Source organism: Lathamus discolor, chromosome Z (genome assembly GCF_037157495.1).
Source record: "Lathamus discolor isolate bLatDis1 chromosome Z, bLatDis1.hap1, whole genome shotgun sequence".
Lineage (NCBI taxonomy): Eukaryota > Metazoa > Chordata > Aves > Psittaciformes > Psittacidae > Lathamus > Lathamus discolor.
The window spans coordinates 46,428,212-46,572,390 of NC_088909.1; the positions used below are offsets into that span (position 1 = coordinate 46,428,212).

The 144,179-nt window shown below is 38.3% G+C and overlaps 1 protein-coding gene and 1 long non-coding RNA gene across 3 annotated transcripts; both read right to left on the bottom strand.

The window, feature by feature from the left end:
* Window positions 1-39,090: 39,090 nt before the first annotated feature.
* On the bottom strand, window positions 39,091-43,164 carry LOC136004867 (uncharacterized). The gene is made up of 2 exons (XR_010608605.1): window positions 42,786-43,164; window positions 39,091-40,223 (listed from the first exon to the last, which is right to left on the bottom strand). It is a non-coding gene; the product is annotated as an uncharacterized LOC136004867 (long non-coding RNA).
* Window positions 43,165-43,414: 250 nt separating this feature from the next.
* On the bottom strand, window positions 43,415-108,424 carry CSNK1G3 (casein kinase 1 gamma 3). Of its 2 annotated transcripts, XM_065662580.1 has the most exons (12): window positions 108,052-108,424; window positions 103,778-103,818; window positions 96,955-97,024; window positions 85,167-85,315; window positions 83,625-83,859; window positions 69,130-69,215; window positions 68,914-68,998; window positions 64,026-64,174; window positions 63,098-63,193; window positions 62,375-62,470; window positions 53,881-53,987; window positions 43,415-45,511 (listed from the first exon to the last, which is right to left on the bottom strand). In XM_065662580.1, exons 1-12 carry the CDS (start codon window positions 108,227-108,229, stop codon window positions 45,457-45,459), a joined length of 1,347 nt encoding a protein of 448 aa, XP_065518652.1. In that variant the 5' UTR covers window positions 108,230-108,424; the 3' UTR covers window positions 43,415-45,456. The 2 variants fall into 2 exon arrangements, with proteins under 2 accessions (XP_065518652.1, XP_065518653.1); XM_065662581.1 differs by lacking the exon at window positions 62,375-62,470.
* Window positions 108,425-144,179: the final 35,755 nt, after the last annotated feature.

The following is a 144,179-nucleotide window of genomic DNA, read 5'->3' on the forward strand; positions in this document are numbered from 1 at the left end:
GGGATCTAAAGGAAGTTCTATTAACAAATGCCAGGTTTGATACACCTTGCTGTAAGGAATAATTTCAGATTAAATTACTGTTACACTATAAACAAATCCATGTTTTTTAATTTGCCTAGACTCATGTGGCTGGAAAGGTTGCAAGCCTCTTCAGACCTTTCATCACAAGTAATCTGATCTGTCTCTGTAACATAATCGCAAGGAAGCAACCTCTAAGCAGGTTTAGCTTTATCCCTGATTTATTTACAGATTTATTTTCTTCCCAACTTCTCACTACTTTTTCCCTTCTTAGCTTTGCTGTCATTCCCAGCAGTCCTGAAAAAAATCATCACCTTTAGACAACACTGAAAGATAAGGAGAGCAGGAGAAAGGTCAGAAGTCCTCTTCCACTGACCTACAGAAAGGGTCACAGTAATGTTAAAATTACAGACCCTTTACAAGGTGATCAAACAAACCATCCAGAGCACAGGGGTTTGATACCATCATGATATATTGTACTGCTTCTCTGCTCTTCTCTTGCATCCTATTCTTCATGTCAGCGGGAAACAGAATTCACAAGATTGTAGCCCTCTGAACACATCAGGAAGTTATAGCCTTGTCCTTTTCAGTCTCCTGCTGGTTCAAATAACAGGAACCAATAGAAGGGATAGTTCAAAGACCTTATGAGTGACTGAAACAAATCCAGAATCCTTGAGGTGATTGTTGGGTACCCTGCACCAGCAAGCTTAACACAGTTGAAGTCTCCTTCAGTTTTTTCACATTCTTAACAGAATTAAAGAAGAAATCTTTATCTTCCGTCTGAGCGAACAAGTCAAGGCTGAGAGAGAAGGTGACTAAAATGTGGTTACCCACTCTTAAAGAGTATGAACTTATCTTTGTTATCTGCTTCTCCTAACCCCTCCTGCCGACTTGGCATTTTAGGGTTTAGACAAATCATAAACAGAAATTAGTCTACAAACTCAAAGAAAAATATTTTTACCTACTTTTTCTTTTCTGTGTGGATTTAGTAATAAGCTCTATCCCTTCAACAAAGCATAGGTCCTTATAGCAACCATCAGTAACTTTTCTAATCCTTAATTATTCCTTCAGTTATCTCTGACATATAAAAACATTCAAAATGAATCTGCATAGTTATTGGTTTCTTCCATGCAGACAAGCAAAGTCTTTAGCTTCATTTTAGTCCCACTTCCTTCATTTTACCAGTAACTCAGATGAAGTATTTTGCTTATTCAATTATATTTAGCAAATATCATGAAGGCTGTATAGTGTCTCAAAAAGATTGTCTTAAAAATTCATTGGAAACATTTTTATCCCAGTTTTACTCCACAAGTGTTGGAGTGCCCTGCCAACTTTCACAGCAGATCAGCACAAAGCTCTTTACTACAGGTGTTTCCGTAACTTGGATTTGCTAGGAAAAGTTTTTGCTTAACAGTTTATAGCCCTTTTAAATCCAAAAATGTCTTTGACGTTTTTCAAGATCTTGTTGAAAATACCTGTGCATTTCTTGTAGAGGCACCTGCCACAGATCTGATCATTTGAAAATTGATGCACATAATATTAAGTAATGTTTCTACCTCTGAAGAGTACTTTATCTTGCAGATTCTCATTTATTGCATTTATACACATTTGACAGTCAGTTAGCATAACCTTTAATCACACCTTTCATAATCAAATGATGTATAGGGGTAGAGCTGAGCTACTGTGATGAGGAGTTATTCCTTTAAAAGCATAAGACCAGTCTTACGTTAGTTCATTTTAACATGCCATTTCTACTGACTTATCACCAGTTCTAAGAGTTACCACAGCACTGCTTAATAATGATGTGTAGTTTCTGTCATTTATTTATAGTATACTAAAACCAAAATCAGGCTGGATGGTAAGAGTTTCAGACCACCTGAGATGTCTTTAAATCTTCAGCACATGTTTAATTGCAGCAAAACCAGCCATGAGCCCGAATATGCAATCATCACACAACTGGCTGATTCAGCCAGTTTATAACTTTAAAAGTTATAGATTCATTTCAGGCAACTGTTTTTCCCAAGTGTCTTTTTAAAAAATAAAAATGGTTTGCTATGAATCTTTTTATCAATGAAATGATGTAGAAATACTTATAAAGACAGTGATTTTTTAAATTTTATTTTAAAGCAAAGACGTGTGCACAGCAAATTGATCGATCCTCTGGAACCAACTAAATTTTTTTTTTTCACACTCTTAGCCTTGCATGAAACAAGAACTCTATGTTAAGTGTGAGACCACATCAGTTATTTGTTTAGTTTTATGAGTGTGTAGTTATGAACTGAAGACACATTTCATGCGGTTACTACTCTAGAAAAACTTTCAAAATTTACTTTTAAAAATTATTTCCCAAGTAACTGAATGGTATTTCATATTGGTAATAAAATGACAGTGTAAACAACAACATTTTTAGTAACCATGAGGCAAATCAGCTCCCTCTTCCTCCATTTGTATTGTCATTTGAAGTGAAGGACACCCTTTGTCCCCTGTCCAGCAAAGCACTTAAGCATTTGTAGTCTCCTTGACTTCAGCAGCATTATTCATGGTCCCATAATGAAACATGTGCTTAAGCGCTTTTGTAGATCAGAGTGCTACTGAGCAAGGGCAGCCAAGCAGAGCCTCTACTGCTGGAAATGCTGCAATAGTAATAGTACAGTTTTTCAGGAACAATGGCTTTTGAATTTTTAATCATAAATTTAAATGCAAAGGGAATTGTGAAATACATCACTTTGCTATTTTAAAAAAGATAATTAAAATAAGAGAAACTTTATAATAACTAATGTTAAAAAGCAGAGAAACCAATGCTGATTCAACAAACAAATCTACCTGAGACAGACTCACCCTTGGTGTGAGCTGAGATGATAGGTTCATAATACAGAAAATTTCCTGACAGGTGCTGGGACTCCAATTTCTACTAGTTTCATACTAGTGTTAAATGTTTTTAATTTGACTTATGTTGACCCTCAATTTCTTATATGGACCCTCAAACTGTTTTTCTGCTCCACCAGTAAACAAATTTACTATAGCAAATAAGCAAAATCTCCATCACACAAACATATCTGCAAATAAGTATCTGTTGGTTATTGCAAATAAGCTTTCTCACCTCTATAGCCTTTGAACTGATGGACTGAATAGTTCAAGCATTTTAAATTACTTTGTGATAGTCTGTCAAACAGGCTCTCATCCCACAGATGCAGACTAGCTGAGATTTTCAAGTTACAAGAATTTCTTTTTGTTCACAGTGTGCCAGCTCTGAAACAAAAAACAAAAACCAACCAACCAAACAAACAAACAAAAAAGTTAAAAGAATGCTTCCTTGTCTTTGTTAGGGGAGAAATAAAAAAGGAAAAGCATATTAATTGCAGAAGACAGCAGTTCAGTAAATCTGTAGGATTTACTTTTTCCTTTTTTAATTTGGCTCAATTTTAGAAATGTAATCACATTTGAATATACAATAATGAAGGCCAAACCAGAATAAACTGAGATGTAAATGACTGTTTAAACTCAGGGTTTTCACATAGGGTATTTATAGCCATTGCTATTATCAGGGAAATACAGATGATAAATGCATTCTGTAAGAGCTCCTCTGGAAAATGAAAAAGAAAAAAAACACTTTTCCTACAAGAATCTTATTTTTAATCAAATACACTTTACTTTTCAAGGAGGAAGCCAATTTGCTATTGCAAATGTTTTTGCTAAGTGATGGAATGTGCAGTCATGCACTAACAATTGAATCCTGAAATTTAGTTTCTCCATGCTAGGCAAGAAAAAGCTTTTGGGTTCAAGCATGCACTTTATCACAAGGGGAGGCACTTAAATGCATGAAGAGGAGGCCATGCATTTTATATCAGAAGACTGGAATACATCTTGCAATGTGGGTCTTTGATGTTATTCATATGCTAACAATATACCATTTCCTTCAAGTGCTCAATACATTGGAATAAAAAGACATAATTTGCTGACATTGTGCTGAACACTTCCTGTCCAGAATACTGATCAATTGTCATTCAGCTTCCAAAGCTAATTCACCCAAAATAGCCCTCAACATAACCTTTAAATTATTCTTTTAACACTGTAAAATTCCAGTTAAAATAATTTACCATTTTACAGAACAAAATGATGAAACAAAGACCATAACTGTATTTTCAGTCTGCTTCTAAAATGCAGTTCAAGTGCCCCAGGGACTCCTTTCATCTAGTGTAAGTGCTGGCATATGATGTGATTGTTAACATAGCTGGCCACCAGATGAAGTGAATTATCTAAACTGCCAAGATTCCTACTTTCATTCCAATTTAAACATCAATTTAACACAGAAACTGAAAGGTATTATGAAGCTTTAATATGAACCATTTCAGACATGAAAATGAAATAGAAGGATTTCTCAAACCACCAAAACAAACAAATATGTAATTCCTTGAACCTGAGGAATGAGCTGGAAAATTATTGATGCATTGTCTGTGAAACTCCCCATGCTGGTAAATAAATGCAATGTACCCTGGGCACCTTGTGAAAAATGAGTCACCTGTATGAATCCACAAAGACATTATCCAGAAGCAATGGTTACACTAAATGTTTGAAAGGGCAACCTGCAGAAAACAATTACTTGGTTACTTTTTCTAAAGGAAAACAGTTTGAAGCAAATTCTGGCATTTAAGATTATCATATTCAGAAAGGACTTTTTCCAGTTAGAACAATTTTATTACTTATTTTCTGGGAGTCACTTAATCACCTTTTTTTCTTCCTACCTCCTCCATATAATGATAATTCTTCCACTCTGTTCAATGTCGTGATCATAAGACTGTGAGCTCTTTAACACAGCAGCTCTCTTTGCAGAGCACAGTTCAGTGGCCTTTTATCTAAGGTACTGAGACATCACTAAACACAAAAACCACAAGCAATATTAATCAGTTTTCCATGCACTAAGATGTTCTAGTCTCAAAGCACATGAGAAAACTCTGAACAAATGTTCTGGGGCAAATGAAATTTTTATAGAGAGAAAGGCCCACCTCTTCAAGGATTTATGTGACTAGCTAGTGATTTTAAAAAGAGTTACTAGTGTTAAGATGTGGTTGTTTGCAAACAGTTTGCATAGGAGAAGAAAAATGAATAAAAAAGGTAGGCCTTAAGTCTAGTATTTCTTCCTCCAGTACTGTGGAGCACTGCAAGCCCTGTTAAATAAGAAGCTGTTTCTAATGAGGTTAATCACAATGCGCCAAATAGGCCTGTGTGCAGATTTTTATAAAATCCAAGTTTATTACGTACTAGCATAAATCATCATCGTCCTTAGTGGAAAGAAATGTTCTTTCTCCATTGAACTTGAACAGACAAAAGTTTATCAGTGAACAAGACGAAGAAATTACCAAAGGGAAAGACAGCATTTGAAGAAAATCCAAATGTGGTTGCTGTGTTCTAGCATTAATGAGACTTCACTTTATATATTTTATTAATTTTGGTCAACTCCTTACAAAAAGAATAACAATGAGATTGCAAACATCTCTCAAAATTATTCAAGAAGGATACAAGTTGACATCTAAAATTAAGAGACTAATGACAAACTTCTTGAGGCAAACCTGTAAGACTGGTCAGATCACTAAGTAAGCAGAAGTAGTCCTTTAGCACTTAAATGGGAGAAGGGAAAAAGTCCCATCTGACTTCATTTGCATGAACAGCGGTTGTATATGGAACAGAGTGCCAAAGCAAGGAAGTGGTGACAATCACTTTGAAGGGGATTTGACAGTTCTGACAAAATTAAATTAGTCAACATACCAATAAAAAATCGTCTGATTTACATTGGCAATTCCGTATTGCTCTCAGCCATCTAGATACCATAACCTCAATTCTGTAACATAAGCAAGAAAAATAAGAACTCATATCAGGAGAGCAAACTACTTATTATTCAGACAATATAACTGTATCATCTGTAGACACCACTTTCCAAATACTTCAGTGTGGGTTCAAACATATACATCCAAAACACTGGATTTAATTCTTTAGCTGCCAGATCATTTTAATGCAAAACCCAAGTTTTTCAAAGTGTCTCAGATGAAACAAGAGAACATAAAACCTAGTAGCATTTACACATAATAACCAAAACTTTATGACTGGATCTTCAGGCCATCCTCAAATTCACTGTATATTTTAGTACTTAAAAATAAACAAAAGTGTAGGCAGTGAACTTTAAGTTAGTATTTATAAAGGCAAAAAGTGACCTTACACTTTTCTCATTCATGCACAGGTTTAGACAGACTGGAAATCAAGTCGACAATTTCTCCATTCAGTTTAACTGACCTCTCCCACATGAAAGGTAGTGAGGGAGCTGGTGGAAGTGCTCACCAAGCCACTTTCAATCATTTATCAGCAGTACTGTTGAATGAGGGAGGTCCCAGTTGACTGAAAATTAGCAAATGTGACTCCCTTCTACAAGAAGGGTCACAAGGAGGATCTGGGGAACTACAGGCCTGTCAGTCTGAACTCGGTGCTGGGGAAGGTCATGGTGCAGATCATCTTGAGTGCCATCACACAGCATACACAGGACAGTTTATTGGGTCCAGTCAGCTTGGGTTTATGAAAGATGGGTCCTTCTTGAGCAACCTGATCTTCTATGACAAGGTGACCCTCTCAGTGGATAAGGAAAAGGCTCTGGGTGTTGTCATACCTTTTAGTAAAGCCTTTGACACCATTTCCCACAGCATTCTCCTGGAGAAACTGATGGGACGTGGTATGGATAGAGTTACTCTTTGCTGGATAGAAAACTGTCTAGATGGCCAGGATCAAAGAGTGGTGGTGAATGGAGTTAAACCCATCTGGCGGGTGGTCACAAATGGTGTTCCCCAGCTTTCAGTATTGGGGCCAGTTCTGTTTAATCTCTCTATTGGTGATCTAGATAAGGGGATTTGAGTGTACTCTTAGTAAGTATGCATCATGCTTGGAGGGAGCATTGATCTGCTTGAAGCAAGAAAGACTCTACAGAGGGATCTGGACAGGCTGGATCGATGAGTCAAGGCCAATTTTATAAGGTTCAATAAGGCTTATTGCCAGGTCATGCACTTGGGTTACAGGCTACTTGGAGTCACCATCCCTAGAAGTATTTGAAAGATGTGTAGATATAGCACACGTAGATATGGGACATGGTTAAGTGATGGATATGGCAGTGCTACACTAGCAGCTGGACTCAATTATCTTAAAGGTCTTTTCCCACCTAAACAATTTTGTGGTTCTATGACTCTATAAAAGTGTCCAGCTGAAAAAAACAGACACCCTGCAAAACTGCAAAATTCTGTAAAGCCCCTTAAAACAATCTGAGAACTGTGCTGTGAGGGTGTGCTTACATCTCAGTGATAAAAGAGAAGGCATAAGAGCCATATTTACCAGATGGAGGTAAGAAAAATCCTGTAAAGAGCAGTAAGTTGTCGAATGCCTATACTTGTTGGCATAACTACTTGTCTCTGGCAAATTTAAAGGGCAAGATGCTAGTAGTACATCCTGAAGGAATGTCAACGGGAGGGAGGTGCAGAGGACATGACATGGAATCTACATCCTTGGAGAGTTTATTGCTGAACAGTTATCTACTAGTAAAAGTATGTAAAAGATAAAACAAGGCTTAGCTTCTGTGCAACATATCCAATCATCATTTTCAACTTCCACAGTTACAACTTGGTGGTTAAATAGTATGTTTTTGTTGAAGAATAGATATTAAAAACTTGTAGATATACATTTAAGCAAAACTATAGTGTATGGGTATGTTTTGATCTTATCCAGAAACAATAAACACCAAGAAAAAGACCCAGCAACCGTCTGAGATAGGAAAGGTATGGGGGAGTGTAGGGAATAGAAGGTCAGAAAGCCTTGTTCTTCCCCAAAGAGTAGGGATGAAAATAGGGCAAGATCCAGAATTTAACATCTTGTACTAGACTAGGTATTCCATTAGAATATGTCTTTGCTTTTTGGCACTCATATCTCCTTTGGGAAATCTTCAAATACTTCCCTTTTTTTTTAATTCTTAATTGATACATCCACAAGACATGCAGCCCCAGAAACAGGGCATAAAATGTACTGTGATATCCTGTACTATGTATCCATTTCTATTTATTGTAAAGGGCATAAACACATTAGACACATTAATTTGATACTGATGCCATCCTACATGCAAATATTGCAAAGTTTGGGCCTTCTTATCAATGTGTTTTTATTTCCTGTCACACTTCTAATGAACTAGTGTTTTACCATTACACCCATGAAATTCCACAGAGACAGAATAAAACCATAGTGTTCTACATAAAGTCCTCATTCTTTGTACTCTTCCATCTTGCATTCGCTGAATCTCAATCGTTTGTGTGTGTGTATATTCGTTTTTATATATTTTTGGCTGGAGTACTTTTAAAATTCCTGTTAAGGGAAATAACTTTTTGAAAGTGAAGACACAAAAAAAATCACATTTTCTGGGTATGCAAATACAACACATGCAATGCTTGTAGTGTGAAGAGGTAGGTACAACCAAAATATACATGAATACACAAAAGATGCTTCCTCTCTCACACTTCTCTTCAACTTTCCAATCTTGGACATTCTGCTCAACACTTAAGGCCATTTACAGTAGTTCCAAAATGCTGACTGTGTTAATACATACACCTCAGCAGGAGAAGGATCATTGAAGATGATTGATTGAAATTCAGAATATCTTACAAAATTATTTCTTTGACATAGCCAGTAGGGAACTCTTGTTTGTTGAACTTATTATTCATTCATGTATTCATGAAAAAAAAAAAAAACAAACAATAAAAGCATAATCCCTCCATAACGCCTGACTGATCACATTGAAATTCACCCAGAGCTTTGCAGTGCTAAGCAAGGTCTTTACTTTGCAACAGAACTGTTTTATATTGCAATATCATTAGCTAAGCCTAGAGTTTACATTATACTTATAAATCAGCAAGGGAAATTTAACCCACATTGTAATCTAAGGTTATGCTGAAAATCAGATATTGAAAATACACATGCATAATAACAACTGCTTATGTGACTTTTTTATTTTCTTCTTCCTAAATGATTTAGCAATTTGTGTGTTGAACTGTAAATAAGACCATGAATACACTTGCATTTTGACAAGTGAAATTCAAAAGAAATACAGAAATAACAAAGACTGGTGTTTTGAAAGAAGTTCTTAGAGTAAACCAGCATCATAGAAAAAAACTGCTATTTGAAAAAATTACTGACAATATTTAAATTAAACTTTTCTGTGTTCAAAATACTGAGAAAATAAAGGACAGCCTTGACACACTTGAGAGGTGGGCCAGTGTCAGCCCCGTGAAGTTCAACCATGAGAAGTGCAAGGTCCTACAGCTGGGCTGGGGCAATCCCAGGCACAACTACAGGTTGGGCAGAGAAGAGATTCAGAGCAGCCCTGCAGAGAAGGACTTCGGGGTGTTGGTCAATGAGAAGCTCAACATAAGCCAGCTTCAGTGTGCGCTCATAGACCAGAAAACAGTGTGCTGGGCTGCATCAGAAGAAGCGTGACCAGCAGGTCGAAGAAGGTGATCCTGCTCCTCTACTCTGCTCTAGTGAAACCTCATTTAGAGCACTGTGTTCAGTTCCGGTGTCCTTAACATAAGAAAGACATGGAGCTCTTGGAACAAGTCCAGAGGAGGGCCACGAGGATGATCAGGGGACTGGAGCACCTCCCATATGAAGACAGGCTGAGAAATTTGGGGCCGTTCAGCCTGGAGAAGAGAAGGCTGCTTGGAGAACTCAAGAGCAGCCTTCCGGTAACTGAAGGGGGCCTAAAAGGTGCTGAAGAGGGACTTTTCATCAGGGACTGTAGTGATAAGACAAGGGGGAATGGGTTCAAACTTGAACAAGGGAAGTTCAGGATAGATGTAAGGAAGAAGTTCTTTACTGTGAGGGTGATGAGGCATTGGCATAAGTTGCCCAAAGAAGTGGCAAATGCTCCATCCCTGGCAGTGTTCAAGGCCAGGTTGGATGGAGTTTTGGGAGACATGGTCTAGTGCGTCATGTCCCTGCCCATGGCAAGGAGCCGGAACTAGATGATCTTAAAGCCCTTTCCAACCCCAACTATTCTACGATTCTATGACAACAACATAGCAGAAAAGACCTTATCATAAGCTTCAGAACTGAACAGCATTTACAGTCACAAATGTGAATAAGATACACATTATTTTGCTGTACTGTATGATACCAAACAATGCTTGATTTTTCATTCCTTACTAAACTTTCCTTCTAATCCACCAAACTAAACTTCTGGATGTTTCTATTCAGTTTGACCTAGTTTTACATTGTATATTCACATCCTGTCTTGTCTTGAAAAGAACTATATTTACACACCAAGAACATCAGGTTTTGCATTACTAAATTCCATAATTTGCCATTTATTTTCAACCACAGTAGATGCAGAGCCACTTGGCAAGGCATTGTTAGTGTACCTGACCTTGCTGTTGTCAAACTGCTGTACTAAACCAAAAAAACTTCTGGAAATCATCTTGACAAGTTGTTTCCAGTTGCTTCAAAAAGAATCTTCCCTTCTCTCTGCTAAATGCTTACAACATGCAATAGGATAAGGAGCCTTATTTGACTTTGACAGGTCCGGGTCAGCTTTCTGTTGAACACTTTCTGTAAGTTTTCATCAACCACACAAAAAAGGTGGAAAATCCCAAGTTAACAAAGTATATCTGCCTGTATTAAAAACCAACCAGACTTTAGAAGTGACAGAGAAAATAAATAGGCCCAAATCCAGCCTTCTGAAGCTAAGACTAGAGAGAAGAGTGGGCATTCATCTCAGTTCTCAATGTGAAAGTTGCAGGACTCCTTAAACAGGGGACACCTATGCGCATGGCTTTACAAATAACACTGACTTCCCTTGTGTTAATCTATTTTCCTACTTCTTCAGTTGGACAAAAGGCTTTAGTCAGTAAAGGTAGTTTGGTTACTCTTTTCACTGTTGCAAAGAATGTTGATGGGTGCCAAATCACGTAAGAAGCTTTAGTTACAGAAGGCTTCCTCTCCCCATTACTGTCACCTGAGCACTGTCACCTCAGCAAAGGAAAACACATGAAGTTTCATCTCAAAGTTGATGAACAGAGTAGAACAGCTAAGCCTGAAATCAAGACAGATTTCAGCCTTTCTGAATAAACATCACTTTAGTACTTGAACAGAGAAAGTCACTTAATGTCGGCTTCAAACTAAAGAGATTCTAACACCATGCACAATTTCACTGTGTGTTGCAAAAGACTGTTAGGGGGTTTTATTTGAAAAGTTTTAAATATTTCCTTTCATTTACAGTTACTCCCTCGACCCGTCATTCCTCCCAGTAATCACTTTGCTGTGCTCATACACAGAAAGATTAATATTGATGCCTAGAAGACAAAAGTGCTATTTTCTAGATAACGGTGAAAGAACTGCCTTTTAAAGAAACTTTTTTTCAATTGAAAAACAGTGACAACTTGCTATCAGTTTGTCATCACTTCTTCAACTACTTCAGAAATAACTTACAGCTTTTTTGGATTATTTTCTTCTGCATATTATTAATGGTATAAGCTATAAATCATCTGGAAGTCTAAAAGCATTATGAGCAACTATAAACCAGCTAACAAGACATTCTGCTAACAAGTCATTTAACAATAAAACTTCCAATTCATTGGAGACATCTAAAAATGTCTTTTCATATGCACTATCAACATTACTTCAAACAGTGATGCTGATTTGAATCAAATTGGAAATTTTCAGATAAATAAATCTGGTTAACAAGCTCATGAATTGCAAAGCTTAAATTAAAAGGAGATTATTTCAGTCACATGAAAAAAATTGAAAGTGCTTGCATTAGACTTAAATAGTTAGAAAACAGGAAACAACTCAATTTTCAGAAACATATATATAACCTTTTAGGAGCATCTGCTAACAGAAAACAAGTTCTTTGCATGATGGGATAGAAGAACATCTCTTCATTTCAGCAGTACAAAAAAACCCTGGTGTGGCCTCTCCTTTCTCATCTCTTCAGAGCTAGGGGTTCTACAGAAAGAGGATCTACAAGTGTCTCCACATTCTCCCTGTTCTGAGCACCTTGAGGACTTCGCCCAATGCTTTCCTAGTCTTACAGTAGCTTCAGTAAGAAAAACACAATTTAAGTTCTTAACCTTCAGACTCTTGATTTGATCTTTTTCTCCTTATCAGGCCAGTGTATACCATGCAAAAGATATAGAAACTACAGCCTACTGTATCTACAAGGCAGAGAATAAAGCTAGGCAGAGATGGTAGCTCAGTTTGCAGGAGTATAGTGGTCTTCACCCTGAGAAATAGGATTAACTGGGTCAATAGTACTGACTAAATAGTACTGATACTGCTTTCAGGGCTTTGATTAGCTCAATTATCTTTGCATAATACCATACTGAATTGTATATCATTACCTCAGAGTCACAAATATGCAACATATACACACATTTACCATAGCTTTTCTACTAGTTCTTCTCCTTCAGCCAATGCTCTTACAAGCAGGAACTACCTTGATTCTTTATTTGGAGGAATCATCTTACTTCATTCTCATGCTGCTCAAGCAGGCTTTTTGAAGTACAATTGTTTGAAAAATTGAGCCACTCCCTACTGTCTTAAAAGATGTCCATTATCTACTTAAGGTAATCAGATTTCTGGTTGTCATCTTTTAAGCCAAATAAGACCCTAAAAATTGAATCTTATTGTCAACTTCACACAGAAGCTGTTTTTTGTAATCTTTGTCTGCAGAAAGCTGCAGCTTTTCTCTCTTACCTCACACTGTGGTAATTTTGCTTTCACTTAATCTAAGCAAAGCTAAATTGACCTAATCAGCATGTAATGGTTATTCATATATGTTAAATTATTGTTTAAATTCTTACTGTTCTGTTTTCAATGGTTTCTGTATAGAGTTTTCAATATCAAATGCTAACGCAGAACATACGAGATCTCCTGTGACAGTTCAGAACAACTGATAGGTTCCCAGACAATAACTGTCTTCTCTAGGAACCCTCCTAAGAGACACTTCAAAGGCCTTTCTTCCCTCAAACTCCTGACAGATTCTAATTCTCTTATTTTCTCTATTTATCATATTTATCTGATGTCTCACCATCCTTGTCAGGTAACACTGAGATGAACTTGCTCTAGCAGAGAGTGCTAAATATTCAGTGAGAAGGACCATGCATTCTGTGACAGCAACTCAGGAAAAGAATAGAAGTACATCTGCTACAGTGAAGGCCTGATCAATGGTCCTCTGAAGTCAGTAAGAGTCAATAGATTTCAAAAGTCTTGCTCATTCACATTAGGATAAAGCCTTTGTCTTGTTTATCATGCAGTCACTCCTTATTACATAAACAAACACCAAGTCACTACCAACTCCCTATTCAAGCATTACTGAATTTCTAAAACTGTTAGAAAATTATTCCTAAAAAGTCTCCTGCTGACCTTGGTGCAGAGAGATTAACACTAAAGTGTTTGCGAGCAGCAGTCCTTCCTGCTCATACCCAACTGTTTCGCCAGCTGATTTAAACAGGGTGTGAAAATGCCAGTGACAAGACAAGTGTAAGCCTCTGTTCTCACTTGAAGTTCATTTTAAGATCAAGACATCAGTCAGTGTAGCTATAGCAATGGCAATTTCATTGAAGCACACTAATATCTAAACTGTTACCATGGAACCAAGTTACAAAGGCTTGGACAATCAATTCTGACTATAATAGTTAAATGGTCATGACTTAAATCCTACAAATGATAATTTTCATACATGTATCTGAATTAGATATTTGTATTTACTGAGGACAGAACAAGTTGTACTTAGCATTTTAATAGCAGTGCAGGTCATTCAGGATATAATTTGCTCTGATATTCACACAAGATTTTTTTTTTTTTAACCTACAGTTAAGTGGCATTTAAAAAGGTAAACTCCTGCTGTCTTTGGAGATCAAAGAAAATCAAGGAAATTACTTCCAACCTGATCCTTAGCAATCGAACATTCAGCTGTTCAATATTTCAAAAGTCAAACACATCAGCACCAATTGGAATTGCCTACCTCAAAATAATTTTTTATCCTGTAGTCAAATAATAGTCCAGTTAAATTCCCCTATGAATTGATTTTGGAATAAAGCAGAAGAAAGAGAAAAAGAATGGATCAGGATGATACAAAGACATTTTTAAACACAGATGTGGTTATTATTTTAGAATTATTTAGAACAACATAAAAGGAATTTTTTCCCCTGATTGCTGTGGAAAGCATGAAGGAGGGAAAAAAAAAGGAAAATAGCAGACTAAGCAAAAAGAGTTTCCTTGTAACAGATGACACTGAATGCTTTATCAGCACATACCAAAATATACTGTGTATTGGTCAGAAAGCCAACTATCCCAGCCATGCCAGGGGTATAGTTGTTTTGTGGTTTGTGATAGGAAAACAAGCGTCCAGAATACACACTTCAGCAGAACAAGTACAGCCACTCACCCAAGATATTTTGGGCCCTAAACATAAGCTACATCTATTGCTCATTTGGACAAACAATCAAAGCATGGAGGAACCGAAACAGTGGGTTCTTTATTTTGCACTATCTGCCACCAACATGACACAAACTTGGACAGCATAATCCATTACTGTTTGTGCAACAGTGGCTTGGAGGTATTTACTGCTAGCAATCTTTTTGTTGAGAAAGTGTTTTTATTTTGTAATGTTGAAAATCTATTCTAACTTGTTTACATATTATCTTGGAGGACTGCTGTGTCAGGCAAGTACTTGAAGTCCTATTCACCTGGAAAATCTAATGTATGATAAGAAAAAAGAAACAACCCATACAACAGCATGACCATTATTCCTCTGCAGAACAAAAAAATGCCTGCAGTAAAAAAACCCACACTGATTTAAGCACTGCTGTCAACATTTGCTTCTTTTTAGGGCCTAAGGACCAATAGACTCTTACAGGGAAGCAAAGCTAGGTCTTACAGACAGGCAAAGCTCCTACTACTGATTATTCGCAGTCAGGTCCCCAGGAGCTCTTACCACATTTCATATTTTTCAATTTGAAAGAATGCATGACTTATCTCAAAACCTCCTTTTTCCCAGAAATGTAATTCATCAATAAAAATATAACATCACAAAAAAAAAAACAACCCTCCAGAACTGATGTTTGCCTCTGATTTTCCCTTAAGTGTTCAATAAATTAATATATTACTATCCACCTCAAAAATCATTATGCAACAGCATTGTCCATAACCATAAAATAATATTATTCACTGATGCGAAACTAAGTCAGAGGTCTCTCTAACTAGCCATAGCTGGGATACTCATCTCTGCTGCAGCCTCCTTTTCCTAATTGCATGTGTATTTTTACTTATAGACTAAGCAAATGACACAAAGGAAACAAGTTGGACAGTTACATCATTGTTACAATAGCTAACCATGAATTTATTGTAGCTATTTTTTCCATCTCCTTGAACTGTAAAATGAAAAGTAGTGCATCAAAATTTAATGCTATACTGAGGTGAAAAAAAAAAAAAAAAAGAAGGGGGCATAAAAGAAATAGCAGTGGCCTAGAAAAGATCTGAAAATTCAGAGACCTGGTTCAGAGACCTGCAGATGTTGACACACTCGTATCTGTGATGTTATGGAGAATATTTTTAAATGGTCATTGGTTAGCCATAAGCTAACAAGCCATCTTGTAGCTACAAGTAACCCTTTAAAGACCAAAACTCTTGAGATTATTTCCTACTGTTTTCTCTGATCTTTCTTTACTTACAGCCCTGATCTTCCTTATAGTCACTACATTTCCAGTAGTGAGGAGTGCTTGCTGAAACTCATCATGAATAGCTAACGTTCTAGCTCTGCATACCGTTCCTGCCACCACTCTTCCCATTGATTTTCATAGATCTTGAAATACTGTAATTGTTTTTGAGACACCTTTCTTTCAAATTTGTTTGAAACTGGCCAATTTTTGGAAGGCATGAAGGAAACTGACAAAAATATGGCTTCATTTTATCTTCTAGGTCTTTTAACAGTCACTCATGTATGTAATGAAATTATGAAGAATTACGGACGTCAGCTCTTTCGCTCATATGTTATTGGTTTCCCAGTTTGTTAGAGTGCTCAAAGTACATAGGCTGGCAACTACTCCTTACTAGCGTTACTTGAAGGGCTGAAGTTATTAATCTAATTTGTCCTGACTTCTAATTCAAACTCAGACATTCTGTTTCAAAAATTTATGAGCAGTTGCACCACTGTAACTGCATACAGACACCCAAGGAATATGGCCCAACTGCATTATTGCATTAAAACCAACAAAAAATCCACTACTTTGCACAATAATGTTTCATGTTTCTTTCTAGGTTTCAAAATATGTGTATAGCACTACATGTGCAGGTATTCTTGATATATTTTATATATTCAAAGAACATGCTTTGGAGAAGAAAGTGTCAAGAATAGCACTATCTGAAAAATTGTTAGCAGACATAGATCATGTATTTAAGTTTGAAAGAAAGCAGAACAACAAAAAAAATATCAAAAGAAAGATACAACAAATGTATCTCAATTTAATCTCTGAACTGGAAAAGCTGAGAGGAAAAGCATCACAATTTCAAACATATGTACTGGGTTTTCGTGGTAAGATTTTGGTAGCAGGGGGCTACCAGGGTGGTTTTCATAGGAAGCTGCTAGAATCTTTCTCCATGTTCAGTGGAACCAGTGCCAGATGGCTCCAAGACAGACCCACCACTAGCCAAGGACAAGCCCATCAGTGACAGTGGTGGCACCTCTGGGATAAGATATTTAAGAAGGGCAAAAACCTGCTGTGCAACAGCATCTGGGAGAGGGAAATGGGAGTATGTGAGAGAAACAGCCCTGCAGACACCCAAGTCATAGAATCATAGAATCATAGAATAGTTAGGGTTGGAAAGGACCTCAAGATCATCTAGTTCCAATCCCCCTGCAGGGACAACTCACACTAAACCATCTCACCCAAGGCTTCGTCCAACATGGCCTTGAACACTGCCAGGGATGGAGCATTCACAACCTCCCTGGGCAACCCATTCCAGTGCCTCACCACTTCCTCCTTATCTCCAATCTAAACTTCCCCTGTTTAAGTTTTAACCCGTTACCCCTTGTCCTGTCACTACAGTCCCCAGTGAAGAGTCCTTCCCCAGCATCCCTGTAGGCCCCCTTCAGATACTGGATAGGCTGGAGGTCTCCACGCAGCCTTCTCTTCTCCAGGCTGAACAGCCCCAGCTTCCTCAGCCTGTCTTCATACGGGAGGTGCTCCAGTCCCCTGATCATCCTCGTGGCCCTCCTCTGGACTTGTTCCAACAGTTCCATGTCCTTTTTATGTTGAGGACACCAGAACTGCACACAATACTCCAGGTGAGGTTTCAGGAGAGCAGAGTAGAGGGGCAGGATCACCTCCTTCGACCTGCTGGTCACACTCCTTTTGATGGAGTTTGCTTTGGTAGATGAGGATTGGGTTAGGGATCAGCTATGCAAACTGGACATCTGTAAATCGATGGGTCCGGATGGAATGCACCCACGGGTGCTGAGGGAGCTGGCGGAGGTCATTGCTAGGCCACTTTCCATCATCTTTGGTAAGTCGTGGGAAACGGGCGATGTGCCTGAGGATTGGCGGATGGCAAAGGTCACACCAATCTATAAGAAGGGCAAGAAAGAGGACCCGGGTAATTATAGACCGGTCAGCCTTACCTCCATCCCTGGAAAGGTGATGGAACAACTTATTCTTGACTCCATCACTAGGCATATCAAGGATGAGGGGGTCATTAAGAACAGCCAACATGGTTTTATGAGGGGGAAGTCATGTATGACCAACCTTATAGCCTTCTATGAGGAAGTGACTAGGTGGAGGGATGATGGTAGAGTGGTAGATGTAGTTTTTCTTGATTTCAGTAAGGCATTTGATACTGTCTCCCACAGCATCCTCATAGATAAGCTAAGGAAGTGTGGGCTTGATGATCAAGTAGTGAGGTGGATCGAGAACTGGTTGAAAGGAAGAAGGCAGAGAGTTGTGGTCAATGGCGCAGAATCTAGCTGGAGGTCTGTGACTAGTGGAGTTCCTCAGGGGTCGGTGCTGGGACCGGTGCTGTTTAATATTTTCATCAATGACCTGGATGAGGGAACTGAGTGCACTCTCAGCAAGTTTGCTGATGACACAAAACTGGGAGGAGTGGCTGACACACCAGAGGACTGTGCTGCCATTCAGCGAGACCTGGACAGGCTGGAGAGTTGGGCGGGGAGAAACTTGATGAAATTTAACAAGGGCAAGTGTAGAGTCTTGCATCTGGGGAAGAACAACCCCATGTACCAGTACAGGTTGGGGGTTGACCTGCTGGAAAGTAGTGAAGGGGAAAGGGACCTGGGGGTCCTGGTGGATAGGAGGATGACCATGAGCCAGCAATGTGCTCTTGTGGCCAAGAAGGCAAATGGCATCTTAGGGTGCATTAGAAAGGGAGTGGTTAGTAGGTCAAGAGAGGTTCTCCTCCCCCTCTACTCAGCCTTGGTGAGGCCGCATCTGGAATATTGCGTCCAGTTCTGGGCCCCTCTGTTCAAGAAGGACAGGGAATTGCTTGAAGGAGTCCAGCGCAGAGCCACAAAGATGATTAAGGGAGTGGAACATCTCCCTTATGAGGAGAGGCTGAGGGAGCTGGGTCTCTTTAGCTTGCAAAAGAGGAGAGTGAGGGGTGACCTCATCAATGTTTACAAATATGTAAAGGGTAGGTGTCAGGATGATGGAGCTAGGCTTTTTTCAGTGATATCCAGTGATAGGACAAGGGGCAATGGGTGTAAACTGGAACATAGGAAGTTCCACGTTAACATCAGGAAGAACTTCTTTACTGTAAGAGTGACAGAGCACTGGAACAGGTTGCCCAGGGGGGTTGTGGAGCCTCCTACACTGGAGATACTCAAGGCCCGCCTGGACAAGTTCCTGTGTGATGCACTGTAGGTTACCCTGCTCTTGCAGGGGTTGGACTAGATGATCTTTTTAGGTCCCTTCCAACCCTTGGGATTCTGTGATTCTGTGATGCAGCCCAGGATACAGTTGGCTTTCTGGGCTGCGAGCGCACACTGCCGGCTCATGTTCATTTTCTCATCGACCAGCACCCCAAGTCCTTCTCTGCAGGGCTGCTTTGAATCGATTCTTTGCCCAACCTGTAGCTGTGCCTGGGATTGCTCTGACCCAGGTGTAGGACCTTGCACTTGTCGTGGTCGAACTTCATAAGGTTGGCATCAGCCCACCTCACAAGTGTGTCAAGGTCCCTCTGGATGGCATCCCTTCCCTCCAGCATATCAACCGAACCACACAGCTTGGTGTCATCGGCAAATTTGCTGAGGGCGCACTCAATCCCACTGTCCATGTCAGCGACGAAGATGTTAAACAAGACCGGTCCCAACACTGTGGACAATACAAGAAATTTAATTAGGCTTTCAAGTTGAATATTTACCTATAAAAAGTTCAGATTTCCCAAAAGAATTTGTTTCTGCTGAAATAGCAGCATGCAAATAGCATTTCAGTCCACACTTGCAACTATTGCATAATAAGCTCACTTCATTAAAAAAAATATTCCTAGTCTAAGTCAATTTTTTTGTGCCTCAGAATAACAAAGATGCTAGCAAACTATTTCAGTCAGACCTTCCAAATCTCACTACTGTAAATTGCTCCAACTTAACCACATTTTAAACACAATAAAACTCAGCAACTATAATCTAAATCATATACTTACCAGTCTTCTTCCCACAAGCCTTGAAGCCTAAAAAGTTACCATGGAAACAAATTCTACATTTCCACAATTGGAAGAGCCAGTTAAAAACAAAACAAAGCTAAAAAAAATGTGAACACATTGCTAACTATGCCTTCTTCAAAGTAGAATCATGACAACGGCTTTTAAGCTTTCAAGCAGTCAGGAACAATGAGAGTGACATTCAATTAATAAATTATTCAGGGACCCGAAGTAGCATGTCTCTCATAAGACTTTCTTAATAAAATAATAAATAAATAAACAAACAAATAAATAAATAAAAAAATCACAGTTTCTTCCAAAGAAGCATTTTTACAGCGTATTTACAACATGCCATTGTAACTGTTAACGTGTGATAAGAGTGCTACTAAACTACAAATTATCCTGTAACCTAAGTGGAGGCAGAACCGCTGGCTGAAGCGTTACATTCAAGCTGCATACAATGCAAGTGTTGCCTACATCAGAGAATTATAGAAAGATTTAATCTCTCACAGCTCTTTTCCTATCTTAAAATGGGGATGGCAATGCTTGTAATAGCAGATTATACTTGGGAAAGGTGCTGCTTAATGTTTGTCTGCATGGCTATCTAATCATGCAACATCATACAATTGCCGTATTGTGCTCTGTTTATATTCCATGACGTTTATCTGTGACCTTGAGCAACCCAAAGAAGCTGTAACTCCCACGGCCATCTCTTATGTCTACAGAGGTGAACAGATGCATCTCCTGATACCTATTTTATAACAAAGTCTGATACATTTCAGATTATACATGACCTAAGAGCATATGAAAAATCAAACCACAAGGGCTAGAAGCCAAGAACATGCACAACTGGGGATTAGTTATCCTTGAGAAACTTAAGTCCATGGAATTTGTACTATTGGATGAATTAGTACTGGAATTCTTTTTACTCCAGGAGTCCTTTACTTGTCCATATGACATAAAAATAATCAGAAATAGCTCTGATATGGAAAAATGATTGCCAAATGTCCTGCTTATGGATGATATTATTCTCAAAATAACTAAGGGGGGGGGGGGGAGGTGGAGGGGAAGGTGGGCATTGTACTCCCCTTCAGCTTGACATCCAATTTATCCTCTTAATGCTCATCATTCATTTTAACCTTGTTTAATCACTATATTGATTTTAAATATTTTGTCTTCTGAGAATGCCAATGGATGTGACAGTCCTGATAATGGTCTATGCTATGTGAATCCCTGTCAATTATAAACTAGTTTCAAAGCACTAATGACACTGAAGTACATCAGACAGTAACTGTTCTTAACCTCCACCAAATTTGTAAACACAATGTCAAACAGTTGTATTCAGGTTTTTCACATTTATTTTTTTTTCAGTGGGCATTTCTGAAAGACCTTTGAAATATGGCAAGCTATTCATCAGGACTTTTGAACTTGTACAGGAAAGCGTAATATAAATTGAAAAAGTTTAAAATCACGAGTTGACTAGGAGTCAACAGATCTTTGGAATGTATTGCAGTTCTATCTTGCATCAGAAAAAATACACTGGGGGAGAAGGGAAATCTCATTTCTGCCTTTATTTTTTTTACTATTCTTTCTTTTTCATAGTTTAGAAAGTTTCTTATAAGTGTTTTCTTCTGTCTCAATTGTAAAACAATAAAGCTACAAAGAAAACAGCAAATACCTAAAAAATCTTACATTTCTTTCTTGAAAATAAAATGTAATAAATGTTACAGGGATTGATTTTTTTTTTACTTTAAATTGTGCATTAGAGGAAGATATTTTCAATTTCTCCTCAAAAATAAAGATGGATACAATGGCAAGTCTCAAGCCCTCAGTATTATTCTTCCATGCTATTTCAGTGTAAATAGTAAAACTATTTCTAGAAATTAAAATCACTCTTATAAATGGCAGTTAGTAAAACCAAACGTTGTTGAATATTGTTTTATTCTTCTTTTATTCTAAAATGGGTTCAAACTTAAAGAGGGGAAGTTCAGGTTAGATATAAGGAAGAAGTTCTTTACTGTGAGGGTGGTGAGGCACTGGAACGGGCTGCCCAAAGAGGTGGTAGATGCTCCATCCCTGGTATCGTTCAAGGCCAGGTTGGACAGAGCCTTGGGTGATACGGTCTAGTGTGAGGCATCCCTGCCCATGGCAGGGGGCTTGGAACTAGATGATCTTGAGGTCCTTTCCAACCCTAACTATTCTATGATTCTAAAAAACTTTACCCTAACAAAACTCAAGAAGGTATATGCCGGTTTTGGTATAAAAATGCAAATCTGCCAAAACGCTATATGCTATTTTTGGCTTCATAGAGACCATCTGTAATCACAAATTCAACCAAATTTCCTAGCACTGTCTGCACAAGATAAACAGTTACTTCTCTTACTTAGAGGTATGTTTCAACATTTTCAGATGAGAAATATTCATGTGTTCATGCAGCTTTAAGACATTCTCCAAATTTCAGATTAGTTACTGTCTCTTATCATTGAAGAAAAGTCAGTGACAGAGCTTATAAGTAAAAAATTTTTAGCATAATGAAAGAAAAACATAATAGATAATAAAGGAAGGAGTGGAAAGGCAGCTATAGAGAATCGCATGTTTCTCAAGAGATACAGCACAAAGGACACTGATTAACTAATACCATATAAACCAGAATATTCTAAGGGTTTATATGTCAGCCAAAGCTTCAGGGAGAAAGATAATTTTGCTTCTTTCTCTACTAAAAAAGTATATAGTAATCATGACTGAGTAAAAAAAAAACCAAAAAGAAGTCTCAGTTTCAATCTTCCTTGTTTTATAAATCTTTAAGGCACCTCTGCATTGTACTTCTTGAGTTCATTCTCCTCATACACTATGATCGCCTGTAACTGTTATTCTGAGGCTGAAGACTCAACACCCAATCTTCTTTTAAGCTGAAAAAAAAAAAAAGAAAATCTTCACTGATCTTTGCTTTTGTAAAAAAAGCTACTGTACAATTTTGAAAGAATTACAGATTTTGACACTGTTTTTTCACAGAGCAATACGGTGCACACACACACCTGACCCAACATTAATAGTCATATAATTTAGCAATTTATTTCAAGTAATTAATAATTTGCCACATTATCTTCCATAGCAATTGATGTCTAGCAATCAGTACACATACAAGTTTACAATGTTATTTTTGTCATTCTAGAATAATCATCTAGGACCAACATAGCCTTTGATTTTCTAGCAAACAATTTTTTTCTGTTTTTGAACTACAGTCCTGAAATTACCTCAAACTAACCTTCAAGTATAATATCATCATCACTCTGCATCTCTATTGTGTTTCTTGAGAGTCTGCTTCACCTCTGCTTCAAGCTCATTTACTTTCTCAGTAGAAAACATGTCTCCACTGAGATTAAAACATGCTAATTTTACCACAAATTAAATCCAGGAACTTTTTGCAGTGATTTCAAATAGCAATTTACAAGACATATTCTGATGTATAATGAGTTAAACAAGAAATTCATTAATACTTTCCGTATGCATAATCCTACAAATCTGTGGTACACTAAAGCAGATAATGTTGCCTTGTTTCCTTAGTTCAAGGCTTGATTACATTCTGTAACACAGAAAATTCCTATGCATTTTTAAGTTTAAGCCAACATGTTTAATTTTAAGCCAATATCTAAACAAATATTTAACCAATACCTAAACCAATATTTAAACTAATAAGTTTAAGTTTAAACCAATATCTTGCATATGTAAAATATTGCACGTGTGATAATATTCTCATCTGCTAATAATGGGAAAGCTTTTTGAGTTATTTATGGGTTTCATGTTTTGTGTTTCTCCTTCTCTCAAAGGTCTGGACATGGGAGTTACTTTTTATGGTCTTGTGTACAGTCTGAAAACACATTCACTCAAGTGAGCTGCTGTAGATTTCAATTTTCCGGAAAGTGCCTTTTTAGCCAGCTAACTTCCAGTCATACCCCTGTTTTCGCTAGACATAAATAACTTTCACTAACACATGGGGAAACACCATAGAGTAAAATCTTCCAATCTATCAGAAAACAGACATCCAAAAAGGACATTAGCATCAAGCAACAGTTCCACAGATGATGAGAGACTGAGCCATCACATCTCTGAGAACAGTTAACCACTTGCCCTCATTTAAAGAAGCATTAGCAATGCCTTCCAACAAAAGGTTCACTTCTTTTCCACAGCCATATAAAGGGCATAGATTCAGGATTCAGCTGGCTGTGCAGATCCTCTTAGCATGTCTGAGATTGTCAATCAGGACACAATTAAAAATTAAGTTAAGGTAGGTTCTGCGTGACATGCTCCTGCCTTCATATCCTTATGTTGCTGTGGAAGCCATTCTATAACCATTCAAATTACATCTACAGAGAAAATTGAAATAGTGTCTCTTCTTTGAATCTACCCACTACTATCCAATCACCTGGTTTAAAATCATGTCCTTGCAGAAAGGCCCTCCACAGTTCTTTGGAAAAGCATCTGCTAGACTTAGAACACATATCTTAATCACTACAGATATAATGTAGTTTGAGAAGAAACTGAAGAAAAAAAATCTGTATGGAAAAATCAGATAAACAAAATTGAACAAATATAAATACCACCTTACTGTTACAGATTGAACTGGCTTTTTTTTGTTGCTATCCTGTGAAATGTTTAACCAGAGCTGGATTACTACCTTTGCCTTTTTGTTAATTTTATTTGCACTGTTGTGTTCCCCAGCTGCTACAAACATTGCATAAAGCCTTGTCTATATGGTAAATAAGCACTACCTGGTTACCTAAGAACAACATAAACCCTTTCGTATAAACCAAATACAAAACTAAACATCTAAAAATGCAGACCTTAGGGAAAAAAGGCAACCAAGGTTTTCTGCCAGAATGTATTATGTATATTTAACATTCATAATCTCCTGTCAAATTTTCAAGCAATAAAAGTGAAAAATATTTAGTGTAATTGAATTTAAATTTTATGCTAATTGTCAGTGACCTTTGAACCTTGGAAGTTGTGCTACTATCCACATGGCAATGTAATTATGGAATTTTATTTCCTATATGCTGTAAGCAATGAAACCACTTTAATTGACATGGATATATATTTGTAATAACTTTTGTTTAAATTAAAAATCAATGACAATTTTAGCTCTCTGGACACTATTTTTAATCGAACTGATTGTTTCTTTATAATCAGAAATATACAGAAGAAACACTTTGCAGAATGTACAATATATGTTTTAAATCCTAGTGTAGTTTGTATGCATGCCACTTATGTTTAACGCTTGCATATCTCACAAATATGTACACACACACATAAAGACAAATACAATCAGATCTAGGCTGCCTTCAGGAGATTTTACTTTCGGTTGATTTTTGATTGCTTGTTGAGCATGCTTCACAATGACTAAGTGGGATACCATTTTATGATCCAGTATCAATGCTGCAGTACACCGCAGATGTCCAAAAGAGGGTTACAAAAAAAAAAAAAAAAAAGTATTCACTTTACTCTTTTCCTCCAATTTTTAAAGGGCAATCTATATTTAGCAAGCAGTCCTGTTGTGCTTTCAAAGAAAAACAAACATTGCTGATTTGTTTATTTCTTATTTTATAATTTTTCTTTGTCCCCATACTCATAGAATAAGTGCTAGAAAGCAAACTACAAATACAGTTATAACATCATACCAAGGAGGATGTTTTAATTTTGGCACCAATAAAAAATATTTTGCCATCTGGAAACAGGTATTTTTCATGAATTCAGGTAAATTTCAGACTAGCCTTTGAAATAGTCACAGGAGCTGCTTTTGTGGGGAGTTGAAGTGAATCTTTGTAATCCCATCCCCCAAACAGAGCATGCTGAATTGCATGAAATATTTTTCTATTGTCATAAAAATCACAATAACTTCTAATTTTTCCATAAATGTAAAAAGGATAGAAGTGTGCTTTGAAATCACCTTTTATGTTCAAATGGTGCTAACAACAGAAGCTACATACTAAATAAAGATGGATTGAGGAACAATGAAAAGAATGAGAACACTCACAGCTCAAAGGTCTTGCTCTCACCCACAGCACAGGGCCTCATCTGATCTCACAGTGGTTTATCCCGCTGTGACTGCATAGACTTCATTAAGCTTCATCCTTTATATAAACACAAATGAATACATAAATAGAAAGCAAAGAGTTGCACAGATTTTACACTTGAAAAGGGGGGAAGGGAATCTTAATCGGGAAGCAGCCAGCTACAGCTCCAGTTTTGTTTTCAAAAGCTATTCATGTACTCCTTAGCAAGAAAGCTTATTTACATCATAGCTGCAAAGCAGCAAAACCAGTACAGTACTGTAAAACAGAAGAGAAATTTTGCCTGTCAAATAGTATTTCTCACCTACAATGAAAACTCAACATGACCTGAATTAGGTCTTTTAATTAGAAGCATTAAACCATACCAGCCTTTTTTAATAATTTCTTTTTGCTCCATGTTAAGTAAAAAACTCCTTTCTTGGATTCTTTCCTAGCAGCACCAGTTAGTCATCAGGACGTACTTAGGACTGACACTCCACAGTGAGCCACTCTCACTCCAGGATCTTTTCAGCAAACTATTTGGGAAAAGAAGATATATAAAAAAGAGAAAAGAATAGACAACTTCAAAACATAATTGATTTTTGTTATCCTGAAAAAATAAACACATTTTTGTCATCAATTATTTTATTGTAAGCAACTTCTCATGAACTAATCCTTTTTAAAAATAGAACAACAAAAATAAAAGGTTTATAAGATTAATTTTGTAAATGCCACAGAAGCCCAGGATAACCCAACATACCTGTAGCTATATTTACTCAGAAAACAAACCTTCGACTTGTAATTTTCTTCTGATGTAGCCTAAAAGCACTTTATTTTATTAAAGCTTATCAATGCCTGTAAGGCCTTTTTACCTACAGCTATTTCAAACGTAGTGAAATAATGCAACACTAATCTCTAAGACTTTTATTCCATAATAGATGTTTTTCTCACTAAATCAATTCAAAGGCTAATTGGGGTGGAAGGTGGCTATCTCTAGTGGTTATAAATACATTTGCATTGCTATCAATCTTTTACACGACTGATGTTTAACGAGGCTGAACAAGAGCTCAGCCTAGCTTCCGAAGTTGAAACTCGGTGCAAACTCGTAGTCAATGCTGCCATCAAGTGGAAAAAGCGGAAAAAAAGAGTTTTCAGCTCGGGCTTCTCGCCCATTCTTGCTTCCCAGCTAGCACACATGCAAGATGCCAGGGATGCAAAATGTTTTCATCAAACTGATTATTTCTTTAGAATTGGAGATACACAGAAACAAGCATTCGGCAGAATGTACAATATATTTTTTAAATCCCAGCGTATTTTCCATGCAAGCATTTATATTTCCATGCACGCCATGTATGTTTCCATGCATGTCCTGTGTATTCCAAGGTCCAAGCAGCTCTTCAAGAGTGCAGATATTGTTGTTGCCTAAACATCCTCAGCTTTGCTGGGCACCTGAAACTCAGCCTATTACCATCTACCATGGTCAGGGGGGTAACAAAAGGCAGCATGTACCCTGTGCTGATTTAAACCAGACAGGCCTCCTCTCAAGGTCTGGACAGGCCAGAAAAGGTTACTGGTTCCTTTAATGTATCTTGGACCATCATCTATATACACCCATTCTAAGTCACTCAAAACATCTGTAAGTACATTTCATTCTCCTGTCCAATGAACAGGCTCTTGTCGCTTTCTGAAATAAACTTGATTGCACACACAATCCAGGGGAAAAAGGGAAATACTTTGCAGTTGTATGGAGAGCATAATTTAAAGTGCTATATAATAGTCCACAAGTTTCAGATGTCAGAGAGAGACAAGGACCCTTAATCCTCATCGTGTGACCATCTCCAAAATATTTACAGACAAGGCTGTTCATGGCATTCCTGTGAGCTAGGTAGAACAGGATACACAAAACACAAAAGTCCAGTTTACCTTCCCAAAATAAACAGAGTTTGACTGGAACAGGTGATAAGACTTTCCTTAGACAATAGACTTAAATAAACGTTTTGAGACTGAAGCGTGTTTAAAACCATTTTTATAGCTTTTGCCCAATGAGAAATATGTAGATATGGGAAATAAAATAGCCATTTTTCTACTAAAAAAGTTACTTGGGGAAAGACTTGTTTTCTTTATTTGGTTTGCCTGTGAAAAAATCACTCATTTAAGTGGGCTCGATGACTTTTTCCTCCATGCATAATTTCTGCATGGACAGCTTGAAATAAAGTGTATATCTTCCTCACCAAGAAAGCGTGATCTAAGCCAGGTATTTAACGTATGCCTGCAAATTTAACCCATCACCAGCTAAACTGTTAAAGGCATTATCCATGAAAGGGTCATACATAGTGAATGGCAAATGTATAATAGGCTAGCAGCCAATACAACCTTTATGAAGTTACAGCATTATTAGGTGCTTTCTAGTGTTTTACAGCCAGAAGCTTTAAGTGGCCAATTGCTGATATAGTAGAAGACTGGGTTTACTGAAACCAATTATGATTCCAGAATTTTGCTTTCATATGCCTAACTGTAAACAGTACATAATCTGTAAGTTATAGCATTAAGACAGCAGGCAAGAAGCTTGCATTCTGTCTGTTATTACTGAGCATTGTTACATAGAGTGTCAGAAGACAATTTCCTCTATAAATATTAATGCTGTAGCATGATACTTCACCTTGCAAGTAAAGGCAAGCCTCTGTCAATGAATACACAGGCTAAAATGAGTACTGAAATAGAAGGGAAAAACAGCATCATGAAGACAGACAAAATGAACAAAATAGAATTAGTTACAGACACGTATGCATAATGGTAGTCAATAGCACTTTCTATAACTACAGTGTAAATTTCCACTGTTGTTTAAAAGGAATTAGGGGATATAATTGTCCGACGGTCAAAAAAAAACCAAAAACCACCAAAACCAAACCAACACTTAGAAATCTTTATCAAGACTTCAGCCAAGAATTCACATTGACAGACTCCTGAAGAAAAGTTCAGTTTAGGAGCCCTGTATCTAAACGGGCCATGAACATCACAAACAAAACCAAACTCCCCTGAAATGGAGTGCATATGCTGCAGCATTAGTATTGCTCCTTTAATGCGTTCCAAGATCACAACTCAAATCATTAACATCTTGAATGTCTGAAAGTACTTGAATACAAGTACTTTTAAATGAAGTATTTAATTAGAAGACAACTGAATATTAATTTATTTGCCCAGAAACAAATAACTTCACTTTTTACTAAATGTTCCAGAAAATGACCAGTTGCAGACAAATCTAACTGGTTTGCACAGTGTAAGCAGATGTGAAAAATGAGAAACCAAGTACAGATAAAATATGCAAGTTGTCAAAATAGACATTCCAAATATAAAAAGGGTTGAGATTGTCCATTCCAGATTATCTTCCCTGACATTGTAAAATACTGAAACGCATTATCAAGAGCAATAAAAAAAAAAAAAACAAAAAAAAACCAAAAAACACACAAAAAAAACCCCAAATGAAACAAAAAAATAAAACAACAACCCTAGAGCAAAAATAAATACAAAAAAGAATGCAGCACTGAATGCTAGGGGTGGTTAACCTGCCAGTGCAACCAAGACTACGATCATAACCTGCCAATTCAACTAGTATTGCAGCTGTTTCTGAATTTCCCTACCACTGCTATGTCACAACAATAGAGGAGAGAATATAGAATCATAGAATACCAGGTGGGAAGCTACCTCAACGATAAATCTGCTCAAACCTGTCTAGGTAAGCATGACCTAGGATAGATGTCCCATCACCCTGGCCAGCCAAATCTTTAAAGTGTCCAACATTGCGAAATTCACCTCTTCCCTGGTGAGATTATTCCAATGGCTGATTGCTCTCAGTGTGAAAAAATTTCCTTCTGTATCCAACTGAAATGTTCCCAGGAGTAACTCGTGCCCATCACCCCTCATCTTTTCCATGTGACTCCTTGCAAAATGGGAGTCTCCATCTTCTCTGTATCCAGCCTTTAAATACTGGAACATGGTGATAAGGTCTCCCCTGATCCTTCTTTTCTCCAGGCTGAACAAATCCAGCTCTCTCAGCCTTTTCTCATGTGGCTTCCCAGCCCTTGGATCATCTTTGTGGCTCTTCTCTGGACCTTCTCCAGCATGACTATATCTTTTTTGTATAGCAGGTACCAAAACTGAACACAGTATTGAGGTGTGGCCTGACAAGCTCTGTGTGCCTTAGAGCTTTTACTGCTATTATGCAAGAGCTGAACCTCTGAGAAGTAGTTGGATGTTTTACAGGTAACAGAACTACCCCAGTCAAGTGGTAGCATTTTATGATCTTGTATTTTGAGTACCAGCCTCTGAAGTTCTACTGTTATTGCCCAGAATTACAAGTTTTTTCATACAGTAGGGTTAATGCATATTTTCAGAAGTAAAAAAAAAAAAAAAAAAAAAAAAAAAGAAACAGAAAGAAATAGAGAGAGGAAGGTTTGGATAAACTCTGCTGAACTAATCTAGGAAGGTTAACAGCAAGATTTTCCAAGCACGTACCTCTAAAAGAGGCACATGACAGTTACCCCAGTATAGAACAGGAAAGCTGAAGTCAAAGATGCTCTGGATACATGTAGAAGTTGGAGTTCAGAAAGCAAACAGGCAATGTGACAGAAAAAAATAAAATGCACTGAGGTTCTTAAACTGATAAATACTGCTTGTGACTGAGAATGTGTCTGACCTGCGGAATGCTGAAAGAGGCAGCTACTGGGGGAAGCATCACTATAAGCTTTCCACCCAACCCATTCTATGATTCTATGATTTTCTGACATTCTTTCTTAGGTACCTTGTAATGATCACCAAGGGTGACAGACTACCCTGCTTAATACGCAGGCAGTCTGCTGAAACAGGGCTGTTCTTGCAGTGTGCCTTTCAAAACACTATCTGTTTTTAGTCTTCATTCTTAATTTGAATTATGCATATTCGGAAAAACATTTGGAGAAAGTCACAAAAATTCATTAGAAATGTCCCTGTGAGACCTGCTTACGGTTTCTGATGGCCATCTTAGTTTGAATACACTTCACTAAAAGCTTCACAGCGGTTGAGTCAGACAACCAGTATCATCACATGAAACACTGACTAGAACTGACCTGCTGAGTTTCCACACAAACTGATTCTGTGCCTTTAGCTCTGCACCTTTTTCCGTAGGTTATAACAGCTCAATCCTACACTGGTCTTAGTTATCATGCTTTCTAAAGGAAAGTACTAATGAGCACACAGCATCAGTGAAAAACCTGATGTTTTACTTATGCTAATAAGCAATGTTTAAATTTAAATCTCTAAGACACTTCAGCAACGATAAAGTTCAGTGTCTGAGTATTTTAAAGTTAAAAATTATAGCAGCTGGCTATTTATCTATGCTTTTGTTTTATTTTGTTTTGATCATTTTAAACACTCATGTTTAAAAAGAAAGTCAGTTTCTATTGCGTGGTAAGATCATCCACATGGAAGTAGATGCACATTTTTTGCTGAATCAGGCCCTAATTTGTACCACATTTTATCCAGCAGAAATGCCCTAGTTTTGTTGTACTACATTACCATCTATTAAAACAAAATTGGAATCTTTTCAGTCTAACAGCTTTCCTTAAAAGACTCTCATAGGCAGGTTTGATCTTTACATTATGAATTCCATTTCATTGTATGCTCTTACATTTATATTACTGCTTAACATGAACTCTCACTGAAATGTGACCTGACCATTTCTATCTATATTTATTCATGCCAAGCTTTCTGCTTAACAGCTGTGGGGTTGAAAGTGTAGTATAGTTACTGTAGAAATAATATTTCCTGCTATTTCTGACAATGAAGGTCATGCCAGCTTCACATAAAAGGAAATGTACTTTTTCATGTTTTTCAGTTGTGGCATACATTTTAAATTACTTATTATAATCACTTACAGTAGAGTGTTGGCCAAAACCACTTTCTTCCCCAGCTCTCTATTTTGTCTTTTAAATCAGACATACAGATTACTGTCAGTACTGCCCTGCCAACAGAACGAAAATATCAAATATTCAGATTCAAAACTTACTGAGCAATACAGCTGAAATAAAAAAAGCCCAAACACATTGCCTGAGTTCTATTCATGCATTCTTATCCCACTGGCAAAATAATTTTACCTTTCTAGACTAAGCATTCAAAGAAAGGAACACAGAGAGATCTATAAGCTGTTAAGCTTCATGTTCTTATTCAACCAAATCAATGAGAATAACTGCACAAATCTAGCTCCAGGATGAAAGAGGTGGTTGATTTCTAATTCAGTTTATCTGCACACTCGTACCTCAGTTCCTAGCTGGGCATCTCTATACAGTAGCCATAGCTACTGTGCTAATTCCTGGGTTACATATTTGTACAGTAGAATTCCAAAGTTATTAGAAGGCTCAGAGCAATAGATATTGCTACCATAAAAAGACAGCTACTGAAATTTTGATCCCATTTTTCTAGTTAAAAAGTCATGTTTTTTCTTTAAGCAGATAAACACATTTAGACATACATAGATGTCATTATTTGAGCTCTGTAAGCATGCTTGCATGCTCACCAAAAATGCTCTGCTGTACAGTTTAAAGTAATACCATTTCAATGAGTTGTGAGTCTTACAAATATTTGTAAGAACATTTTTAAAAAACAAATTTAGCCTTTTTTGTGTAGACTAGTGACATAAGACACCTACTGAATGGCTATTCATAGTGTATCAACATTTACAGCAGTTTAATATACTGAACACAAGATCAGTAATTGGATTGATGCTTTGTGTGTGTGTGTTGTTTGGGGTTTTGTAAGCAATACAATTTTTCTACAAAATGGAGTATTTTCTGAAGCTTTTATTCCGTTCCTGGTTGCATTTCCTAATAAAGCATCTTTTATTTGGAAATAACTTACTATTTCAGTTACAAAGCACATGCACTGAGACTTTCAAATGTCAGCTCTACAAGGCAGCATTGCAGCACAGCTGAAATAAAGGAATTTCCTTTATTTTTTACAGAATAGAAGGAATTCTGTACAAAACAAACAAACAAAAAAAGTTAGTTTTGTGTCTGCACAAGTAGTTTTGATCCACAAAACACAAAATGTTTTGGTCCAGGTTCTCTCCCTCAATAGCTCCATGCCACCTGTCCTAGACAGCCCAACTCTTGTGACACAACAATAGTACCTCCTTACTCCTCCCTTCACACAGGGAATTAATCCTGCTAGGAAGTTGGAAATCTACCTGCCATGCAATTAGCTTGAGAAAGAGAGCGAAACATGAGCATTTGGTGAGGGTGGTTGTACAAATGCTTGTTGTCAAGGTGTTACACTCATAAAAAGATAGAGATCAGCTGAGGCAAGTACTGTATTTGTGAAAATATGGAACTTGATGGAAACAACCTCAAAACTGTTGACAATCCAATCAAAGCATGTCAGCTGTAACCAATGAAATCCAGCAATGCTGATGAAAAAGAACATTATATGGAGATGGTGGTTCTTCATTACTATTATTTTGACAGGAAATACCCAAATTACAATTAGTTGCAGTACATCATTGCCCACTATCGCACTCATATGCAATTTATGATAGGTCAAAATACTATATATTCAAATACGTATATATCAGTGTGTACACGTAATATTAATATGCATTGATAAGCATCTATATAAATATGTATTAATATGCATATAAGCAAAATTATCAATATGTATTAATATGTAGATATATAATTCAAACAAATGAGTGCATAGTACTTCAGTCCATAATCCAAGTTTTAAGCTCAACCATCAAAATGCATCTAGGAGCCTGCTAGCATATTAACTGTGGAGCTAAATGATAATACTGAATGCCGTACTTCCAAGACATGGATGTTCACAGTTATGTATGGTATTTGTAGACTTAATATTGAGAAGCAGTTACAGAATGGTTACAGAGTGTTCCTGGGCAGGACTATACAAACAGCCGAAACAGTTTGGCTGCTACTGACATGCTTCCTGGCACAGTTAAATTCTGTCTCATGGACCAAATTCAACACCTACATAGCGTGATAACTCTTAAAAGTTAAGTCCCTTAAAAATTATTTGACTTTGGAAGAATGCAGACCAGTGACTTCTATATGCTATCATTTGCATGGATGACCTGTTAGAAGGCAATTCCATCATGAAATCAAATATCACTGTGAAGTACCTTTAATTTGCTTCCTATATTAAAAACACAGCAGTTGCATATGACTATTAAACAAGTTCCACATCAGCTGTTGTAGGTGCATGGATTGTATTTATTTAGTGTGCCAGTAGCTCACCCAAGTTCATTTATGATAGGCATACCCTAAAGAAGATCTTTGCGGCCAAAAGCCTGAATAAAATAATTTCTATCAGAAAACAAAATTACCAATCAATAGAAATCACTCTAAAATGGTTAAGCTTTAATATTAGTATTGAATTGGCTTCATTTTCTGGATCATCCAGATGAACACTAGGCAATATCGTGTTGCTTTTAAAGAGGACATACATAAGGATTGGATATTTTCTTCTTTTAAATAGATCAAAGTCTAGTAGTCTTTTAACCTACTGCCTCCCGTCCTATTCCTCTAGAGACAGCATGCTTAATTCAATTGGTTTTATACAACAATCACACTCAATCTCAGTGCAGAGGTTTTGCCTTTGAAACAGCAATAACTGTATGTGTTATGTGTACAAATATATATGAATTTTAAAATCTGACTTCGGTCACAAAAAATGTTTGATGCTTTAATCTCTAAAGTATAACAGCAACGTAGGACTGGAATGAACTGCCACCACAATTATAGCCCATATTACGAAGTCATGACTTTATAAAGTACTGGAATGATGAAGCATAATTCAGATCTCAGAAATTACACACACATTTACCAATTCATCTGCTATGCAGACAAGATGTACTTCTTAATCAGGTAAAACTGTCAGATATAAATTTTGTGTGTTTATGATGAACAAAAATTTTAAACTATCAGATTTACCAAAATTATCATAACAAATCATTAAACATTCTCATCAGGTTAAAGTTAAGGCTGTACTTTTAACTGTAGTTTTGTGCAGTGCAGTAAGATGTGTCACGCAGTACAACAGACATGTGGTAAGTACTAATTTAATAGCATAGCTTCCTCACAGAGTCTCTTATCCAGAATGCTATCCTTACTGGGAAACATTTCTTCAGACCAGTGCATATAGTCTAAATTTTTGTACTGAATTTTGTAACTATTACTCTTCATAAAAAGTGAAGAGCACACATGTCTGTTAGGAGAAAGAGTCTAGCACTCCAGCAGTCTTTGGAATAAAACCATTAATCCAAGTTTCTCTAATAAAAGGAGAAACAAGTATTAAAAGGTCCATCACACTTGTTTAATTATTCACATAATATTATGTAAACATTACTATTGGACTTCCCAATCTGATCAATGAGGCCAATCAGAGTAATACCAAAATTAAGCAGAAATTACTACATAGGTTTTCTCTAAAAAAAAAAAACATTTTTCTTTAATACGGCCATAAACAGTTCAAAGTGATACTGAAGGAAGATAACCACACATTTCAATAGCAGAGTTCTTAACTTATGCCAAGAAATAGTAAGCGAAAAAAAAAAAAAAGAGTAAAAAAAAAGCTGACTTTGCATTTTTGTCATAATTTTCCTTGGAACTGTTTTAAATCCAGTCAGATAACTGTGTTTTTGGTCTCCATTCAATTTGATTTAATTATCCATCACTATCGAATAAAATGTATTAATACTACTCAGAAAGATTTGTTTTAAAACTGTTGTATATACAAGGTCCTCTGAGCAAACTAGACATTTATCACAAGACTTGGTACCAGTCATTGCATTTATCTTTTTGGAAGGTCTATCTTGCTAGTTCTTACACCTATCAACACAACAAACCAACTGAGACCAGTTACTGTGTACTGTCCTCATAACACATCAGATTTGTAAGCACTGACAAGAAACCTCTAGAGATTGAGTGCCATGTAGTCAAAATGAGACTCAATATGAATCCAGCCTCCATGACATTAAAGAAAAAGCTTTGCATTGCTCATCTGCACAGCAAATTGCGCCCTGTGCTAATACATCTGCTAAGAGGAACTACCTGGCATATTGACAGTTTCTTCAAAATTGGCCGCTGTTTTTTGAAAAAGCAGCGTGCAATTGCATTGTAAAACAATATGGCATTTGCAAAACCTGAAATCTCACCTGTCATTCTGATGTCAAAGTCCTCTTTCACAATAATTACTGTAATTGTTTCAAAAGTTATAGCATATATTCCTAAAAGGTGAACTAAACCAGAAAAAAACAAAAGATAACAGCATCAAGCAAATAAAGAAAAAGATATACATAGCTCGCAAAAGAGTAACTACAAAATAGCTGAAAACACGATATATAAAATTAGTTTATCGCAAACAAAAATGCCCCAGAATTCAGACAGGAATACTTTTTGTTTGGGTTTTTTTTTTTTGTGGGTTTTTTTTTTTGTTTGTTTGTTTGTTTTGTTTTGTTTTTCTAGAATACTCACCCATCTGCTATTTGCAAACTGGACAGGAGGAATCCCAGCAGCACAGTCTCCGAACTGCCATCAGATGTGAACTAGAATTATGAGCCATATCTGCCATAGAACCATAGAATGGTTTAGGTTGAAAAAGACCTTTAAATATCATCTAGTCAAATTCCCCCTGCCAAGGGCAGGCACACTTCTCAGAAGATCAGATTGCTTGAAGCCTCATCACACCTGACTTTGAACATTTTTAGGAATGGGGCATCCACAGCATCCTTGGGCAACCTGTTTCAGTGTCTCACCACCCTTATAAAAAATGCCTTCCTTATGCAGTCTGCAGACACTGAGGCTTTAAGCTGTGAACCCCACTGAGGCCTTGGTCCTTGAGAAGAAAAACCATCCTGAGAAAGCACCGTTTGCTGACCATCACCTTGCACCAATTGACAAAGATGGTGTCAGGCTTGTGTTCATGTGGGCTCCCCTCTTGTCCCCACTGCACGAATACCATCTTGAGTGCTCTAAAGTGGAAAAGTCATGAGGATGAGAAAGCACTCTCCCCTTGTTTCCTTCTCTACTTTCCCACCACCTGTGAGTAGCAAGGACAGGAGCATCTCAGGGCAAAGCTGGCAGTGGAGAGCAGAACAGGGGTCGAGTGTGTGATGTGCAGAAGGGCTTTGCCCACCTCTGTGGTGCACCGAGTGCCAAAGCAGACCTGGATGGGAAGAACCACAGGTGTGCAGAGCACCAGGTGCTTGGTGCATCCCTGAGGCTGAGCTCAAGTGGCCAGGAAGCAGCAGCTGAACATGGCTTGCACTCTGGCTGCAGAGACACCAAGGCTGGGCTTGGGCTTGGCTTGGGCAATCAACCACCCCTCCTGCTATGCCAGGGTGCTGCTAGGCCCATGGGCAGGAGTGGACGTGCCAGGGCAGACAGCACAGCTGCAGGTGAAGGCTCCCACTGGTACCAACACACACTGGTACCAACACGCTGATACCAACACATGACATGAATGCAAATCGAAGATGGAACTGCACTGCTGCTGAATAGAGGGACAGCTGAAAAGTGGCAGCCCCTTAGAGGTGCAGGGCACGCGGTGTGTCTGGGGCTGCAAGAGCGGGCAGGCACCTTACCAACATGGCTCTGACTTCAGTGCAGCCAAGCAAGGCAAAACATGACTGGGGACCACAGCCGGTATCCCTGGGGGAAAAACTCCTCCTGAACTGCAAACCCAGGGCTCCAGTGGTGTCTTCAGGTCACAGAAGCAGCATCTACTTACTGCAAGAGCAGCAGGAACTTGCCCAGAACAGACCAGAGGAGCCCTGGCAAGAGACTGCTCAGCGCTATGCAGGAAGGCAAAAAAAAAAAAAACCCTGGGGACCTGTGCCAATCTTCCCTGGGGGAAAATTCCTTCCTGACCCCAAATTGGCGATCAGCTGTTCCATAAGCACCTGAGCAGGACATGCCCCCACAGGGTGGTCACACCTACCAGGGACACCACCACTGCCTGACCTCTTCACTCCTGCAACCTGCATTCACCTCAGGGGCATCCCAGAATGGCAAAAAGCCCCTGCACAGATCAGCCTTAGGGATGAGAATCCTTCCTGTGCCCTGCAGGACAGCAGTGGGTGCTCCAAAGCACTGGGAAGGCGCTGGCTCCGATACAGCAATATCCAGTGAAAAGGCAGCCTTGGGCACCTCCAGGTGTCTGTGTGCTTCTCGCCTCCCCAGGAGCTCCTCTCCCTTCCCTGAAGGAAGGTTGCAGCATCACTGCCATTTGAAGGTGGCCCTGCCACGAGCTGAGAGAGCAGCAGAGAACCTCCAGCAGCCCTGTCCAGCCCCGGGTCTCCCTCCTCAGGCCCTCCAGTTAATCCCAAGAAAAATAAAAATTGAGCATATGAGAACTGATTATGTCCTTAAAAATCTCAGTTACTATCATTCATCCTGAAAACTTAATGTGAAAGATATGCTCAGAAAATACATTATTTAATTTGATAAAACAATCAATGAAGCTGCAGTGTGGCTTAATTCTTGATTAATGATTCTGCAATGATGATTCTGCATCCTCACCTTTGAAATATCCTCCAAAAAACCTACTGAAAGCTCATTAAAAATTCCTGAAAAATACACGGTGGTGTACTTTTAAGCATTCAGGTGTTAAAATTCGAAGTCTCAAAAAAGAAAACTTCAGTTTGAATAAAAAAAAAAAAATTTTTACTTGCAATAATTCTGTAGATCTGTAAAAGTACAAGCAAATGAAAATAACTGCTTATGAAGCAAAATGCTGAGTCTTAACTAGAAGCCTAGCAAATGATTTTACATATTAACATTATTCTCAAGTAAATATGCCCTTTTTATATCATATCAAATCATATAAATGAGCAATCATTGCTACTGAAAAAAAGGTTGTGATTGAAGAACTAATAACCAGTCTTCCTTTCCTAGATAAAAAGATACCTGGCAAAATTAAAGGCACATTTATCGCGCATGTCACAGTATCTGTAATGGTTTTTATTCTATCTGGCACAGACAGTATAGGCTTTAATCCACGTAGACCCTGAGCAGATTTCCTAGTTACAAACATGTGCATTGATGTCTCTTCACTCTATTGTTATCATTAGGTATATTAAATCATATAACAATAACACCTGTTAACTAAGCAGACACAACTATAACAGTAATTTTGAGGTAGCATTTTGAGTAACATGGTTCTGAATTCCTTGCTGTCCAAAAAGTTTAAAACTGTTTATAACAAATAATGGCTAATGGCTTCCATTATTTCATCCAAGACGGTAGGAATGGGGGAAAAAGGCGAATTTTAAAAAACTATCTTTATTTTTTTGTCTTACATTTAAACAGATGTGTATTTCATTTTTAGATATCCAGCCAATATTTAATTCATTAGAGAGGAAAAAATAAAGGATATAAATGCAGATCATACTGGCATAACCTTAACATACCTGCATTAGTACTCACTGCTTTACTAGAAGAAAACCTTCAGCATTAAAATCAAGCACTTAAAAAAATATTGCTGAAAAGCAAGTGCCTAGATACTAGTCATTTCAGCAAAAAAAACAGCTTTCATGTATTCAAATATTTTATGTTCATAATACACACACTTTCTATAATGTGTATGGAGTTCAGATCATTTAAACACTGTACAGATCAAAACCCTCAAAATTAACAGTGTGAGAAAATTTCAAATCAAATCTTACAAAGCAACAAATTTTGTCAAGTACTACAAAGAAGGATATGTTTTTGTATAATAATGGTCAAGTAACCTACCTTTTCAGCACAAATAAAAACACAGAAGTAATTTCAGGATTTTGAGAGAGTAACACAAATTGGTGGAGTGGAAACTCACAACCTGTTACACAGAATATTTTTGTAGGCCACGTTCGGGTATTTTAAAGACAAAGGTCAGATCAAAACCAGTAATAATGACAAAGATCAAAGCATAAATATGAGCACTTAATCTAAATAATAAAATACACTTTTGGCTGTTAAGGAAATATAAATTACAAAATACAATTAAAATCCTTGTAAATGCAATAATGAACTCAAAGATGTGCCCTTATTTTAATACACACTTTAAATGCTACAACTAAACAGATTAAAAATAAATAAGTATGTCAAAAGGTGTGAGTGGATTAAAACCAAAAACCAGCTACTTAGTTCAAAGAATTATAAAAAATTGAGATAATCTGAGTTTTGGTCAACAAATATGCCTAGTCTCTTCTATCTTTCACACAACTTCTTCAATAACCGTGCTCTGGGTTCAGCAGTAGCAGTCATTTTTCTCCTTCTTAGTAGCTGGTGCAGAGCTGTGGTTTTGACTTTCAGCCTGGGAACAGCGCTGATAACACCGATGTTTTCAGTTGTTGCTAAGTAATGTTTACTCTGACCAAGGACTTTCTGAGTCTCATGCTCTGCCAGGGAGGAGGGGAAGCTGGGGGGAAGGAGAGACAGGACACCTGAACCAAACTAGCCAGAGGTATTTCATACCACAGCATGTCATGCCAGTATATAAGCTGGGGGCAGTTACCCAGAAAGGCTAGATCACTGCTTGGATCGGGCGGGGAACAGGTCAGCAGGTGGTGAGCAGTTGTATTCTCTTCCCTTGTTATTTCCCTTATCATTATTATTATTGGTGGTAGCAGCAGTGGTTTTGTGTTGTACCTTAGTTACTGGACTGTTCTTATCTCAACCTGTGGGAGTTATATTCTTTTGACTCGCCTCCCCATCCCTCTGGGAGCAGGTGGAGGAAGAAAGAGGGAAGAGTGAAGAAAGAGGGGCTGTGTGGTTCTAAGTTACCAGCTGGGCTTAAACCACCATGACAGTTCTTTGTGGTGCCCAACACAGTGCCAGAAGTGTCGAGATAATGACAAATCTGACCAGAGTGAGTCTAATCGTATCTGTGATAAGCATTCATTGTTCGGATTAACAGCCACTTGCCACAATGCTGATTTACTGACTCTGATAGTTGTTGCTCTTGATCTCAGAGTTTCAGCATGTCGTACTTTACTTAAAGCTGGTATATGCTGCTTTATCAGCTGGGGGGCCTGGACTAAGGTTGTTGTTTTGCTGTACTTTATGGTAAAGACTTGTAATACAATAGACTCATTGATAATGAAACTGATCTGGCCTGCGTTCCCAGTGTGGTCATCACCTCTATACTTTGGGAGATATATAATGGAAGTGTTTACCCATTACACACCTTTTTCATCCTCCTTGGGTGGTCAGCCTATGAAGGAGACATTCTCTAACACCTCCAGCTCTCCCACCAAACTATTTACAGCATCATGTGGGAGTTCTGAAGGTTTTGAATGGCTTTTGAGTACCCTTGAGACCTGCCTGCTGATTGCGATGGGGATCACCATGTTGGCACACGAACAGTCATGTTTTTGCCATGACTATTTCGTCTGATCTCATAAGCTAAGCAGAGTCGGGGTTGGGTCTTGACTAGGATTAGACAACAATATAGGAGGACCAAGAGATTTTCCCTGAGGCTGGATAGTCATGAGTGGCAAGAGTGTGTGAGATAGTACAGGCAAGTATCTAGGCCAGTGGGCCCCTCCACTGCTTTGGAACTTCACCACTGAAGAAATGCAAAATCCAGAAAAATTAGTAAAGCAGTTAAATGAGGTGCATTGTCATCCTGGTCATACCAGAGAGGGACAAATCATGGCAACATGCTCGGGCTTGGCCTATGCTTACAGAGCCCTGTTCAACACTATCCAGCACCTTCAAAGAGAAAAAGTTGTCCCTGGATCTGATGACAAAGCAACAGACAACGCAGCTACTCCAAGTACAGCAGCTACACCAGCCCCAGTGACAAGTACAGCAGCTACTCAAACTCCGACTACAACAGAAAACGCGGCTATTCCAAGTACAGCAGCTACACCGGCTCCAGTGACAAGTACAGCAGCTATTCAAACCCTGAGAGCAACAGACAGCACAGGTGCTGGTGCTATTCAACCCCCAAGCACAGCAGCTGCACCAACCTCGACAACAGCTACTGAAGACCACTCCAACCACAGTGATAATCACTGCAGCTAAACCAACGGACCAGTTTGTACCAATAACGGTTGCCCCTGTAGGCAAGGATGAAAAGCAAACAAGAAACACAAAAAGCAGACCATGCAGTGAAGAAAGATGAAGAACCAATGCACTTACTAAATGGGACAGCATCTGAACAAGAGTTATTATTACGTGGATCAGAGTAAGAGGAAGAAGAAGAGGTGACTTCTCAATCCCGGACCTCAAACAAGCCATGGAATATGCAAAAAGATTTCACTCGTCATCCAGGTGAACACATCATCACCTGGTTGCTCCGATGCTGGGGCAATGGGGCCGACAGTCACGAAATAGAAGGTAGGGAAGCCAAGCAGACGGGATCACTTGCTAGAGAATCGGGAATTAACAAAGAAATTGCAAAAGAGAAACAGTCCCTCAGCCTTTGGAGGTAGCTCTTGGCAGTTGTGAAAGAAAGGCTTCCGTGCAAGGACGATGTTATGAATTGTTCAGCCAACTGGGCCACACTAGAGAAAGGCATCCAGTCTCTGAGTGGATTAGCCATTGTAGAGATGATCTATCGTAGGCCAGATGCTGGGAATGTGTCCGTAGATCCAGATGAAGTCGAATGTCTATGACCCATGTGGCCGAAATTAACATGCAGTGCACCATCATCATATCACTGGCATCGATAACCTGGCATCATGTAGTACCACCAACAGTGGATGAAGTGATCCATCAGCTCCAAGAGTTTGAAGACAATCTCACCCCTCCCATCATTTCAGCTGTGGAAAAACTGTCCCAGGAGTTCAAAAAATTGAGAGATGATCTATCCCATCTATTCAGCTCCCCACGTGTACCAACACGTCTCAGCTATTAACAAAAGGCGTCCTACTGCTTGACATAGAAGATATAGAAGGTATACGCCACGGGCCACCCTATGGTTTTACCTGCAGGATCACGGAGAAGACATGAGGAAGTGGGATGGAAAACCTACCTCAGCTCTGGATGGACGGGTGTGTGAATTGAAGAGGAGAACAAAGGTCAAGGATGGTCATCCCATGGAAGATGCAGCTTCAGTCTCTGGTGAGCAGGTTCCCAGATGATTCAGGAAGAGCTGATTTTATTCCAGCTCTTGTGGTAAAGAAGACTAATCCCTTTCTATAAAATGTAAGAGACCAATTTTGTGATCACTATTAGAGGAGCCCTGCCTCCAGCCAGGTGGAGGTAAGGGACAATCGGATTTACTGGACTGTGTGGATCAGACAGCCTGGCACATCAGCCCCACCTTGGGTGCCACAAAGAACTGTCATGGTTTAAGCCCAGCCGGTAATTCAGAACCACACAGCCACTTGCTCACTCAGCCCCTTTCTTCCTCCCCCAGCTCCTGAAGAGATGGGGAGGAAAATCGAAAGAATGTAACTCCCACAGGTTGAGATAAGAACAGTCCAGTAACTAAGGTATAACACAAATCACTGCTGCTACCACCAATAATAATAAGGGAAATAACAAGGGAAGAGAATACAACAGCTCATCAACTGCCAACGATACCCAGCCCAACTCCAGCAGCAATCTAGCCCTTCCCAGGTTAACTCCCTTGAGTTTATATACTGGGCATGACGTGCTGTGGTAGTTTGGGTCAGGTGTCCTGTCTCTGCTTCCTCCTGGCCGACATCATGGACCAGATGAATTCAGCAGCTTTCTAGGGATTGGTCCATGCACTAAGGAATGATATCTCTCTTATTTGTCTGTGTGGCAGGGTGTGTGTGTATGAATGTATATATATATATGAGACAAGAGTGATGGTATATTGAAAAAAAATTGAGATCTGAGCATGACATGAATTGTATGGAATTAGGGGTGGATACTGTCCTGGGTTCAGCAGTAGTAGTCATTTTTCTCCTTCTTAGTAGCTGGTGCAGTGCTGTGTTTTGACTTTCAGCCTAGGAACAATGCTGATAACACTGATGTTTTTAGTTGCTGCTCAGTAATGTTTACTCTGACCAAGGACTTCCTGAATCTCATGCTCTGCCAGGGTGGAGGGGAAGCTGGGATGAAGCAGAGACAGGACACCTGACCCAGACTAGCCAAAGAGGTATTCCATACCACAGCACGTCATGCCTAGTATATAAGCTGGGGGCAGTTACCCCGAAGGGCTAGACCACTGCTGGGGTTGGGCTGGGTATCGGTTGGCAGGTGGTGAGTGGTTGTATTCTCTTCCCTTGTTATTTCCCTTATCATTATTATTATTGGTGGTAGCAGCAGTGGTTTTGTGTTATACCTTAGTTACTGGACTGTTCTTATCTCAGCCTGTGGGAGTTACATTCTTTGCATTCTCCTCCCCATCCCTTTGAGTGTGGGGGGGCAAAGAAAGGGGGGGAAGTGAGCGAGCAGCTGTGTGGTTCTGAGTTACCGGCTGGGCTTAAACTACCACAAATTGGCAGCTTAACAAAAGCACATTTCTGTCATTATGGCTTTAGAAGAAGCGTGTATTTTCTGAGGAAGAAAATACAAAATGGGCTGCCTTGTCTACAGAACTGCTGCTTTGTTCATATTGCAGGTTCTTCATTGGACAGTGGGGAAGTACCTGACACATGTTTTCCATCCTACTATAGTAGTTACATTACATTGAAAGACAGGGAGTTTCCAGGAAAAAAAATCTTGTGAAATTGTTGGTGCTACAGGCCAGTACTCAAAGGAAAAAAAAAAAAAAAAATCAAATTCACTTCCATTGCCTTTGTTTTCTAAATTAAAGAGTAGAAGAATTTTCAAGCAGATATCTAACATTACATGGCACATCCATATTTTATAGATGTTGTCAATCATCAATTACCTTAGTGAATGAATAGGCTTTAATACTGATTCTACTCAAACCAGATTAATATTTCTTTCTTCTGTTAGAATTCCTCCATAGATTTCTTATCAAGGTATTTCAATTTTGCTATTATTACTGGAAGAACAACTTAAATTATACAAACTTTGTATTCTTTATATAAAAACTCTTGTTATTTGAACTTTTCTGCAATTCCATCATAGGCATAATAGCAGCAAGTTTTCAAACCCAGAGACGTACTTTCTTTTCATTAGTTTCAATAGTATTTAGACAACTATCAACAGTTAAATCAGCCTCCTCAGTATCTTTACACAGCGACTTTACCATGATATCACAGAGAGGGTTTAATGCAGATACAAACTGATTACTGTGTCACCAGTACTGTATAACTGGGACAAAAAGAACTCAATGCAGATGTCAAAAAAGAAATCTTAAGACTGAGTTTGTAGCAGCATATCAAAAGCAAGTAACAGATTTATGACATCTGTCTTCAGCTAAGACATTGCTAGTACTTCCTAAGACAGGAGAAATATTTTTCAAGTTTAGTTTTGCTGAAGATACTGTTCATTTGTACCATGTCATTGGCCCATTTATTGATGGTCAAAGAAGCATTCATACTTCACAAAACCTTAAAGCTTTCAGAAAACATGAATTAAAGAAACAAAAAACGGATGCAGGAGAACCAAATCAAAGCACACAAGCATGACACTGTTTCTAAGGGAGCCCTTGGAAAACGTGTGGTCATTACAAAGGTTTGGTGGGATCTTTTTGTTTTTAACATCAAAAGACAGCAGTTGAACAAATAAGCCATTTCCCATGTTCTGCCTGGTTATAGTCATTTGTGGCGCTGAATGGCTTTCCTTTTCCTCCGCTTGAAAAAACAGCAGCACCTGCAGATGTGACATGAATTACATATGATATAAAAAGAAATCACAAAACTAAACTGTTTACTTGTTTCATTTGAAGTATGTGGTTCAGGTATAGCCAGCATAAAGAACACATTAAGCTCTATTGTAGGTGATTGATTTATTAGTGAAAGACACTGAAGTAGAGATATTTTTGACACATTTCACCTTTACTTGAAAAAAGTATTGCATAAAGAAAGCTATAATAGAAATGGATATTAAGTTTAGACAATTGTGTGAGGGTATCAAAAGCATAAGCATTACAGTCTGACTTAAAATTGTAAGAATAAGGAATGTTCTATTACCTCAGTACTCTTTCACATTAACTGGTAATACACCAAATTGAAGCATGAGCTTCAGATTGTATCACCTGAACTGTGCACTTCTAACACTACTGTTGTTAATACAAGAAAACAATTTGACCTTCCTTCATCAGCCAAAACTTGGGAAAGCTTTCCTGAAGGTTATTCCCTCAAAATAAGTTAAAAGAAAATGTTCATAACAATATAATAAATATTCTGATTCAGTGCTGTGATGATACTACTACAGTGAAAACACCTTTAAGTATATTGAGATATACTGACATTATTTCTACTGCCTTATTGCATACTACATGAATGAAACTAAAATTGGCAAACTGCAAATTTCACTTAGTAAATAGAGGCAATCTGAAACTAACTGAAAAAACAAAACAAAGGAAAACAAACCCACCCCACGAAAAAGAATTAGTGGGAGTTAGATAATAGAGAGGAGGATTGCAGAAGTCCAGGAAGTGTTTTTGAAAATAAAGAGGAAAACAATAAATGCACAAAGAAAACTACTTCATTTACATGTAATTTTAGCCTTATAGAATCACAGAATGGATTGAGCTGGAAGGGATCTTAAAGATCATGTAGTTCCAACCCCCCTGCCATGGACAGGGAAACTGACGTACACTAATCAGTCAGCGCAGTTCCTACAGGAAAATACCTAAGCCCCTGGAGCAATATAACAGGGAACGAGACCTTAAATATTTCCCTTATTGCAGTGATTTGAACAAATCCACAGCTTTAGACCAGACAGATTTTTGCTATTTTAAATCTGCTATGAAATAATTTAGAACTTACAGTGCAGCAACTACCTCACAATTAGCTGGCCAGCTACAGATCACTCGGTCATAGAATCACAGAATGGTTAAGGTTGGAAAGGACCTTAAGATCACCTAGTTTCAGCCCCCCTGCCACATGCAGGGTTGCCTCACACTAGACCATACTGCCCAAGACTCCATCCAATATGGCCTTGATCACTGCAAGGGATGGAGATTTATCACTTATTTGGGCAACCTGTTCAAATGCCTCACCAACTTCACAGTAAAGAACTTCTTCCTTATATCTAACCTGAACCTCCCCTATTTAAGTTTGAACCCATACACCTGCGTTCTGTTGCTACAGTCCCTAACAAAGAGAATCCTTATAGGCCCCCTTCAGATACTGGAAGGCTATTACGAGTTCTCCACGCAGCCTTCTCTTCTCCAAGCTGAAAAGCCCCAAACTTCTCAGCCTGTTTTCATGTGGGAGCTGCTCCAGACACCTGACCATCCTCATGGCCCTCCTCTGGACTTGTTCCAACAGCTCCATGCCTTTCTTATGTTGAGGACACCAGAACTGCATGCAGTGCTCCAAGTGAGGTCTCACGAGAGTACAGCAGAAGGGCAGGATCACCTCCTTCGACCTGCTGGTCACGCTACTTTTGATGCATCCCAGGATATGGTTTGCCTTCTGGGTTGTGAGTACACATTGAAGCTGGCTCATGTTCAGTTTCTCATCAGCCAACATCCCCAAGTCCTTCTCTGCAGGGCTGTTCTGAATCTTTTCTCTGATCAACCTGTGGCTGTGCCTGGGATTGCCCTGACCCAGGTGAAGAGCTGCTCGCTTGGCTTGGTTGAACTTCCTGAGCTTGGCACTGGCCCACCTCTCAAGCGTGTCAAAGTCCCTCTGGATCCCATCCCTTCTCTCCAGCATATCAACCATACCACACAGCTGGGTGTCATCAGCAAACTTGCTGAGGCTGCATCAATCCCACTGTCCATGTCACCAACAAAGGTGTTGAACACGATCAGTCCCAACACTGACCCCTAAAGAGCACCACTCCTCTTCAGTTGGACATTGAGTCTTTGACCACAACTCTTTGCGTGCTGCTATCCAGACAATATTTATCTACCGAGTGGTTCATCTATCAAATTGATGTCTCTCCAGTTTAGAGAGAAGGATGTCATGTGGGACAGTGTCAAATGCTTTGCACAAGTCCAGGTAGATGATGTCAACTGCTCTGCCCCTGTCCATCATTTCTGTAGCCCCATCATAGTAAGGCCACCAAATTGCTCAGACAGGATTTGCCCTTTGTGAAGCCATGTCGGCTATTATCAACCACCTCATTGTTTTTCATGTGCCTTACTTAGCACGCTTTCCAGGAGAACTGGATCCAAGATTTTGCCAAGTACAGAGTTAAGAGTGACTGGTTTGTAGTTTCCCAGGGTCTTCCATTTTCTCCTTCTTGAAAATGGGGCTATATTTCCTTTTTTCTAGTCATCGGGAACTTCACTGACTGCCATGATTTTGCAAATATGACAGACAGTGACTTAGCAACTAGGTTCACCAGCTCCTCCAGGACCTGTGGATGGATTTCACCAGGTCCCATGGACTTGTGCACATTCAGGATGCAAAGATGATCTTGAACCTGATTCTCTCCTACAACATGTTCTTAAGTCTTCGTTGCCCCAGTCCCTACATCTGCCTTCCAAGCCTTGAGCGTCGTGGTCAGAGCATTTGCCAGTGAAGACTGAGGCAAAGAAATCATTGAGAAGCTCAGCCTTCTCCAAATCCAGTGTAGCCAGTTCTCCTGATAGCTTCCAAAGAGAGCCCACATTATCCCTAGTCTGTCTTTTGTTTGCTACATACTTATAGAAGCCTTTCTTGTTACCTTTGACATCCCTTGATAGACTCAAATCTAACTGGGCCTTAGCTTTCCTGACCTGGTCCTTAGGTTCCCGAGCAGTGTCCCTGTATTCTTCCCAGGCTGCTTGTCCTCCTCTCCACCTTCTATAATCTTCTTTTTAACTTCTAAGTTTTCTCAGCAGCTCCTTATCCATCCACAGAAGCTTCCTGGCCTTCTTGCCCCATTTATTCCTTATTATGCATCACCCAGCTCCTGACCACCACCTTTAAAATCAGAAATTCCAGTTTGGAAAGTATTCACAATTTTCAATCAAAAGTGGACATGCAAGCTGTCTACCTTAGGTTGCCCTATGGAGTTCTGTAGTTTGGTTATTGAATCCTCACTTGCAGGCGCTATACACTCAAGTGTGTTAAACCGTGAATAAACTATCTATAAGTCCTTAAGTTCACCAGGCATTTTATGTTGCTAAAATTCAAAAGTAATCCTGTTGATTTAGTTTGGAATATGGGAAATGGGGAAAGCATTTGAAAATGAGGGACAATAAGGGTCTGAAAATAAAGTTCTACGAGGGATGACAACAACATCCAAAGTAAGGGGACACAGAAGTTACCTTCTCAAAACCTCCAAGGCACCCTGTTGCTCAGTCACTGAAAAAGTAGCAGTGGGCAGAAGCAGACCAGAGCTGCTCTGAGAGTTATATAACTTTCAGCAGGAAAAAAAAAATAAATTGGTTATTGGTGGAAAGGAAGCCCAAAATTAAAATTCAGTAAGGGGAAACTACATAGATAAGTATTTTTTTACAGCTAGCAGAAACACACCATATTAACTTTAAAGTACTTCTAAGACAGTTATAACTGTTATTCAAGACCACCAATTGCAACTGAAATATCACCCTAACTGCTAAGCCTTTTTCCTAGCTTTTGTCTACAGCCACTAACACTACCACTTAAGCTTTGAATTTATATGCGCATGCATGGAGTCCAAATTAGTTTAATCCATCTTTCACCCCAACCTTTTCCAAAGTATTTTGTGTATGTATACATAACATTAATATATATATATATTAAAAAAAAAAACAAAAAAAAACCAGTACCCCCTCCCTTTCAGTGTGAATTATCCTGTCATGCCATGAATGAGGAAATCCTATCTTGGACTGTGATGCTAAATCCCTTTTGTACCTATTTCAGATTAGGAAGCCTTAAAGAAAGCTTACAGAAAAATTTTGTCTTGATTTTTTTCATAATTTTACTACATACAGAACACAGGTCACAAATAACTGCAGGGAGATGTAACTGTGCAGACAATTTATATTTTAGAAAAACAATCTGGAATTTTAACTCTTCACTGTTTAACTGTACTTTGCTTATATGAGCATGTCTCAAAGAATAGCCGATCAAAATGTTCAGGACTGAGCGGATCTGCTGTGTAATTCAAGGACATTTTAGGTTTTCTTGCTTTCCTACCCAGAAAATTTTGATCCATCCCTGCTGCAAATCTGATACTCTCCCTTATTCTTCTCCATAGCCAGTTTAGCTTGCTGCTTCGCTGTCAACCACAGTAAAAGGTCATCATGCAATGGGGAATTCAAGAGTTCTATCTTTAACCAATATAAAGCACTGGTTTTTTTTATCTCCTGGTCTTCTGGTGTTTGCATAATACTATAATTTCTGTTAAGAGTTGTGTCATCTTATTGGTTAGGGTTGTTTTTTTGTTGTTGGTTGGGTTTTTTTGTTTTGTTTTGGTTTTGTGGTTTCTGGCTTGTTTTGGGTTTTTTCATTTGTGTGGTTTGTTTGTTTTTGTGTAACAACTACTCAACTGTATTCTAGTTCAGGGAATTTCACTAAATGCTGAAGACTGTATTTGGTGTGAGAAAATAAATCCCTTCTTAATATATATTATAGCAAAAAATTGTTAAAAGAATGCAAATTCCATAGAGCACTGCAAACCACAGGGCTGGCTTGGAAACTTACTGAAATGTGTATTTACCAACCTAGAAATGCCAGACTTGTCAAACCTTCCAAGGCCAAATAAATGTCACTTTAAATATATACACATTAACACAGGAGTAAGAGAGATCAGACTGCAGTGCCTGACAATAAATTTTATGGAAGAAATGGTAACACTGATATTAGAGATCCATATGCATAATCTCTTGAAGAATATAATTTATAATAGAAACGCAGACATGTTCCCAAGAATAGTGTCACTAGAGGGGGTGTCATTATCACTTCCAACACTCACTACACTGCTTGAAACCATACTTAAAACTACAGACAGAGGCATTATTAATGAGTATTAAAGCACAAATTTATCATATTATTCAATATGCATTCCAAATGCATAATAGATTTGATCTGAAAATTTCTATTTATAGGAAATGGTCTTTTATTTCTTTTAAAAGAAAGTATTTAATGACCATAAACCTCTTCCTCCATATGATATAAAACATGTCTATAGCAGGCAATATAATACCAATTTATAAAACCCAAGAAACAACTTTTCTGGTAGAATCTAAAGTGACTTTTGAGATATTAGCTAAGGTAGCAATCTCAGTATGATGAATATTTCTTGTCCTACTACATTATCATACCTTTTTTCTGTTAAATACCCTTCCCTCTACCACTTGAGCAGTCCTTTGGCACAACAGACTAAATCAACTTCAGTTCTCATTTGTGTTGAGATAGCTGTGTTCTCACATTTGTCTTCTAAATGGGGCAGCACTTTAAACACCTATCAATAATCTTGCAGTAAAGTGGCAAAAAGAATGCAAAATGCAAAAAGGACAGATCAAACCATCTTTTCCTGTTTGACCTTCTCCATCATCCCATGGCAGGGCCTTTTGTTTATCCAAATCACACATGCTTCATATAAGCAACTGTTCTGATGGCTCGCAAAGAGTTAAGACTAGCAAAGAGTTAAGGAAGAAAGGCTAACTGATCAGTGATAACTGGAAGACCGTCTGTAGAAGATTAAGATCTACAAGTACCAGTTCAGAACAGTGATCAGGTTAGTCTTCTCCCTACTTTACAACTCTAGTTGTTACACTCAGTAGTAACTGAAATAGGGATGAAAGCTACTTTTGAAAAAAAAACACACCAAAAAAAATAAAAAAAAATAAAAAATACCCCCCCCAAAAAACCCCACACAAAAACTCCCACAGCCCACTGAAAAACCCAATGCCCAACTGTCATTGTTAAGTCATGCGTGCTACTTATACACAGCAACAGCAAAGATGCATGAAGTCAGAGCCTTTTGATACCACAATGTCTTCTTAAAAAGGAAATGTCTATGTAACAGACATAAAAAATACTGATACTTGAATTTCCTCATAATCTTCAGCAGCGTAAGATCTACAAATGGATGTTAAGATGTCCCACAATACTTTTTGATATCAAGCTTGTAACTATAATATTAAAATGTAAAATCACTTAAACCTTCTAAAGTACTACTCTTGATAAAAAGATGTATACCTATACACTGATGTTTGATAGCAATGCTGGATGTGTGTTTTTCTTTAATTACTGCCAAAATATAAAAACTAATCTAACCTCAAAAAACCCAAAATAGTGAATGAGGAAATTGCAGTTTAAATAGACATTGCTGGAAAATTCATCTGTGTGTTTCATATTGAAAAAGATTAATCTAAAGAGTAGGATACTGAGACTAGGTATTTGTCTGTAACAAAACCTGTAAAGACTATGCCATAAAGGATAGCATATTTGTCTATCTGTTACTCCTATCAGAGGAAAAGAGCTGCTATGCTTTTAAAGCAGCTGCAGCACCTTGGCTTCTGAGAATTCTCTTACTTTCTATGGATAACTAAGTATAAATTTAAATCGTGGCAAGCAGTATTCAAAACTTTAGAAATTCTATCTTTTCTTGGGTGTACATAAACTGGACAAAAGGAAGGTTATCATGGCATTTATCCAAAGGGAAGGGATAGGGGATTGCTCTATGTGCAGTCCATCAACACCCTTGCTTTGGGGGGTCTTTTTTTTTTTTTTTCTTTTTTTCTTTAAATATATACATACATAAGAAAACTGAATTCTTGCTAGAATAATAATAATACAGTACTCTGCAAGATGGCAGGTACAGAAGTGGTCTTAGCAGTGCTCATAGAAAGCTAGTGCACAAGTGTGGTACAAGAGACACCTCCATTCTCGATTTTTAACTACACATGCACATAAATCTTATATACAAAAACCAGAACCTGCAGAAAAATAACTTCAAGAAAAAAAAATTACTTTGAGGTATTTCCCTTTATCTAAAACTTAGGAAAACAGCTCCTACAAAATTTATTAACTAATGGTTACTGGACTGATATGCTAGTGATTCATCTCTCATACTTGAGTGCCTCTATTTTATGATAAACTAGATCCATATCTTTGTAAAATCCTATTCCAAGCAATATTATAGAAAAAACATCTTGAAAGTTATACCGCCTTTAACTATGAAGAATATTTTGCAAGTCTGACTTTAGCACTCAAACATATATACGTAAGTTGTCCATCCCATGTTAACAGACCTTAATATTTTCCCATTTTCATTACACTGTAACTTTAAGGAACCCTGAAGTTATGTTTTAGTAATTTGCTAGCATGTTGTCAAAGACTAATACTCTGGTAAATACTATGCTTCAGAGATAACAGGCAAATTTCAAGTATTTGCTAGCATTTGTTACTTGCTTATATGAGTTATTGTCTAGATGTTAAAATACTAGTTGAATGCTACATCTGGAAAGAATGTTTTTTCCTCAAAAACAGGACAGCAAGTAGGAAAATATTTTACTACTCACTTAAGAGTATTAAATAAAGTACACTACAGACTACACAACTTAAAAGCAAAGATTTGAAGCAGGCAAAATAGCACCTGAAGGTGTAATTGCAAAAACAGTTTTTTGATAATATTAAAACATTATGTGATTTTCAAGTGGATTTGTTATTTTTAAAGATTTCTGACATTAGTTTTACACCAACTAACAAAAACAAAGCCCCTAGGGCTATTTTTGCCTGCATGTGCTGTAGAACTCACCACATGTTCAACACTTTCTGGCAGCTATACAGAAAGAGAGTAAGGGGAAAAAAAAGAGAATCAGAAGGAACACAGAGCAAGAATTTTACATCTTTCATATGTAATTTGATAGTCAGAAAACTATCTTAAAATAATTATTTTAAAATTAGTTGAAACATCATAAACACGTGCACTTCTCTAGTGTAGAGATGTGTTACTGAGGGCTTAGCCTAAAAAGCACAAGTTAGAGAAAACCTATTATTTAAATATTTAAAGCCAAAATTGAGTATAGCACTATAGTTTTGCGCTCCACCAGTGGCATTTTTTAAATATTTTTTAATTATTATACAATAAAAATTTTGAAGTAGCTGAGCACACAGGATCCTAAGAAAATAAAAAGATGGACATACTTAGTTTCATCCAGTACTTCTACTTCTGCAGGAGCTGTGATGGGTGCATTTGAATGGCCTGCAGTTGGGTCATCTGTGTTCAGTTCTCCATTTGTTGAGCTTACTACCTGAAATCACCAGAAATACCTGAAATTATGCTAGTGCCATAGATACATCTCCAAAAAAATGGTCAATTTTGTTTATTCCATAATTCTTTTTATTCCAGTAACAGTATCTTTTCCATGTTTTATTCCTGCATCCCTGCACTCCTGCCATTTTTCTTTCATATCTACCATTGGAACTGACAACTACATGGCAGACTCAAAGAGCATGAACTAAGCAAAGCAATCCTGTTATCAGGTTTGCTCATCTCCCTCATGTCTCTTCAGAGCCTCAAGGAAAGGTACAAGCCTCTTTCCTGGTATCAGTTCATTCAGTCTTGCCTTACCCTATCTCTGTTTCTTTAGTGCATTTAAGATTCTTAGTTTTCTTTTCTGTGTGGCTCGTTTCAGCTGCACCTCAAAGAGTACTCACCAAAGGAAGGGAAATTTAAGACATTTTCTAGACCTAAGAGTGTTGGTGGTGTTTGTTTTTCATTATCAGAGCATGAGCACACTTACTGTCATAAAAAAAAAAAAAAAAAAAAAAATAGATTAATCTTAATTCCCACTAATTTATTCTCAAATTCCTTTGTAAATTCTTGAGCCATCAGGACAGCTCTGGTTCTCTGGGAATGTTTGTTTTGACTTTAAACTAAATGTAACCCAGCATTCTCTCTCAGTTTTTCTACATGAAGCTATTCCAGTGGTATCTTGCTTATTCACCTCACGGAATCTGCCAGGAAGATGGTTAACTAGATGCAGACAAGGGCAAATCTGGTCAGGGCAGCTGACAGTGCTGACTGACTCATTAGAGTACCAAGAAGTCTACTAGGTACAGTATCAGCAAAATTACAGGCCAAGGATCATTACACAAAATATTGTTCTGGTGAAGTAACATAAAAGATTTCAGAAAACACTTGGAAAACATTATCAGAGATTAAGGTAGAAGAAAGCAAAGAGAAGGAAAGTCATCATCATCATAATGTTACTATTCCCGTCACCCTTCCAAGCTCTCCTCCTAATGCATGAGTTATGCCTCATCTACTTATAACCTAAGCTAACAGAGCCTTGCGAATTTAGGTTTGCTTTGTGGTTCCTATTGCAACCAAATACAGAGCTTCAAAAGATTGCTGAACTTAAGCCATTTTTCATGCCACAAGCCTACAACAGGCTGAGTTTTCTTCTTTTTCTAGTTTCACTAGAATAGGAACCACTACCAAAACCCCCATACAGCCCAGTGATAAAGCAAAAGGAATGTGCTACAACAGGCTGAGTTTTCTTCTTTTTCTAGTTTCACTAGAACAGGAACCACTACCAAAACCCCCATACAGCCCAGTGATAAAGCAAAAGGAATGTGCTACAACAGGCTGAGTTTTCTTCTTTTTCTAGTTTCACTAGAATAGGAACCACTATCAAAACCCCCATACAGCCCAGTGATAAAGCAAAAGGAAATGTGAGATTCCAAGACTAGTTATTTGAATCCTGGACAATGTAACTGGAGAATTCTGGGAGATTGGACTTTATTTCTGTGACGCCTGGTAAGTCAGTAGAGTTTCAATATGGTGGTTTAAGCTTAGTTTCATATCACTGGGGATGGCAGAAGTACTAAACATTCAGTGTCAGAAACAGGTAGGAATTCTACTTTAGCAAAACATTTGTGGGAGAAGTCTTTCTTTTCAAGGCAATATTTGCCCTAAGGTATTTTCTTAATAATTTGACTGTTTTCTCTAAGAATCTTTGATACAAACTTTGTATAAATCTTTGAATCAGTGAGTGGAAGACTGTCCTGCCTTGCCCTGGTTGGTCTCTGTCAAGGAGACAGACATCAAGGAGTCTTCAGTCCTTCTATATACGAACACCTGACACATCCACCAAATACACAACCAAATACAATCAAGTATAACTGCCAGTTGTATGGCTTAGTTTAGATAAAAGGAAATGACATTCATCCTTCTGGAAAGAGTTGAAACCTCTGAAAGTGTAAATGAACCAAAGGGTATTATTTACTGGTAGTCTGAAAACCAGCATCAGTCATGCTTCCCCAGAATCACAAATGGCCCGAGTTTCAATCTAGTCTACTACTGCTGAAAAGAACTGTAAGAGTGGTCTCAGTAAGATGCAGAACCAAAAATTAAAACACCTGCAACAGAGCAAAATATTTACATTTTTTAAAAAACAACAAAGATTCATTCAAAAGCACAAAAAGAGGCAGGCAGCATTGCTTTAGTTCCTGTAGCAGTAAGGTTATTCGACCGTATGATCTTACAACTGAAAGTTCTGTAATCTGCTAAAATAACCTACAATGCCAGAAGTTAATTCCCTGTGACATCAGTAAATTTTTTTCCAATTTGACCGAAAAGTGCATTTTGTAATAGACTGATAATGCATGGTAAACAAAGCAGTGAGAACACTTGTACACTCCTGAGCTTGGTGCACACAGGCCCAAGTTAGACCAACCATTACACTTCTCTAACTACATGCCAATCACTCTCAAAACTTATCATGACACAGGTGGAAAGATACGGGAATGTAACAAAACTGAACCAGAGTAAGTCACCTGGAAGAGTATTTGCACTGAAGGTATGGTACACCAAATTCTGTAGTCAGGATGTACCATAAATGAGGTACAAACAAAATGCATCATAGTGGATCTACATAAAAAGCTGTAACTTTAGAAAAGGAGAGAGAAGAACCAATACATAAAACTAATACTGCTTAAACACAAACTTTCAATTTAATTTCTCTACTTATGACTTGAGTTGGACTGGATTTCCTCAGCAGCCTAATAAAAGATGGGAGGCATAATTAATCTCTTAATAGATTCGTACACAGTTGTCAAGAAAAACGTGGATATTGAAGCTACATTTCTGCATCTAAAACTTTTGTTGACTAAAACTACATGAACGTTTTTCAACGAAATGTCACCAAATTTCACATAATTCAGTTTCTGAATACTAGTATTTCAAGCTAAGTTTCAAATTAGAAGTGTCGCAATGCTGAAGATTAACTTAAGGTACTCAATTATATATAAATGGAAGATTAATCACTAAACTGAAAAATATGAAACAACTTTAAGCACTTTGAGAACAGAACTTATCATGGTTTAAATTTAGTTTCTTCAAATTTAATCAGTTAAAACTTTAATTTGAAAAGCACATACATGAAGAAGCATATGCATCATGTTTCCTGCTATCCTCTAGGCATATGGCAAATAAAATACTAGCCCTGCTATCTAATGAGACATATCAATTGTGGGAAAGATTAGTTTCTTAAATATATGGTCCTTCAGAAGCCTGATAAGGGCCACTTAAAAGACAACAAAGGGAAGCCCGAATACCAGTTCCCCAGATAGTAACAGTAAATATGGCTAGTCCCATGCTTTGTTTTGGATTAGCGTGTAAACTAATCTTTTACTTGCTATGTTGAAAAATAATTCAAAAAGTCTCTCATAAAACAAAATTTTGCTGGTTTTCATGCTTATAATTACAATAAAAAAATCGCACTACTTTGAAAAAGACATAGAAATAACCCTTTGTTTCACTACCCATCTCAGTCACTGAATTATCTACTCTTCAAATAATAAAGCCGGCCTTCAAGCCCCAGCAATTCCTTAGTGATACTAGAGGATGCTGTCTTTTACCTTCAAAAAGTTTCCAGTTAAGATAAAAAGAATAATAAAAATATAAAAAAATAGTCACACTAGAATTAACTTTTTTTAATTCACAAAAGCTTAGGGAAATTGACTTGTTTCATCTAATTCACTGCTATCTTGACTTCTTTAAGCAGAGATGTCTTGCAGTTTATATCAAATATCTAACCTTTCAAGCAGTTCCTAAGAATCTTTCAAGCCCTGTGGCATTGCACAGGGAACTCTTTAACCTGATCTTTTAATTTAACCTCTTTTTTAAAAGAATTTCCAAATGGGAAAACATGAGAAAGAGTAAGAGAAAAGAGAAAAAAAAAAAAAAAAGAAGAAGTAATGAACAGATTAGTACAGTCTTTATGAGTGCATAAGCAGTTTGCAGTTCATGCAGAGAACGAATCGATTTGGTGTTGTGCAACTGACATTTTTGGGAACTGAGGCAAGTTTACAATAAGACAGACACAAGAAGTAGCAGAATGAACTGCTGGTAGGTACAAGTTGCTTTCATTAATAAGGCTACACCAACCAGAAAAAAGGGCTGCTATACTACATGCATATCTACATTCAGTTCTATTTAAAATGTCGCAGTGAAGAATCGTAGAATGGTTTGAGTTAGAAGGGACCTTAAAGATCATCCAGTTTACACCCCGCTGCTACAAGCAGGGACACCTTCCACTAGACTAGGTTGCTCCAAGCCCTGTCCAACCTGGCCTTGAACACTACCAGGGATGGGACAGCACAGCTTCCTTGGGCAACCTGTTGCAGTGACTCTTATAGCTCTGAAGAATTTCTTCCTTATATCTTATCTAAATCTCCCCTCTTTCAGTTTAAAATCATTCCCCCTTGTCCTGTCCCCACATGCCCTTCCTTGTAAAAAGTCCCTCTCCAGGTTTCTTGTGGACCCTGTTTTGGTACTGGAAGATCTCCCTTGAACTTTCTCTTCTCCAGGCTGAAAAAGCCCAGCTCTGGATTCGCTCCAACAGGTTCTTATCACTAAAGTATTTTAACAATCTTCTAAAAAAGTATCTTAGAGACAACACCAACAGTAATATTGCAAACGACTAGTAGCAGAGACCTGAAAAACATTTCGTCACTTCCAAATTACCTGCCAGGGTTTTTTTTTCTTCTTGCAGAGAAATGGATAATTCAATGGATCTCAAAGACGAGCACTGACTCACCAATGTTACAGAAAAAAAAACCAAAAACAATACACTTTAGTTTCATATTTTAGACTCAACTTTCCTTTGAAGAATTATCTGTGGCACTTTTAGAACTTGTCTTCCTGGGGGCACTTAGGAATTCAGCTAAACTAGCCAGCTAATTGTCCGACTTAACAGCATGATTCAGTTAGTATCACTACAACAAACGGGTATTTGACAACAGTCAAGGGCTCAAACTTCAAAACAAAACTGAAGATATTATGTGGTTTTGTAAGCGCCTTTAATGAGGAAGTATGACAGCTCCACAATTAAGATGTCTTGAAAATACACTTAATCTTCAAAGACACAGACCAAGTGACTGCACTTCTGAAAACTGCTCTTCTTACATGGCAACCGCTTAGTCCTAGGTGGTCTAAGGGATCTGATCTCAGAACGACCACATTCTTTGAGAATGAAAGGAGGAACATTATATTAACATAAAGGAATACTACTGGTATTTCCTAGAAAATAATCTTCCACTCCCAAAGAGTGTTTAACATCTATTACAATGGAACAAATACTCCTGCAATTGTTACATTATACCTGAGACAAAATAAAAGGTTTCTTAAGTGCTCCAACTGCCAAAAGAACAGTATGTTATAAAATTCAGAAGTTCCAGTAACTGGAATTTAACAAGTTAAATACGTATTTTTCTAACCTAAAAATTAAAAAAATAAGAAATGTAATAATTTTGGAAGATAAAATTTTGAATCTGGTTTTGATTCCACATTAATACACTTCTCAAAAGATAAATTACTAACTTTAAAACTAATGTTATTGAGGGAACTAATGCACTTCAAGTTAAATATCCAGGTAAAGTTTTAAAAATACCTCTTAAGGCAAGCACAGAACAATTTTTAAATTTTTCCTGATACACAGTGATTAACTATTATCTGGTAACTTTCTTGTATGACAGCAGTTTCTAAAGCAACAAAGTTTAGAAACTTTAAAGTTTGAATTGTGTTTCAAAGAATTTAAAAGATACGGAATTATCACACTGATGAGACTACAGCACTGTTTTCTTTACCCCCGGATTTCTCATTCTTTCTTCAAGCATTGTCAATTTTTATCCAAAGTAAAACTTCATGAGAAACATATGTAACTTAGGATTGTCAGAATCAACAATGCAGCAGACAAATAAAGTATTTTTTTTCCTGTCTGGTTTTCTCTGCAATAGAGCTCATTCTGTTCCTAGTAACCGGCACAGTTCTGTGTTTTAGCTTCAGTCTAAAAGCAATGTCAATAACACACTGAAGTTTTAGTTGTTGCTCAGTACCACCTACTCTGATCAAGGACTTTTCAGTCTCTCATGCTCTGCCAGTGAGGAGGGGCACAAGAAGCCAGGAGGAAGCAGAGACAGGGCACCTGACCCAAACTAGCCAAAGGGGTATTCCCTACCACACCATGTCATCAGGGGAGTTACCCAGAAGGCCCAGATTACTGCCCAGGTCAGGCTGGGTATTGATCGGTGGATAGTGAGCAATTGCATTGTGCATCATTGCTGTTTATTGCGGTTTTTTTTCCCTTTTCTGTTTCAGTTTTATATTCCTCTCCTTGTTATTTCCCCTATCATTATTAGTATTACATTGCACTTTATTTCAATTATTAATCATAGAATCATAGAATAGTTAGGGTTGGAAAGGACCTCAAGATAATCTAGTTCCAACCCCCCTGCCGTGGGCAGGGACACCTCACACTAAACCATCCCACACAAGGCTTCATCCAACCTGGCCTTGAACACTGTCAGGGATGGAGCATTCACAACCTCCCTGGGCAACCCATTCCAGTGCCTCAACACCCTAACAGGAAAGAATTTTCTCCTTATATCCAATCTAAACTTCCCTGTTTAAGTTTTAACCTGTTACCCCTTGTCCTGTCACTACAGTCCCTGACGAAGAGTCCCTCCCCAGCATCCCTGTAGGCCCCCTTCAGATACTGGAAAGCTGCTATGAGGTCCCCATGCAGCCTTCTCTTCTCCAGGCTGAACAGCCCCAACTTCCTCAGCTGTTCTTACTTCAACCATGGGTTTTACATTCTTTGGATTCTCCTCCCCATCCTGCCCAAGAAGGGAGGAAGGCAGTGTGAGAGAGTGGATGCATGGTACTTGGCTGCCAGCTGTGGTTAAACCATGACATTTCCCCAGATAACACTTTACAAAGCTAAATTATTTTAATTTTGGAGTGAAAGCCCAAAACTTCATATAGACTTCACAGCTGGCATTTTAAATACTTCTATAAAAAGCTGCTATTTCTTGAAATATTATTCCAATCATCTTGCCCCTAAATATATTCAAAGAACAAGACACCAAATAATAAAACTAAGAGCAAACCAGGTGTTCTGGGTTCAGCAGTAGCAGTTATTTTTCTCCTTCTTAGTAGCTAGCGCAGTGCTGTGTTTTGATTTTTTGGCCTGGGAACAGTGCTGATAACACCGATGTTTTCAGTTGCTGCTCAAATGTTTGGTCTGGCCAAGGACTTTCTGAGCCTCATGCTCTGCTAGGGAGGAGGGGAGGCCAGGAGGAAGCAGAGACAGGACACCTGACCTAAGCTAGCCAAAGAGGTATTCCATACCACAGTACAGCATGCCCAGGAGGTAACCGGGAGTTACCCGGAAGGACTACTTCACTGCAGGGTTGGACGAGGTATTGGTCGGTGCTCAGCTGGGGGAAGTGGGGCGAGTTATTGGTCGGCTGGTGTTGAGGTGTTGTATTCTTTCCTCTTGTTATTTCCTTTATCATTATTATTATTATTGGTGGTAGCAGCAGTGGTTTTTGTTATACCTTAGTTACTAAACTGTTCTTATCTCAACCCGTGGGAGTTCCATTATTTTCAATTCTCCTCTCCATCCCTCCAGGAACAGGGGGAGGGCAAGAAGGTGGGGAGTGAGTGGACACACTGTGTGGTTTATGGCTGACTTGTTTAAACCACGACACCAGGAAAAAAAGCTCTTTAATTAAAGATTAAAAACACTAATAACAAAGGAAAAATTGTTGGTTTCTATTCATTTTCCACTGATAAGTGTTTAGTATTGCCCTGAGAAACATTCTTCTAGTCAACTATTGTTTGAACAAAAGTAGCAGAGCTTAAGCAAAAATCACTACTTAACACTTTAATTTGAGGTTTGCTTAAAGAGCAAAAATCATAACCATAAATGGTTTATGTTGGAAGATCATGGAGTTCCAACACCCTGCAATGGCAGGGGTGGGGGAGGTTGGACAACACTGGATTCAGTCAACAGTGGTTTAGTTGTTAATACAACCAAAACCACATCAAAAGTCTAAACTTCAGTTGCTTGCACTGATCTAACTCTATATTCCTTCAGAAAGAGATAGCTCCATTGGTTTAGCTGTCACTAAGAAACATGTAGCAGAAATTCCACATATATAAAGATACACAGTTTTTGGCATCCGATTTAATTTCAGCTAGGCAACTGTGGAGTAGGGAATAATACGAACATTCTGAACATTACTGGAAAGAGCTTAATATGAAAATAGTAATCATGTCATGCACTACAGGACACTAGTATTACATAGTGTAAGATGACTGATTAAGTCATGCAAAGAAGAAAAATACCTGTACTGAGCCACCATGTCTGTCAGCTCCTAGATGAGCCCTCAAATGATGTGGATTGGCTTGCTGTGAGTCCCAAGCCGCCCTATGGTCTGTTGACTATCATTTTTCAATGCACGAGGAATATACGCAAAAAAAAGAGAATTAAAAATAAAAAAAATTAACAATTATACATGTATTATTTTTAAAAAGCACAGAAGCACTGTAATTCCTCTGTATGCTGTATATCAAGATTTTATGCATACTCACATATGCCTAAACATGCATTTTCACACAGCAGTAAAGTAGCAGAAGCTAAGAAACACAACACAACCCTGTCCAACACAACGCTGTTACTTAGCTTAGGTAAATGGACACAGATCTAAATTCCTAATGCTTTTACCACCTTGGTCATTATCCTGGCTAAAAAAAAAAAAAAAACAAACTACGAAAGTGAAAACATTTTATATGCATGTTAGAACCCCAAGAGATGATACAGCATATAGGGAAGAGACAGGGATTAAAACTGAAAGAAGTATCAGTATGTTGCACCATAGCACCAAACAAGCAACCTTTCAGGACATTTTAAGGTCTAGAGATGTAGAAATACACTAATAAGGATCTATTTAAACCAAAGAAAAGACAAAGAGTTAATTTTATCTTGGAGTTTTAACAAAAGCAATAATATACTACAAATTGTTAGGCAAAAGACAAAGCAATGCTGATAATCTTATAAGAGTACTTTACCTGATTTTTAGATTGTTGCATTTTATCTCTGTGGTGATATGCTTCTCTGTTTGAAGACAGCGCAGGGTCTGAATGTATCGAACCCACTGGAGTAGGCTACAAATATAAGTAATATGTAGCGAAAGGTAATTCTAAGTCTTACCAAAATGTACTGGTTTGTAATAGAAATTAATGAAAATTATCAAATTCAAGCAAAATCTTTAATAGGTATCTGCCAACAGCAGTCAGAAAAAGAGGGCAAACCAAGACTTACATAATTTTAGAATTAGCAATTCTGACTACATCAGACATTAATTTTCTGAAAGACTCCAGGCTGATTATTTTCTGCAGGTAGCCCTTATGACATTCTGGTAAAAGCCTGAAAGACAGGCTTGAAGTGATTTTTAATGCTAAACACTGAACATCTGTAATTTTAGATGCACGGTGATGGAGACTGATATTCTACATCATATTTGAATAAAACAATGCATATAGACAGTTTCTTCATAACAAACTGATAAATATCTGGAGTATATATACCTCAGGTGCAGAGAACTGGTTGCTCTACATGTTGAGAATATTAGGAGCAAGGAAGTCCCCAAAGCAGGAAAATGCATGTAATAATAACAATCACCTGCAAAGTTTTGAACTTGTTTGCTTTAAACTCCTTCAATGCAAAAACCAGTGTGAATTCCTATAACCTCATTTCGGATTGAACAGATTTACTTTGAATGTTAAAGAGTATATGTTTGAAAAGAGACTCAATACGAAACATCTCAAGCTGAATAACTATGTTTGAAAATGCATCTGAAAATGGGTTTGTCATAGTAGCTGTTCATAACAGCAGCCATGAGACGCACAAGTATTCTGAAACTCAAGACTAACAATGGCTCAAAACTGACCACACAAAAAAACTTCATATATTATTAGTACCTTATACTGTACTCACCAACTGTTTGCCAATCCAGTCATATTCATAATCAAACACATAGCCTTTCCGATCAAGTAAGTCTGTGAAGAGCTTCCTTAAGTAGTCATAGTCTGGCTTTTCAAAAAAATCTAGCCTTCTTACATAACGTAGGTATGTAGCCACTTCCTCTACATAAATAAGAAATGCACATAATTGCCATAACTGTTTAAAAGGCACTCAAAAATCAGCACTTACTACTACATTTTAAAGTAACTTGTATCTCTCACCATAACATCTGTACAGTTGTTCACCACGAATCTGTGACTTACCAGAAAGAAATGCTACTTAATAGTAATAATATTCTTAAAAATAAATTGCTATATTCTAAACATATCTTACCAAGCAACCCCCACACTAATTTACCTGTCAAGATCTTCCATTCAGCCTTCCAGTCCTGATGCACAGTGTGCCAAAAAAGTGGGGAAACACCTCTACTTTCCAATTTTATTTTTCTTTTCCAATTAATTTTACAAAGACAAGCCTAAGAAAAGGAAAGAAGGGGGTATACGAATCTACAAGGTAGTCTTGTGTCTCAAAGAAATCTGCTACTGGAATCTAACCATTCTTTCTTTAGAGGATCCACATATAGCACAAGTGAGCAACGCCTATTTTCCTCACAAATAATTCAGTATAGGCTCTGTTGAGCCATAACTGTAGCGTGACAATGGAAGGCTGAAACAGTGCTGAATGCTTCAGGCATCATGTTGTGTGAAGGTGTTGAGCAGAAATAGCAATTATCCTATACAGAAACACTGCAGAGAAATATTAAGGTTACCTGAGCTTTTGCAGAATATCTGACCAGTTTATATCTGGTGAGATATAAATATCTGTCAGTTTAATATCACTGTTTAAATACCATGTCAGCATACAAATGGAGATGCATTTGGGTAGATGTTACATAGATATTATAAGATTCTCTCATTAGTGGAGATAACCAGGAAGATTCTGAAAGGGCCAGGACCTGTAAAGGTAACAGGAAATAACTTTCCTAGTCATTAAAATGTATGAAGTACAGACTGCACACTAGCTGCCAGAACCTAACAAAGCTAGCTAAGACAGAAGTTCCAGCGCAAACTTCTTGGCAGGTTAGTAAAGCATACACAAGTTCCATTCTTGAGAATGGGTTTAAGCCATGAAAGGCTTTTGAGAGAACAGCTGTAAGGAACAAGCATCCTAATGGGCAGAATAATACAAGAATCCAAGGGCTGAAAGGGAGGACTCATGAATATCTGAAGCACAAGCATCAAATCCCATACAGAAACTGCTCAGATATGTGACTATGTACAATACTACATGACAAGTGTACATTTTCAGTAACTCCTTCAGGAGTCAGTGAAATGAGGGTCACACGGAAATACAAATCTGAGAAAACAGCAGATGGTAATAAGAGATAAATGTTAATAAACTTTCACAAAAGACCAAGTTCTACAGGTTCTTCCACTGCAGAAGGTATTCACACTGCAGTGGTTTGGAATAGAGTACTGCAAAGGCTTCTCGCAATCTGATACGGATCAGATGAAGCACCTGACCTGAGCCCTGGGATATTATTTCCAGGTGGACAAACCTCTTAAAATCTAACTTGTTTAGGAAGCTTTGTAGCTCATAAAAGAGTGCGAAACCACCCACTGGCAAGCCATTCTGAGAAATGACAACTCATTCTCAAGTCAAAAAGGCTTTCACATGGTCCCAAAGTACATGAGAAGCCACCTGTATGTGACAAGAAAGTCACAAGATGAATGAGGTCAAAAGTAGATGCCACATGCACTCACTGATCCTATGAAAGAGGTATGTATGTCAGAAGCAGCACTGTAGTATCACTGTATACTCACCCACATCACATTCCAGTAGATTTGGAGAACCTTACATTTTATGGTACAAACAAGGTGCTGTAAGAAACAAGGTGCTGAGGAAGTGCAGAGGCTGTGCTAAGATGGAGCTATTCTAAGTTGAACTTCTTCAGAGAGAGTGGGGTTGAAAGAGGGACAAGTGAAGGTTTGAGGCCAGCTTGATAACAAAAAGTTGTGAGGCAACATCGTGTTGGTGCTGTTTTGAATGCACCTCAGGACCAGGGTGCCAAGAAAACCCAAATTACTTATTCCTGACAAAAACAGTATTAAGTGCTATTTTTTAGCAGATGGAGCACTGGATAGGAGGAATTCCATGGCATCTGAGGGCTACCTCAGCATACAAGCAGAACTCTTCAGAAATTCTAGCCAAGGAGGTCAGCATTTCAAGAAGGCAAGGAGAAATATTGAGATATTGCTAGGGATGTCTTTAACCATACCTTCTCAATGTAAAGTGGAAACCAAAACATGCAATGCGTGTCTTCAGAGGAATGAAGGTTGGATCAGAGACATTTAGTTCAGCTGAATGTGTCACAGCTGGCTGACTCCAAAAATCAAATACCACCCTTATCATACAATGGATGCAGAAACTGCAGAGCTTAAATCCTTGCTCACATTTTATATGAAGCTTTAAACAGCAGCAGTGTTGCACACTCCACAGTACAATTCCACAGAACAGAGGATGAAAATGGTAGGTGTTTTACATGTGACAGAGACCAAAATATCCTTCACTGATGCTAGGGTTCTCTTACTTTATGGACATCAATCAGCTATCTCAACCTGCAGCCTGACTGAAAATAATTGAAATTATTTTATGTTTTGAGTGACAAGAAGGATAGGAAAATATGGAAAATCCTCAGATATCTAACATGCAAAAACTTCCACATACAAGAATATATTTATTATAAAAATGTACATATGTGCTATCAAAGAAGTTTATCTTTTGTGTTCTCCAAGGTCAAATACTGTTTCCCTGTTGCATTTTCAACCCTGTCAACAAGCACGTACTTGATTAAATTTGGTGGAAACAGTCACTAGATATATGAAGCTACTCATGCATTATTATTTCCGGGAATTGCACCATATACACCTTAAATTACATATTTAAAAGATTCTAGCAACATAAAAATCAACATGCAAGACATGCATGTGTTCCTGGATGCAGATGACTTACACTATAGAACAGGCTTTTTCCCCTGCATTGAACCTTTCACCAATTCACCAAACATATGTTCAGACACTTGCTCTAATTTCTGTAACCAAAGTCAATTTCACTTCTTTTCTTTTTTTTTTTTTTTTTAATACAGAGAAGAAGGTGAAATGAAAAACATAAGAAAAATTGATAGTGGACTCATTTTTACCACAGGGTTGAAAAGAATCTCAAAAGGTCATCAACTATACCACCCTATCCCACAGCCTTGTCTGTCTGGTTTGTTTTCACACAGCCTAGTGAAATAAGCTCCACAGTCTTCCTTGCAATGGCCATCCCTTCGTGTTCACACTATACCTGAAACACAGGAGGAGTTCAAATCTAAACTGTTTTGAGTTACATCCACTACATTGTTAAGCTGCTGTGGACGTAGCAAAGTGATCCCTTTCATGTCTGTAGCAGTTAAAAGTTACAGAAGAACTTCTTTCCCTCACAATCTTGACTAAAACAATCTTTATTTCTTCAAGTCTTTGTTGATAAGTCTAGCAAATATTGCACATAAGAACTCCCACTTCTCTATGAGATACCTGTAAAATAAGACGTATTTTCTTCGAGTAGAGTCACCAGAATTGAACACACTTCTTTAGCTGATGCTTTGCAGAATCAGTAGAGTGGAAATGGCAATTCATGTGTCTATCAGGCTATATCCTGTTCATATAGTCTGATATAGTATAGTTTTTGGGGTTGGGTTTTTTTTTTCCTTTTTTAAATACAGAAACATGATACTGTTTACTTGCACTTACTCTGGAACTGATTTTAAGTCATTACCTAAGTAATCATTCCATACCCAATAGTTCTTGATTTGGATTCAATCTTACCTTCGTATAGTACCTTGAATATGATTTACTGAATTGTACTTATATTGTTAAGGCTGTATTTGTAATCTGTCAGGATCCTTCAATTCTATCCCCACTGTCAAGCCTACAAATTTCGACTTACCATATGCAAGTTTAACAAACATTCTCAATTACACAAGGCTCTCAAATAATGAACAGATATAACACAGATGTCTGTGCAATACCATTTCATGTTTGAAATTCAGCAACAACGTACTTCATTTCAAATTGGTTTACGCTCTTCTTCCTATAGTAGATTCATCTTGATTACTTCTGAGGATATTTAAAAAGAGCATCAAAACCAAATGTTTAATGTCATGACATTAAACATCTGCCTTCTGTCCACAGGGCCCACTGTGAACAGGAATTCCTTCAACACTCAGAGGTATTCTCAGCAAATCCAATCATATTCTCAGCCTATCAATGATATTGCGATTGCTTTTCAGAGTGTTTATTTTGGAAAAATTATGTTGGTGTTATGTGCATGTCCCCCTGTGCCAAGCTGGTTAGCCCAACTTTTAAAAACGTCAAATTTATTTCTCTCCAATTTTCCAATACCACATCAATTCTCCGTGCACTTAAAAAGAACTAGAAGTGACACCTAAAACTACTTGCAAGTTACTTTAGATACTATTTCAAGCTGTTCCTAATGCAGCTTGTTTTAAAATTGGTATGCTATCAAGTTGAGATGCAAAATTTTACATGTGAAGATACAAGCGTAGTCAAGTTGATCATCATAAGTGTATGCATATTTTTTTAATGTTTCTTTTAGAACAAACTATCTTTGAAGAACAGCAGCATTAGCTTACTGCCACTTCAAAGAATTATCCCTGTATCTATTACCATAGTACATAATACACGTATTTGGAAGCATTATTATATTTATTTTTAAAATCATATATTAAACAACTATCTATGCCAATTTTGTTTTCTAAATCAATGTCATGACATTAACTTTCATTAACAGTATACATTACCTGGGAAGCTTTCACACAATACTTCTATAGGGGTTGCTCGTTTTGTGTCCCCAATTTTCTGGTAGCGTTCTTTTAATGTATCGGCCTATGACACAAGAACAAAAGAAGCTTCTGAAATTATACAGTTTGCAGTCAAACTTTCAAAAAGAAAAAGATCATAGTAAGAAAAGCTGATGATCTGAAAACAGGACAGAGGAAGATATCAAAAACCACTACCTTTAAACCTTGCCATGGAAGGCTTCCTCTGAGGAAATACATAAACATATGACCTAAAGCTTCCAAATCATCTCTTCTACTTTGCTCTGAAACAAAATTCAAATCTTATTAGAACATTCAATCTGCATAGTTTTACATTATATTTAAAAAAAATCAGCTTCCACATTATGTAAAAATAATTGGGAGTGCAAAGTACTTGAAGTCAAACTGAGCGTATGGGGGGCTTCTCGTGTACTATGGGCCCCCTTAAGAACACAGCTAAAACAAAAAAACCAGATGCAGACTGCAGATACATTAATCTCAACAGTACTTGAAATGGATTATCTTGCTGAAATAAATTGCTTTATTTTAAAATGTATTTTGAACCTTTACATACACAATTGGTTTTTAATTCACGTATTTTTTTACCCATTAGCTGTGAAATTGAAACAATGTAAGACAGCTTTAAATGAACTCATTTTTCCTCTATAAAATCATGAAAAAGATGGTCCGTTCCTCAGGGACACTTACGGGATTTCTGAGTAAGCTAAAGGTGGACTGAAGAAGCCTCAGAAGTCTCATTATTTGATCAGAAAGCAGTACAGAGAGAAGCATGTACATACAGCCTGCTCTCACTCCAGCTGAGATAAAAGCTAACTTACATAAGACAACATCCAGCATGGATATAATTTTTCATCTGTAGTAGAGCAGTGTTAGTCCATATGCTATCCTGATGCAACCACACAGATTAAGAAGAATGCAGGAATAAGCAGTAGAGTTCCGTGCCTCTCATGAACTGGAGTCAAGGAAACATTGATTCCAGTAGACCGTACAAATCCTGTACTCTTTATGGGATAGGCTGTACAGGAAGTGAGTATTTCATAAGCACTGCTCACAATAAATGTTTTATGCAAGGCAGTGTGCTTTATGTAAAAATATAAAATAAAAAAAAATAAGCATACAAAAATGTAACTAGTGTGTAACATATGGCCCATCTATGGGCAACACTAAGGTATTGGACACAACACAAAAATGTATTGCAAAGTTCTATTTGGTCTTTCCTAAGAGGTAATAATTCCTCTCTTTTGCATTAACTTCTACAGGTCATGCTGATAAAAATATTAACCTCTTCTTAAAAAAAAAAAAAACCCAACAAAACCACTACCAAATAAACCACCCCTTATTGAGGCAATTGCTCCTTCACTGGGAGTCCTTTCTACAAAATGAGAAACTCTCAATCTTTACCCTGAAATGATTTCCAATTAAGGAGATTTTTTAATTTTTTTTATAAGCTCTGGACCATTTAAGATACTTCTGTAGGACAGTTCTGAGAGAAATACTTCTAAGATAAATCACTGAATTCACAATGCCCTCAAGACTCCTCTATGTGAAAGAATTTTGTTGTTTTAATTTGGGGGAAACGGTACTGTTATTTAAATCCACTTGAGTTCTTCACTGATCAATTTGGCACAATAAAAAAACAGGAATCAAATATCCTTTCCTAGGGATGGAATTATGGATTTCTTTAAAAAAACCATAATAATAAACCCAAAGATTATATTGCCATTGTGGGGAGAAGTGCCTCTGAAAACTGAAAAAAAAAAACCAAACCAACAAAAAAAACTCACCCCAAAAAACCCCAGCAGTGAACTCTGTGAAACAGAAAAGGAACTCAAGCATCAGCTGGAGAAAGGGCTGCTGATGCTCATCAGTTGCTGAGGTGAGTAGCTTGAGAGAGGACGCCTGCAACACCGGAGCGGAGAGGGGAGAGATCAGCGTCCAGGAGCCTCACCTCAGAGCGACAAGAGTCACTGAGGAGGGAGCCTCAAGTCCTCAACAGGACTTGCCCAGGACTCGGAAGCTCAGCTCCCGCGAGGGGCTGACTCACAGGGGGCGGAGCCAGGAGGAGTGGCACCAGCTGGGAGTGGCTAAAAAACCTTCCCGGGGAGCGCGGCGAACAGAGCCGGCAAACAGAGAGCGTCGAGGCAGTTTGCGCGGGCAGGCGAGCGTTCCAACCGCCTCATCGAGAGGACTCGCCTGGAGTACAGGAGGGGGAAGGAGTGCTGAGGGACGTAGACGGATTGATTGACCAGATAGATCATGGTTACAACACGATCGAAAGCTGTAGTGAGTACTAATGTGGGTATCCAGACTGAGCCTTCCTGCAGACATGCAGCTGTGCAGGTCTCTGGCTGCAGCGAATGCCTGAGCCTGGCACTTGTATTGGAGGGAGCCAGTGATACTGCTTGTGTTCGCTGTGAGCAAATAAATGACCTGCTCAGGCAGGTGGCTGAACTGAGGGAGGAGGTAGAAAGGTTGAGAGCCATTAGAGAGTGTGAAAGTGAAATAGATTGGTGGAACCACACCCTAAGGCAAGGGCAGAGGGAAGTGGTTCAACAAGCTATGGATCCCCTTCCCTCCTACCATCAGACAGAAGGAGAGAGCTTAATGGACAAGGATGGATGGAGTGAGGTTCCTCCTCGGAGAGGTAAGTGAAAACCCTCACAATCCCTTCCTCCCTCCCAATTGCCCTTGAATAACAGGTACGAGGTCTTGGAAATTCAGGGCCAGGTGAATGGAGATGGTGAGGCAAATCTATCTAGTGAGTCACCCAGGGCTAGTCACTCACCCACATGCCTCAGAACTTCCCCAACCAAGAAGAAAAGAAGAGTAATTGTGGTGGGTGACTCCCTTCTGAGGGGAACAGAAGGGCCCATTTGTCGACCGGATCCACCCCACAGGGAGGTCTGCTGCCTGCCTGGGGCTCGGATTAGAGATGTTAAAAAGAAACTCTCTGAAGTGGTGCAGCCGTCTGACTACTACCCACTGCTGGTTTTTCAGGTTGGCAGTGACGAAATTATTACGAGGAACGTAAGGGCGATGAAGAGAGACTTCAGGGCCCTGGGACGGCTGGTTAAAGGGTCTGGAGCGCAAGTGGTGTTTGCCTCCATACCTGTTGCAAGCGAGGGTGAAGGGATATATAAGAAGACTCTGCAGGTTAATGTATGGCTACGTGACTGGTGCCAAAGGCAGGGGTTTGGGTTTTTCAGTCACGGGCTGCTGTATGGGACACCTGGTTTGCTGGTGACAGGCGGGATACACCAGTCCCAGAGAAGAAAAAGGGTTTTGGGGCAGGAGTTAGCAGGGCTTATTGACAGGGCTTTAAACTAGTTAGGAAGGGGGGAGGGGATTTAACTGGGCCTGTTGGGGACAAGCCCAAGAGGAACATGCTAGGGATTGAAGGATGGCGGGCTAAGGACTATCAATCTCTTGTTTCACTTGTGGGAAAGGATAGCTTTTTAGACCCTGTCCCGCAGGGGAAAAAGGGTACTAGGACTGGCTCCCTGAAATGCCTGTACACCAATGCACGCAGCATGGGGAATAAACAGGAGGAGTTAGAAGTCTGTGTGCAGGCTAAAGGTTATGATCTAGTGGCAATTACAGAGACATGGTGGGACAGTTCACATGACTGGAATGTGGTCATGGATGGCTATGTCCTTTTTAGGAAAGATAGGTCGGCAAAGCGAGGTGGTGGAGTTGCTCTTTACGTGAGAGAGCAACTAGAATGTATTGAGTTCTGTCCGGGGTCGGATGAGGAGCAAGTGGAATGTCTGTGGGTACGAATCAAGGGGCTGACTGGCACGGGTGATACAGTTGTGGGGGTCTATTACAGACCTCCTGATCAGGACGAAGGAGTTGATGAGGCTTTCTACAGGCAACTGGAAGTAGCCTCGCGACTACATGCCTTAGTCGTCGTGGGGGACTTTAACTACCCCGATATTTGCTGGAAGACTCACACAGCCAGTCATTCACAGTCTAGGAGGTTCCTCGAGTGCATTGATGATAATTTCTTAATGCAAATGGTGGACGTACCAACTAGGGGAGCAGCGCTGCTAGATTTAGTACTCGCCAACAAGGAGGGTTTGGTCGAAGTGGTGACGGTCAATGGCAGCCTTGGCTGCAGTGACCATGAGATGATGGAGTTTAGGATCCTGTGTGGGAGGAATAGAATACCTAGCAAAGCCACAGTTCTGGATTTCCGAAGGGCCAACTTTGGCCTCTTCAGTCAACTGCTAAGGGAAGTCTCATGGGAAAGTGTACTAGGCGGTAAAGGGGCTCAAGATAGTTGGTTAGCGTTCAAGGACCGCTTCTTCCAAGCTCAGGATCGGAGCGTCCCAATGAGTAGGAAGTCAAGTAAGGGATCTAGGAGACCGGCGTGGTTAAACAAGGAGCTGCTGGGCAAACTCAAGTAGAAAAGGAGAATCTATGGATTATGGAAGGAGGGGCTGGCCGCTTGGGAGGAATATAGGACAGTTGTTAGAGGATGTAGGGAGGCAATTAGGACAGCTAAGGCCTCCTTGGAACTCAATCTTGCTAGTCGGGTTAAAGACAATAGAAAGGGCTTCTTCAAATACATAACAAATAAAACTAACACAAGAGGCAATATAGGCCCACTGCTGAACGAAGTGGGTACCCTTGGAGACAGAGGATATAAAGAAGGCAGAGGTGCTGAATGCCTTCTTTGCCTCTGTCTTTACTCCTGCAGACTCTCCCCGAGGGCCCTTGATTTCTATAGCCCCAGAAGGAGTCAGGACAAAGGAGGAGTTTGCTTTGGTAGATGAGGATTGGGTTAGGGATCAGCTATGCAAACTGGACATCTGTAAATCGATGGGTCCGGATGGAATGCACCCACGGGTGCTGAGGGAGCTGGCGGAGGTCATTGCTAGGCCACTTTCCATCATCTTTGGTAAGTCGTGGGAAACGGGCGAGGTGCCTGAGGATTGGCGGATGGCAAAGGTCACACCAATCTATAAGAAGGGCAAGAAGGAGGACCCGGGTAATTATAGACCGGTCAGCCTTACCTCCATCCCTGGAAAGGTGATGGAACAACTTATTCTTGACTCCATCACTAGGCATATCAAGGATGAGGGGGTCATTAAGAACAGCCAACATGGTTTTATGAGGGGGAAGTCATGTATGACCAACCTTATAGCCTTCTATGAGGAAGTGACTAGGTGGAGGGATGATGGTAGAGTGGTAGATGTAGTTTTTCTTGATTTCAGTAAGGCATTTGATACTGTCTCCCACAGCATCCTCATAGATAAGCTAAAGAAGTGTGGGCTTGACGATCAAGTAGTGAGGTGGATCGAGAACTGGTTGAAAGGAAGAAGGCAGAGAGTTGTGGTCAATGGCGCAGAATCTAGCTGGAGGTCTGTGACTAGTGGAGTTCCTCAGGGGTCGGTGCTGGGACCGGTGCTGTTTAATATTTTCATCAATGACCTGGATGAGGGAACTGAGTGCACCCTCAGCAAGTTTGCTGATGACACAAAACTGGGAGGAGTGGCTGACACACCAGAGGACTGTGCTGCCATTCAGCGAGACCTGGACAGGCTGGAGAGTTGGGCGGGGAGAAACTTGATGAAATTTAACAAGGGCAAGTGTAGAGCCTTGCATCTGGGGAAGAACAACCCCATGTACCAGTACAGGTTGGGGGTTGACCTGCTGGAAAGTAGTGAAGGGGAAAGGGACCTGGGGGTCCTGGTGGATAGGAGGATGACCATGAGCCAGCAATGTGCTCTTGTGGCCAAGAAGGCAAATGGCATCTTAGGGTGCATTAGAAAGGGAGTGGTTAGTAGGTCAAGAGAGGTTCTCCTCCCCCTCTACTCAGCCTTGGTGAGGCCGCATCTAGAATATTGCGTCCAGTTCTGGGCCCCTCTGTTCAAGAAGGACAGGGAATTGCTTGAAGGAGTCCAGCGCAGAGCCACAAAGATGATTAAGGGAGTGGAACATCTCCCTTATGAGGAGAGGCTGAGGGAGCTGGGTCTCTTTAGCTTGCAAAAGAGGAGAGTGAGGGGTGACCTCATCAATGTTTACAAATATGTAAAGGGTAGGTGTCAGGATGATGGAGCTAGGCTTTTTTCAGTGATATCCAGTGATAGGACAAGGGGCAATGGGTGTAAACTAGAGCATAGGAAGTTCCACGTTAACATCAGGAAGAACTTCTTTACTGTAAGAGTGACAGAGCACTGGAACAGGTTGCCCAGGGGGGTTGTGGAGTCTCCTACACTGGAGATATTCAAGGCCCGCCTGGACAAGTTCCTGTGTGATGTACTGTAGGTTACCCTGCTCTTGCAGGGGGGTTGGACTAGATGATCTTTTGAGGTCCCTTCCAACCCTTGGGATTCTGTGATTCTGTGATTCTGTGATGTATGCTGAACCTAGTGCATCACAATGTAATGAGAATGAGAGGTTCTGTTAAACAAGCGATCCATGAAGCTCCTCAATAGTGTGGAAGACAACTTCATCTACCTAGTAATAGATTTGCCGACAAGGACAGGTGCCATGCTTGACCTTGTACTCACCAACAGCGAGGAGCTGGCTGGAATGTGATGCTCAAAGGCAGCCTTGGCTGCAGTGATCATGAGATGGTCGAGTTTCTGATCCTCAGGACAGTCAGAAGGGGATGCATCAAGCTCACCACCGACTTAAAGAGAGCAGACTTTGGCCTCATCAGGAACCTGCTTAGTAAGGTTCCATGGGATAAAGTCCTAGAGGACAGAATGCTGGTTGATATTCAAGGATCACCTGCTCCAAACTCAGGAGTGTTGCATCCTGACTAGAAAGAAATGGGGCAGGGGACCTCCATGGATGGATAAGGAGCTGCTGAGAAAACTCAGAAGGAAAAAAAGAAGTTGATAAAAGGTGGAAGGGAGGACAGGCAGCCTGGGAAGAATACAGGGACACTGCTCGGGAACCTAAGGACCAGGTCAGGAAAGCTAAGGCCCAGTTAGATTTGAGTCTATCAAGGGATGTCAAAGGTAACAAGAAAGGCTTCTATAAGTATGTAGCAAACAAAAGACAGACTAGGGATAATGTGGGCTCTCTTTGGAAGCTATCAGGAGAACTGGCTACACTGGATTTGGAGAAGGCTGAGCTTCTCAATGATTTCTTTGCCTCAGTCTTCATTGGCAAATGCTCTGACCACGACGCTCAAGGCATGGAAGGCAGATGCAGGGACTGGGACAACGAAGACTTAAGAACATGTTGTAGGAGAGAATCAGGTTCAAGATCATCTTTGCATCCTGAATGTGCACAAGTCCATGGGACCTGGTGAAATCCAACCACAGGTCCTGGAGGAGCTGGTGAACCTAGTTGCTAAGTCACTGTCTGTCATATTTGCAAAATCATGGCAGTCAGTGAAGTTCCCGATGACTAGAAAAAAGGAAATATAGCCCCATTTTCAAGAAGGAGAAAATGGAAGACCCAGGGAAACTACAAACCAGTCACTCTTAACTCTGTACTTGGCAAAATCTTGGATCCAGTTCTCCTGGAAAGTGTGCTAAGTAAGGCACATGAAAAACAATGAGGTGGTTGATAATAGCTGACATGGCTTCACAAAGGGCAAATCCTGTCTGAGCAATTTGGTGGCCTTACTATGATGGGGCTACAGAAATGATGGACAGGGGCAGAGCAGTTGACATCATCTACCTGGACTTGTGCAAAGCATTTGACACTGTCCCACATGACATCCTTCTCTCTAAACTGGAGAGACATCAATTTGATAGATGAACCACTCAGTGGATAAAGAATTGGCTGGATAGCAGCACGCAAAGAGTTGCGGTCAAAGACTCAATGTCCAACTGGAGAGGAGTGGTGCTCTTTAGGGGTCAGTGTTGGGACTGATCTTGTTCAACAAGACATGGTGACATGGACAGGTAATACAGGCAATACAATCACAAGATGACAAACACACAATAAAACTTTAGTGTACACAGTCTTTTTTCTTTCAAGGGGTCACCCGAACTCAGCTAAATAAGTAATAAACTAGTATCTTTACATTTAGTTGAAAAGCTATGGAAAAGTTTATCATTTCAATTGGTTGATTTTAGTAAAAACTAGAACGTCATTTAGCAGGCTATTTCCAGAAATTATCCTTTTTTAAGCATACACAATAAAGTAACCATAACACAGGTCAACAGACATTTGGTCATTCATTATAAACATTGCATTCCCCTCCAAATAAAGTTCTAATATTTCCTATGGGAATGATGAAAGCGTAGAAGCATACTATATGGATCAGAAAACACATTATTAGCTACCTGGATGATTACACAGCTTGATACACAGACTCATTACTATAATCACAAAGTAGACAGCAAGTCTAAACATCCTGAACTGTCAGTCTATAAAATTTAGCAAAAATAAATTTTAAAGTTATCATCCAGAATTTGTAGTTTTACTAAAAATAATATGATTCCATACAATAACAATATTTGAGAGAAAGAATAGCACTTCTTCCTGTCGCAGTTTAAGCCCAGCCATAACTCAGAACCACGTAGCCGCTCTTTCACTGTCCCCCTTCCTCCCCTCTCTACTCCCGTAGGGATGGGGAGGAGAACCGAAAGAATGTAACTCCCACAGGTTGAGATAAGAACAGTCCCGTAACTAAGGTATAACACAAATCACTACTGCTACCACCAATAATAATAATGATAAGGGAAATAAGGGAAGAGAGTACAACCGCTCACCACCTGCCGACCAATATCTAGCCTGACCGAGCAGTGATCTAACCCTTCCAGGTAACTGCCCCCAGTTTATACACTGGGCATGATGTGCTGTGGTATGGAACACGTCTTTGGCTTGTTTGGGTCAGGTGTCCCGTCTCTACTTCCTCTCGGCTTCCCCTCCTCCCTGGCAGAGCATGAGGCTCAGAAAGTCCTTGGTCAGAGTTAACATTACCGAGCAGCAACTAAAAATATTGGTGTTACCAGTGTTTTTCTCAGGCTGAGACTCAAAAACACAGCACTGCACCAGCTACTAAGAAGCAGAAAAATGAATGCTACTGCTGAACCCAGGACACTTCCCAAATAAAAATCAGGAACCCTGAAGTCAATGATTCAAATATAAAAATGAAGTTCTACACCCATTTTATTGTAAGGACACATTGTATGCCATGCTGTTAAGAATAATGAGAAAAAATAATAATTTGTGTCCTTAATTAAGGAAGCAAAGATTTATTTAGCTCAGTTTGTATTAGAAGCATTGTTTCATGTGATTATGGATTTACAAGGTTAGCTTACACAGAAAAAGGTATTTGTCTATGGCAGCTAGATTCCTGCCCCTCAGGTCCAGTGATAAATCCATGGGTACAAGAAGGAGACTAGGGGACATCCCATGGGGGTCCTAGATCTGGAAAAGGACTTCACTCTGTACCACTGGCTCAGTGACTTGTAGAAATTGCTAGGACTCCTGGAGGCTTATCACCACAAAGCACAGACTGTACCTGCAAAACCACTGGTTTTCTCCAAGTTTCTGGGAAAACTCTGTGATTTAGGCTAATACAATTTTAGGTCCAAACATTTATTTATAATAAAACAATGCATTAAAATTGAGCCAATGTAGAATTATTTTTTGCTGGTTTAGATAACAAAGAAGTTTGGCCCCTAGAAAACTGATGTTAAATCTAGATCATGACTGCTCTGATAACAGAGTAGATCTACTATAAAGCTAAGGCTGGGGTTCTTTTGATTTTGTACCAAAAGTACTGTTTAAAGTAATTGACTTCATTTGGCCTTTCAATAAGCATTAGAAGAGCTGAGTTGTTTCATTTCTGAGAGTCTTAGGGACCCATTGTAAAATAACTAAACTTTGCGCCTTAGCACCACAAAGAAAAGACCAATACAATCAAGGACAGTGGTTGTTACAGAGACCATTACAGATTAAAGCAAATTCATGTGACTATACTTTCTGTAGCCAAGTATCTCAGACACCAATTCAGTACACTGTTTTTCCGGATTTAGAGAAATCTCCAAACTATCAACAACTTAGATTTCCAGTAAATACAGAAAACTGTAGGACTTTTACAGATGCACATTTTTGTCTTCCTTAAGCTTCCAGTCAGAACCTACATTGTCTGGGATCCCTCTCCTCCTTCCTGAAAATGAAGAGGCCCGACTTAAAACGCATACAGCATGGGAAACTAAAAAGAGTTAGAGATGTGCACAGGCCTGCAGGGCTACACTCTTACTGGCATCACAGACATGTGGTGAGATGGCTCCTATGACTGGAGTATTGGAACAGAAGGCCACAGGCTGGGGAGATGAGGGGATGTTAGCCTCTATGTCAATGACCAGCTGTGCACAGAGCTCTGCCTGGGGATGGATGAGGAGCCAGTCGAGAGCTTATGGGTCAGGATTAAAGGCAGGGCAGGGACAGGGGACATTACAGTTGAGGGTCTGCTACAGGCCACTCAACCAGGACAACTAAGCAGATGAGGCCCTCTACAGTCAGACAGGAGGACCCTCGCATTCACAAGCCCTGCCTTCTTGGGGAAAGTCAACCACTCCCGCATCTGTTGAAGGGACAATGCAACAGGGCACAAGCAATCCAGGAGGTTCCTGGAATGCCTTGATGATAACATCCTTCTTCAAGTGAGAATCCAATTGTGAGGAGTGCTGTGCAGTATCCTTGCTACCCTTGAGTTCAGAAGAACTGACTTCACCCTCTTGAAGGCTCCGCTTGCTAGAATACCATTGGATAAAGCCCTGGAGAGAAAACGGGCCCAAGAAAGCTTGTCAATATTCAAAGATCACCTTCTCCAAACTCAAGAGTGATGCATGCTGACAAAGCCAAGTCAGGCAGGAACGTCAAGAGGCCTGTGTGGATGAATAAGGAGCTTCTGGACAAACTGCAGCATAAAAAAGGAGGCCTACAGAAGGTAGAAATAAGGACAGGTAGGCTGGAAGAAATGTAGAGAAATAGAGCAGCCAGGAAGCCCTGACAGAATTAAATCTGGCCAGGGACATCAAGGGCAACAAGAAGAGCATCTGTAGGCATATTGGTGAGAAAAGGAAGGCTAGAGAAAATGTAGGCCCTCTCCAGAAGGAAATGGGTGACACAGTCACCTAGGACATGAAGAAGGCAAAGATACTTAATGACTTTTTTGCCTTGGTCTCCAACAGAAGAGCTCCAGTTATGTTGCCAAAGACACAGAAGGCAAAAGCAGGGACTGGGAAAATGAAGAACTACCTGCTGTAGATCGGGTTCAAGATCATGTAAGGAACATGAAGGTGCACAAGTCCATGGGACCAGAAATGTTCCTGCTGACTGGAAAAGGTTAAATTTAACATCCTTTTTTAAAAGGGGAAAAAAAGAAGATGCAGGGTACAACAGGCCAATCAGTCTCACCTCAGTGCCTGGCAAGGTCATGGAGCAGATCCTCTTAGAAACCATGCTAAGGTACTTGGACAATAAGGGGTCACTGGTGACAATCAACATGGCTTCCCTAAGGGCAAATCATGCCTGACAAATGTGGTGGCCTTCTATGATGGAGCTATATTGCTGGTGGATATGGGAAGAGTGACTGATGTCATCCACCTGTACTTGTGCAAAGCATTCAACACTGTCCTACATGACAAGCTTGTCTCTAAACTGGAGAACTACAGATTTGATGGATGGACCACCTGGTAGATTAGGAATTGGCTTGACTCAAGGAGCTGCAGTCAAAAGCTCGCTGTTCAAGTGGATACCAGTGATGCTCCTCAGGGCTCGGTGCTTGGACCAGTGTTGTGCCTTTCTGAAATCTTTACAGTGATGTCGGTAAACCATACAGAGAAGCATGACCTCATGTAATGACTGCTTCAGTTCAGACTCAGATCAGTGGTTCCTGACCTGATTATTCTGCAGGCATTTCTTGGGTGACAACTCATCATCAAGATCTCCGAGTTCTAAAAAACACTGAACACTATGAATGGGAGCTCTTAACTCTCATAGCCTCTCCTTCATGTGGAGTTTGGTTTTGCTGTATGTTTGTTACTCCCATCTAAAAATGTAGTATTTCTTTAATTTGTTAAGTAGGACATATAGAATGCCATCAAAACTTGCACAAAATTGCCAAGGTCCACTCTTCCGAGAAGCATACAGAAGGTGACACAGAGTTACTGAACTTTGTGTAGACAATAGATTCAATAATCTTTTGTTCCAGAAGCGGACTTCTAATCAAGGGTTTCTGGTTGTTTTGTGCCAAGCTGGGAAACTGTTATCTGAAATAATTTTATGTGCAAAATAATTTGGCTTTATTCAGATTGCTGTTTGAAGAAAGTACAAATATTTTGCAGCCCTCAGCATGTGACTGGTGTCCTTGCTTCTACAAGGTAATTTCTCTCAGGGACAAAATTTCTTCACACTTTGCAGAATCATAGAATGGTTTGGGTAAGAATAGACCTTAAAAGATCATCTAGTTCCAGCCCCTCTGCGATGGGCAGGGTTTCTCAAAGCCACGTCTAACCTGGTCTTGAACACTTGCAGGGATGGGGCAGTTGCAGCTTCTCAGGGCAACCTCACCACCCTCACAGTGAAGAACTTCACAGTTCTAATCTAAATTTCCCCTGTCACCTTAAAGCCATTTCCCCTTGTTCAATCACTACACGCCCTTGTAAAAAGTCGCTCCCCAGCTTTCATGCAGACTTTAGCTACTGAAAGGCCACAGTAAGGTATCCCCTGAGCCTTCTGCAGGCTAGAGAAGCCCAGCTCTCTCAGCCTGTCTTCACAGGAGAGGTGCTCCAGCCCTCTCAATCATCTACGTGGCCCTGCTCTGGACTCCCTCTAACAGGTCCACATCCCTCTTCTGTTGGGGGCCCCAAAGCTGAATGCAGGATGTCATGAGAGTGGAGAAGAGGGGCAAGATCACCTTCCTTGACCTGCTGGCCACGCTCCTTTTGATGCAGCCCAGCACACATTTTTTTCAGGGCTGCAAGCACACACTGCCGGCTCATGTTTTGTTTCTCATCAGCCAACACCCCGAGTCTTTTTTCTGGGTATACAGTTGAAAGCAAAGATAGCTGTCAACTCTGAAGTAGCTAGTATCTAACAAAATCAACTTTTGGAGGCTATTGGTCCCTGATTGTAGAAGACGAGTATCAGGTGTTTTGATACTGAGTCTGACCTTCCTGAAATTGCAGCAGAACAGCAAACTGGGTAATTGTTTCTCACCTGCTCCACTTACTATGCTTAGCAAAGCAAGCTGCATTCCAGAAAGCTCTGTTGCTTTCCACAAGACCTGGTTAAACACTAGATATTAAATGTGTTTCTTTGACAAAAATATTGCTGAAATTTTAGTATTCCTCACGTATAAGTAAAATAATATACACCAGTGCTTCATATACTTATCAGAAGCTCTCTCAAATACCCACTCTTTAATTAATTCTACACTTTCCACAGAAGTAACTCTAAAAAACTGGGGTGGGAGTGGGGGTGTGGGGAAGGATTGTTTACTGTGGAGAAAAGAAGGCTCAGAGGAGACCTTATCACTTTCTACAGCTACCTGAAAGGAGATGGAGCAAGGTGGGTGTTGGTCTCTTACTCAAGTAACAAGAGATAGGACGAGACAAAATGGCCTCAAGTTGGACCAAGGGAGATTTAAATTGGCTATAAGGAAAACATTCTTCACCAAAAGGGTTGTCAAGCACTGGAACAGGCTGCCCAGGGAAGTGGTGGAGTCACCATCCCTGAAGATATTTGAAAGACGTGTAGATGTGGCACTGAGAGACATGGTTTAATGGTGGACTTGGCAGTGCCAGCGTAAAGGTTCGGCAGTTAGCAGTTGGGTATTTTCCAACATAAACGAGCCTATGTTTCTACATGTTAACATCAATTCACCAGCTACAGCTGCTAACCACAAACTACCACAGTCTGACTTTATTGATAAAGCACTTCATTACTGTTTAGAAAATGTGAATGGTTTCTCATTTGACATATTAATACAAAGTAACTGTGAGAGCAACCTAATTAGTGGTTACCATGCAATGCTAAGCAACTTGTTTACACAAATTCAAAGGTGTCAAACCTGTTTTCACTAGAAAACCTCTATATAACTGGAATAAACAAACCTAAAAAAAGACTGCTTTGAGTGCTCACACATTATTATTCAATAATAACAACTTCTCTATATATATCTCCTGCCATTTCTTTCGTGCATCACATTTACAACACTAGCATAAGTTTTAACTAGTCTGACAAAACCCCATTAACAGTATAAACATCAAAAACCACCAAGAAAATCAAGAAATCAGCATAAAATATAAATTACTTTTATTCCACTACCTGGCGCATTTCAAAGCACTCAAAACACAGGCAGGGTAGAATTGAAAACATATGTTCTTGCAGTCTTTTCACTTTGGTATCTTTAATAAGCATATCTGCCTGCCACCCACCCAACCTGCTACGGTATGTTTCTAATGTGAAGACGTTATGATACAGAAAGATACACATCATCTTTCTTTTATGGATATCTGACAAAAATAACTATGTTTGCTGAGACATAACCATGACGATTAGCAACTCAGAACACCATATTCCCATAAACAGTACTTCTGCAAGGACAAACTGTAATTTTGCACAGTACACAAAACTTGCAGTTATTATGACTACACACTGAGAAAAACTACAACTTGAAAACATGATGATTTCTGACAAATGACATCCGTGGCATTCTTTCTGCACTTAAAAAGCACACATACCTTTTCCTAAATGTGTATTTATACTCATGTATCTAGCTGTTCCTGTAAGGCTCTTGTGTTCCCGATATGGTATGTGCTTCTTTGTTTCTGGATCTATATACTCCTTTGCCAAACCAAAATCTATAATATGAATGATTTGCTGTGTTTTGTTTCCAGGTCGTCCTATTAAGAAGTTCTCAGGTTTTACATCTCTGTATATCAAGTTCTTTGAATGAACATATTCCATACGAGAAATCTTTAATAAAAGAAAGAAACGATAGTTTAGTTTAAGCTTCTGGCTGCCACATTAAGTTGTGGTAGAAGCTAAATAACTTACATAGACTTTATATTTAGAGGAAAATCACCCTTCACATCACCTGAAAACCAAACAGCTATTGCTCATAACAAGGTATCTCCTGTTTAAAGTCAAGGAAAATTATGCACATCCTTTACGAAGATACAGTACATGGTATACTGGAAACTCACACTGGACACGAGACACAAATCAAGTATATAATAGAAGTTATCTTCTTTAAGAACAGCTGGTACCATGCATATTTTGTGCACATTAAAACTAAAACCAAAAATTATGCCATCAAGTAGTGAGCAGCAAAGTTCCATTTGGATCTATTACATGTTAAAGATATAAACAAGAGAAGCAATGGGAGCTCACCAGTATGCATATAACCTCAATTCTAGCTGGATCATTTTTTATCAAAATGCATATATCCAGGAAGAACATCAAGTATTGAAAAAACATGATCTGTGATAATCTGAGCATTTTAAAAAATGAACTTCACCATTCTGGCTGTAAATAAGCTGAATGTGTCTATAGTTGCAGGCCTGTTATACAATTACAGTCATGTTTTAAACAGCTATTTTTACCCTGCTGGGTAAAAATATCACTACCTATTTAGAGAAGTGGAGGTTCAGTATCCTTAATTTTTCATAAGAACTTATTTAAAACACATTCTATCAAAGTAAACAATGCAAGCCTTACTGCCCTTTTTCTCTCTTTCCACGTCCACCTATCATCAGATGGGAACCAAATCAGAAAAAAAAATAAAAAAAATTTCTTTGTTTAATAATCCTATCCTATTTTAATATTTTTGAATGCGTTTGGGGATTTTATTTTTTGTTTGCTTGGTTTCTTTCTGAGAATGATCAGGAAAAATATTTATGCTACTTTAGGAGTCCCATCATCCAACTCCTTTTGTGAATTAAAACTATTTTTATTTCAGGAAGATTTGGGATTATTTTTTTTTTCCTAATTGAGTACATTAAGCTAAAATTCATTGTTTCAGATTGTGACTATGAGAACTCAGAAGACACAATGAAACTACATTTATGCAATGGTTCTTGAACAAAGTAACTAGAACAAAGTAACTGAAAGTGACATAAGACAGCCTTCCTACTAAAACAGTATGGTGGCTTTTTAAAAGCCACCAACACCAACTTTAAACATGGGCAGTGCAAGTCTCTTAAATGAAATAAGCATTTAATCCACTGAAGACTGACTTAGTTATTCTAATGAAAAATCAAATTAAGAGCTATTCTACTTACCAACTGTATGGCTATCATAAGAACGGTTTTAAGAGAAAATGTCCTACCACACAAGTCAAATAAATCTTCCAGACTAGGTCCGAGTAGTTCTAGCACCATAGCATTATATTTGCCACATGGGCCAAAATAGTAAACCTGAGGTATTCCATCTGTAAAATAAAGACACGAAGCAATTATAAGGGATCAAATAAGATCAATGAACATACCAATAAAATTCTTACCTGATTTCAAGCTGACCTGAAGCTAAAAATACGTTTTTCACACAAAAGCAACAATAAAACCTCATAAAAACTACAGGTAAAAGATAAAACAGGAGTAATGAAAGTAGTACCAGTTTCATTAAATATGAGTATTACACGCTTGACTTGTGAAAGAATTAAAAAATTAAAATCAGAAGGTTTTAGGTTAACTGTAAACTGAAGCAGGATTTTATAAAGGTATGAAAAGAGCTTTAAATGAGCTCCTTCCAAAAAAAAAAAAAAAAATAAAATAAAGGCATTTAAACTTTTTAAATTAAGCCTACAACAGATGTACATTCAGGAATAAAACTACCATGCCTACAGAAATAATTTAAAAATCAAAAAAAGATTATCGAATCCTCAAGTTTAAGGAGACATTAAGTCTGGACTTTATAGCTTTATATTATCACCTACCTTTAGAAATCAGGCAATCTCAAAGTTCAAAAGTATCAATATTCAAAGACTTATGATCCAATTTCACTTTTGCCTTTTTGTACATATGGACTCTGTGACTACGTAATTCAAAATAACTTGATATCATTGTCTCTATTGATCTTGCACTTCCCCATACACACAGGACCTCTTCCTCATTCAGCAGAATAAATTTTCTTCACTTAAGCTGGTTAGTTGAGATCTTTTTTTTTTCTCTTCAGTGTACATCCTGTGTCTCATTTACTCTAAATATCCAATTCTCTGAAATGCATTTTTCCTTCAATGTGAGGGTTTTTACGGTGTTCCTTGTTACAATACTGTACTACACAGAACTACAAAATCTATTTTGAGAATATCCCCTAATGAAACACTGGATTTCACTTTCCTTCTCTGTAGATCAGATGCAAGATTAAAAATGAAACCATCCCTAACTCTGGGTGGTTTCTGAAGTACATCCAAAGTCTCAAGTTTTTCATACCTTATTACAGCACTACTTACACTCAGGGCACAGGTTTATAAGTGTCCACAATAGCTCTGGGTTAAGCAAAGAAAAACAACAACAAAAAAACAAACCAAACAAACAAACAAAAAAAAAAAAAAACAAACCAAACAAACAAACAAAAAAAAAAAAAAAACAGAAAAACCCAAACCCTTAGCAAACTAAAAGCAAATTAACACAGCTTTTTTGAGAGCATTTTCACTAATCTCTTTTCCTAGAATTGAGACTAATGAAAACATAACCCCTTTTATGTTTTAATTGTTCAATTATTGGCAGAGTAGAGCTTCCATTTATTTTTAAAATATGTATAATCATACCCATATCTATGCTAATATACTTCACACACACAATCATAACCATTTCAGAAAGACTGCACAAGAGTAGCCTATTACTACTTACAAAAGAGCGCAGGCCACATTGCACATCAGAACATGATACAAGGTAGTGTTCTTGATTTTAAAAATACCATCCCTAATTATAATATAATTATCCATAATGATAGCAGATCAGAAAATATATTTGTACACATAAGAGGATATCACAACTCTAGAATTCAAATTTTCTGCCTTCATTTTCTGGCATGGTGTAATTATACATGGAAATGTGGATGTATGTGCAGCAGCAAATTAAGTTATCCAACAGATGTACAGAAACTTCAGTCAAAAAAAACTAAAAAAAAAACAAAACCCAAACAAATAAAACCCACCACAAACCACCTAAGCACATAAAGAGAAATAAAACACCGGGAATTTGGAATGAGGTGTAATGCCCTCAGACATATTCTGAGAATCTCTGTTCCTGTATTTGCACATTTAGAGACATTAACTCCAAATCATTCTCAAGAGACATCAGTTTCCTCTATTACAACTGCATCTGCTCTGTGCCTCTTTGTAACATTTTAAAATACTAAACACACTTCAAAAATACAAAAGCCAGAAGACTGTTGTTACCCGTTTCCACAAGGCAGCTACAGAGTACTATGTCTAAAGTTCCCCATGTTTCTAAAATAATTTCATATTAAGAGTTCAAAGTACGAGAGGTCTGTGATGTTTTTTAATCAAAATAGTCTTACTGCTTTTGCTTAAAAACAATAACCTACGATCCTTCTGTTATTTGCATTATTTCTTCCTGCCCCTACCTCTCCAGAAGAAAAGTCAGAAAGTAACGTTAGCAAAAGCATACCTAAGATATATTTTCCCCCACAACAGATATGCAAATGTAAGCTCTTTTATACAAGTCTTTAAGAAAAATGGATTAAATAAGAAAAACAAGGAAATGAAGAACTCTTTTATTGACAGGATATTGTAATACTTATCACCAATTAAAAGCATGTATTTTATTTCCATTTTTAATTAGTCTGGCTTCAACACTGAAGCCCTCTGGTGTAAGAATACACGAAAATATCGGGAACTTGTAACACACATTCCAGCCTTCCTTCTGTGAAATTACAGAAGCCAATGTTCTTACGTATCTTGCTCAAAACCAGTTTTTTTTTAAAAAAGGTAGCTAAATTATGTGCAGAATTCAGTACTTGTCACACTCATGTCACTACGAAGTTACAAGTAACTTCCTATTCTTTCACCAATGAAGAAACTTACTTGTGGCCAATAAATAGTGTCACATACTCCCACTTCATTACTAAAACACCTAATTCCTTTCTATGTTTACAACTCAATACAGTGTCCTTATTTTCAGATTTGAGTCACATCTGCTTATCTCAAGGTACTTACGCTAGCTCACAAGTAAAACATTTTAATTTTAATGGACTCAACTTACTAAAGCCATTTTCAATGCTTTATGTAACTGTGCATAAATTATCATGTAAAGATAAAAAACTTGCGCATCAAATTAAAAAATGTTATCAAAATAGAAAATCTTGATAAAAATACAAAATAAGGGCCTCCAGCTAGTAATTTTGTCCATAACTCTATACTTTGCAGTCCCTCTGGTATTTTAGTATTAGTAAGTCAGACTTTTGCTTTACATCCAGAAAGTAGAAACAGAAAACAAGTGTTCTCTTTTCTCCTGTTTTCAGCTTAGCAGGGAGTAATGAGCAACTGAATGGAACCACCTCTGCCATCTGTCAAGACGGGTTTATCACTTGAATGCTTTAATCCACCATGCTTATGTACATGAAGACCAGAAAGTTTTTAAAGCTGACAGGGCTGACTTCCTCTATAAATGATGACAAGATATAAACATTACAATAAAGAAAACATTATTAGTAGATTACAACTGTATCTGCCAAACATCTTTAAAGAAATCCAAATAGAAGTTATTTCTAGTTTGTGACTGCTATCTCCACCATGGCTGCCATCTTTTTCAAGAACTTCAGCATCAAACCTGATTTAAACCTAAGGCTGAACATGCTGTTCACTGCAATTATCTAATGCAATACACACAATGACTGGCATGCACACAGACCCAGGCTAAAGGTTTTTGCTTTAACACAGCTATCAGATATACAGCCACAATTATTGCATGTCTGTGTTCTCACACACTGAGGAAAACAAACAAAAAAAACCAACAAACAAAAAAAACCCAAAAACAAAACACAAAACACACACACATACACAAAAAAAAAAAAAGAAAAAAAGAACACACCCCCCCAAAAAAAAAACGTTGTTAAACAAGCACCAGAGACTGACTGCCGACGAAATACATAAACACACAGGTCAATGGCAATACCACTTGTACTTAACCTTGTGTTCCCAATCTACCACTGACTTATTTACTTTTGAAGCATATATTGGCAAAATATCTCTATAAAACACACCCTGAATTTGTAAAGCTATTAAGCAAGTAAGCAGCTTTTCAATGCTTTCTTGCAATACTAGCTTCCGTTTAGAGTTTCCTCAAAACCAGTCAAGAAACACACCTATTGACGTGATCTGTCTTATTGCTCGATTGTCTGTTAAATCAGATCCATAATTGCCAGTAAAATACACAAGACTCCATCTGCAGAACAACCTGTTTTGTATTCACTGACTTATTTTTAGCTTTAATTTTCAGATGTAGCAATTCATTGGACACAACAACAAAAAAAACAACTAAACTGAACAGATTGAAGATTTGCAGTAACAGTCATCTTTTATGGCACATTTGTACCAGAACTCTGCAAGGACACAGCTCAACAACTTGCCACAAACACAACTATTCCTACTAAGCCTGCAGAATCTGGCCTGAATACTCTGAAAGGAACTGATTGCAAAATTCAGCATAGTGCCATATATGGTTTTTGACTTGAACTGAAAAAGCATACACAAACCCAAGCTTACAAAAAAAACAAAGCAGCATACACAGAAGGCCATATAATCTCCAGAAATTTAGCACTTTATGGCTACTGAAACCATGATGATTCATGGCAATGTAAAACTCTAAACACGGAATAAGATGCCATGTAAGAAGTATGACCTCAGCACTGCTAAAATGCCATGCTCAAGGCATGTACACAATACTTACACTATAGTTCTTATTTACAAACATAGGAATAAGTTTGCAAAAAATAGAAAACAGCAATGTAAGATTTTTCTAGTACAACACATCTAATATAACCAGTTATTTAAATTGCTAAAACAGAATTAGTCATACATTTTTATTGTAAATTTTATTAAATCAAATACGCATCTAACATTGTGGCCATGAAGCGTACAATAGAGCTTCCTTCAAAATCACAGCTACATATTATATTTTATACAAGAAACACTGATTGAACTCTGAAATCTGTATGTGATGTCACATTCAAAAATTAATACAAATTTTTGCATTCTGACAGACTTATGGCTAATGATTATTGTTTCTCAGAAACATTAACATGCACCTATATAAGCTACATCTGAATTTAAGCAGCTACCATTCTTACCAGATCCCTTTCACTTACTGTAGGGAGGAAAAAGTACTTTAAACATAAATTGAGAAAAATCTTTACATTTCCTTAAGCCAAATGCTAGAAAGCACTGGCATAAAAAAAAAAAGAGAGACTGCCAGCAGCATTTCCTCTAGCTTTTGTTGGAATACACTTTAAAATAAAAAACAAAAAAGTCGAGTTATCATCATTATTCACTTAGAAATAAATATTATCACTTTCATATTAATAATTGAGCATCTTAACTTTCCTGTTAAAAGTGTGTCAGTAGCTGACTCAGTTTTTTCCCCAAATAACTCACCACAAAACCACAGCAGTCATCAGTACAGAGTAACAATGCATGTGAACAGACACCTCTTCAGTCAAGATTTATACTTATTTAATAGATTAAAAAATACTTCAACTGCTTATTGCTTATTCTCCTACATAACTCCAGTCAAAGTAGAACAAAAAAAAAGTAGTATAGCATTACTAAAAAAATAAAATTAAAAAAGCAGTTTTCCATTTAAAAGCAAATTCTCAGTTACCTATGTAAGATTATAGTTTTAAACAACATTCATGTGAAATTACAAAAAAAAAAAAAAAAAAAAGAAATTCACCTTGCATTTATACTGACTGACTGTTAACAAGATATACGGACAGCTTACAAAGTGAGAAAACTCAGACACACAAATAAGAACTCATAAAACATTATTTACATGTGGAAAACTAAGATTACCGTGAACTGAGTTACTTGCTAGCTCTGCAGTTAACAGCATTTTGTCTTCAACTTTCATTATTACTGACTGTTAGACACATAACGCAATTGATTTAGAAAAGAAATTATATTCTAAAATCTGAAATTCTACTGAATTATTACTATATTTAATTACATACTGGAAGCATTCAATTAATTAATATGTTCACACATGTATCACCATTTTCTTTTCAAACTCACTTCAAACACTGGTAACTTCCCTAATTTTAATCCTACAACAGCAGCAAATACAAGATGCCAATCCCAAAATATTTCAAAAAATGGAAAATGACATAAGTTATTTTACATTGTTTCTATAAGACCCATGAACAAAAATGATCAGTTGTCATATTCATCTAGCTACAACTTAACTTCCAGCACTACAATCAAGCAGAATTGTTATTAATGTGCTTCCTCATGATATTGTAAAAATCAATCCAGTAAATAAATTACAATCTACCAACTGAAAAAAGAATTAAAAAATCATAATACAGTGATGATAATTTTATCTTGGGAAGAGTTATATCAGAACAGATGATTATACACTGTTATGAAACTATGCTGTGCTGCATTTTTTTCCACAGGCTGAAGTGGAAGGCAGACGATCTCAATAGCAAGAGATGATCTCAATAGCAATCTGAAATCCCACTGGCTTCTCCCACACAAAAGTAGCATTTTTAGTGGTTCACAGTGAAAGATTGAAAAAACAAATAAATAAATAAAATCATCTACCACTATCTTAAACACATGAGATACCTTCTTCAACACCAAAAACAAGGGAGAAAAAAAAAATTAACTATGTTACTTTTATACACAGTCAACACAAAATTGTGTATAATACATCACATAACGAATCAGAAATTCAAAATATTTCAAACTGACTTGACTAGATTCCCAACAAAACCCACCAATCTGGAGAATCTTAACATGCTCAAAATGCTTAATTACCGAAATAGCGACCTGACTCCACTCTTCTACAACAGCACTTGACCACCATGCACAAATGGCTGCAACTTCCATGGCTGCAACTTCTCAAGATTACACACAGACTTGTTCTTATACCAACGCCTTTACTACTGATATTACCCAAGTATCTGGTAACAATTTTTGTATCTCCTAACCCAACAGTAACTACTTCGCTACCACTGTCTAACTAGCATAATTCTGTTGTGTCTAAGGCAGGCCCTCATGACCATAAAACGGAACAACTAATTTTAGATAGCAATGCAGAGTACATTTGCCACGCAACTGATAGTACCAAACCACGAAGGAGATTCTCATGTACAGAATGTAATACTTAGTATTCATTTCACACTGGCCATAACCTTTTAAAATCAACGCTTTTCTCCATAGTGCACTAATACATAACTTACACATGCACTGGCTAATAATTACCCGGTAAGAAAAACGTTCGACTTCCAGTTTTAAGACTGTAAGTGCTAACTAGACTTCAGCTAAAAAAACAGAGGTACAAAAGAAATTACATAACATTAACAATACTGAACATCTGCCTTGTTTGAAACATTAATGCAGCAGTTTCAGAAGTCAGATAATCCACAGCTGAACAGATTTTTTGTCTCTTTCAAAAAATTACCTCAAATGAAAAAATAAAATCTGATAATATATACCCCTTATTGCTATAGACAAGTACTATAGTAACAGCCTGTTCTTAGTAAAACAGCAGCATTTCGGACACAAGCTGTACTAAGGCAGGTTCAGCAGCAAGAACTAACTGCCTGCCATTCTGTTCTTTACAGATGGGCAAGTACAAGAGTTCTCATTCACTTGTAAAGACCTCCAGTCATTATGATTAATGACCTACAGAGTTATTGAGATATGTTAGAAAAATCAGACCATAAAAGTTAAATAGTTCTTAGTCTTCAACAAGAACAATACATAACTTCTTTAATGTCTACACAGACACCTTATTGCAAAAGGCAATTGAACCATACTGTAAATACCTGCCTGTCAAAGAAATAAAGTATTTTAGAAGGTTTCACTAGTAAGGTTTTTAAATTTGAAAAATTATTACTGAGCTTTACTGTTCAATACTCAAATTGAGTCAGCAGTTACCAATTACCCACCCCCCCAGTCCTTCCCTAGTACCTAGTAGGAAAGCACGCAGAACATAGGTGCTGTTTAGGCACTTTGCATTTAATACATTCACAGCTCATCTTCTTACCATGAGTAGAAAGACTGATAGCATAAAAGATGAACAAAAAAAACCAAACAAACAAAAAAAAATCAATAAAAAATATAAAACTGGTTTCTATTCATTTCAGAAGTCTTAGTGCAATTTCTGGTAAGAATTTAGACACAGTTTAATTCGAAATACTGCACTTATGATAATGTATCAGTTTTTCTTATAATTCCTACTTGGATGTTAAGAAAATACACTTTCAACTAAAATTTTATTAGAACTACATACATTCTAAAATCTATTTGTAGGTTTCTCATTCAGCTGAGTAGAAATTTCTGCATACTGATTAAATGATCTCAAACTTCATGAGGAGAGCATGCTCACAGTTATTGCATAACAAAATTATGGCAGAAAAGAGAGCAATATACATAAAAATCTCTATTGATATATTAAACAAAAACTTAAAATGACAGCTAAATAATGACATGACTAAACTAAGCCACATATTTAAACTAATTTAAGAACCCTTATTAACAGGTTTTAGATCCATTCACCTGAATAATTTAAAATGTTTCAAAAAAGCCTCAGAAGTACATAAAATGTTTCCTTGTTTAAGGTTCCTCACTTCTTTTTTTTTTCCTAACACCTATATGTTACTGCACATTCACAGGCATGCTCACTAAAAAGCATATTGGAGAGTAAAGCTACAGATCATAAACCTGCTTTAAGAGTAGATTCTCCCCAAAGGAACAGTTTCGAAATGTAAATGTTTTCTCATACAAGTCAAAAAGTACTTTTTATTAAATACAAAGAATTAATACTCTTAGCTCAAAAGTCCTGTGTACAGAAACTGCACATCTATCATATTTTATGTATATTTCCCTTTTTCTTTCAGGCAGCACAACTATTAAAAGATCCCCTAATTTTTTTTTCATTCAAGAATGTCTTCCATCTTCCTGTCATTCAAGATGCAGAATCACAAGACTCTTATGACAGAAATTAATTTAAAATAAAAAAAGGGAAAAAAAGGAAAAAATCTAAGTCACAGTATCATTAGAAAATAAGAAAAACAGACATTGTAAGAATAAGTAGGTAAACTTGTAGTAGGCAAATACTTTGCAGTAGACAAATCCCTACTTGTTCCATCAAGGGCACTCAAAAGATCAGAGTAAGAACTAAGATGCTCTGTTAAAAACATTTAGAAGGTAAGATAATCTGCTGCTCGATAAATTTTCTTTACTTGCTGTCAGGAAGATATTTTGGAAACATAACCTTATTTTCTTCTAGAACTATTCATTCACATGTTAATGCCTCTGCCTCCTCCCCATGCCACCCCCAAATAAACTGGTATTTCATAGGGGCTAGAGGTATTTCATTCCTTAGGCTTCAGGTTATTTCACACTAAGCATGAATAGTAGCATAAACTATGGAATTAACAGTTATTTTGTGAAAAATGAAGTTTTGCTTCTATGAAATAATGCCTCTGCTTAGAAAATAGTGAAATAAAAGGGAGTACTATTTCCTTTTCACAAGTTGCTTCTCAAATCATTTTTTAATAACTACTTGCTACTAATACACATAGGCATATATACATGAGAAGACTAAGTAGGAAGGCTATTTAATATAATTAAGCCACACTTAACTATAAAGCTATCAGTCAAACTTCAGTAAATCTTGTGTGAATAAACAAAAACAGCTAAGGAAAAGTCTACTTCACCATGATTAAGAAAGCCTACAAATGCAGATTTCTATAAGCCTAGAAGCTAGAAGGCTCCAGACAACTGGAACTGATAGTACAGCGAGTAATTATTTATCAGAGAAACCTATCTGCTCACAATAACATACTTCAAATTTCTTCCACCACCAATAGCTGTTTTACACCTCCTACAATTGACTCTTCTGCCACCTGCACAATGTGCAGGTAAACATTTAGAAGGTAAAATAATCTGCTGCTCAATAGATTTTCTTTACTTGCTGTCAGGAAGATATTTCTTTTACATAAACTTTCTTCAGTTTACTCTCTTACAAAAGTACAACCACTGCCTATAAAGCAACACTATGGGCAGATCAGCATTTAGAAACTCCTGTTCTATATGAGAAGTATTAGCTGCTTCCTGAATTTATCACTTTCCCCTACTACGTCTTTTGCTATTTTATATAGTTATACCTGTTTTTCACAGTTGGGTAATGTCCCTAACTTGTGGGTTGCTATCTCTCATTAGTTAAGCAGTTAAAATCTCTGCTTTACACTTACTGGTTATTTCACAATGCTAGTCTAGAGTATGCTGACTTTGTACAAGTACTTACAAAAACCAGACATTATATACCCTGATGACCTTCTCCAATTAGCAAGCATATAAGACTCGACAGTCATTCTACAACTTGATTTTCCACCCGTGAACAGGAATAAACAATGTTATGCCTTGCAAAGAGTTATCTCTAAGGGCTCCTGGTTGCAGAGCATTCCTACTAAAATATCCAAAAAAAAAAAATTCTATACAAATCAAGAGTACTGGAAAGTATGTTTCCCTAAAGAGAATACAAAACTTTGAAAGCTACGTAACTAGGGAAACACTATCTAGTCTGTCATCAATTAATATATGATCCTGAATTTTAAGTAAAAAAAGTAAAGGTAGCATTTACAAAGTATTAAAATTCATTCTAACACTCACTTTCAAGGCAACAAAATGAAAGTGGTACAGACATGCTCATTTTGTATTTTCCAGCTTTCAGAGATGACTTTTCAGTTTAAACAATATTTTATTGTAAGTTTAAGCATAACTTTAAAATCACTGTTAAAAAATCCACATTGCCTTTGATAAAAAAAAAAAAAAAAAAAAAGATGTGTGGATAGAGAAATCAACTATTAGTACTCCATTTTATATAATCAATTTCTACATTATTAAAAAATGTAAAAAGTAACTAACTACATGAACTATGAAAAACTATTCCAAGAATCAAAGGAACACTTTCAAGGAAAGTATGCAAGATTTCTTTTTTTCCTAGGATATAACTGTTTTAGGAAAGATTTGTACTTACTTTTGTAGTTTAAGAAACTTCATATCTTGCTAACTGACTGCATACAATTTTGTGAAAGGTACAAAAATATGTGAGAAGTTTTAGATATAGCTCACATGTAAAAGCAAAAGGTGATAAAAGGATTGAGGCAACCATTATAAGAACATTTCTGGGTGTAAAGGCACCAAGGGGAGTGAAACGAGAAATTAAAAACTTATACTGCATTTAAACTTTTTAGAAAAGTATTAAGATGCTTAAAATTAGTAATCAGCGGCACATACTGTATGTAAATACTGGAAGTAAATAAAACTGGGACAGAAGGCGTTCAAATATCATAGCACTTTAAACAAAAATGTGATTAGTAGATTAGCAGTCTGATCATTTGTAGTGCATATTCAAGGAGACCACACTGGGAATAGTCTAAGACTGCTTAGTTTTAGGTATACCCATATGCACATACATCCTGTGATATTTAAGACTTATTAAATAAGCCTTAGGATTTCACAGGCACATTTTAAAGAGTAGAACAAAGATTCTTATAATATTAAAAAAAAATATATATTATCCACTGACTTACGGGGCTTTCTTCTGCTTTAAAGTGGAACGTTGCCCAGCGAAGCTGTGGCTGCCCCATCCCTGGCATTGTTTAAGGCCAGGCTGGATAGGGCTTGGGGCAACCTAGTCTAGCAGAAAGTGTCCCTGTCCATGGCAGAGGGGTTGGAACTAGATGAGCTTTAAGGTTCCTTCCAACCCAAACTGTTCTATGATACTATTAAATAGACTTACCCTCTAAATCAGAAAACTGTCAAAAACTGATCCTGGATTACGTCACTGTAAAATGCATGATACTGCTTTTTACCTCCAGATCCTAGCTGCTTGTAGAATCTGTATTCCAAATGTAGCTGTGGTGCTCTCGACTTCATTGGCTCCTGATTTAAAAACAAAAACAACATTTAAAACAAAGCCTCTCTGCCAAAGCCTAAAACCTAATAGTTACCTACTACCAGCCAAACTAACCCTACGGCTTCCAAGTCACATGGAAAGGTTGAGCGTTTCTTCCAAAATGACTGGAAATTAAGCAAGTAAAAAACCTAAACTTCAGTCAGGTGAAACTAGAGCATATAGGAACACTCACATCTTGTATTGCTCCACAGGACTGGGGTCCAACATACAAACCCAATCACAGGCCCACAATGGAATAGTTAAACAATAATCTATCTCTCCAAATCAATATAGGTGATTTGTCAAGCAGCAATCAAAAGGTGACACTGATACGCAGCTTAACAGATCAAAAATACTCTCCATAAACCTACTATACATAATAGCTAAATCTTAATAAAAAAAAGAAGTTTTGTCCTAGGATCCAGTGGCGGGGAGGGGGGAAACAAATCTTTCCACCAAAGAGTAACAGTTTAGCAGAAATCAAGAAGCATTATTGTACGCTGTAAATCCAAACCAACAAAAAATGCGCCAGAATAAAAGTTTTTAGTTTAAAGCTTTCTTCTCCCCACATAATTTAGGTAAGTTAATGAAATCTTAGTTCTGTGCTCTACATACACAGATGTAACAGTCTCACAGAATAAAGTGACTGAGATCAAGCACATGAACACAAAAGCAGCCTAAATGAATGCAGTCACTTCTCGAGTATTTCCCTTAGCAGAGTAAAGATACTTATCACAAGATTCTGAAAATAGTTTCCTACATCATCTTTTAGAATATATGCCTGGTTTCTTGCAATATGTAACATCTTCCAATGCATCAGTATAATCTGGACATTAACAGCGTATTATTAAGTTTGAGTAAGGTGCTCATCTTTTCTGTTATACCATCTTCTCTAGAAACCAACAGCACATTACCTGGTATTGTTTCCCAGTGGCACACCTAGGCCACAGAAACCATAAGACAATGTGCAATCATGAGAAACTTACTCCTCCTCCTCAACCCATTTCCTTCCAACATACAGGTGTTTCAAACTGTACTACTATTACAGCCAAGCAGTACGAGTAGTACTAGTCCCTGCTACTGTACATTTATGCATTTGATTTTGCCAGGATGCCAGGATGCCAGAAGGAAAGAGGCGCCAATGTAAGAGTTTCTAAGATGGACAGATAAACAGACAGACAGTGTAAATAAATAAGTAAATAAAATGCAACATATGCTTTTTGTGCTCCAGTGCATTCATTCTAGCTGAGTACTGGAATTCTTTGCAAAAAAGGAGCAAGAACTTTTTAAAACGAAGAGGTGTTGATCCTTCACAAACTGAATTACTAAGGCAGGACTAACTGAGCCATTGTTTATAAGAACACATGAAATTTACTGTCAGGTATTCAAGACAGATATCTCTTAACAAAATGCTTCACTGTAAACATGGGCCTAATCAGCGTAACTATCAACCTTTACTACTCAGGTTTCAGAGGTGTAAGTAAATCCTCTATGAAGCATGCTACTGAAACATTTTAACCACACAAGCGTAATTACAAGTTTGCCTTGAGTAGTATTACACAAGTCTGTATACCACTCTCTACACAGTCTCTAAATAAAGCTTGTAATTCTGCCTGCTAAAAAGAAAATATTTTACTCCATAAAACTGCCCACTGCATGTCTGCTGAATATACTAAGACAAGACACTTTTTCAAGGCCAGGTTGGATGAAGCCTTGGGTGACATGGTTTAGTGTGAGGTGTCCCTGCCCATGGCAGGGGGGTTGGAACTAGATGATCTTAAGGTCCTTTGCAACCCTAACTATTCTATGATTCTTATCGGCAGTTTGACTTTGTTCAATTGCATAGTTTTGCCTTCAACTGATGGTACATTAATAACTTAATTGCCACTCAATTTTACAAGATGGTCCAATTATAAGGGTGAAAAATAGCTTGTAGATATTAAACCTATTTAAATAGAAAAAAAAAATCCTAGCAAAAGGAAGCAGCTTCCAATTTTTGACATACACATCTACACATTTTCAAATCAATGCTACCTGTTCCAGTCATCAGCAAGAAACAGTTCTGATAAGCCTCCAGAAAGCAAATGTTCTAAAATAGTTAAACAAGTCTACTTGACAAGTGCACACCAGCCAGACTGAAGTTAAACCCTGTCTAGCAGAGAGAGAATACTTCTACTCCCTCCAGTAATTGTGAAAAAAAATGTGGTAATGTGTACTTGTAGTCCACTTATTGGCTAAAAGTCTTCTGGAATTACCTTATTTTTGTAAGGAGGCTTAGGCATCTTCCTTACTGTCGAGTAACTCCAAACATACTAAAGAAATACAACCTTATGCTCAAGACAACTTGTCAGAGGGCAAGCACTGTAAGTTCTTCACATAAAATTTGTGTTATTGCTGTACATCTGACTTTGCAGTATGCAGTGAACTACTTATAAATGAGAAAAGACAGATGGATAAGGATAAATCAAGGCAAATGTAAGTAAAATGTAATCTTCCACCAAAACAGTGAAGAATACACCACCATAGCTAAATTTTTCTGAGTAAGTCTAGAAAGCTACTGAAAAATTAGAAAGGCAAATAATGGATCTTTCCTTTTTATTAGTATTTTAGCATCTAAAAATAAGTATGGGAACATGTCACTGCTCAAACATCATGTTAATCCCAGAGGACTCAGAAACCAACTTTTCCTGATACCAAAATAAATTGATGTATTTTGCTTAGTTAAAAAAAACTCAAGTCTTCTTACTGAAATAACCAGAAAGAACTGTTCCAGGATTTCTGTAATGTTCTGTACATGATCTCCACTACGCTACTTTTATATTCAGTTCTAATAATTTCAAAGTTTCTATATTAAAAAATAGCTTCTTTTGTCCCAGCAAAACAGCATTTCTCTCTCGAGGGACTGAGGGTTCTGCTGCCTTCAAAGAACTGATACATAATTTACTAAGCACCAGCTACTTGAGCAGCAGAAACAAGAGCTCCTCAGTTCCTCAGAACGGTTCTTTTGAACCCAATGTTTTCTATGTTTTTCTTTTGTAGGATGCATTCAAACAAAAGGGTAAAGACGTGAAATGTAAAATCTGTTTAAAGTTCATAATGTGTGGCGGTTTTCTGCAGTTATTTTTGTGCCCAATACAAGGAACAAACTACTATACGGTTTTAAAGATACGCCACTTCCCTGCTGAAGAGCTCTGAGAAAAGAGGCAGTTTACTTACTCTGACCTTAAGGTTTGAAATTTTCAAGAGCCCTGGCATTAACCCAAAGTACAATATAAACACAGTTATTACTTACTTTTTTGTGTTATTAGTAATCCAATGAGAACTCAATATATCTTCTCTCTCTACTTCATACTTTCTTAAGCAACAGGAAACAAAAGCTATTTCCAGGAAAAATATCTTTAAGAGACAGGACTCTTGTTACAGGAAAAGATCAGTTTAATAAACAGAGTTACACTTGATTTAGATTTACTACAGCCTGCAAGAGAGGTTCTGAAATGCCACCGTTCTAGACTGCACTGATTTTGTTAAAACAAAAAGGATTAAAGGAAAGTATATTAAAAATAATAATAATAAAAAAAAAAACACCACAAAAGCATTTCAGCCTTGGAACCAACCACTATCTTCTTTCCACACCCCCCACTTAGAATTGTAAGGACTAAAATTTTAACAGTTACATAATTAATGCACCAATGAGTTAAAGATTACAGACCAATGAGCAGTACCTCACCCTTGCTATCTTTCACATTAGACAGAAAGAAAAATAGACCTATTTCCAGAAGCAGATCAAGCAGAATTTCTTTATTTAGTATTTTGATAGTGGCTAAGCATCCTGCAGAGGAGGTAAGTCTGGGCTATGCAGAAATTTATCAAAGGGAAAGGGAAAAAGAATGAGGGAGAAGGAAGAGCTGAATACAGAACAGGAGGTTTAAGTGAAGTAGAGGATCATAATAGAGGAAGCAAATTTAACAACAAATGAAGAAGAGTGGAGGAAAGGTATAATTCACACAGATCAAATCCTTATTGCTGAAGAACTACCTGATCACAAGAAACCAATTTGTATATTAATAGACCAGCAGAAACATACAAACACCACTAGACAGTGCACAACTGATAAAGTCCAGGTCTTAAGGGTCTCATTCCAGTTCTTTAAAAAGTCTGTTCCAAACTTTCAAAGCTTAGTTATCTGCCCAGACCATAATGAAAGAGCCAGATTAAGATCCTGGAACTGTACCCATTTTACCAGAATAAATATATGCCTTTACACAGAAACTTTATATATTAAAATGCATACATTGTATGACCCTCAGGCCTCACACAAAAAAAACTGATTCAACAATTTCCTTAAACCAGTAAGTCGTGAAGTTGCCATAAGCATCATAAACAGGAACACACAGGTATAATTTTGTCCATAGGGGAAATATTAACTTGACAAAATGAAAAGTTTAAGTCAAAAGAGCAGTTATAAAATCCATTTACATTTAACATCAGAAGCACTCCTGCAAGCTGCTGTATAAATGCAGTCATTATAACTCATGCTCTTGAGAGAAACCTATACAATCCTCCTACACTAGAGTACACTGTTACCACTCATACACAAAACATCTGGCATAGGAAATGTCTTGCTGCTCACAAGAAAACAGGAAGTCAGCAATGGAATGCTACCATGATGAATATTATGTTAGGATGCTGCAGGACAGATATTACCACAGCCATGTGTGCCAAAGGTAACTGCAAAAGCTAGAATACATGCATAATTCAAGTAATCCCATTCAAGAGGGCTAAACCTGAACTATAGAGGTACAAAATAGAGGAAACTAAGAGTGACTCATTTAGAATAACAAATACAGAACATAGGCCTAATAATTGCTCCCAAAGCACAAAAGGAATAAGCCCAGAGATAGGGAAAAAAAAAAAAAAACTGTTAGGATTACATTTTAAAAGGGAGAGGACTGTACACCACAAGCAAGTGCAACCTACCTAGCTGTTAGTAAAAAAGTCTTGGCACTGTCTCCAATAGAAGAAAAAAAAACAGCAAAAAAAGCAAAATTCAACTAAATCCTTCAATTTGCCTTTAACAGACTGAACCTTGTAGAGATGAAAGATACAAGAGAAAGAAACAAAAAAAGAGGAAGAACCATATTAAAAGAGCCCACTAGTTCTACCTGCTAGCAAATGTATTTTTACCTTACAATGATGATGCAAGCTTCAGTGTTGATTTTCATGGTGATCCCTTCCATCTGTTGTTTATTGCAAAGACACTACAGCTTTTCATACTACTAATGTAAGAGGATAACTCAAAAAATTAACTACATATTCAGAGTTCAAGCACTAGTAATAAAGACATACTTTACTACACTGGTTCTTTAGTGACTTTGAAGTAAGTTATTCAATAATGATGCATCAAGCTTTTTCTACAGTTCTAAGATTGAGTAGTTTAGAAACAAAGTAAAAGCAGAAAAGCATCTTTGAATGTTTTGAAGGGGTTGAAATAGTAGCCGAGTTTATTAATAGTTACATATATAATGAAATGGTTTCGCCAAAACCCACTGATCAGTTTAAAAAGTTCTCTTGCTCCACATAATGAGGTAAGTAGTGATTAAATAAAAATCACTACCTTGCAAACTATGCCTGAATATGCTTTATAGTAAACAGCCTTTAACTAGAAGAATTCTCAGACCATTTTCAAGTTTCACTAAACATACAGAATAAGTTCAAGATATTTTAAACCAAAATTAATTTAAATCTGGTGTAACACACACACACGTCCTCAAAACTGCATCCACTGTTTCTCCTTCAAACTATAGCTCGAATGCTTTGAAATCTGCTAACTACTTTTGAAACAAAATCTGATATTGCTATACTTGCTTAGAAAAATATTTACAAATATTTTTCAGGAGTTTGTGGTATGTATTTGTAACACTTTTCAGATTCCCCATCTAAAGTCCTGTATTTCTGTTTCCATAGTTTACTTTTCACTTTATGGAACCAGAAATTCACCATACTATTCTATGCAAGATTTTCTGTTCTACTGCGCAAAAGGAAATTAATTGGAGTCCTAAAATTCACTCAATAACAAAGAGTAAACAACTGAATTTCATCTTGAAATACATTGGTTACAAAAAAAAAAAAAAGTCATTTACCAAGATGTTAAAAAGTATCCAGGAGCAAAACATGAAGTAAACTGAGTAGTTCGGATGGAAGCATCAAAAAAAAAGAACAATGATGTATTAACAAAGTATCCATATTTACCATGCTTGTAAGTGAAGGAAGCATTTTACACATCATTGCAAATAAAACATGCCTACCAAAACAGATGTACAATTCCAATGATTACAAATTAAAAATATTTTGGGGCAGGAATAAGGATGTTAAAATAACAGGAAGTCTAGAGTATTTCCAGAGCTTCTCTGTAGTCACCTGAAGTCAGTCAGATTCACGTTAAATTTGGTGTTCCTCTACTTGTTGCGTAGAAAAGAAATCTACTAAGATGTCTGCTGAGCAGATGCAGCAGTTAATCATCAACTTCAAAAATACAGGCATAGCTGTGAGAACAGTGACAATTAACACTGGTTTTATTCAACGTGGACCAAAAATATAATTTCTATCACTAACTGCTTTCATCTAGTCAATTGAAAACATACAAGACTATTAAGGATTTCAATTAAGGAAATCAAACCATTATATATGAAAATTATGATTAGTTTCTTATCCCAAATATTTAAAAAAAAAAAATTACTTACCATTTTAATTGCCACATATTCATTTGTGTATAGATTTTTTCCTTGAAAAAAAGAACAAAAAACAAAAATGTGAGACATTGGTTTCCTTTTCAAGTAAAATGCCACTTTAACCTTGAGAAAGCCTTCGAAATATTTTTGATTGAAGGTGCTATGTGTCCTGTTAGTGATTAAAAAAAAGTGTGGCTTTATTAGCCAGATACCGTACTTTGAAGAGAACTTCATGCTTAAATAGTGTAAAAAGTGTCAGTTTCAGCTATTTCATAAAGTTTGCAAAATTTTTATACACTAGAAGAGTTGAAAATTGGTAAACTACTATAAGTAGAATGTGATATTCTACATTTCCATATTTATTGCTGAAAACTGTTTAACATTTATTTTTAAATTATCATATAGTTTTGGAACACCAGACAATGATTAAAGTTAGAATTAACTAGGATTCTTTTTTTCCCCTCAATTCTGTTATTTACTAAGCTTAAAGTTACTACAAACAGGACAAGGATATTAATGAGTTAAATGCTTATACCATTTGGAAAATCATCTGCTTTTAAAGCGATTCTGTAACTGGATAAGCATATTTCAACAAGCATTACTTCAAACTGTATGCAATGACTAAGTATCACACAAGCTTTACAGGTGCAGAATTAACAAATAGCAGGCAAAGAAAAAAGTTGTCACTTCTAAATTTTTTCAATTATCTAGTCTTCAAATGAGTTTTGTGCATACTATTTTTAATGAGAACCCTTTCTCTTTTCTCTGTACTGTTATTCAGATCTGAATATCCCACGTTTAGCTCAGTTTTATTAAAGAAAACAGTGAAAACATCCTGACCAAAGCAAAATGGTTCCTTTTGAAGGCAGTTACATTTATAGTCAAAGACTATGATCTCAGCTCTTAACACTTGTGAAATACTTTCACAAAGCTGAAAAAAAAAATGCATTAAAATCACATGACTGTTAAGGAATCAACTTTACAAGCAGAAAGTTACTATGTTTATTATTGTAGAGCCCTCAAGTATCAGCATAGGCAGCATGCCCTAATCTGACCACTGAAAGCATGGATAATATAGCCTTCTATGAGGAAGTGACTAGGTGGAGGGATGATGGTAGAGCGGTAGATGTAGTTTTTCTTGATTTCAGTAAGGCATTTGATACTGTCTCCCACAGCATCCTCATAGATAAGCTAAGGAAGTGTGGGCTTGACGATCAAGTAGTGAGGTGGATCGAGAACTGGTTGAAAGGAAGAAGGCAGAGAGTTGTGGTCAATGGCGCAGAATCTAGCTGGAGGTCTGTGACTAGTGGAGTTCCTCAGGGGTCGGTGCTGGGACCGGTGCTGTTTAATATTTTCATCAATGACCTGGATGAGGGAACTGAGTGCACCCTCAGCAAGTTTGCTGATGACACAAAACTGGGAGGAGTGGCTGACACACCAGAGGACTGTGCTGCCATTCAGCGAGACCTGGACAGGCTGGAGAGTTGGGCGGGGAGAAACTTGATGAAATTTAACAAGGGCAAGTGTAGAGTCTTGCATCTGGGGAAGAACAACCCCATGTACCAGTACAGGTTGGGGGTTGACCTGCTGGAAAGTAGCGAAGGGGAAAGGGACCTGGGGGTCCTGGTGGATAGGAGGATGACCATGAGCCAGCAATGTGCTCTTGTGGCCAAGAAGGCAAATGGCATCTTAGGGTGCATTAGAAAGGGAGTGGTTAGTAGGTCAAGAGAGGTTCTCCTCCCCCTCTACTCAGCCTTGGTGAGGCCGCATCTGGAATATTGCGTCCAGTTCTGGGCCCCTCTGTTCAAGAAGGACAGGGAATTGCTTGAAGGAGTCCAGCGCAGAGCCACAAAGATGATTAAGGGAGTGGAACATCTCCCTTATGAGGAGAGGCTGAGGGAGCTGGGTCTCTTTAGCTTGCAAAAGAGGAGACTGAGGGGTGACCTCAGCAATGTTTACAAATATGTGAAGGGTAGGTGTCAGGATGATGGAGCTAGGCTTTTTTCAGTGATATACAGTGATAGGACAAGGGGCAATGGGTGTAAACTGGAACATAGGAAGTTCCACGTTAACATCAGGAAGAACTTCTTTACTGTAAGAGTGACAGAGCACTGGAACAGGTTGCCCAGGGGGGTTGTGGAGTCTCCTACACTGGAGATATTCAAGGCCCGCCTGGACAAGTTCCTGTGTGATGTACTGTAGGTTACCCTGCTCTTGCAGGGGGGTTGGACTAGATGATCTTTTGAGGTCCCTTCCAACCCTTGGGATTCTGTGATTCTGTGATTCCAAGGCCTACCCAGGGACGCAAGTGGAAATCCAGACATCTTTAGCTATTTCTTATAGTCATCTGAGTTATGTTTTTGACAAAAAGTGCGCTTTGTTTGAAGCACAACTTCACTGCTTTAACAACTTTATTCCTCCTTCAAGTTTTTAAGATTCAACCCTAAGATACATACTCAAAACATATTCCTGTTTGCAGGACATAAAACAAAGTGCTTGTGTACATCTCTGTAGGAAGGCTGCCCACTTTACGTTACTTGCTACTGTAATGTAAATGCAAAAATAAATTTAAATCAGAATCTGTAATACCAATTTTAACTCCTGCTTTCATAAACTTACATTTAAAACATTTTGCCCCACAATTAACAGTACATATTTGAAATATATACTATATATGCAAATAAAGCAGACATTAGAAAAAGAAAGGCTGCACTCGTCCTGGTGGCTAACACAGGACAGTACACTACACTATTAGTTTCCTCCTATTTCTTTTACTTGTTTGTCATATTTTATTTCGGCACTATCAGACTTTATGTCTTAATTACTTCAATATTGTATTTAGAATGAAATAATTATTTCACTGTACCTGCCGCAAGCAAATGAGTTAATCTGATATTGATCTGAAATAGATAGTCAACTCTGTACCTGGTGACCAACATAACAGACAGGAAAAAATTTAACTTCATTAGTTTACAGTTGCCTTCAGTAGTAAATGTGACATTACTGGTTGATTTAGTCCATGGAGTGGTTCAGGAGAAAAATTATCATTCAAAGCCAGTTTAGAAAAAATTAGGGAAAGCTGTAGGCAGTTTCTGTTTGACTTGTGACCCACAGTGGCACGTAACACTGTGAAGGTCAAAATATATCGATCTTGTTTAACTATTAATAGGAATAACAAGAGTACCTCTTACTGAGACTGTGTTAAATTCACTACCCTCAGTCAGAGCTCCGGCAATGTTACCTTTCATTTCTCTACAGTATTAATAAACTAAACTTGTTTACATTCTGAGTCAGACTTGATAAGGCCCCCAGAAAGCACTGTAATAAAAACGCATTACATTTTATGCAAGCACTATACTAAAAACATTGTCTGAAGGACAATGAATAGTAGTTCTACCAGATGCAGAAAATCAACGGAAACACAACAGCTACACAGCCCACCACCCTACTTTCTAATCCATCTCTTTAAAGCTTGAAGCGGTGCACTAACTCAAGACTTCCAGGAATACTGGAATAAATTTATGCCATTAAGTGTCAAGTTAACATTTGGTAACACATCCAGAATCCCAGATCTTGAAAACCCTGGCTAATCATACTACCATATGTAAATTTAAGCTACCCAAACTAAACATATACTCTTCCAAAAGCACACACCCACCATGTAGTCTCTATTTTATCAGTCAATGGGGAACTAAATGCCTGAATTACCCATCTCCCAGATTCTCTCTACTGACAGATTCTCAGAACCCCTGTGTAACAGCAGCTCACTCTGCAGCCTCACTACAGTGCTGGTGATGGAAAGGAAATTAAGAAATCCACATGCCTGATACTATTAAAAAAACTGCAGCAGCTTCTACACAAGACTCCAAACCACAGTTCTATAAGCGAGGCCTACAGTAGGAGGATGTGTTTCACATACACCTAGCTCCAACTACACCTAAACAAACTGCTTCAGGAAGCCAGGAAAGGTAGCAAAACACAATAACCATGAAGTAATTTCCAGCATCTTGAAAAAGACAACTGACTGAATTTAGAATAGCATAGCACATATTTACAGAAGATTTTTAGTCCCAGATATTCTACTGCTACAGAGATTCTTACATGATAGAACTTGCCCTTGCCAACAAGGTCAAGCCAGAAAAGATCTGCAAGGCAAATTTAACCTATCTGAAGCCTGAAAGTAGTTTGAAGAGCTATATGGTATGTTCATGTAGACATTTTCATGCCTGGACTGCATATAATGGCCTCAAATAATGTAAACTGAAATAAAGAAAAAAGAATCTTACCTAACCGTAGTTCTCCAAAATTACCACATCCAATTTTTTTACCAACTCTGAAGTTTGGGCCAACCATTAACACTCCAGAATTCGAAGAACCAGTTCCACGTGGATTGTGGCCTGACCTCCCACTAGGTCGTGCCATTCTTTCACCTGGCTTGTCCTTGTCTTTCTTTTTATTGTCCATGCCAAGTTTATGGTACTCCACCTTGATTACTTCTTCCTTTTAAAAATCAGTATAAGCAAACTCCAGTTGGACAATGTGAGGATGAAAACATCACTAGTGAAGTGCCCAGCTGATTACTGGCCGTAAGCAGTCAACAGCAGTGTGTTCATCCCATTCACAAAACTTTGGTAGTATCTGTAGTAAAAACGTATCTCCAGAATGTAGTAAAAACGTATCTCCAGCACCAGCAACAATTACTAGTTTTTAGAGGAATTCTGTTAAAGAAAAGAAAAACACAGTTGTTCAGTACAGTAAGAATCTTGTACAAATTACACCTCCCTTCAACTAGTCATACAATTGAGCTATAACTCATTATATTTGCTTTAAAGATCCTTCATGAAAAGCACCATTGTAAGGTTAAAGTCTCTGATTGTAGCCTCCATCTTTCTAGCAAGAGACACTAGCATAACTGAAGAGAGCTAAAAATTCTCAAGGCTTAATGAAACAGTTGGAAAAAAAAAAACACAAAACACCACAAACAAACAAAGAAAAACCCATGATAAAACACAAACCCTACAAAACTACTTCCTGAGTAGGTAAACACACTTAAAATTGACATTTAGACACTCATCACATCTTATGCCAGCTCTACAAAAGAAAGCATTTTATCTCTTATTCCTCCCCCTGCACAAGTGGTATCTGTTGATCTAAGGAAATGCTTAAGCTGCACAGTTATTGAAGATGCAGAAAGATATTCTAACTTCAAACAATTCCACTATCTTTTCTGAATTATAATTTTGGAGATGCACAATTTATGGACTCATGACAAGGACATTTCAGTTCTTTCAGTAACTCCTACAGTCCCTTGCCTCACTTAATTAAGTCATATATTTGCTTCCCCACTCCACTTGTCCATCATTTGGCATCATTGCCTAGACACTAATTCCAATACAGATTTCAGCAAAAGCATAGTATCAGCTTACTCCTTCAATAAAGTATGCCAAGAAATCCCAAGAAAGCATTTATTTTTGTGTTATCCATAACAATAGCAGATATTGTTTTCTATTTATCAACAGTGGTTTAAAACCACAAAATTTAGAAGATAGTTGGCTACTAGATAGGCAAAAGTTCAGGGTAAGTTAAATATCTGTTCATAACTATTTTGCTACATCTGCTTCAATGTCAAGAATACACTGCAGTAAAAAAAAATCCTCTAAAAATAATGTAATTTGTGTGCTGCCTATTTTAAAGATAGAAGCAGCATATTTTAAACCCTTTGATCTTAAGCCCCCTTCATTTCTTAAATCTATTTCTCATAAAGTCATTACTCCCATCATAGCTTATTACAACATTTAAAAAAAAAAAAATCAAAGAGCCGGTAAAGATACCAACGAATATGAACAACCATAAAAATAATTGCATCTTCTGAATTATGAATATTCACAGCAGGGTCATAACTAGGCAATATTTTAAAACCACTAAATCAACAGCTGACCAACATATAACCTGTACAATTAAAACTTGGTTTGAGAACAATCAAATAACATAATTACAGGTACCAGTCCAAGCAGACTTAATACAAAGGAAAGGATTTCAGCAGTGAGTCATGAATGCAGTGGTGTGGTATGGTATAGGCAGAGGCATTTAAGACAAAAACACAAGCATGTTTGGCTACAACATAATCTTGACAGTTCAAGCATCACCACTAGATACCCTGAAATCCCTTTCCAAACCATTGATCTTAGAGGAATATACTCAGGGGGAGGTAATAGGCAATTTTTTCTCATTTACTATGCTACAAAATCTAACAAAGAAATAGGAAAACTAGAAATGCAGTGTGTTAAGGTAGGACTTCAAGAGCACCATTTAGTACTTAGAAATAAGGCCAGTACATTTGATGCATCAGAATGCATAAAGTACCAAAGAAAATAGACTTATGTTCTGTATCTTACTGGCTCCCCAGTGAGAAATAACAAGGTACACAACCCTAGAATTTTTAGTGCCAATACACAGGCTTCATGGCAAATAGAAGCAATGCACGTAAGCACAGCATGTTAGTGTCATCACCAAAGAATAAAAAAAGCACAGAGCTACTAACACAATGCTTTGGTAACATCAGGAGCAGTCGAAGGCCAAACTGCCACTATTTTCCACATACCAAAATCTTTGTAGCACCAAATGAAAGACACATGGGAACAGTGAAAGGCTCTGAGAGTTCCTGGGCTCCACAACAGAACACAAGGGCTACAGAGGGGACTGGGTATGCAGGCAAGCCAGAAGAAATCCAAATCCAATTTCAGAGCTAATAGGATTCTTAGCTTTTAAGTTTTCCTTAGCCTACCTGAAAGCACATATACGATATCACATGTCAAATGAATTTAAAACTGTATTCTTCTAACACGTAACAACTTCATTGTAGAAGCATAACACAGTCCTTGTTTTCTCATTTATTTCAGATTTCCCCTTTTGGTCTTTGTATTTAACTATCACCTGAGCACAGCATGTAGCTCACTGAGAAGAAAACTTTGCTATAACAGGCTGGGTTCTGAGGGTGCTAAGAAGTAAGTTATCAGCAACATGGACTAGCAAACAGGCAACATGAGGACAAGGGGCATGAGAAATCCAGCAGCAGCACTAAGGCAGTAGTGATCTCTTAAAGCAGTTGTAAACCAAAGAAAGTCTATTATCACTGGAAAAGCTTCCAGTCTCACACTGTTTCAGCTCATGTAGCCAAGCTGGAAACTCAAAGCCAGATTATTTAGTATTTATCCAAAGCATTATCAGCTGCTCTGTGTGCATGCTTGTCCAGAAGAACCCTAGCAGTCAAGAAGACACTGAAGCTTTGCCAGTAAGATATTAATTTGCACAATACAAGGGGTTTTTACCTATCTATAATCATAGAAAGAGCTTTAATTTCTAAAGTATGAACCATAACCAAGCCCACCCCTTAATAGTATTAAGTTGCCAGAGATGAAGACTTGCAATACATTTACAATCTTCATTTTAAAAATATCCTGTGTGCACACCCAAATATCTTTTTCTACAATACAACAATTTGTAAGATAATGTATTAATTGAAACAGCCAATTTGGAACAGAATCCTGTCTAAGAAACTATTGCTAGTATTTTTTAATTCCAGTCTTCATTCTGAAACAGAAGTTACAGCAGAGAAGTTTTAGTTTCAAAAACTGAGCTCGGTTATGACAACCCTCTTTTTGCACTTCCCCCACCTTTGTTTAATCTTTGTCTTTAGTGAGGTGCCCACCCAGACACTCTCTTGCTTCCCCTTCTCACTGGAGAAGCAGTAAGATACTCCCCCTCTTCAAAAAGAGAAGAAAATAAGATGAAAGAGCTCATGGTCAAGATCAAGACATGGAGGTCACCCACCAATTATAGTCACAGGCAAAACAGATTAGACTTGGATAATATTTATTGCCAATTAAAATTGGGCAAGATAGTAAGAAACAAAAACAAAGGATTGAAAGCACCTCTCCCCCACACCCCTTCTTCCCTGGCTCAACTTCACTCCTTCATTTCCCACTCCTCTACACCCCATCCCCTTCTGTAAGTAGCAGAGAGGACAGAGAATGGGGGGTTATGGTCAGTACATAACAGCATCTCTCTGCTGCTCCTTCCTCCTCATGCTGTTCCCCTGCACCAGCTTGGGGTCCCTCCACAGGAGACAGTCCTTCAAGAACTGCTCCAGCATGGGTCCTCACCATGCAGCACAATTCCTGCCAGAAAACCTGCTCAGTGTGGGCTCTTCTCCACAAGCCATAGCTCCTGCCAGGAAGCTGCTCTGGCATGGACTCTCCATGGGCTGCAGCTTCCTTCAGGATCTATCCACCTGTTCTGGTGTGGGGTCCTCCATGGGCTGCAATGTGAATATCTGCTCCACCGTGGAATGCCATGGGCTGCAGGGACACAGCCTGCTTCACCATAGTCTGTACCATGGGCTGCAGGGGAGTCTCTTCTCTGGTGCCTGGAGCATCTCTTCCTCTCCTTCTGCACTGGCCTTGGCATCTGCAGGATTGTTTCTCTCACAGCTGCTGTGCAGCCTTTCTACCCTTTCTTAAATGTTTTTCTGCAGATGCCACCATCTTCACTGCTGGGCTCAGCTGTGCCCCGAGCATGTTCAGCATAGGACAGCCCTGGCCTCTCCTCACAGATGCCACTGCAGCCCTCCTACCAGCACCTGGGTGATACACCTGATAGATTTACAAACTCACAACTCGTGTCTTTCAAATTTGTGAAGTTTCAAAACCTGTAACTGCTTTTTGAAAGCCACAAGTGCTTTCCTTAGAAGAAATAGCCTACCACACACTTTTAAGTTTAAGTATCCACTGCTTCCAGAACTTCTGTGTCTGCACTCAGACCCATCACAAGCTGCTTGCCAAGTGGCACTTTAAAAACTGAGAATGCAGCAACAGAAAAGATGAGTTACAATGCATTCAAGGGATAAACATAAGCATTAGCTTCAGTATTCACTAAGTAGCTTAGTTTTGCAAATAATACGATCATTTTGAGAGCAAATCACAAGGAAGAAAAAACACCCTAATAAACCCCAATAAAATAGAGTAAGTAATAAATAAACTTATCACTGAATTCTTTTCTAAAAAAAAAAAAAAATCTCATAATGTTTAAGTAACACTTTATTGACTGCTTCACTTAAATTTAAGACAACACTGCATGAAACCAAGTACATTAAAAATGTACATTTCAGTTTCCAAAAATACACCTATTACATGGACAAATCTGCTTATGGTAACCTACACCTCCCCACTTTTGCTGCTGAATCAACAGATATACCAATTACACTACAGGTATGCTTTCTTACATGGACTGAACTTAGCACCTTTTATTACATTCTTGCTAAACAAACATTGTAAAGCACAGTGCATTTTTCATACGCTACGTCAGAAGACACACAAGTATTGCTGTCACAAGTTTCTCCAAGACACAAATGCTCTTTTACAATACTTCCTAACAAATTAACTTGCAGCTACTTGAAATGTGTAGAGCACTACTGCAACAGACGGTAGAAGATACTCTCTAAGACTCAATTTGAAGTTCTAGAAAGCAGGCATTCTTTATTGCAGCACTGGGCACTCACACAAATCATTTTGGAAAGGTTAGCGCACCTGGAGTCTACAAGCAGCATCCATATATCCAATGAACTTATGCATATTTACAGCCTTTCCGGGAAATGCTTTATATATTCACTAGATTTCCTGGAACTAATTTTAATGTGCATGTGCATTTTAACTACACATGCACTTTCTTGCTGAGTGGTGGTCTTGAGGGGTCTTTGGTTGTTGCTGATAGCCTTCCTCACTGTGTCCACTGACTGACCTCTGCGCTTGTACATGTGGAAAAGACTCTTGTGAATTACTTAACATCTGTGTCTGTTTGTTGCAATTTGTTCCTTATTTCTTTATCTTAAAAGAACTGGCCCCATCTGTCTAAGTCATTCCTTTCTTCTCTTCACACCCACTTACTACAGGGGGGTGAACTGGCCCCATTTGTCTTGGTTACTCCTTACTTATCTTCAAAGGCTTCCCTTGTTTTATACATACCCCAAGGCTGCACTAGCTCATCTTGCTTTCAATAGAGCAGTCCCAGTTTACAACCTGTCATCTTGCTCTCATCAACAGAGCGGTCCCAATTTACAACCTAACATCTTAGCTTACAATTAACGAAGAGGTTTTCATTTACAACTTAGCATTTTAGCTTACAAGAGCACGTAAGACTGTCTTCGTATTCCTGTACTGCTCCTGTACAACATTTTATGAAGTATTTACCTTAGAAATACCAAAGGCATTAATGGTTTTTTTTATTTACACTGCACTTACCTATGACAGAGTTATACTGTTGATGGCAGTATCTTTTCTTCACCTTAATGGTCACATTCTAGAGGAAAAGAAGACTATTGGATTACATAGCCAGAAAAGTCATTAGATCTTAATTAGAAATTAGATCTACAACCCATATAGGTTGAGGATAAAAGATGAAACAGACTAGAAGAGCCACAAGGAAGCAGTGAGAGTAACTGAGATGCAAAAATCAACATCAGCTAATAGAGGTGTCATTTATTTGACGGAATTTAATAGACTTTCCTAACCACTGTAGAGAGACTACCTGAAAAGCAAGGAGAGGACCGGTGAAGACAAGCAAGAGCAAAGACATTAGCTAGACCCATGTTTCAGTTGACTTACAGCAGTTGCACACCTAAGACCTGCTCAGTTTTAGAAACATAAATGAAAATCAATGGCAAAAGACAGTCAGGCTACTGGTTCACGTCAACACATGACTTAAATACAGAGCATATAGGCAAATTAACCAAACAAATATAATCTTATCCACAGGACTATAGTAATACCATCCCAAAACAAATTCCCAATTTGCAATGAAGTACTTGAGGACAACTGCATTTGTTGGGTCCACATAGAATAAACTATTTCTGCCAGAACTGACTTTACCACAGTTGATGTAAGGACTCAAAGGCAAAACTTATTAGCTTGGATTCACCAACACACCGGTGTAACTGAACTGCTAACTCCGGAAATACAGTAGTTACTCCTAGCTCAGCAGGATATGTTCAGTTCTCTGCTCCATTAAATGAACATGCTATAATTAACCAACAAGCATCACCCCTTTCAAACTTTTGTACACTTGACCTCACAACTTCATTAATGTTCATTCTGCATTGCAATAGGTGATTCTTCTTCAACAAAGCCAAGGCAAGGACTAAAGGGACCATTCCCTTAAGACTGTATAATGGTTTGATAAGCTATTTAGTGATATTTGAAGACAGACAGACAGCTACTTCTTTGAAGGGACATTTTTACTCTACAGAATAGGTTTTACATATCGATGATTTCCACATAAAGCTTGCCTTCTTAATAGATGAGAAGATTTCAACTTGGAAAATCCAGCCTGTTTGAAATGCTTGTTTTGCACTCTCTCTGTTGCATAAAACTCTACATGACAAATGAATTTTAATGAAACTATACAGGTGTGTAAACAAAAACAATCTTTCAATTCACCATCATACTCTATTTTTTGTGTAAACTGATGTTGTGCAGTTGTATAATTCTGAAGAACTCTGAAAACTCCGTACGGATACGTACAGAACTAAACATACAGAAATTAAAATTAAGCAAATGTATCTTCCAAATGAATTCACTGTAGGAAAAATTAAGGGGTTATCTCCTCTAGCAAATAGATTATGATCTCTGAATGATTTATACTTGAAGAATATTTACTTAAACAACTAAGGAAAACTGCCTGAAGGAACTAACAAAAACAATGTAATATTATACACATGGCAAATAAATGGGTGAGAAAAACATATTCAGGTTCTATCCTGTTTTCTGTTCTATAATACACTCCATACATTCGACAGCTTTGCTGCCATTGCTCAAAATTCGCACATCACCCAAAATAACAAATTATATATTTAGGAAATATATGCTGCTACAGAAAATTCAGGCAGCAAAACCATCAGGAGAAATTTTCCTTTAAATCTTCTTAATCTTTTCCTCCTTGATTCAGTATTCAAAACCTAACAGAGCAGTGCAACACCAACTATAAGAAAATAGGGTAATTACAAAAAGTCCTAAAAGTTCTATCAAATTTTCTAATCATATTTGTATTACAGTTCTCCCTTTTCAAGTGCCCTGGTAACAACTGCCAGTTCTTTAGGTTGCATCACTACCAGATCATGCTCATCCACTCAAACACAAACTTTCACACCTGCTGGTGGGAAAAAAAAAAAAAAAAAAAAAGCCCCATTTGGGCTGGCAATTTCAAAGCACTGTCTACTTTTATCATCATACAAGTATCTCATATTACTTGCACAGCCACACTCATGTAAGAACATTCCCTTCAAAGTTTCCTTTACAGTCAAAGTCAGATTATTGCCAGAAAATGGCAGGCTGCTAAAATTCAAATTCTAATATTGGCACACAGGAAGCAGCACCACCTAGGTAACATTTTAGACATATCTAGAATACAAAGATATCTATCTACACTTCTCTCTGGATATCAGCTGAAAACATCCCAATTAACACTACCAGATCATATGCCACATAAGAACCCTACTCTGCTGATGTGTGATGAAAATTTTCTAGGACAAAATACTAACTCATTTAAGCACCTTATTAATACAACTCTGAAATGATTGAGCCTGCAGCAGCACCACCACTGTAATTATGTGCAAGTTTACATATTCTGACATTAACATTCTACTGTGCAAGTCATCTTTAAAATAAAAACTTAGTAGCTACTTTATTCCTCTTTCATGTTCCAGATTTACTTTTAAATAAAACTATTAAGACATTAAATTATGCTAAATAAAATATTCCACTATCCAGAAGTGACAAAGTTAAATGAAACATGCAACTGTAACTGCTCCTTTAAGTATCAGTCACATTAACTACAAGATCCCATATCACTGCTAGTATCAGGATACTAACATTTTTTTCCTAGTTTTAGAAAAAGCATACAGTAGCACAAGAAGAGGGAGGAAAAGAAAAGATTCATGAAACAAAAGGAAAGGCGGTAAAGAAACACCTCTGGTTTAAGCATCTAAAAAAAAAAAATCACCCAGGCTCCTACCACTTTCATACATAGTCAGGATTTTCTCACCCCCTCAAGCCTTCTATAATATTAACCCATTTTAGATTAACAGAACAGTTTTTCAAAGCAAAAGAACAGAATTTATGAATTTGGGCATGCAAATGAGATTGTCAGCATTCCTGAAAATTAACTTTTTTTTTTTTTTAATCTATTTGTTCCCTTTTACAGATTTGAAAAATTCTCCCCACACAACATTAAGTTTCATGCACTGAATGCAATTCTACATACACACAGCCCCGGTCCACACACACACGTAAATGAGAGTTCACACAAAGAAGCAGCATAACTGAAAAGGTAAGTCCAAATTATTTATTCATGAATGAAAATTAACACAAGCAAGCCTTCTAAAAGGTCAGGTTTTCCTGTCAAGTTGTGTATATATTAAAAAAAATACAAAACTACATTTCTGTTTTACAGTATCAACTGCCATAATTATTTTCAATGTCCATAATTAGTTCAAGATTCTAGAATAAACTTTTAAATTTGCACATACATAGCTATTTCCCTAGAGAAAGTTCATCACCAATGATATGACCATTTATAATCCTTCTTTACTACACAATATTGAACAGAACACCTTTATTGACACATTTAAAAAACTCTCCCTCAATATAAAAACTAACCAAGATACATCTTATCTTTAATGAAACTTGTTTTAAAAGTCCATTCTAGTCAAGGTACTGTAATTTTTCCTTGTACGAAGTTTAAAGTCACATGAAGAAATTTGAGGGCTATCAATACCCAAACTTTAGCATCTGATCCGTACATTTAATTTTGTCACCCAAAAGATTACTACCTAATCAACAGTAATGCAGCCTTCTCCATAACCCAGCTGCTAGTTCTGGTGACAATACTGTCACATCATTAAGACATGTACAGCACTCAGGTGCCCTACCTCAACACAATTCTCCCCCAAATGACAGACTGAACTAACAAAGTAACAACTAAGATCCCTGAGCAATCTCTTCATCTCTATAAAAGCAAGTATCAACAACTGAAGACTGCTACTTTCTGTTCAGTACATAAATATTCATATTTTCTCATGGACGTGGAAGAAAAGTTTGGCCATAATCCACAAATCACAATTCATTATAGGCTTTCAACACAAAATCCCATCAACTTCAATTTAGGACTCCACACAAGCAAATGCACTTACTTGGTTCAAATTTTTGCACACGCATTCTTCTCACAGGATCACAGAATCATCACTTCAGAGTACAGCTGAACGTTAGTTTTCAGAAAGGCATGGTATAACACAAGGAATAATTGTTTACAAATCTAATAATGACAGCATTAAAGCTTAATTACTATTGCGCAGAGAAAGGAAGTTACTGATGATTAAGCAGCATTCCAGTAATTTTCTTCACTTCTCTGACACCACCCCACACACACTGAAACGGGCTATGCTGTCCACAGCTGACAGAAGGCTAATGCTGAGCTAGCTAATGCTACATAATGGATGCTTCAATTTTGTACACTAAGCATTGAACCATCAGCACTGAACTGTTATAGCAGAACAACTGAAAGGTATAGATCAGTTTAAAGCTAGGCCAAAGAAACTGTAAAGTTGAGCACATCTGAAAGTTAGAAAACAAAGCAAGAATGGCATGACATTCAATCTAACACCATAACTACTTTCGAAGACAAAATTAAGCACAATAGTGAAGCATTCCAGCAGTATATGGCAGAAAAAGAAAAAAAATATCTAAAAGTGCAAAAGACACTAATTCTGTTTTCAAGTTAGAATTTAGACAGGATACGGTATATTGTGTGCTCCAGCATTCTACAGTGACTGTAAACAGCAGTTTTCAAAATTAAAAGTATATTTAATTCACTGAGACCAATTGCTTCTCACCTTTATCTTTAAATACATGGTCACATCATACTGTAAGAATTTAGAGAAGTGACAAATTTAAGTTAAGTTATTTTAACTCTGGAATCTTTCAACTTGCAACTTCAATCACATCACACAGTAACTACCATGCTCCTACACTCCTGAAAAACAAGCCTAGAAAACAAGACATCACATACTCATGCCTGACAGGTAATGATGTGATACCATGAACTGGCTGGATGGCCACACACAAAGAGTTGTGCTCAATGGCTCAGTGTCCAGCTGGAGACCAGTAACGAGTAGAGTCCCCTCAGGGATCAGTGTTGGGACCGGTCTTCTTTAACATCTTCACCACTGACGTGAAGAGTGGGACTGAGTGCCCCCTCAGCAAGTTTGCCGATGACACCAAGCTGTGTGGAGGGACCTCAACACACTTCTGAGGTGGGCAAATGCCAACCATATGAAGTTCAATCGTGCCAAGTGCAAGGTCCTACGCCTGGGTCGGAGCAATCCCAGGCACAGCTACAGGTTGGACAGAGAAGAGATTCAGACCAGCCCTATAGAGAAGGACTTGAGGGGTTATTCAACGAGAAACTTAACGTTAGTCGGCAGTGTGTGCTCGCAGCCCAGAAAGCCAACTGTATCCTGGGATGCATCAAAAGGAGCGTGACCAGCAGGTCAAAGGAGGTGATCCTGCCCCTCTACTCTGCTCTTGTGAGACCTCACTTGGAGTATTGTGTGCAGTTCTGGTGTCCTCAACATAAAAAGGACATGGAACTGTTGGAACAAGTCCAGAGGAGGGCAACGAGGATGATCAGGGGACTGGAGCACCTCCCGTATGAAGACAGGCTGAGGAAGTTGGGGCTGTTCAACCTGGAGAAGAGAAGGCTGCACGAAGACCTCATAGCAGCCTTCCAGTATCTGAAGGGGACCTATAAGAATGCTGGGGAGGGACTCTTCATTAGGGACTGTAGTGATAGGACAAGGGGTAACGGGTTAAAACTTAAACAGGGGAAGTTTAGATTGGATATAAGGAGGAAGTTCTTTAGTGTGAGGGTGGTGAGGCACTGGAATGGGCTGCCCAGGGAAGCTGTGAATTGCCCAGCTCAGACAGCGCCTTGGGTGACATGGTTTCGTGTGAGGTGTCCCTGCCGATGGCAGGGGGGTTGGAACTAGATGATCTTAAGGTTCTTTCTAACCCTAACTATTCTATGATTCCATGAAAGTGTCATGGTAATACCAGTAGTATTGAATATTATTCCTTTTTATGAGGCCAGGCCTCCAGAGGCACACACTGAAATTTCACAGGCTTTGACAACACAGAAGTACTGAAAATATGTTTTTGTACCTCTGCTTTTCCTCATCCTGATCTTATCAAAACCTACTTGCCCTCTCAACTGCTCCTGAATCACTTCCTATGAAATCGGGGCGGGGGGGGGGAGGGGAAGAAGGGAGGGAAAAAAGTCAAGCAAAGCTTTCTACAAAAGCCATACAATACTGAACATGAAAATACCTGTTGTAAATTAAAAGTTCCAAGAACAAAACAACCTGTATTCTACCGATACCAGTTTTGCCAGGGTCTAGTTACACCAATGTTAATTTAAAACTAAATTTCCATGCACTAAAATGAGAAAATGTCTGTGTCTTGATGGGGGCACTGTGTAGTTAAACTTTTAATTTACTACTTAGGGAGACTGAAATAGAAGAGTAAGAAAATCATTCCTCAAAAGCAATATTAGCACAGCTTAGCTCTCCACAGATTAGTGTTCAACACCCACAGATCTTCACCGCAGTAACTTCAGCCTGTTGGGTATCTTCCATGTTTCCACAGAATTCACAGGCCTCCCTATGTTACATCGTGTCCTTTATTTTTTGCAAAACCCCTCTTTTTTTCCCCACAATAAAATTCTTACTTTCACTTTCAGCATAGAAGAGATATGTACTATAGTCTGCCCAGTATCACAAGCTGGAAGCTGAACAGCTCTCAAGCTACTAAGCCACAGAACAGGTAACATCCATCCTTCACTGTGGATAGTTGACAAGTATCTACTACTACCTAAACTGGGTTTTATGAAGCTCGTAGGTATGTATCATCAGAGGCATAAAAATCTAAGCTTGGTTAAAACTGCCCAATATGTTCCACATTTGTATAGGCAGCAGATGAGAGAACTGCAGATAAAAAACCTATTTCCCTAAAAAATACCTTTTTTCTTCTTTCCCCCCCCCAGAGAAAATTCCACACATGATGAACAGATTTTACACAGAGCTCAAAATCAAAAAATTAAAAGCAAACATTAAAACAGCATTGCTGGAAGGCAAAGACAGTTACTTCTCAGTCCTTTAGCCAGTCTATTTTCCTGCTGGTAAAATTCTTCCCTGCCTGTTTACCTGCAGATTCTAGTTTCGTCACTCCATGATTTAGAGATGCCTCAGCCTACTGGCAGCAAATGCTAAACAGAAGTAAAAATTTTTATAACCTGATGCACTAAGCAACCTGCTCCTGGAACGCTTTAAAAAATTAATGAGTATTAATGAGTAGCAATTGTTTGAGGCAATCTTCCACAGACAGAGAACAGAACACTTACACTGAACTTCTTTGTTTTCAAAAGCCAGTGTCAGCAACACACAAGTAAGATAATACCAATGGTCGACTTCAGAGTGAAAACTATCTCCCATGCCCTTAAATCAACCCTGTCCCTGACTGAAACCTCTGCAATATCACTTCTTTCCAAGATTACTCCAAAATTTAAGGTATTTGTATTTAAATGGACATTATCTAAATTTAATATTACATCAACAATGCATGAAATTAATTATCACTTAATTTTAAGATAGTGGAACTCCTCTAAAGCAACACTGATTACCCTTATAAGCTTGTTCCGTATCATCAAAAAAAACTTTTTCATGTTCAAACATGAAAAGTCTTTCACATTCAAATATAACAATCTGATTTGAAAAATGTTTAGTTCCTTAAATACAGAAAGGTACTCAAGGTTTTTCCATACGTGACAATACAATTTTAAAATTGTAAAAATTGTAAAAGGTACTTTCTTCTAGGCTGCAAGGGTACGTCCTACCCTGGAATAAATGACAAGTTCCAGCGTCACCAAGATGCCTTGCCAAGAATCCCATACTTTTGAAGCACATGAAATACAACAGTATTTTTCTACAAAAATACAGCCCATTCAGCCCTCCAAACATAAGGGATGAACATTTACTGGGCAATTCGCACCTCAAACCCAAAGATAAACTGAACCAAAAGAACAGTTTTAAGGCTACAATATGATCTAAGTCCGAAATTTTGTTTTGAAAAATCATATAATGTTTAGGGTTGGAAAGGACCTTAAGATCATCTAATTCCAACCCCCCTGCAATCAGACAATATAATGGGGTCAGCATTATGGCTCTCTGCTGCTGCATCTGGCCACAGGTACCTGCTGCTCTATTTCAGACCAGCCTCAGTGCTCAAACACCTCTATAGAGAAATGAGACTCACTAACCTAGTAGAACATTCACATGCTCAACACTAACTTGCTTCTGAACAGAAGCTGAAGCAGGTCAGTGGAAGATACACAAGACACATGCAGAGCAGGAATGGAGGCACCAAACTGAACAGTCAGGAATAAGGTAGGGGTAAAAATACCTGTTAGTGAGGACAACCTTTCCAGCAGCCTGCAGTGTCATTTCAATGACTGCTGTTTCACAGTAGGTTTAGTGCATCTCTAAAAACAAAGCACTTGTTCACAATGACCTCCATAACCTAACAGCCACCAACATCACAATTAACTATGCCTTTGTTTGAAACCGCTCCATTTACTTTCTCTTATTGTACAACGTTTACCGAACGAAGAGCATGGCACCTCAGTGAATACAGAGGCTACAAGTGTGACAAACCACACACTTTAAACTGGAACCCAAGACCTGCTTCTCGCAAAACATCTCTGTATTTTCATACTACTGAAAAACACATTAACCTCACTGTTCTAGTCATCCTGTCATAATCAAAAATAATACAGCGTGTGGCTGATGAAAAGTATAAATTCCCACACAGGCAATTACATCCATTCAATCTGGGGAAAAAAAAATCCTTTCTAGAAAAATTACATTAAATTATTAACAGATTTTAGCTAAGTAGAATAGCTATTTTAAAAGTCTTGGTATGTTAAAAGTTAAACAGGCCAGTGAGCTTACATGAAACATCATAAAGCATAGGAAAGCACTGTTGTAATTACATTAGTGATATTATACATGAAGAGAGATTAAGTAATAAACCTGATATAAGGAAAGCAAGTGCCTGGAAAACATAGGGTTAAAATACTTCTAACTTTACTTAGGTCTAAGACAGAAAACAATGTTTGTGTTGTAAGCCTGTGGTGTGTTAACAGAATTTAGTAGTCTTACTAACAAGAGTGAATTACTTCTTTCCATCCTTCTAATGAGTGAATTATTTCTTACCATCCTTCTAATTATCAGTTAGTTTGGAGACAGTGACTCCCAAACATCTGCTAGCTTAGGATACTCCTTGTCTGCCTATCCTGTTCTGCTTGCAATAAATTTTGTACAAAGGTCACGCTGTTCAAAATCTTTGCCATCTATCAGAAACTTGCAGATACAGTTGGTTTCAGCTAACCTGTGGGAAGATTACTCACTTCATCATGAAGACCACTGCCCACAACCATTGGAGGGCAGTGCGCAAGCATCAGAAGAGAGGAGACTTATGATAATGAGTACCTAAACTAATTATAATATCTCTGCCAATCTCTCAGGAACGTAATGAATATGCATGTTTGTGTGTAATAAATATCTGCTTGCTTAACCCCTCGGTGTGCAAGTTAGGAGAAGCACCCAGAGCCATAACAAACATACTTGCTTCATAACTCTCTTTGAGTTGCAGAGTCAGATTCCATGCTTCAAACCTACCTCAAACATGTAAATCTTATTTGTGTGTCTGTTATGGTCTTCTAAGATCTACAGTTATCTGAGTAAATGCTTTTTGCAAAGACAGTTCTAACTGATCAATATGTCTTGTCCCATTCCTAATGACACTGCACAAGGCAGCAATAAGACACTAGGCACACAAATACCAAAAAGAAAAGAATTAAAATTGTCATCTTTCCATACTTATAGGGTACACAAATTTTTAATAAAATACCCCTCTCTGAACAGCCAAAAAGCCAAAAGTGGATATTATCTATCTTGCATTAAAAAGTTTTCCTAAATTGCATGCTGAGCTTTTTTTTCACATGTAGATAAAAACAGCTAAAGGAATAAACAAGGGAGACAAGAGTGGATGAAAGGTAAATGTGAAATGGGAACCATGTACCATGAAATGTGTTCAAATGTGTCGCTTTGTGCAACAGATAAAGGATAACGCACTTCAGTAAGCACATTAGGAGAATGCACTGATAAACACAGATCTGTAGTATTCTTGAAAGAGTTGCATATATAATATTCACAAATATTCTCTGCATCTCTTTTTAGAAAGAATCCACCTACTCATTCATTTAAGGTAATGAACACATCTATTGAACCCTAGAACTAAATACACAGGTGAGTTAAATCTGATCAAAATGAATTAACCTATATTTTTTTAACAAAGCTGAGTATTACTAAGAGTTTCAAAATTTCCTTTGAAAGTACTCTTTTGAAAAGCTCTTTAAGTAACCAAACTGCAAACCAATTCTACATCATAGACTGGTGTGTAACATTTCCTCTTCTACATTTTCTATGTGCAGAAGAGGAGACATGAAATTGTAAGTGGCTTACCTAAGGTCATAGGGAGGGACAGATGTTCCAGTCACTGTCTTACCTGTGATCATCAGCCTCGCTTGTAACTACTTTCTCCCTAATGTGCTTTCATTTATAACTGCTTAGCTTAAATACACACATTTTTCTCCACTGCACTATTTCAGCTGTGGCTCCATAAAACCCTAGAGCCCCAGTGACAATGTCTAGGAGGCCTCACAGAACTACACTCAGAAAAGAAGCTCAATAGCAGCAGGCTTAATTTCACTCCATTGGTTCTGCATCAGCATTGAGGAAGCATTAAAATGTCTGCATTAAAAAAAAAAAAAAATCATCAAATTAAGGATTGCCAGAAAGTATATGACAATTAGATAAGTTACTTTTTTTACCTTTTAATAGATCAGATAAAATAATTACATAGAAGTCTCAAAACATTTCTGAAAGAATGTTAAAGGTCCAAAAGCAAAGCAAACTTGTAATTCTTACACTTTCACCAACTCTTACAGGGTACATTAGTTGCTCCTTGGGAGTATATTATCCCATTTTCATTGATAAATAACCTCTAGATAATCACATTCAGTTTAAGGTCACCTAACCACAGTCTCCTTGTGAAAAGCATTATCCCACTCTTCCCCTAAGCAATGTGACAGCTCTTTTGCTCAAACAGCTGCGGGTGGTGTACACAGGACTGACTGAAAACTATTGCTATTAGTTTCCAGTTGAATCAGTGAAACTGTAAATCAGCAGCAACCCAAACTCATTTACAACTCCATTCTTCCTGTGTTTTCTGTGTGCCTTTAACTCCATTATTATTTTTGTGTATGCCATTCCAAAGCAATCAGTTAAAAGCAAAACGAAAATCCTAAGGAACAAGAAGTAGCTGTATGTTTTGCCTGCAACAGACTGAAAAAACCTGATTAGCTGGTATGACTTATTAAAAACAAAAAAAAAAAAACCAGAAAACAAAACAATACAGCTATCAGTACCCTGTTCTTCAGATAGTCAATTTTTATATAATTACAAGATACTGGAAAAAAGGAACTACTGCAACTTCCCTATTCTTAATATTTAATATATTGTTTAGTTACGACTTTGATATGACACCAGGAGACTCCCTAAAATGTTATTAAAACAATTTTAAGACAAAAGTAAAGATGTTACAAATACATGTACTTTGATACTTCTAATCACAGAAACAACTTAGTATAGCCACAGCTGAAGCATAAACAATCCTCTTATCATAGGGGACACTTTGCAGATGCAACTGAGACACTAAATTTTGATACACTGCATCAGCTTTAAAAATGTATTTAATCTATTTACAAGACTATTAAAACGTGAAAAATTACCACAAGAAGTAAATTCAGTCTTGATAGTTGTACATGAGTAGGCTGGATGAGGAAACGTTGCTTGCAGGTTCAGTGACTTTTAAGAGACTAACATCTTCAAAAAAATATTAAGACAGGGCCTACAGGTCTTCCAAACAGGTTGAATCTTTTAATTAACCTTTAATACCTTTATCACAGAGGAAAAAGCGCTACAGGATACATGATGTATCTGGCATTCTAGATTCTGGAATTAATTTATATTTTATAAGCATTGCTTAGTACAGTACAAGACAAAAAGATTCATTTCATTAGCTGAAAGTCATTCTCAGCTGATGAATTTGTCTGCTGTTTGCCAAATAATTCCTCTATTTCAGGATAGCACAATAAAATACCTCTTACTTCCACTGCAAATACTGTTTCACTTGTTGAAACTTCTCCATTCAAAAGAAACTGACAAAAGGATGTTTAGGTCAGCAGAAGGCATCTCCTGAAATATAGTTAACAAAGAAACCTCAATCTCATCTTTTCCCTCTGAAAGGACAAATCACATCCCAGCGCTGTTCAGGATGAAATATGCCTGCCAGGCATTTATTAGTGTTCAGAAAAGCTGTGAGTGTATGGGCCAGATAAATTGTTTACCCCTGCAAGTAGTCATAATGCAGGTAGCAACACCTAATACACTTAACAGTGTGCCTCACTTCTGATCACGCTTAAGAACATGTAAAATAAAGACTAATTTTGCACAGCGTACATTTCTAACCAAATATGAATTTACAAAAGATCTTACATTCAAAATGTGTAAAAGAAAAAAAACTTCAATTATATTTCAGCTCCCTTTACAAACAGCACATCACTTTAAGACCCATTAAGGGTTTGCCAGGGAAGCCTGAAAATAAGCTTTGTAAGAGTTTCATCGCAAACCACCTGAAACAACACTCTTTGAGATTTTTTATGAATCAAGCTTAAAACCAACATACATTCAGAGTGCGTTTGTAAATAACACTTAGGTAAATAAGTACTGGCAGCTTAGTTTGCCTCTAATCTGCTAACCAAGCCAGTACAAATGCACTCCAGCAACCTGCTTCTGCAGAACGTTCAAACGAACTTACTCTGCTCCTACACCACCACTAACCGCTCGGTGGAAGTAACCACCGCCAGCAGCGACGAAATCGGCGTTCAGCCAAAAAACCGAACCCGCCGCGATCAGGGGAGGGCAGCCGAGCCAAAGCCTCCCGCGACAGCTTCTGCCACCCAGGAGAGCAGCGACAGGAACGCGAGGAGCCGTTCCACCGCCCGCAGCGAGCTGTCACCCTGCTCCGCGCCGCCAGAGTCACGGCCCACGCGGAGGGGATGCCCCCCTCGGCTCACCCGGTGCCCTCCCGCCTAGAGGAGTGGGCGCAGCGGGGACTCGCGCGGGCTCCGGGACAGCCGGCGCCGCTCCGCCCCCGCCACCAGTCCTTCCGACCGCCACCTGCGAGCCCGCACAGATGGGGCTATGCTCCCCGGCTACCGGAGCGAGGGCAAGGGAGCCAGTTAAAAGGCCGCAGCTGAAGGTGGTGCTGGGGATTCCGCGATCAACGCCCCTCCGAAAGGCGGCCCAGGACGGCTACCTACCGGGAACTGCTGCGGTGGAGCGTGGGAAGCCGGCTGCACCGTGTGGTGGGGAAGAGGTTCGGCGGCCCCGGTGTCCGGCCAGCAGAGTGGGCACCGCTGCCTGCCCTGCCGTCGGAGCTCACAGACGGGCTCAGCCGGGTAAGGCGCACCCGGAACGCTGCGCCGAGGCAGGGGGCAACCGAGGCTACAGCCCGGATGCTGAGGGGCGCGCGTGGGCGGGGTCTTCCTGAGAGAGAGCAGCGGCAGCATGAGGCCGAGAGCCACCGGCGCCGCCAGCGCTTCGCCGAGAAATTGACAGGGCTCTCTGGCCAATCGGAAGGCGAGAAGCGCACTCCAGGCCTCGGGAGAGGGCAGAGCTTGCTGGTGGGCAGAGAAGGTAACCAATGAGGAGGGGCCGGGCTTGGCGGTGTGGCTGGTGGGTGCGCCTTAGGGCGGAGGGGCGGATGGTGGGCGCTCTGCGCCCGGAGTGGCCCGCAGTGGGGCCGGAGCTTGGGCGCGTCTCGGGGGGGAGTGGTCTAGGCTGTCCTGGCAGCCGGGCGGTTCGCCGGTGCCCCCCAGCAGCTGCGAGGTCCGTTTCCAGGGGAGGCGTGCTGTGAGTCTTCCCTCCGCAGCTGCTCATCCCCTTTCCTTAAGCCTCGGTGGGCTGCTGCACTTTGCCGCGCTGCTCAGCAGGGGCAAAGGTAGCTGGTTAAAGTGGGAACGGCGTACAGTCTGCCCTGTGCCCGGGCGCGGCGGCGTCCCTTGTAGAGAAAAGGCGGGCGCGTCTGGGAGCACTGCTCTGCTCAGTTCCTTCATGTCCTCTTCACTAGTATCCAGAACGCCAGTACCCTTCCGTGCCGGAATGCTCAGGTTTGGTTTCTCAGCCATGCTATTACCTGTCTTGCAGTTCTCTGGTCAGGGAAGAGTAGCATTTAATATACTGAGGGTGGTTTGGGTTTTTTTCCATTCGAAAACTTAAAAACAGCTTTAAAAGTTTATTAGCAGATTTTTTTCTCTTTGTTTCTACAGTGATTATAAATAAAGAGGAGAGAATGAAAGGAATAACATGGAGCTTCTGACAGATTTAAGTATTGATTGTCCAAATAATTTTTTTGAGGAAAGTTAGCATCTTTCCAGAGCTTTCTAGAAATCTTTCCAGGACAAAGAATTAATATAGCCATGATTACACTTTACAGAAGTCATTTGCTCAGTCTTCTTTTCCTACATGTATTTCCTAGTCTTAGTTGAAATTTAGTTACTTTTGCCATAAAATCTCCATGGGCAACCTGTGCCATGATACTCCCATTAAAAAAGATATGCTTACGTTTAAAGGTAATCTGGTTACTTAAACCTACTGATAATTGCCTTGAGGCAATCATAAGGGTCTTTTCCAATCTAAATGATTCTGTGATTCTGTGAACAGGACAAGCAGAGCAGGGATGACTGCAAGGACTCCATAGAATTGTAGCATGGTTAGGGTTGGAAAGGGCCTTAAGATCATGGGCAGGTACATCTCCCACTAGACCAGGTTGCTCAAGGCCCTGTTCAACCTGGCCTTGTACACTGCCAAGGCTTTGGCTGACGTCCTCTGCCCACAGGAGTCCTTGGGAGGGAGCATGGCTTGCAGGAGTGCCTGAGCCCTGGCTGCGGGAGGCTCCCTCGGCCGCAGGGGGAAAGGGCTCCGCTGGACTCCTCCAGGCTGAGAGCACAGGCAGTGCTGCCCTCAGCTGAGCAGCCCCTGGCTGCTCATAGTGCAGAAGAATCCTCTGCCAGGACCAGGCTGTGACCAGACTCTTGATCCTGCTGAGGTGCCTCTGGTAGCCTGTTGCACAGCATCGCAGGAGGGAGCCCCACAGGATGTGCCCAGGGCATGGCCACCAAAGCAGGAACACCTCCCACTAGCCCAGGTTGCTGAAAGCCAAGTCCAGCCTGGCCTTGGAAAGTTCTGGGGATGGGGTAGCCACATGTTCCCTGGGCAACCTGTTCCAGTGCCTCACCACCCTCAGAGTAAAGAACTTCTTCCTTATATTTAACCTAAGACTCTCTTTTTTAAATTTTAACCCATTACTCTTGTCCTGTTGCTACAGTCCCTGATGAAGGGTCGCTCTCTGACATCCTTGTAGGCCCTCTTCATATACTGGAATGCTGCTGTGAGTTCTCCACGCAGCCTTCTCTTCTCCAGGCTGAACAGCTGAACTTTCTCATCCTTTCTTCATACAGGAGGTGCTTCAGTCCCTGATCATCCTCATGACCATCCTCTGGACTTGCTCCAACAGCTCCATGTCCTCCTTATGTTGAAGACATCAGAACTGTACACAGTACTGCAAGTGGGGTCTCATGAAAGCAAAATAGAGGGGCAGGATCAACTTATTTGATCTGATGGTCACACTCCTTTGATGCAGCCCTGCACACATTTGATATCTGAGCTCTGAGCACACACTGAAACAGGGCCATGTTATGTTTCTCATCAACCAACACCCCCAAGTCCTGGGAGAACCAGAGCTGCTCTGAAGCACTTTTCTGCCCAACATGTAGCTGTGCTTGGGATTGCCCCAACCCAGTTGTAGGACCTTGCAGGACCTTGTGGGAACTTGTAGGAACAATGCAGACAGGTTTGTGTTGTTTTGCATTAAAGTTTTCCCTCTGTAACAGATGGTTGCTTCAAAGAGTAAGCACATACTTAATTCCAATTAGTATTTCAGTATCCTGTGAGACACGTAAGCAATCCACTTTTGCAAGCAATTAAGCAGAGAGAAAAACAAGTCTTGCATTACTGCAATTCCAGATTTGTAGAATCTGGTGATAAATTTTCTGTCAAGTTTAATCAGAAATGGACTCCTCAATTATACTCATATGCTTTTCTCAACCTTTTCTCAACAGGCAGTCGTAATATAATAACAAGTGGAGACTTATTTTTATATAAAAGCTGGAGGGTATTTTTCTAGTTAAGTTATGGTTTCTGATTTTTTTAAAAAAGTTCTATTCCTTGGACTTTAGTTCAGCTCAACAGATTACTTAATAACCTGTAATTCCAGGATTTAGGTGAAGAACATAAGGCACAATTGAAAGATGTCTTCCACATCTCAGAATTTTAAACAAAAAGTGCATCTCTGGGGTGCTGAGAAGGCTGCAGTGGTGAAGAAAGTGTGTGACTGCTACATGTAAAATGTGTTTCTACTCTTAATTGTTACGAAAAAGACAGATAAGCCATGCTGTATATCAGGTACATAAAACAAGACATCAGTGTGATAGCTTTGATTTTATAATGTTGTTGTGGTTTAACCCCAGCTGGCAACTAAGCCCCACAGAGCTGCTCACCTAGCCAACCTCCTAGTGGGATGGGGGAGAGAATCAGAAGAGTAAAACTGAGAAAACTCGTGGGTCAGGAAGTGAAGCAAAAGCCGTGCACACAATCATAGCAAAACCAGGAATTCATTCACCACTTCCCATGGGCAGGCAGGTGTTTAGCCATCTCCAGGAAAGCGGCACTCCATCATGTGTAATGGTGACTTGGGTAGACAAACAACATCACTTTGAACATCTCCCTTCCTTCTTCCTCCCCCTGCTTTATATGCTGAGCAGGACACCATATGGTGTGAGGTCAGCTGTCCTGGCTGTGTCGCCCCCCAGCTTCTTGTGCACCTCCAGCCTGCTTGCTGGTAGGGGGTGTGAGAAACTGAAGTACACTAAGCACTACTTAGCAATAACAAAAACACCCCTGTGTTATCAACACTGTTTTCAGCAGAAATCTGAAACATAGCTAGTATGAAGAAAATTAACTCTACCCCAGCCAAAACCAGCACAAATGTGATGTACCCTGCAGTGTACATACATGAATGCTGTTCCAAATGGAGGAAAAAGTACTTCAAATGTTTAATCCTAGACTGAGCATTACCACCTTCATGGACTCCTTTGAAAATTCCTGCACATGCAGCAAAATAACAGCTTGCTAGATACCATGCCTCTTAATTTTTCAAAGCTCTTTATTTTTAGGAAACACTTTCTCATAAAGTTGACAAGATATTTCATTCACTGTAAAATTACAACTTTCATTTTAATATTCATCATTTTGCACTGAGATTTCAACAGCCATTTACAGAAGCCTACACATTTTCATTTATGCAGTGTTTCCCAATGAACTTATTCCTCCAGGCCATATTGAAATATTTAATTACTAGTAAATTAAGAACTTGCACTAAAAACCCCCACAGGCATAACTTCTGCTTTTTATGTATTACAGTTCAGATTTCCCTTAAAAACGTCTTACAGTTTGTTAAGATCTTTGTTCTTTTTGCACTTATGGAAGAAATAATCATAAAATTCTCCTTACATCCTATGTTTTAAACTCATATTCAGTTCTAGATATTGGTCTTTTTTCCACTGTCATATGACTTAAGCCAGTCAAGCTCATTTATAATGATTGCTCTCACTGTGGTACCTTGAGCACAGTCCTTTCAGATTTCTGCCATTCAGGATCCTGTAACTTAATCCACATACCTAAGAAGATCTCAACACCTAAAAATAGAACTAAACAGGCAGTAATATAAGCTGCGGCAGTAAATTCTTTCTTCTGGATCACCCAAATTAATTTTGACTACCTTAATATTTTTGTTCTAGACCAAGAGTTCCCAGCTTATGATACAAAAATTATTGCAGAATACTAAACTACAGAGTCATAAGCCATCACTTAGCAAACTTTTAGCCCTGTGTGGAGAGGCAGTGGAGAGAGTCTATCCCTGGCTGCCTTAAATGTGTGCCTACAAACAGAGAAAACAAATAACACTGGTTATTTTTCATTTGTTCTAAAGTTCATGCAGCTTGGCAACACATACTCTTTGTGAGGGAGAAAGCCTGACTTGGCTGCACTTCGCAGATTGCAGATTGGGGTTGAGGTACACTTGTAGGTTCCAAAATTTCAGGACCACAAGGAGCCTTTTATAGTTCTGTTCTGAATGTAGAGAGTGCAGCAAGGAACCTGGGCTTGTTAAGACCGTGAGAGAGAAAGGTGGGGACTGTCTTCTGCTGTGCTTGACTGGGGCCCAGCAAAGAATCAGGAACTTCTGTGATTGCATGTGTAGTACTGTCATTTCTATGGTGATAGCAAAAACAATGCCCAGTTTGAGAATCCCTGTAATACATCATCCTCATACATCATAAAACTTTAGGAAGTTGGCAGAATGTCATTACTTTAAATTAAAAAAGCAATGTCATTACTTTAAATAAAAAAGCAAACACAGGTTTTGGCTGTTTATGTGAGCTGATCCACATACAAATATACTACTTTGTTTCCTTAATCCAAAGTTGTCAGTTGAGCTGACTTCTCAGCAGTCTCCTCAGAACTGCTTATAACCTGAGAGGAATACTGTTACGTCAGCAAGAGATGTGAAAAAGTGCTATCCTCAGTCTGATCTCTTCTACACTAATGGACAATAAGGAGTTTTTAAAAGCTGGTGGAAATCACTTGCACAAAAAAAGCAGAAAGAGGACATATAGATCTTCACTGGTGCCATGTCTGAACCACATCAAAATCTATTTTAGTACAGCTGGGGAAATAACCCATTAAATCATATAATGAAACCATTACAAACCATAGAATCATAGAGTCATAGAATGGTTTTGGTTGAAAGGGACCTTAAAGATCATCTAGTTTGACCAGGTAGCCCAAAGCTCCATCCAGCCTGTCCTTGAACACTTGAATAGATGGGGCATCCATGACTTCTCTGGACAACATGTTCCAGTGCCTCACCACCCTCATAGTAATGAACTTTTTCATAAGATCTCATCTAAATCTACCCCGTGTCTAACTACCACATACTCTTGTAAAAAGTCCCACTGCAGCTTTGATGCAGACACCCTTTAGGTACTGGAAGTCTATGTCCTGGGTTCAGCAGTAGCAGTCATTTTTCTGCTTCTTAGTAGCTGGTGCAGTGCTGTGTTTTTGACTTTTAGCCTGGGGATAGCTCTGATAGCACCGATGGTTTTAGTTGTTGCTAAGTAATGTTTGCTCTGACCAAGGACTTTCTAAGTGTCATGCTCTGCCAGGGAGGAGGGGAAGCTGGAAGGAAGCAGAGACAGGACACCTGACCCAAGCTAGCCAAAGAGGTATTCCATACCACAGCATATCATGCCCAGTATATAAACTGGGGGCAGTTACCCGGAAGGGTTACATCACTGCTTAGGTCAAGCTGGGTATTGATGAGCAGGTGGTGAGCAGTTGTATTCTCTCCCCTTGTTATTTCCCTTATCATTATTATTACTGGTGGTAGCAGCAGTGATTTTGTGTTATAGCTTAGTTACTGGACTGTTCTTATCTCAACCCATGGGAGTTACATTCTTTCAGTTCTCCTCCCCATCCCACCGGGAGCAGGGGGAAGAAGGAAGGAGGAGTGAGTGAGCAGCTGCATGGTTCTGAGTTATAGGCTCGGCTTAAATCATGGTAGTCTGCTCTAAGGTCTCCCCTGAGTCTTCTCCAGGCTGAACAAGCCCAACTCTCTCAGCCTTTCTTCATAGCAGATGTGCTCCAGCCCTCTGGTCATCTTCGTGGCCCTCCTCTGGACTCATTTCAACAGGCCCACATCCTTATGTTAGGGGCCCCAGAGCTGAACACAGTACTCCAGAGAGGACTAGGAAAGGGGAATCACCTCCATTGACCTGCTGGCCATGTTCCTGTTGATGCAGTCGAGCATACTGTTGACTTTCTGGGCTGTGAGCACACACTGAAGCTGGCTCATATTGAGCTTCTCATCGATCAACACCCGAAGTCCTTCTCCTCAGGGCTGCTCTCAATCCAGTTGTGCTTGGGATTGTCACAACCCAGGTGCAGGACCTTGCACTTCTCTTTGTTGAACTTCATGAGGTTGGCATTGGCGCACCTGTCAAGTGTGTCAAGGACCCTCTGAATCCCATCCCTTCCCTCCAGCATGTAAGCCACACTACACAGGTTGGCATTACCAGCAGACTTGATAATGGTGCATCAGTCCCACTGTCAACCAACAAAGATGTTGAACAGCACCTCTCACATTACTGACCCCAGGGAAGCACCACTCATCACTTGTCTCCACTTGAACATTCAGCCATAGACCACAACTCTTTGAGTGTGACCATCCAGCCAATTCTTTATCCATTGAGTGGTCCGTCCATCATATTCATGCCTTGCCAGTTTAGAAAAAAAGGATGTCATGTGGGACAGTGTTAAATGCCCTGCACAGTTAGAGTAGATGACATCAGCCACTCTTCACTTCTCCACTAAGGCTGCAACGCTGTTATAGAAGGCCGCAAATTTGTCAGGCATGATTTGCCCTTAGTGAAGCCGTGTTGGCTGTCACCAATCACCTCCTTATTGTACAGTGCCTTAGCATAATTTCCAGGAGGATCTGCTCCATGATCTTGGTGGGCACCAAACTGAAACTGGCATGTTTTTTAGACAGGTGTTCTAGGTGTTCCCTTTTTAAAAAAGGGTGTTATATTTCTCCTTTCCTAGTCAGTGGGATCTTCACCGGTCTGCCATGTCTTCTCAAATATGATGGACAGTGGCTTGGCAACTTCATCCACCAGTTCCCTCTGAACCCGCAGATGCATCTCATCAGGTCCCATGAACTTCTGCATCTTCATGTTCCTTAGATGTTCTTGAATTTGATCTCCTGTAGCAGGCAGTTCCTCTTTCTCCCAGTCCTTGCCTTTTCCTTCTGCAGCTTGGGCAGTGTGGCTGGAGAACTTGGCAGTGAAGACCAAGGCAAAGAACTCATTGAGTACCTCAACCTTCTCCATGTCCTGGGTGACCATGTCACCCTTTTCCTTCCAGAGAGGGACCACATTTTCCCTTGTCTTTTTTCTTATCACTGATGTACCTATAGAAGCTTTTCTTCTTGTCCTTCATGTCCCTGGCCAGACTCAATCCTGTCGAGCTTCAGCTTTCCTAACCTGATCCCTGGCTGATCATGTCAAGTGAAAGGACTGAAAAGGCCGCACACATGAGAATCACGTGATGAGGTACCGAACACAGGCACTTTGGCAAAATGCTAGAATTACCAAGTTTGTGATAGTGAAGAGTGATCTCATTCTTTATGTAAGGCTGCTTCATATACAGAGAGTATTTGTTCATTTTAATCATTTAATCAAAGACCCACTTCAACCAATGGTAATCACTTTGTCATTTATCCAAAAGCTTGAACAGAAGTTATCTAATTTTTCATTTAAGTTAAAGTGACAGTCACAGCTCAAAGTTTAGGGAAAAGAAAAATGGATAGAAAAAAATCTGCGAAATTTTTAAGGGGTATTTGAAAATATTTTCTGCCCCATTAGCACTTCCGCAGCTAAGCTTCCCAGTAATTGTTGAAAATAAAACTAGATCCTTGTGTTATAATAATTAGAAATAAATGTATTGATTTTATTATAATGATACTTCTTTAATTCTATGATTCCAGTATGATTAATTTCATTAAAGCTGATACTGACTTTTGAAAATGGATCTTTCTTTTATTAATATAGATTTTTTTAGAGTAACTTTTTCTTTCAGTAATATAAACTTCCTTCTGTACTCTTTACCCTATTTTCAATGTTTTAGAAATGAAATCCATAACTCTCCAAGTTCAATTTTAAAAAAACCCAAGAAACAAACAAACAAACAAACAAAAAAAACCCACAAAAAAACCCACCAAAAAAAAACCCAGAAGAAATACTTCAATGATGTAAATATCTTTCATATTTTTCATGCAGTACATCTTTGTGATTATTTTTCTCTCTTAATGTGGGAGTACAAATTAACTATTTATGTGTTTCAAGGTATTCTGCGATATTTCTGCTTCTTTTTATAACAGCAATTAGTCAAGTTCTAGGGTTTTTAAAATGCTGCATTTGCTAATATATTACAAAATACTCTATAAATTGTATCTGGTTTTTATGCCAGCTGCTAAATGATTCACAATGTGGCTTTACCAGTATTTGTAGTTCTTCCTAATCCTCTCCTTGAAGAGGAGCAATGAATAGTCCTTTGCCTGAATGTAGATTCTTACCCATCTTACCCCCAATATCCACTCTCAAATCATGTTCTCTGGTTTATGAATTGTTTGAATTCTATCTTAAAAGATCAATACTGAATTAGTGACAAATCACTAATTCTTAGTGCACAGAGAGTGCAAACAAAGCAACTCTTCTGCAATGCAAAATTTATGTTTTCCAACCATTGTTCTAACTGCTGTTCCTTGGTAACTGACTTTTCCCCCTAACCATTTCCAGACAAGTTTTGTGGACAACAAAATAAACAAAAAAGTTAATTAGAAGCAGCTGGTAAAAGAACAGAATAAACTTGGGGTTTTGGGGTTTGTTTTTTGTTGTTTGGTTGGTTTTGTTTTGTTTTGTTTTTTTCTGTAGACATTTCTGCCTCCCTCTCATCATCTCTTAGAGCTGTTGCTCTTTCCCACATGTCAGATGATGGCCTTCAGTGTTTTCCAAAGGAAATCCCACCACTGTCTTTATTCTGTTTGCTTCCCATGAAACTCTTTCAGTCTGAGAGATCAGATAAAATATTTCATAATAGTACCAAGTTAATTTGTTAATTAGGTCAAAAGTCACAGCATGCAGTGGGAGATCATTTAAATAGGAAGTATGTGGGGGAACAGACCTGTACTCAGATGAGGGGACTCATTCTTTTTTTTTTTTTTTTTTTTTGCTGAATCACTCCAGCTCTTTCCCAAAGCCATTTACTTTTCTTTCATTGTCATATAACATTATCAAGAACATCCTGTTACTTATTAGAAGTTCACATATTCTGAAATATCTGTCAACCAGATTTCTAGCACACATCAAGAACTTCCTCCATTTCAACACAAAAGAATCCTGTGCGCCACCTTTAATTAGGAATCTTTTGGATTCTGTATCTGCCATGAATTCTGTGTATGCTGTACTTTTGACTACCCAAAATCAGAAGGGTTCCTTTAGAACTTTACCCTTACATACCAAAACCTATGCCATTTGTGTTTCTTATTTACATTTCAGGAGTCATTTCCCAGCCTTGTTCTACAAACTGTGAGTAAATTCCCATTTCCACCTTTATATAAAACTGGTTATATTTATGGAAAAAAATTAATGGCAAATGATGAAGGTGCTCAAGTCTGTCACTGTATTGATCAAGCAGAACAGATTCTACAGGTTTTCCATCTTCTACTTTTTGGCTTTCTTATTCTCCATCCAGTCAATAGCGTTCCACTCATTCACACTAAAAATTTTTCTTTAACTTGAGGAATTGATCATAAACAGAGCTACATAGCAAAATTATGGCTGTGCTACCGAGACCAAGTGGGTTTCATATAGTAGGAGCTAGAGAATTCACTGAAGATTTGTATCCCATTATACTTACGGAAATGGATGGGAATACATATTTCTCATTAAAATGTTAAAGAGAAGCAAATCATAGCTGTCATCACCTAATCTTGTTTTCCTGTTGGAAATAACTAGTTTTATAGTAGTAAAATTCATACTCAGATTTGTATTGCTTTTTTTGGTTTTTCAAATATTGCACTGGATTGATCTCAACTTTCTCTGAATGTTGAGATCAATGAACTACATTGCACCAACAGGAGATCAAGGTAGAACTTGGACCTAAAAACAACTTTGCTGATAACTTGCATTAAAAAGGAGATTCTCTTGGCTTTATTTATGTTTCTATCTATGCTATGCATTTCTTTAAAGTTTCTTCCACAAATTATGAATTAGAATGCTTTCAGCTTTTATTTGATAATTAGTCCTAAAGATGCCTTATGTATCTCTTTAAGATATGGCTATTATATTTCTGGACATTTCATTCATATGGATTTAGAAGGCAAAGTAAGATTTACTGCTCCATCCAGAAACACAAACCATTTATACCATTAGGTGGAACATACAGGACAATGTACTAATTGCTTAGCTTCCTTAATATTATTGCCTTTTCATTAATTCAATAGAAGTCTGATTTTAAGGATTCCTTATGTGATCTGTGTTACTGCTATTACATAATTTATTATATAATTTTCTCCTGAAACTCAGTAATGATGTGCCAAAAACATAGCTACTTCCACAGAACTTACCTTCTTTATTCATGAAAAGTAATAGTGTAGTCATTGAAACGTTAAGCTCAGGGGATGGTGATTACCATGACAAGATCAAGGACATTTCTATGAACTGCATTTCTATGAAAGTCCTTGCATTTGTAATCTACAAATTCTGGAAGCTGCTACATAATAAAATTGGGTTGCATGGGAAGGATAGAAAGATAAATACAATGTGAGGGGTTTTTTGTACAAATAGGTTGCTATACTTATATTATTAGAATTTTTTTTTTTTTTCTTCCCAGCAAGGAGTGTGTCCCAGGAATTTAGATATTACTTTAATCAATTAAATTGAAGAAATTATTTTTTGTCAATCCAAAATCATATAAGCAAATTTCTAGTTTTACAGATTACACTTTATCCTCAGTTATTGCCTATCTTTAAAGATTGCGAATGTTAAATATATTCTGATTTATATTCCTATGTAAGCAAATGAGGCACTGGAATATAACTATCTTGAAGCAGCTAGCAGATCTCTGAATTGTCCAGCTCATATATTTCTTAATTTTCCCTCCTTTGCTTTCTGAAGACAGAGATGTATCGCTGCCCAGAGGTATCAAGGCATACTTTCCATTTTCATCTGAAGAAATGTTCACTGCCCTATTCTGTTAGGAAAATTACTTTGAAAAGATACATTGCTGCTACTTTGTATTCATGGCAATCCCATCTGAAGAAACATTTAGGACACACTGTCTTGGAGTTCATCTAGCATTTCAACTGCTACGTGATTTGGTCTTTTAAGTGTTGTCCAGGAAGGTTTATCATTACAGCATCTGAAAAATCAGATTGGCACACATTTCTATGATATGTTTAAAACGTAAATGAAGCTTGGATTTGTATAGCTTTTGTTTTTAAGTAGTGAAGTGGCATCATAAGGTGAAAAATTGAATGGTGACATTTGTCTAAAGAAAATTGGAAATTCCTTAATATTAAGCCAATGTACCACTGAAGATTCATGTCTGTGTATCATCTAACTCAACATTAATTTACTCTTTTCAAAGAGTAAGCAACTTACTCCTTTCAAAACACTGCATTGAAGGTTTTAGGATTTGGGGTTTTTTTTCAATTCAAATTGGGCATAAGTTCGTATCTTTCTTTCTCCTTGTGACAAAAGAATATTGTAGTTTTGGGTAGAATCCACACTGCATAAAGGCATTTAATCCCAGTTCCACTATATAATTTATGTTGCAAACAAAAGTAAGAATGTCCACTTCATTGACAGTAGGACATGGAAGCTATCTAGCAGGATGTGGCTCTCTGAGGTTTTTGAAGGTGTGGAAATTGAGAAATAATGACAATAAGTGCTAGGACAAAGAACAGGAAATTGCTGGGAGAAGAGAGGGGAGGAGGATATGCCTTAAGGGGTCTGGGCCAACATACTTGCTGTGAGAAAAGCATATCTCATCTATTCTTAGTGTAGTTAATAAAAGCTCTGGCAGTATGAAATGTATGCATTCTACTTCTTCCCCTCTGAACCAGAAATGCCAGAAGGAAAAAAGTGTAAAGATCAGGGTTACCAAAGCATCACTGAAGTTCACAAAATCTAAGCAAGGAACTATGATTAACCACACAGGCTAGACTGAATACTATATGCTCCTGAATTAAAGATAATTAACTATCCTTGTGCCTGGAACAATCCCTCCAGACTCTAGAAGAAAAAGGCTTGGATACTATCAGGACATATCTATAGCTGAAAAAGAGTGGAATAACCTTAAAGGACCACTCCAAGCCTTGAAAAGGTTTCAGAAATAACATCCCTCTATATTAGTATTTTCTAATCTTTACAGTATGTGTTTGTGTGATTCTGCCCTGGGGTGTGACATCATCCAAGTTTTATGATCTGATCCATTTTACATCTGTTTATTCCTAACACAAATCCTGCAGAAATAATTTCATGTTTTTCTTCCATTTGTAGTTTTAGGAACATTTATAATTATCTGTCAATAATGCTGTATTTTTCAGCAATATCAATTTAAATGTGCTGAGTTATCTTTCCATTGTAAATTCTCTACTGCTATCCTATTACAGTAATTTCATGGACTAGAGCTTTGTAGAGATATAATTTGGAATCTATGTAAAATTAATTACACGTTCCTATCAAGTCATAGGCTGTAGCACTGCTTGTGATATATGCTACACTGTATACTGATAAATGTATATTTTACATTTATCATGATAGCTTTATTTCTGCTATTATTATTCAAATTATATAAACTTCCATATACTCTACAAAAATTCTATTTACATAGAGTGAATTCTCAATTATTTCACTAGTTATGTGCATTTTATTTTTTGTCTGGCAAAGCTAATGTAAGTGGAACCATAAGAATTTGTAGAAATTATGAAGTCTTTTCTTCATGCTATTCAAGTGCTATTCAGTTGATATCCTATCCATTCTCAGACAGCACTGTAAAAATTATCATGGCAACTCTTACCAGGCTAACTTCTCAGTCATTTAGACCATTATGACAAACACACAAACAGCAAACAAAACCAAAACAAAATCCAGCTAAGCTATTACAGCAAGGTGAAATACTTTTTTTGTGCCTACACACAATATTGCCAGAATTAAATAGTGTTGCTTACTCAGTTCATTTTTAACATTCAACCAAAGGATAGAAGAACAGAACATTCTTTTATTCTCTATCTGAACAAAGTTACTACTATGCAAAGGAACCATTCACCCCCTCAGGTTTATAGCCTTTCTAGAAAAATATACCATGATTTTCCAACATTGCCTAACACAGCTTTTACACTTCTGGCAATTTGTTCCTTATTTTTGTGACTTACACTCATGTAATTTCTTGAAATCATAAACTAACTAAATCTTGAAATTATAGATTTTAAAATTGTTGATACCCGTAATACAGGTATTAGACAGACACTGTTAAATTAAAAACTAATGCTTTAAGAGGCCTCTACAGATCATAATTTCCAACTCCCTTTCCAAAATACACCTACATTAATTCAAGGCAATGCTTGTCTAATCTTTTCCTAAAAGATTACCAGTGACCATTTAATTGGGAGCATAGGCCAAAAGTCACTCTTACCTTTAGTACTATTGTCAGTCTATAAGTTCTATACTACTGAAAACTTAGGGAACCTGAAGGTAAAGCCTCATTTTCTTTATGGTGATGATATTTATATTATGATGTTGCTTTCCAACTCTGTCAGAAAAGCATAGGCCTATAAGTTAAGTTAAGCAAAAATATACATTCAGTCATTGCAACTGAACTTCTACATAAAAAAAAAAAAAAAAAAAAACAGGAAAATGGAACAGAGTAAGTTAATACTTAAGTAGCTTCACCTGAAAGAAATTATTCAGTGTCCCAGTCTAGAACCCTTTTAAAGGCAATGGAAAAACTGTTGAAAGTTGAAATGCTTTCAAGCACTGGAGTGCAGGGAAACTTAATTTATTAGAATTATTTTATGTTTAGATGTAAGCACCCAAAATATATGGTTGTGAAGGCCTAAGTACAAATACACATACAATCAAAAATGTTCCAAACCAGTAAGTAGCAGAACCACACAGGTAAGTGTAAACTGAGCAATCCAGGGAAAAAAAGGAATAAACAAGACAAACTGCTGCAAATCAACTTCTTTTAACCTCTTCACAGCATTACATTAAAAAACCAAAAATGTATGTATGTTACACAGTAGTAAAGTATTACATTAAAAAAATAAATGGTGTGTACAGGGTTAACCTCCAGGGATATTATGAAAAAACAATTATGTTCACTCACTTCTCTAATAATTTAATGCCTGTTTTACCTGATTTTTTTTTTTTTCATTCATGTACTTTTTTTTTCTCTGGGAGTATTTTTTGTGATTTTTTTTTTTTTTTTTTTTTTTTGTCATGGAATGAAAATGTGAAGTAGTCATCAGGTGTAATTTCCTCCCTCAGTATGGCAGGTTTTGATATCTGGAGGACACACACTTCTCTACTGAGTAGAATGACTGCAAGCATTCAGTTTTACAATTGTAAAGTTATATGCACTCTCACTATTGAGAAGAAGTCATGCAAAAAATTTAAGACCTAAACACTCCCAAACATATGAATAGCTTTTCTTCCACATGAATTATTCTGTTCACTTCACTAGGACTGCTTACATTTTTCAGGCTCAGCTAGATGAGGATTATTGGTTTCATCGGTTAAAGAATCACTTGATAAGATAAAACCAAGGCAGAAATTCCTTAGTGTTCAAAAATACAGAAACTTGTTAAATTATCCCTAGAATACAATAAAGTGAAAACTCACTGCAAATAAAGCAGATATAAACATGCAGATATCCTGTAAAATGAGACATTTTAAGGGGCTGCTTTTTCAGCTTTATCTTGACTGCATAAGTCAACATTATCCAGTGTATCTTTTGTTGTCAAAGTATGATTCGTGCTAACATCCTTCAGCCTGAGGACTTCATGTCATCTTCATCCTTCATGTCATCTTTCATAACGCGTCAGGTGGAGTCCACCACCCATCAGTGCCAACGGGAATTGTGCTTCTGATTTCAGTCCCAGAAATTCCTATTTGGACCCTGGTTACATGCACGTAATAGGCAAATCATTCTATTCTAGACATCCATTTTTAATGTGACATGATTTCACATTTTAAAACAGATAAAGCAACAGTATATGGTCCTCATACCCTGTAAAGATGCTTGCTTTTACAGATAATACACAGCACCAGTAAGACAGTTTTTATCACATTCTTTGGATGAATAAACTTGGAAAAAACAAATCAATCCGCAAAATTCCTGCATTTAAAAAAATATTTCTAGTACCATTTCAGTATTTTCAATGGATTACTATAACTCTAAAACTGCAAATTGGGAAGAAAAAAGAAATCAAGAACCCCTGGAAAAATATCTGCTTCTATGATTTAACACTCATTTCAGCAATACAAGTAGCGTTTTAGTCCCTTTGGAACATGCTTTTAGATATTATTTTAAATTACACTGCTGTATCATTCACTTAACATTTTACCATTAAAATCTTATCCAAGAAAATGACAAGTACCAGCATATCCGAGAAATACTTTCTGAGTTAGCAATGAATAGAAGCTTCTAGAATTCAAATAAATATATTAAATTCTTAGAATTCTTAGATACTTTTTTTTTTTTTTTTAGACACTGGGGTCCTATTGATTTATTGCAGAGAAATTTTTGGAGGTTGGAAATATTAACATACAGCAGAAGGGTTATTCGCAAGTATTAACTTGCGAATTCATACAGTATATTTATTCAACCCAGAGGTGCAATGATATGGAAGTCATCTTCTTAGCACTTTGCATTTTACTAAAAATTTATGTCTTGAGAGCAGTGACCTTTGCAATCTAGTTATTCTGGTTGCATTCCAGTGTAACTGCCTCTTTCTATTTTTTCAGGGTTATTCAGACGATGCAAAATTAAAAATACAGGCACTGCTAAATTTTGCTTAACTGGCACTGTAAGAGAATATTACTGATCTTTGCACATCACTTTTAAAGCCTAATAGCATTTAGACTGAAGGCAGTGGCAAAACTAAGATTTCTTCTGTCAGTAGTGTACTAAACAGGTAGGAGGAAAAAAGGCAAAATATCCCAAAATAGAATAGAATCATAGAATAGTTAGGGTTGGAAAGGACCTCAAGATCATCTAGTTCCAACCCCCCTGCCATGGGCAGGGACACCTCACACTAAACCATCCCACACAAGGCTTCATCCAACCTGGCCTTGAACACCGCCAGGGATGGAGCACTCACAACCTCCT

Excerpts from the sequence above, each read along its gene's own strand:
- CSNK1G3 (XM_065662580.1), bottom strand. The coding sequence starts at position 108,229 with ATGGACAATAAAAAGAAAGACAAGGACAAGCCAGGTGAAAGAATGGCA. Across the intron at positions 83,860-85,166 it reads TTATGATAGCCATACAGTTG|ATTTCTCGTATGGAATATGT; the intron begins GTAAGTAGAATA and ends CTTTTATTAAAG. Across the intron at positions 53,988-62,374 it reads GACATGGTGGCTCAGTACAG|GTAGTAAGCTCAACAAATGG; the intron begins GTATTTTTCTTC and ends TGGTGATTTCAG.